At 43.7% G+C, this 124,679-nt stretch overlaps 3 protein-coding genes and 1 non-coding gene across 5 annotated transcripts; 3 read left to right on the top strand and 1 right to left on the bottom strand.

Moving 5' to 3' along the window:
- Positions 1 to 4,352: 4,352 nt before the first annotated feature.
- Positions 4,353 to 16,004, bottom strand: AARS2 (alanyl-tRNA synthetase 2, mitochondrial). 2 transcript variants are annotated; one of them, XM_055571293.1, is made up of 22 exons: positions 15,630 to 16,004; positions 14,780 to 14,971; positions 14,112 to 14,257; positions 13,707 to 13,874; positions 12,804 to 12,948; positions 12,065 to 12,210; positions 11,754 to 11,862; positions 11,351 to 11,389; positions 11,138 to 11,249; positions 10,590 to 10,723; positions 10,053 to 10,197; positions 9,664 to 9,836; positions 9,401 to 9,514; positions 9,159 to 9,299; positions 8,339 to 8,476; positions 8,136 to 8,245; positions 7,875 to 7,983; positions 7,459 to 7,581; positions 7,129 to 7,239; positions 6,475 to 6,558; positions 6,261 to 6,371; positions 4,353 to 5,823 (listed from the first exon to the last, which is right to left on the bottom strand). In XM_055571293.1, the coding sequence occupies exons 1-22, from the start codon at positions 15,864 to 15,866 to the stop codon at positions 5,659 to 5,661; spliced, it is 2,952 nt and encodes a 983-aa protein (XP_055427268.1). In that variant the 5' UTR covers positions 15,867 to 16,004; the 3' UTR covers positions 4,353 to 5,658. The 2 variants fall into 2 exon arrangements, with proteins under 2 accessions (XP_055427268.1, XP_055427269.1); XM_055571294.1 differs by lacking the exon at positions 14,112 to 14,257 and having other exon boundaries at positions 15,630 to 15,769.
- Positions 16,005 to 20,144: 4,140 nt separating this feature from the next.
- On the top strand, positions 20,145 to 63,541 carry SPATS1 (spermatogenesis associated serine rich 1). The gene is made up of 12 exons (XM_055574408.1): positions 20,145 to 20,254; positions 24,182 to 24,230; positions 39,286 to 39,431; positions 41,253 to 41,467; positions 41,796 to 41,918; positions 49,199 to 49,343; positions 52,332 to 52,456; positions 53,799 to 53,960; positions 58,213 to 58,333; positions 59,362 to 59,424; positions 62,879 to 62,994; positions 63,237 to 63,541. The coding sequence occupies exons 1-12, from the start codon at positions 20,145 to 20,147 to the stop codon at positions 63,263 to 63,265; spliced, it is 1,404 nt and encodes a 467-aa protein (XP_055430383.1). The 3' UTR covers positions 63,266 to 63,541.
- On the top strand, positions 58,879 to 58,951 carry TRNAY-AUA (transfer RNA tyrosine (anticodon AUA)). Its single transcript has one exon. It is a non-coding gene; the product is annotated as a tRNA-Tyr (tRNA).
- Positions 63,542 to 68,038: 4,497 nt separating the features above from the next.
- On the top strand, positions 68,039 to 109,802 carry CDC5L (cell division cycle 5 like). Its single transcript, XM_055571292.1, has 16 exons — positions 68,039 to 68,320; positions 70,789 to 70,892; positions 72,300 to 72,461; positions 73,047 to 73,174; positions 74,554 to 74,653; positions 78,887 to 79,105; positions 80,846 to 80,990; positions 82,067 to 82,255; positions 85,420 to 85,568; positions 87,750 to 87,912; positions 90,386 to 90,550; positions 91,934 to 92,014; positions 92,824 to 93,066; positions 95,659 to 95,856; positions 108,416 to 108,628; positions 109,382 to 109,802. The coding sequence occupies exons 1-16, from the start codon at positions 68,276 to 68,278 to the stop codon at positions 109,484 to 109,486; spliced, it is 2,409 nt and encodes an 802-aa protein (XP_055427267.1). The 5' UTR covers positions 68,039 to 68,275; the 3' UTR covers positions 109,487 to 109,802.
- Positions 109,803 to 124,679: the final 14,877 nt, after the last annotated feature.

Here is a 124,679-nt window from a genome sequence, read left to right as displayed (position 1 = left end):
TTGATGGTGGACAAGTGTTCCGTGAACCACCTCCTTGTCTATACATAGCTCTGATTTATTGTATTCTAGGCCAAGTGGCTCAGTGGTAAAGAATCTACATGCCAATGTAGAAGACACAGGGTAGATCCCTGGGTCAGGAAGATCCCCTGGAGAAGGGCATGGTAACCCACTCTAGTATTGTTGCCTTGAGAATTCCACGGACAGAGGAGCCTGGTGGGCTACAGTGCATGGGGTCGCAAAGAGTTGGACTTGACTGAGCATGCACGCATGCAGCAGCCCGGCAGGCCCTCAGTAGCATGTGCACAGGAGGAGGCAGCATAACTAACAGCTAGCTCAGGATTCAGGAGTTACACCGCCTGAGGTCCAATCTCCACTCTGTCCCCAACATCTGGGAGAACCTGGCAAGTCATGCAACCCCATTAAGCCTCCATCTCTTTATCTGTAATATGGGATAGTAACTGGGGTTCCTACTTCATAAGATTATCCAGAGGATTAAAGGAGCTAATATGTGTGCATGCTTGCGTGCTAAGTTGCTTCAGTCGTGCCTGACTCTTTGCAACCCCATGTACTGTAGCCCACCAAGCTCTTCGGTCCATGGAATTCTCCAGGCAAGAATACTGGAGTGGGTTGCCATTTTCTCTTCCAGGGATCTTCCCAAGGATTGAACCTGCATCTCTGGTGTCTTCTGCACTGGCAGTCAGGTTCTTTACCATTCGTGCCACCTGGGAAGCCCTAAAGTGAAAGTGTCAGTCACTCAGTCATGACTGATTCTTGGTGAGCCCATGGATGATAGCCCACCAGGCTCCTCTGTCCATGGAATTCCCCTGGCGAGAATACTGGAGTGGGTTGCCATGCCCTTGTCCAGTGGATATTCCCAACCTAAGGACTGAACCTATGTCTCCTGCATCTCCTGCATTGGAGGCAGATTCTTTGCTGTCTGAGCCACCAGGAAACATGTGTGAGACATTCTGTATAGTGTTCGGCCCAGAGTCAACACTCAAGGTAAGTGTTAGATATCATGACAAAGATGTTAGATGCTGTACCTATATAAAGCTATGAAATCTTCAGACTTATTTTTGACAAATATTGTTATTATAACACCATTATCCTCATTTCACAAACAGAAAAACAGAGGCTTAGAGAACTTAAGTAACTTGCTAAGCATCACATAGTAAATGGAGAAGCTAAGCTCTGAACCAATGTCTGTCCAAAGCTGTCCCTCACTTCCCTGCACAAAAGCAGAGACAAATCACTTGGGATTGCTTCCTAAATTGCCCAGACTCAGTTGTCATAGCACTTTTCCAGTGGGCCTCCCACTCTCTCCAGTGGGAGCCTGGGGTCACCCTCATCGGTGCTGACCTGAACAGCCCAGGCTCCCTCACTCCCTGTCCCTTGCAGTCTCAGGGTCCTTCTGCAGAACTGATGATCACTTCAGCTTTTGAGACCCCAAGAGGATCCAAGAGATACCGCAGAGCTGTGGTCTCCTGCCCCGTGGCCCACATTGGGCCCTCCATGTTCCTTCCAGACCTAGGGTTCAGTGCTCGAGTCTCCTGCACCTTCCCTCCTCTCAGAAACGTCTCCGACCTCCTCCATTTTTCTCAAGTGCCTAGTTAAATCCAAACGCTTTGGGCAGAGGCTCCACCTGCCTGCCCAAATGGGAAAGTTGAAGATGCTAGGGGAGGGGGAAGTCCTCTCTTCTTTCTGCTCACTACATCCCTGGTCCTCACCTCTCTTCCTCTGAACTGAGCAGAAGTGCCAGGACTTCCTTAGGTTCTGTGAGGACCACTGTGGCCTTGGACATCCCTTTCGGGGGCTGGGCTTTGACGTCCCATATCCCCCAGCTTCTCTGATGGTGCTTCCTGCTTTCTCAGTCCGCTGCTCCTCAGGGCCCTGGCTTTTGTCTACATTTCCCCAATCCCTATCCTGCCTACTGTGTCAGACTCCACCTCAGGCCAAGTCATTCCCATTTGGGAATTCAGAGTTTGTGGAATCACAAAAGAGGGGCAAAAAAGCTTCCCTGACAGAGCTCTGGCCCAGCACCCCTGGTCTTTTGCTGGTGAGACAGTCTGCACACTTATCACACCCCTGGGCCAGGCTTTCCTCCCAACTGCCCACTTAGGTCTGTTGCCTTAAAAAAGAACTCCACCCTCATCCCTACCTTTGATTCAGACACCCCACCAGGGAAGCTCAGCTCCAAATGCCAGCAAGTCCCTCCCTCAACCTGCCTGAGGTGAAGGGGCCCTCCTTCTCCTTGGTGACCAAGGATAACCAGCCTTGTCATGGGAGGGAGTGAGGTGTAGAAGTGTCTAGACCTGCGGGAAGGACTGCAGCCCCAGGAGCTGGGAATAGAGGTCTGTCTTTCCAGGAAGGCTGGGGCCCTGGAACTAGGGACTGCTCTTCCCCATGACCAACTCTCACTCCACTTTCCCCTTCTCCATCTCGGGTGACCCTTCCCTGACTCGCAGAGACAGTCTAGGGAGGAAGGAGGCACGGCCAACTTCATATGGAGTGGGGGGCCTCCCATAGGTACAGGCCGGCCCTTCCTTCTCACGGGAGCCAAGGCCACCTGCCGATTTCGGCCGGGTGGGCTGACTCTGGGGCGTGCTCCCGTGCCCTGTCAGGGGAGTGGGGGCAGAGAGAGCTCAGCCCGCTAGGGGAGACCGGGGCCGGGTGTTCTCTCTCCAGAGGTTGCCTCACCGTTCCCGAGACCTGGGCGCTCACCTTCCCGCAGGTCCCCACGAACGCCGGTTGTTAGGGACGCCGTGCGTCGCTACGGGGCGGGTACTCAAGGGCGGGTGCTCAAGGGCGGGTGCGCATGCGTTCTCCAGCAAGCTGGTTTACTGTGCTCGGTGCTGTGCGAAGGCAGGGCTGCCGGACTTCGATGGTTGTCGCCGCGCACCTTGGCCCAAGATCGATGCAAATACGTGTCCCCATCTAAGGCACTGTGTGGGGCCCAGACCGGGCAGTGGGAACTCTGACCGCGGGACATGGTTTGTGCGTCCTGTGGACATGTTTAGGAGCAGTGGGTTTCTGCGGGGAAAGGCGGGGAGCTGCGGATGGGGCAGGGCTCCTGGAGTGCTACGGGGCTCTTCCTTCTCGGGGCCTTTTGTGTGGAAATGGAGGTGGGGATGACGAGTGGGAAGACGGTCCAGGAAAAGCGCCAGTGGCCATTCCCTTCCGGAAGAGGACGATGGAAGGGCACGTGCAGTTCTTGGAACTCCCCTGAGGCCTTCGGCTGACCACTGGCTGCAGCATCCCTTTGGAGCCACCCTCAGCCTTTCTCCAGGCTGTCAGCAAGGCTGAGTGGCACCGGGCAGGAAGACCCTAGGCCTCCACAGCGCTCCCTCCACAGCCCTAAGCCCGACACCAGGAATGACCAGCTTCTGTGAAATGACCAGCTTTCACAGAAAAGGAAATCATCCTTCAAGAGGGGAAGAGCAACCAAGGGTGGCTGGAAGTTTCACTGGAGGCAGAACTTAAATTTCAGTTCTGATGATTACTAGCTGGGTTATCCTGGATAAATTGCCACCTTAGAAGCTCAGTTAACTCATCAATCCCCCCCGCCGCCCCCCCCCCCCCCCCCCCAGTATCCTCACTGTGGTGACTATGTGTTAAGATCCAGGCTTTCAGTCAGTGTACTGAACAGTGGCCCCTGCTACAGTTGCTAAGATCCACAGTTGCGACCTCTCAGGACTGCAAACAGCCAGAGGCCAGGGGCTCCAGGCCCCTTTCAAGCCCTCATCAGTGATTTACCAACGAATCACCACTGCCTCAATTAGAATGAGCAATCACGCAAGAAATGCTGTCAGGAAGGCCTGCTCTGCGCTAAAATTTTGACTAAATGGCCCCAGAACTTTGCAGCCAGGGAGGCTCTGACTTGGGGATGGGTCCCCCGAGTTCTCCTTCCTTCATCCCGCAACAGAGATCTTCGAACACAGGTGGAGCTCAGGTGTCTGGCTTGGTCCTGGGTGGATTCACTTTGGGAGGGAAGGACAACTGCCCTCCATTCCACACCTTCCTCCTGCTCTGAGCTGCCAATTTCAGCTTCAGCTCAGGTTTGGGGCAGGTGCTTTGCAAGTTGTTTTAAAAGAGAAGGCTCGGGACTGCTCTGGTGGTACAGTGGGTGAGAATCCTCCTGCCAATGCATGGGTTGAATCCCTGGTCCAGGAAGATTCTACACGTCACAGAACAACGAAGCCCGTGCGCCACGAGTGGGCCCACGTGCTGCAACACTGAAGCCCTTGTGCCCCAGAGCCCGTGGTCCACAAGAGAAGCCACCGCAACAAACAGTAGCCCCTACTCGCCCCAACTAGAAAGCCTGCAGGCAGCAATGACGACCCAGCACAACCAACAACAAATAAAAATTTTTTTAAATGTTTAAAAAAAGAGTAGGCTTGCTTTGGCTCTGCTCCCTTCTGACCCCAAGGCCTGTACCTGTCCCTCAGGCCTCTGCACTGACTCTGCCCTCAGATGTCCATGGGGCTCACACCCTCCCAACCCGCCTGCTCTCTCCATAGACCTCATCCCCATCTGATGCTTTCTTCTTTCTCTTCATTGCTGTTTCCCCACGGGAAGAAAGCACCACAAGGGAAGGAAGTTCTGTTCGTTTCTTGCCATAGTCTCAGCAACTGATCAGTACCTGCTGGGTTATTTGTTCGGCTCTGCTGGGTCTTAGTTGCAGCATGCAGGTTCTTCAGTTTATAGTGTGGCATGTGGGATTGCAGTTCCCCGATCAGGGATCAAACCCAAGCCCTTTGCATTGGGAGCTTGGAGTCTCAGCCCCATCAGGGAAGTCCCTGTTGGCTCATTTTATCAACAAATCATCAGAGCCTGCATTAAAATGAGAAGTTGTTAATGAAATAAGTGACACCAGAGAGGATCTGCCCAGCTCTCATGACTTTCACATGAGCTTTCTGTCTTGGCTAGGGAGGCCTTTGTGGGTGCTCGGAACAGGCTGGCACAGTGGGCTTGGCCAAGTGCTTGTGGTAGTGATGAGGGGAGTTCAGATCTGGATGCCAGGTGGCCTTCTAGTCCAGTGTGAAGGGCCAAATTGGGGATGGGGCACCCACGTCAGGTTGCTGAGATGGGAAAGGCTGCTTTTTTTAGGTGAAAGAATGTCCGGGAGCTTCCTGTGTGTGTGTACCAGGTCGCTTCAGTCGTGTCTGGCTCTTTGCAACCCTATGGACCAGAGCCCGCCAGGCTCCTCTGTCCATGTGATTCTCCAGGCAAGAATACTGGAGTGGGTAGCCATTCCCTTCTCTAGAGGATCTTCCCGACCCAGGGATCAAACCTCGGTCTCTTACGTCTTCTGCATTGGCAGGTGAGTTCTTTACCATTAGCGCTACCTGGGAAGCCCTCTGGAGCTTCCTATCCTGTGAAAAATACTTTTTAATGAACAATTGCAGCCAGAACAGCCATGTATGTCTTCACCTTCACCTCGCCGGGTCTATGATCAGGCTCACTTCTGCCTTCCCCAGCCCCCACCTTCTTGTGTCTGTGCAGGTCCCAGCCCAGGGCACCCTCTTGGCTCAGCTGCTTGGCCTCCAGACTTGAGTCCTCCGCTGCGCCTCCGGGGAGGTTCTGCTGGCTCCTTCAGGGCTCCAGGCACTGCCCTGGCCGCAGTCTCTTCAGTGTGTGTGAGCCCCTGCATGAGCCTGCTCAGAGCTGGTTGAGGGCATAGGCTCGTGCTGCGCTGAGGGCAGCTTCCAGGTCAGCAGTGCTTCCAGTGCCCTGGGCCACCACTCGAGAGCCCCAGGCTTTGCCCCCCATGTGGCTACACACAGCCAGCGCCCAGGCCTCTGCTGTGAAGGCCGGTGTGGCACTCTGGGGACAGAAACAGAAAGGGCAGTGATGCAGAGCAGCCCTCTGTGCCCCTCCCGCTCAGTGTACCCTGGAGAGGGGAGTCACAGCGAGTAGAGCCCTCTTGCAAGCCGGGCACATGGTGGGGGTGGGTAAGTGGGTGAGGAGACAGGAGACGGATGGGCCGGGAATGCATGTATAGAGGTTGATGAATGGCTGCTACCTATTTGTAAGAAATATGCAGCCTGGAGGGTGGGGTGGTGGGAACTGAGGGAATCCTTTGAGGGTGGGGTGGGAGGGCGTGGGTTAGGGACAAGGAGGTGGCCCTGTCCCCATCCTGGGGTATCCTCAGAGATCACCTCTACCCAGCTGTGGCTCTCTTATGTGGGAGGAATAAAAGACAAGGGATCAGCAAGCTGGACTAGGAGATGAGTAGGGTGGGGGCTGCCCTCCCCCCTCACCTGGGCCACCTGACAGGCACACAGCACCTGCCCCAGAGGCTGGGGGCTGAGGAGCAGCACGGATGTGCTGGGCGCCTGCTTGCACAGCTGCCGGACCACCTTCACCAGCATCTGCGTGGGGGAGGGCAGATGGCTACCTCGCAACTCCCAGCTTCCTCCCCGCCGGGACTTTCCCCTCCCCACACCCTAGGCCCACCCCACGCCCAACGCTTACAGAGAGGGACTCCGTGGAAACCGTGTCCACAATCAGGGGCCCCTCCGTGTGCCGCTGGAGCAGCTCCTGGGTCTTCTGTGCAGCCTAGGAGGCAGGAAGAACAGCGCAGGGGTTGGGCTGGGAAGCAATCAGCCCTCACTTCTGAACTGAGCCCCAACCCAGAAATCCCCTCCCACGCCCTCCGTCCCCCAGCAAAGGTGCCAGGGGTTCTGTCGAGAACAGCCGCCTTGTTTTGGGTCCCCTCTGCGTCCTTCCTCTCCTCCCTCCCGCCTCCCTTTCGTTATAGCTCCAGGCCCCTACACATGGGCCGCTGAAGGTGAAGGGACTGCGGCTGCAGCACAGATGGGCGAGGCTGGGCGGAGGGAGGAGGAGCCACAGTCAGGGAGCAATTAGGGCTGAATAGCGTAATCAAGTCAGCTTCCTGGAGGGAGAGTCTGAGAAAGGCTTGGGAGTTGGGGGAGAGACCCAGTTTGGCAGAGAGAAGTGTGGGAATGACCTGATGGTGGCACCCAGGTGGCAGGAGAGGCAGCAACTGCCACCCACCCCCACTCCCCGCCAGGCCTGGGGGTGTCTCAGCGTGCGTGCTAGACATCTCTGATGCTCGCCAGGTGTGCCTGCTATCTGCCCCATGGGGTGCATCGCACCCCCTCTCACCTGCCCCATTTCCAGTTTCCGGACGGCAGTGTTGGCACGCCGCTGCAGCGCCTTCAGTGTGGCCTGAAGCTCCCGCCGCTGCCACTGGGGCATCGTGGCGGTGTCCACGGCCTGTGGTCAGAAGCAGCATATCACTCCCTGGCCCCACTGAGTCATGGTCCCTGAGGCAGGGACCAGCGGGGCCAGGGAAGAGGTCACACCCCCTACATGCCCCCCTGCAGACAAACAACAAATATCTGGGCTGGGGATGCTGGGGGGGAGACAGGCAGGGTTGGGGAGGGGAACAGGGCCAGGCAGAGGGGGCAGCTCCACGGTGGGGGTAGCCCTCACGTCGGTAAGTCGCCCCATGTCCTTGGACAGCCGATGCGCCTCCGCCACATGCCGGCTGCCCTGACTCAGCCGAGCTGCGGCTGCTTCCACCTCCTGGGCCAGCCTCTGGCCCACCTCCCGGGCCTGTAGAGAGGGCACAGGATGTTCAGGGGAGTGTGGCATACCTGCTCTCTCCAAGACAGGGGTTCTTGACCTATTGCTGGGCAGGGACAAGTTAGAAACATTTAACAATCAAGACTCATCAAGGTATCAAATGATGACAACAGATGCCAGCTGGCAGCAGCTGGTATGGCTTAGTGCACAGGTATGAATCCCGGTTCTGCTGCTGGGCATTCCCTGGCCTGAGAGCATCAGCTGCATGCTCCCTGACCCATCCACACCCAGAGAAGCCTCCCAGGCCCCACTGGTATGCTGACCTGCTGGGCCTGCTCCCCAGTGACGGCCAGCAGGCGGGTGATGCCCTTGACGAGCTGGCGCTCTCCGATGATGACCAGGTCTCCTATAGCCCCTGTGCGAAGCAGGTGCCTGTGGGCAGAGGGAGGGAGCAGGAGGTCTGGGTGATGATGCGAGAGAGAAGAGCAGCTGGAGCTCCAAACCAGGGGCTGGTGGCTCCAGGGACGAGGGAAGGGAGGAGGTCCAGGACCCCAGGCCAGAGTGGGCAGAGAGGAGTGACTCACGTCCCGCAGCATAGCTCCACAGAGGTGTGCAGTGCGGCCTGGGAGGCTGGGTCCAGCGCATGGGCTACGGGCACCCCCATGGATACCACCCGCACAGGGTCTGGGTATACCTGGCGGTGAGAGGCACAGGTCTGTTAACAGGCCTGTGGCTGGGAGGGGCGGTCACTCACACGATCTCTACCAACGGGGCCCCCCCAACTCACCTCATCCAAGGAGCGCAGGCCGGGGACGTGGGCAGTGCGTGCCAGGGCCACCTCCTCCATGTACACGGCCTCATCCTGCCCCACGGCCTTCTGCACAGTGACCTCCACGGCCCGGAGCTGCTCTGGGGTCAATGGGGCCTGGGGGGTTGTAGGGGAAATAGACCGACAGGCAGTCAGCCCCGTGCCTGGGAGTGATGCGTGAAGAAGCAGTCAGTGTTCACTGAACCAGCCCCAAGCTAGTGCACAACAGTGAACTGTGCCTAGCACATAACACGTACTCAATACATTTGTGGAGCAGACAGTCCTTTCCCTTAGAAAGCTACCCGGGAACTGGGCCTATTGGAAGCAGCAGGCCTTTCGCTAGACACTGAAAGTTGATAAAAAAACAGAAGACAGAGGCTCTGTACTTCAGGAGCTTACAAGAGAGGGGAAGAGAAATACAGGACAGGGGAGACGCAGGAGTAAGGAGGGAATCATCAGGCGGAATGGGATTCAATGAGCACTTCCTGCAGGATTTGAGCCAGATGGACATAGAGACAGGATGACAGATAAGGAAGAGGGCAGCTCGGCTTGAGCAAGAGTGGCCTGGGTAACAGCAAGGACAAGGAAGCCGGGCGGCTGGAGGCCAAGAGAGGACTCTGGACACTGGCTCGCCTGACCCTCACTGGCGCAGGAGCGGCCTGATGCGAAGCCCCCCCACTCAAGGTTCCCCCAGTAACTGAGCGAGGGGAGTCCAGCCCTCTTACTGGTCAAACTCCCACACCACCAGACTCTAAGCCCATCGCCTTGTGTGAAGGCTGCCTCTCCGTGCCCAGCTCACCTGCGTGGCCACGTCGAAGCGCAGCCGCTCAGGATTGAGATGGGAGCCTCGCTGCTCTGTGCTGGGGCCCAGGGCCTGCCGCAGCGCCCAGTTGAGCAGGTGAATGGCCGTGTGCTTCTCCATGCAGCTCAGACGCCAGGCCTGAAACACTTCTGTCACCCAGGGCCCCGGGCGCGGGTGGGGTGGGGAGAGAGGAGGGGCTGCAGGACACGGAGGACAAACAGCAGGGGTGGGGTCCTCACCTCATCCAGGTGCAGCTGCACCTGGTCCCCCACCCTGAGGCACTCCAGGGCCACCACCTCATGCAGGATGAAGCCTCCGCAGACCTGGGCCCGGGCCACTGGGAAGAGCACGTCCTGGGGAAGGGCAGGGCCGAGGCACTGAGTGCCTGCCGCCTCTCCCTCCCCTTGGCTCCTTCTGGCTCAGGAGAACTGGGGAACGCGCGTGTGTGTGTGTGTGTGTGTGTGTGTTTGTCTGTGTCTGTGTGGCGGGCGTTGGGGCTCACCTGCTGGCCCACCAGCACCAGGTAGCCTCGGTCGGAAGCCTGGCCTCCCTGTTCAGCGTAGAAGTTGGTTTTGTCCAAGAGGAGGCCACAGCGCTGGCCATCCCCTACGGAGGCCACAGCTGTCCCATCTTCTGTATACAGCTGGAGCACCTGGGCCTCACAGGTGCCAAACTCTGCCAGGGCCGAGACTGCTTATCAATGCCAGGCAGGGGCTTGGGCCTGTGCCTCCCTGGAAGCCAATCGGCAGGGGTAGGGGGGGGCACTTCCAGCCGGGACCCACAGCGACCCCTGGTGGCTCCCCCGGGGAAGGCACAGGCCTGGTGGCTGGTCTGTCCTCCCAATGGCGGTCAGGCAAGCCCGTGGCCACCCGCCTCAGCCCAGGCTCTCACCGTAACCGCCACCTGGTTGCAGGGAGTAGCTGTACTTGGGGCTATCATCGGTTGGGGGCACCCCTCGGCGCTGCAGCTCCCCCAGGGCGTGGACGTTGAGTCGCAGTCCCTGCTCCTGAACCGGCTCGGCCTGCAGTGCCCGGTGCTGTGGGACAGGCATATGTGCAGGAGGGGTTGTGTGGAGACCTGCCTCCACCACACAGCTTGTGCATCCCGCATCCCCTCTGGAATAAGCCTTCAGGCTGGGCTGGCTGCTGGAGGCCCTGGGCTGGCTGGTGAACCTTCCCTCATGCAGGGGTCTCAGGACCAGGACCCACTGCGGCCCCCGATGGCCCCTCTGAGGACTCGTGTTGGCCTCTCCCCTTCTGCTCCTCTGTGTGGCCCACTGCACTGGCCTTCCTCTCTGTGGGCTGCGGGTGGGGGCTGAGCAAGGGGACAGACCCTACCTCAGCCTCCTGTTTCCCTCTTCCCACAAGATCCCAGGACTGAGGGAGGGGCTGTGACCCAACAGAACCGGTGGGGCTGCCCAGCCAGTACCTGGGCCTCCTCCTGGGCCAGCCGCTCCAGTCCAGCAGTGTCCAGCGGCACCCCCTTCTCCTCCAGCATCAGCTCCACCAGGTCCAGGGGGAGCCCCAGGTTCCCAGACAGTGACAAGGACCAGGCCACTTCGGCTTTGAGGAAGGAAGACGATGGGCGTCAGGGCTATTGAGGGAGGGAGTGGGGAGAAGTACGGGCCAGGGCTTTTCTGACCACAGAAGCCACCGGATGCCAAGCACACGGGCCCTCTCCCTGCGCTGGGCAGGCCCCAGAAAAGGGTCACCTTCAGGCTCCAAAGCAAGAGCTGGGGGTAGCCCAGGGTCCTCCCTTGGCAAATGTCATTTCAGAGGAGGGCAGTTCATTCTCAGCCTGCAGCCAGCCTTGGAAAGTAGAGACCAGAGGTGGGGCCAGCTTGGGCAGTAGAGAAGTGAGGAGAAGCAGGGTGTGGTGGAGAGAGCAGGGGAGAGAGACGTCGGGCCAGGGATGTGAGGCCTGGGCTTGGCTCACTTAAGTGGGGCCCTCACACCATGGCCAGGCGTCCTGCTCACCTGGGAACACATCAGAAGGCCCCAGGCGCTTCAGGGTCCGCTCGATGACCCGCCGACCGCGCTGCAGGGAGGCCAGGAAGGCTGCCTCATCCTCCGACACCAGGCTGGCTATCTAAACAGGGGCAGGGCAGGGCTGGAGCCGGGCCTCCTGAGAGGGAGAGCATCTCCCCACCACTCTCGTCAGCCCCTCCCTCGCCCACTCGAGTCCAGTACCTGGGCTGAGCTCCTCCGCAATTCTGGGTAAGCATCTCCCTGGGGACAGCGCAGAGGCCCGAGGCAGTGTCAGAGGCAACAGAGCACACTCTGCACCTCCACCCTGGCCCTCCCTGGGGATGCCTGCCTTGGGGGCTCAGAGAGGCAGATGGATGGCAGAGGGTCCAAATGGGGAATCAGCATCTTTAGGGAGGGGCGGGCATGATACAGGCAGAAGGGGGTCCCGAAGTCAAAGGCTCAGAAGCCTGGGCAAGGAGGCTCCCTGCTTTCTGGAAGCCCGCTGAGAAGACTCTGGGTTAGACACTTAGGGTGGGGAACTGAGGCAGGGCCACTGTTTGGGTTCAGTGACAGGCTCTCCGAGGCCCCTGGGAGGCCCAAGGAGGCGATGAAACTCTGCCCTTACCAGCGTCTCCACCACCACAGGCACCAGGCTGCCCAGGAAGCCAGGTGGTGCCCGCAACACCTCAGTAGAGAACCGCACAGCTCGACGGAGGATCCGACGAAGTACCAGCCTAGAGGGGGTCAGAGCCCAGATACGAGCCCCCAGCAGCCCTGGGTCAGCAGGGAGGGGAGAAGGGAGGGCAAAACGCAGAGTGTATGCTCCCTTCCTCCTCCGCCTGCCATCTCAACCCCACTCGCCTCTCCATCCCCTCCCTCCTCTCCCCTGCAGCATGCAGCAACCCCTGCCCTTCACTGTAGCCCTTCCAGACTCACGGGGCGCCTGACATCCCAGGGGAGACGCCGTCGGCAATGCAGACACTGAGTGTGCGGATGTGATCAGCCACCACGCGGTATGCTGTGTCTGTGCGCCCCTCATCTGCTGCCCCAACGCGGCCCGAGTAAGGGGGTGCCCCGCAACCCTGGAAGCAGGAGATGAGACACGGCTGCTGGCCCTGCCATTCACATTAGTCAAGAACCTGGGGGCCAGCCTTGACTTGGCTCTGCTCTCTGCATCTAATCCATCAGTAGGGGCTTTTGCATCTACTTCCAGAGATCTTTCAAATCCATCTACTTTTCTCCACTTCCTCTGCTACCAGCCTAAGCCACACCTTGTCTTATCTGAACTATGAAACAGCCTCCCAATTTCTCAGCTTCTACTCCAGTTGCCCTCCAGCGCATCCTCCGCACAGCAACAGGAATGTCTTTTAAAAGTGGTGATCAGGGACTTCCCTGGTCAATACAGGGGCATGGGTTCGATCCCTGGTTGGGGAACTAAGACCCCACACGCCACAGCTAAGTCCGTTCACCGCAACTCCTGAGCAAAGAGTGAGGAGCAGAATCAGGCTGTAAACGTGAACTGGAGCCTCACGTGTGACACCCTCGCATTCTCGGCTGCTCACTGTCCCCGCAGGTGGGAATACTCTTGAGTTCTCAACAAAGGGAGAAAGCAGTGGTGGTGAGCCCGGAGGACCGCAGGTCAGAGTGGCTTCTGGAAGGGAAGAGGCGGGCTTACCTGGTGTATGGCGTCGAGCAGCGGGGAAAACAGGTCGGTGTCGTAGGTGGAGAGCCTGCCTTGCAGCACGGCCACCAGCCTTTCCAGGCCCATTCCCGTGTCCACGTGCCGCTGGGGCAGGGGCTGCAGGCTTCCGTCTGCCTCTCTGGCCAGGTGTACGGGAAAGGGGTGCCAGGTGAGGCCCCCCACAGGATTGCAGGTATGATGCTCAAGTGGCATAAAGGGATGAGGAGGGGATTCGGGGGGCCAACAGTGAGAGGAACCAGCGGGCAGTATCATCTCGCTCCCCTCATCCCCCAAAGCGGATGATGATAGCCTTGGGTCCTCTCCTTTCTCATAAAGGGTGATTGGGCCCTCGCCTGGACCCCGACCTCCACTTTCTGGGACATAGTTCTTTGCTTTATAAAGAGGCACGTCAAGGCTGGTAGAAAACCTTAAGAGATTATCAAATTCAACTCCATCTTGTGATAAGAGAGCAGAGTCCAAAGACCCACAGTGTCTAGTTGCAATGTCACGGGCAAGGAAGAGGACTAAATTGGTTACTATCTGAAAAGTGTTTAGAAATATGCCTGAAAGTGAAAGTGTTAGCTGCTCAGTCATGTCTGACTCTTTGTAGCCCGCCAGGCTCCTCTGTCCATGGAATTCTTCAGGCAAGAATACTGGAGTAGGTAGCCATTCCCTTCTCCAGGGGATCTTCCTGACCCAGGGAATGAACCCAAGTCTCCTGCATTATAGGCAGATTCTTTACAATCTGAGCCACCAGGAAAGCCCCCAGAAATATGCCTGCCACATTGCAAATGCTGTTTAAGTATTTGTTCTCATAACAAATGGACCAAAGTCTCCTGACTGCCAACTTCTTCACTTTCAGTCAGGGATTTCCCTCCTCCTCTAGCAACCCCTTACCTGTTGTGTTGCATGAAGACCAGATTCCAAAGCTCCACCAGCTGGGGGGCCCCTGCCCCACCGGCCAGGTCATAGTGTATCTCAGTGCAGGGCCCACAAGGCCCAGTATCCCCCATCTCCCAGAAGTTCTCCTCGGGCCCAAAGGAGAGCACGCGGCTGGCAGGCACCCTGAGAAGAAAGCCAGACGAGTGGTGGGAGACAAAGACAGAGGCCGGGGACTCCCCCACCCCACCCCCACTATCTGCCAGGAGAGCCCTTCCATTAAGCTCAGCAGGAGGAGGAACAAGGCTGACCCTACAGCATCACAGGATACACTGAGACTCTGAGCATTTAATAACTCAGGTGTTGGTTATTTTCCCATTTTCTTGTGCTCCAGGAGTGGGACATAAGTGGGAGTGGACTCACCCTAAGCTGAGCCAGATGTCCCTGCTCTCCAAGTCTGGGCCCAGCCCAGCCTTGGGGTCCCCACCAAAGTAGGAGACCCAGAGCCTGTCCTCAGGGATTCCATAGACCTGAGTCAGCAGCTCCCAGGCCATGCTGCAAGCCTCCTCCTGTAGTGGAAACCCAGTGGGAAGAGGAAGACGGGTGAGAAGGCCCCACTGAAGTGCCCATCAAGCCACAAGAGCTCCACCCTCAGCTTAAGACAAGCCCATTTCCACTGCCCACCTGGTTTTCAGAACAAGCCATGACTCTTTCTGCTTCTGAGATTTTCCTGCATAGAAAGTGTCCTTGCTTCTAAATCCCATTTTCTTTCAGGCACCACCTTCTCCATGAAATCCCCTACCCACCTCAGCCTGAGAGGACTTTTAACTCCTGCATTTGGACCATTTCTTTACAATAATTATTGATCAGCCATTAGGCAGGAGGCATAGTCCTGGTCCTCAAGGAGTTTACAGCCGAACCAGGGAAGCGAGACACATTTCTATTATATGTGTCCATTGAGCACTTTGCCTCTGTGTCTGGTATGAGGCCCTGCTTAAGCTGACTCTAACAGTAGAGACAGGATTAACCTTGACTCTTTTCTTGGCTGACCACTGACCCTTTCCTAGCTCCAGGGCTTCCTGGGGACTCACCTTAAAATATTCACCCCCAAAGGCCCAATTGCCCAGCATCTCAAAGAAGGTATGATGGGAAAGGTCTCGGCCCACATCTTCCAGGTCGCTGTGGCGTCCTCCAGCCCTCACACATTTCTGGCTGTTGGCTACCCGCCGGAAGCCTGCCATCTCACTTCGTGGATCCACAGTGCCCAGGAAGATTGGCTTGAACTGGAAACACAGGAAGGGGGAGAGAGATATCCTAATAGAAGGGAAACATAGGGAGTGGGCATAGAGATGGTGATTCGGATTGAGGGCTGTCCGTGCCCCCTGAGAGTACAGTGAAGTCTTGGCCAGGGGGGCAACTTGGGAGCACCCATCTCTGGTGGTGTCTGAGCAGACAAATCATGAAAGACTCTGCTAGTAAAATGAGAACGAATGTGTTGGTGGCTAGAAACAGGGCAAGTCTACAGAGGGTAAGTGGTGCTCAAAGTCGAAAGCTTAGAGCACACAGGCTAGCGCAGTAGCATGTACTCAACAAACATTTATTTTAATGAATGATATCTTTATTTTAAGAAAACTAATAAATGAACCCAGACTTCCCCCACCAGTCTGCCCCCATGAGACTCCACACTCGCCATTCCTGGAAATAAAAGTCAACCTTCACCCGCCATTCCTGGAACTAAAACTCAATCTTAACTCAGAAATTTCCGATCGCGTTCTCCCCAAGCCCTAATTTGCACCCCAAACTCTGCCCAATCACGCACAAGCTCTCTTTCCCCGAAAAGTAGGAGCTCCGCCCTTTGCGTCTCTTGCCCAATCCCGCAACGCGTTTCTCTAAGGAAAAAAACTGCAAACTCCGCCCAGACCTGCGTGGTTCAGCCCCTACCTGGTTCATGCCTGCATTGACGAAAAGCAAACTGGGGTCGCCGCGGGGCCTCACGGAAGCGGAGGGCACCAAGCGGTGGCCATGGCGGTCCCGAAAGAAGCTCAGGAAGGCGTCCCGCACGGCCGCGGCCTGGGTTGGAGGGGCCTCCGATGAGAGCGCCCGAAGGCCCCGCCATGAGGGCGACCTTCGAATGGCCCGCCGAAGTCGCCCAGCTGCGGCTGCAAACGACGCCGCCATCTTAACTGGGGGCAATACTTCACGAGGTCAAAGGGTATCGCAGAGATAGAAGTAACGAGAGGAGGCCCGGCGTTTCCTACAGCGACCCCTGGCGGCAGGAGGACTCAAGACCGCTTCTGGCTCCAGGTAGAAGTGATTGGCAAGAAGGCGCCCGCAGGAGTCCACCTGTTAATAACAAAAGCGGCCTGGCGCATTCAATTCAGTTCAGTTCAGTTGCTCAGTCGTGTCCGACTCTTTGCGACCCCATGAATTGCAGCACGCCAGGCCTCCCTGTCCATCACCAACTCCCGGAGTTCACTCAGACTCACGTCCATCGAGTCAATGATGCCATCCAGCCATCTCATCCTGTCGTCCCCTTCTCCTCCTGCCCCCAATCCCTCCCAGCATCAGAGTCTTTTCCAATGAGTCTACTCTTCGATGAGGTGGCCAAAGTATTGGAGTTTCAGCTTTAGCGTCATTCCTTCCAAAGAAATCCCAGGGCTGATCTCCTTCAGGATGGACTGGTTGGATCTCCTTGCAGTCCAAGGGACTCTCAAGAGTCTTCTCCAACACCACAGTTCAAAAGCATCAATTCTTCGGCGCTCAGCCTTCTTCACAGTCCAACTCTCACATCCATACATGACCACTGGAAAAACCATAGCCTTAACTAGACGGACCTTTGTTGGCAAAGTAATATCTCTGCTTTTTAACATGCTATCTAGGTTGGTCATAACTTTCCTTCCAAGGAGTAGCAATCATGGCTGCAATCACCATCTGCAGTGATTTTGAAGCCCCCCAAAAGAAAGTCTGACACTGTTTCCCCATCTATTTCCCATGAAGTGATGGGACCAGATGCCATCATCTTCATTTTTTGAATGTTGAGCTTTAAGCCAAAGTTCCACTCTCCTCTTTCACTTTCATCAAGAGGCTTTTTAATTCCTCTTCACTTTCTGCCATAAGGGTAGTGTCATCTGCATATCTGAGGTTCTTGATATTTCTCCCGGCAATCTTGATTCCAGCTTGTGCTTCTTCCAGCCCAGCGTTTCTCACGATGTACTCTGCGTGTAAGTTAAATAAGCAGGGTGACAATATACAGCCTTGACGTACTCCTTTTCCTATTTGGAACCAGTCTGTTGTTCCATGTCCAGTTTTAACTGTTGCTTCCTGACCTGCATACAAATTTCTCAAGAGGCAGGTCAGGTGGTCTGGTATTCCCATCTTTTTCAGAATTTTCCACAGTTTCTTGTGATCCACACAGTCAGAGGCTTTGGCATAGTCAATAAAGCAGAAATAGATGTTTTTCTGGAACTCTCTTGCTTTTTTGTTGATCCAGCGGATGTTGGCAATTTGGTCTCTGGTTCCTCTGCCTTTTCTAAAACCAGCTTGAACAACTGGAAGTTCACGGTTCACGTATTGCTGAAGCCTGGCTTGGAGAATTTTGAGCATTACTTTACTAGCGTGTGAGATGAGTGCAATTGTGTGGTAGTTTTAGCATTCTTTGGCATTGCCTTTCTTTGGGATTGGAATGAAAACTGACCTCGTAGGCCCTTAATTCTGGCATTCAACAAATATTCATTGAGAGCCTGTTGTGTGCCAGGCATTTTTTAGGTGCTTAAGGTACATCAGTAATGAAACTGACAAAAATCCCTGCCCTCTGGGGACTTTCCTGGTGGTCCAGTGGTTAAGACTTTGTGCTTCCAATGTTGGGGGCCTGGGTTCCATCCCTGGTGAGAGAACTGAACTCCTACCTGCCATGCCCCACAGCCAAGAAAAAAAAATTTAAATAGTCCGTACCCTCCAGAAATCTGTATTATACTAGTAATTCTTATGTTCATTAATTTTGCAAGGTTACAAATGGAATTGCAGTGAACAGGTGTGGATTCTGTGTGGTGTATGTATGTGTGTTCTCAGTCATTGGATCATGTCCAAATCTTTGTTACCTCATGCAGTTTAGCTGGCTACCCTCCTTTGTCCATAGAATGTTCCAGGCAAGAATACTGAACTGGGTTGCCATTTCCTCCTCCAGGGGATCTTCCTGACCCAGGGATCAACCCCTGTCTCCTATGCCTCCTACATTGGCTAGTGGATTCTTTATCACTGAGCCACATGGGAAGCCCTGATGTCTACCTGTGTGTATTTCCAGGCTGAGAGAAGAAGGCAGAGATGGCTAAGGGAGGTGATGTCAACATTCATTCAACAGTCATTCAACAGATACTTGAAAGTGAAAAGAAAAGAAAGTGAAGCCGCTCAGTTATGTCCGACTCTTTGCGACCCCATGAACTGTAGCCTACCAGGCTCCTCAGTCCATGGGATTTTCCAGGCAAAAATACTAGAGTGGGTTGCCATTTCCTTCTTCAGGGGATCTTCCAGACCCAGGGATTGAACCCGGGTCTCCCACATTGTAGGTAGACACTTTACCATCTGGGCTACCAGGGAAGCCCTAACAAATATTTATTGATACCTAAATAGTATGTGTCAGGCACTGTGCTACGAACTTCTCATTTTCCTTTGCCCTTGGCATTGGAAATGGCCATTTTGTTCTTAGGGGTTGAAGCAGAAATTTAGTGGAGGCACAGAAGCCAAGCAGCAGCTGTTCCATTATTAATTGCTTAATAACATTTGGTCTTTTAATTTGCTTGGGGATTAGAGGGAATCCGGGTTGTCAGGGCAGGATGAAGCTGTTGGCTGATAGCTGCTGAGATTTCTCTTTCAGCATCCCAGTGCCCTAGGCTTTTGTGTGGTTTTCCTTCAGGGTAAAAGAGGTGCCTTTTCCACCTCCCTGTCTGTCTTTCTCTCCATGGTAACAGCTTCGACCACGAGGCCAGCACAGGCAGAGGTGGAGCAAGGGTCTTTGCCGGGCTTCTCTCGATACCCTCTGCTCTTGGTTTGGGAAATTAAGCAGGTCAAGAAGAGAATTTGCCTCAATTAAAGCCTAAACAGCACTGAGGTTAATGTGATTGTCTCCAAGGCTTCAGCTAACCAGTGGGCTCTTTGGGCCTCCATTCTTTGTGAGTTATGTTATTTAGGGACTTTGAAGAGAGTTAGCCTTGGGAAGTGTGTGGTCTTTTTTTGGACTTGAGTTTCTATAGTGACAGTGAGTTCTCAACTTTGTATTCTGATGGAACCCAAGACATCTATCCTGTTTCTTCCCTAGCCCCCTGTTTCCTTGCCCACGCAGATGAAAGGTGTTGTTTTAAAAGTGTGTTTTGCCTATGTTGGTTTTTCCAGTGTTTTTGGAACAGGAACCTAAAGCCAGATGGGGATTTCTGTGAGATTCATGATCTTGAGACAAGCCTGTGAAATTCTTCCCCAAATTGAAATGGGAGTATTTTGCTAGAGAAATCTAGCTAGGGCTTCTCCTCAGGACTGACGTCAACTTTTTTTTTTCCCTTCAGATTTTGCCCAGGAGGTCTGCATTATAGTAGGAACTCCTTATTTTTAGACTATTGTGGATCTAGAGTGTAGCCACAGATTTTTTTTTTCCAAGCAGCTTTAATGAAATATAGTTCACATACCATACAATTCACCTACTTAAAGTGTACAATTCAAACGGCTTTTAGTACATTCACAGAGATGTTAGCTGTTTATGTTTTAGAATATCTAGATCATTTTCATCACTTCCAAAAGAAACCCCATACCTTTTACCTGTTAACCCCCAATTACCCTATCCCTCCCAGCCCTAGGCAATCACTAATTACTTTCTGTCTCTAACGATTTGCCTATTCTGAACATTTCCTATAAATTGAATCATACAAAATACATGGTCTTTGTGACTGACTGCTTGCACTTAGCATAATGTTTTCAAGGCTTATCCATGTTGTAGTATGTATCATGGATTTTATTTTGGGTTGTTTTCTGTTTGAAAAACAGTTTTCTCCCCATCTTGTTGTTTTGTCCTTGCCATTAAAAATGCTTTTTTTGAATATCGTATCCTCTGGTAAATCGGTCTCTTTTTAATATTTCCCAGTTAAGCCGCATGGTTCTTGTAGGATTGGGCTGTGCTTTTTTCTGATTTGCCACTTTCATCAGATGAGGAAGTTAAGTTTATGGTCTGCAGTTTCTCAGGATAGATGAATACAGGAGAGAATGTGCCAGACAGGGAAGTTACTGACCCGGGAACTTCTCTCAGGAGTTCTCATCCACTGCCTTAATACTCATAGGAATTTCACTTCAGGTTTAGAATACAAACGATGTCTGTTTCCTGGGAGCTATTTAGCTGGGTTTGGGTATGGTCTTCCCTGGGGTAGGGATTGCCCTTATGTTTCTGTCTGACTGACCTCGGCAAGGCCAAGGGCGCCTATGTTTGAACCTTCTCTTTCCGCCTTATTCATGAAAAGCAACGCCCTTATTCTGGGAATGGAAATTGTCCTTCCCGATTTCCCCATTGACTTCGAGAGCAGGAACCTGAGGTCAGTGATGCATTCCATCCTAGACCGATGGTCAGAGGAGACACAAGGGGATTTTCACCCTTACTAAACATAAGGAACTCGGCTCTGGGAACTTCCGCTTGTAAATCGTAAAGGCTGTGTTTTAGTGTCTAGGTTAAAAATTCAATTTATAAGAGGTGTTCCTATGTTGATGTATTTTTTTTTATGGCTTTGCCTTATCTAGATTGTGAAAGCAACACTTCAAACGTTAATATGCGTAGGGATCTCCTGGGATCTTGTTCAGCCTGTAGATAATGATTCGGTAGGTCTAGGATGACGTTGAAATTCTGGATTTCTGACAGGTTCCTAAGTAGTGCTATTGCTACCCATGGTCGCCTAGACCACACGTCGAGTAACAGGGGCGTGGTAGAGGACTTGTGGGAATAGTGAGGACAAAGACTTGCTTGGGACTGGGCGTTCTGGGGATCTCCCCTTTCTTCCAAAGCAGGGTGTGTGAGGCTGGCCTCTCTATGTGCGCGTACGTGCTCGCTCCCCGCCGCCCCTCCGGGAGTCCTAGCGAGGATGAAGTTGCGTCTGCCTGTTGCTAGGAGACGCGGAGGCGGCGCGGACCAGAGGCTGCGGATCCCAGCGGCCACTCAGAGCTCTGGGGAGCTGGCTAGGGCTGGGGTCGCTGATGGCGGGGCTGGAAGGGTCGGAGCCGCCTGGGATCGGGAATCCAAGCTTTCCTGGCGTCCGAATGCTCGCGTTTGTTACGTAAAATGGTTACGTTTTAGATGGTGACGTAAGGACCTCCATAATCTCCGTGATTTTGCCTCTTGGCCAGTAAAATCTAAAAGACTGCCTGGCTCTTTGAAAAAAGTTTGCCAACCCCAGACATTTCTTACCCCAGTCTTGGAATCAGCCGCTTCCAAAACTCAGTTACTTTTAGTGAGAAATGACAGTTCAGCACTACTAATTAGGTGCTGGGGATGCTCATTGCTACTGGGTTGGTCTTTGTTTCTAGGTTTTTTTATAGAGGACAGAAATGGGGAGAATATATATATATATATATATATATATATATATATACACATATATATATATACAGATTAAATGTTCTGTGAGACAGTTTTTAAGCAGAGGAGCAACATGATCTGATTCACACTTTAAAAAAATTATTTGGATGCCGTAGGGTCTTAGTTGGGGCAGGAGGCACCTTCGTTGAGTCATGTGGGAACTTCGTGGTGGTGCTCGGACTCTGGTTGTGGCTCGGCTGGCTTGGTTGCCCTGCAGCATGTGGTATCTTAGTTCCCGCACCAGGAATCGAACCTGGGTTCCCTGTGCTGCAGGGTGGACTCTCTACAAGTGGACCAGCAGGGAAGTCCCTGATTTACACTTTTGAAAGATCATTGTAATGGGAGAGAATGAACTGTGGGGGCCAAAGAGGAAGCAGGGATACCTGCTAGAACCTTGTTGTTCAGGAAAGAAGTGATGGACAGGAGCTCAAAAATGGTTGGATTCAGGCTATATGTGGAGATTTTACATATATATATATATATATATATATATATTGTTTACTCGCTAAGTCACTGCCAGGCTCCTCCATCCATGGGATTTCCCAGGCAAGAATACTGGAGTGGGTTGCCATTTTCTCCTCCAGGGGATCTTCCTCATTGAGCCACCAGGGAAAGAAAAGACTAACTTCTAAGTTTCTGACCTGCTGCTAGGTAGCTAGTGTTGCCAATTCACTGACCTCCGAAAGCCTGAGGAAGAAGCAGGTCTGTGGAAGGGAAGTCAAGAGTTTGCTTTGGACATAATAAATTTAAGTTTAGATATCCAAGTAGAGATGTAACTCTGGATATAAAAGTCAGAAGTGCAGAAGGAAGATCAGGGCTGTGGCTATAGATTTGGGAGTCATTGGTACACTGGTGCTCCTGGATAAGTTAAGATCGCCTATTGGAAGAGCAGTATGGAGGAGAAGAGAGGAGAGTCATGTCCTGGCCCTGTATTCTGAGGTGCTGGAGGGAAACTTGAGAAAGTGGTGAGAGTCAGGAGGAAAACTGGAAGGAGTGAGGTCATACCAAAGCCTGGAGAAGAGAAGATGATATTCCAGTAGGAGGGAGTGGCCGGTTGCATCAAGTGCTGCTGATGGCTGAGCAAGATGAGAGCAGAGACCTAATGAATGGATTGGGCAAAGTGGGAGAACTTTCAGTGGGATGGAGGGATGGAAGGGCCAATTGGAGTGAGTGAGAAGGGGAGACGAGAAGGCAGAGAAAGGAAATAGAGACAACTTGGGAGTGAGTTTGCAGAAAAAGAGAAGCAGAAAAAAAAGAGTCTGGAAGGGGTTGTGGGCTCTAGGAAATGTATTTATTTTTAAGAACAGCAACATTAAGTCTTTGTATGCACATGGGTGTGATCCAGTACAGAGAAGAAACTGACAAAGCAAGAGAATGAGAGTATTATTGTAGCAGCCAAGTTTTTAAGTACTTGAGGGGATTGAAAAGTTCAGTACAAAGTGTAGCCACAAAGCAAGGACACTTCTTCCATTACAGTAAGATGAGGAGATGTGGATACAAATGCAGTGCATCAAAGGATCTAGGGCTGGGAAATCTAGAGACGACTCATCCTCAGACATCTATTTCCTCATCAGTATGCAGTGAGGTGAAGAGGTGAAATTGCCACCTGGAAAGAGAGAAGATTTACTAAGGAAGTGTGGTAGGATTAACTGGCAGTGTTGGCTGCTCATTTAAGATTTGAGGTCTTTGATTTAAATGGAGACTGATCAGCACAATGGGATTTTCTCCATCCATACTTAGCTGCTCAGGTGCATGCACAGAGCACATAGATTACTGGATGTAGTTAGGGTTGGGATTCTGCTGTCTGAGCGTGATGGAGGGAGGGGGCTGGCATGAGTAAGGTCATTTGCAGGGAAATGGTTGAAATACTGAAACTTGGGCTGTATTTGAGTTCTAAAGGCAATCCATATAGACCCTTATCTTATCTAATAGTCTTAGTTAGTCTCATGTCTCAAATCTTAAAACACAAACCTTAAACAAAGACATAATGATGTATACATGTGGCCCCCCCTCCGTCCTTTGGAAGCTTGGTATTTTAAGGTGGAGAAAAGAGACAAGAGACCATTAGCTTGTTGTTTTTCAGTCGCTAAGTCATGTCCGACTCTGTGACCCCATGGTCTGTAGCATGCCAGGCTCCTCTGTTCTCCACTATTTCCTGGAGTTTGCTTAAATTCATATCCATTGAGTTGGTGTCTATAATATTTTAAAATTATGTTAGATAGCCACAATAGAAGCCAGAAGACAGTGGAAAGGCATTTTTAAAGTGCTTAAAAAGCAAGACAAAACACCTTGTCAACCTGGAATTCCATATACAACCAGTAAAAATCTTTTTTTCTTTTTTTGATGGGACAGTATTTCAAATAAATATCTTCTAAGGATAAAGACAAAAAGAGAGTGTGGGAATTCCCTGGTGGTCCAGTAGTTAGGACTTGACACTTTAACTGTCAGACTTGATCCCTGGTCCAACTGAGATCCCAAAAGCCATGTGGTTTGGCCCAAAAAAAAGAACTTCCTTGGTGGTCCAGTGGTTAAGAATCTGCCTGCCAATGCAGGGGACATGGGTTGCATTCCTGGTCCGGGAATATCCCAACTACTGAAGCCCACACTCCCTCGAGCCTGTGCTCAACAAGAGAAGCCACTGCAATGAGAAGCCTGCACGAGAGTAGCAGAGAGTAGCCCCCAATCGCCACAACTAGAGAAAGCCTGTGCACGATAATGAAGAGCCAGTGCAGCCATAAATCAATAAACATCATAAAAATAAGTAAATATGAGTGGCTCACTGTGCCCAGATCATGCTAGCCCTCTTCACACGTGATTAGTACACAAACCAGAATGAGGAGACTTGAAAGTGCCAGATGGATCAGACACTCAGCTGTTGCATTCTGTCTCCCAGAATCATGAGAAACAAATGTCTTCGAAGCGTCTTTGATGAGCAGAACAAGGTAACAAGGGGAGTGTGTGGCTGACATCACTGACTTAGGGTGGCAGATGCATGCCTGCCAATCCAACTGGAATGTTCACCCTGGCCAGGCTTAGCATATACTCCCCCCTGGACAGGGCTGAAGACACACTCTTGCATTCTTGATCCTTGGTCTTCTCCTTTGCGGACCCCATGCTTCTAGACTCCATGCGTCTTCTGCTGACAGATCTTTTCTTCATATGACACAGTGAATTAGGTTGCGGCGTATCGAGTCAGTTTTCCCATGGCTATTTTCCATGACTTCCTATTTTTTTAAAAAATTATTTATTTTTGGCTGTGCTGGGTTTTTGTTGCTGCACAGGCTTTTCTCAAGTTGCAGCGAGCAGGGGTTACTCTCTAGTTTGGTGCTGAGGCTTCTCATTGAAGTGGCTTCTCTTGTTGCAGAGCATCAGATCTAGGGCACACGGGCTTAAGTAGTTGTGGCTCCCAGGCCCTAGAGCACAGGCTCAGAAGTTGTTGCACAGGGGCTTAGTTGCTCTGTGGCATGTGGGATCTTCCCTGACCAGGGATCAAGCCCGTGTCTCCGGCACTGGCAGACAGATTCTTCACCACTGAGCTACCAGGGAAGCCCTTGCATGACTTCTTAGCCACACCTTTGCATGCCACCTGTAGCAAGAGTCAGAGGTACATAAAATGACCTGTGATTGGGGGCAGGAGGTGCTAAGAAAGTAGAAAAGGTAATGGTAGAGGTAAACAGCCAGTTAAGCACTCAGACTTTAATTCAGACCCTTTTCAGGGTTTCTGGTCTCTGTGGGTCTGTTTGGGTTTTAATTCTGGGAGTTTTCCACGTCTCCCGTTTGCCATTCCCAGCTGGACTTCTGATAGCTCGGGGCGTGGCATTTTTCTGTGCACTCTGTCCTGCGGTGCATCCTTAAGTGAAAGCAAGACCTCTGATGTTGAGTCTTATGGGCTCTTTGCTCACCGTCTCAGCTGCAGCGCCTAGCAGAGCAGTCTTCAGCTGATTGGCGTGTAGAAAAGAGCACAACATCACTATCTTGGCTTACTGAGGTATAGTAAGTGTTTGTCAAAACTCACGTCAAAACATTTCACAGTGAACAGAAACAGACTCACAGACACAGAGAACACACTTGTTGCAAAGAGGGAGGGGGTTAGGGGAGGGGTGGATCAGGGAGGTTGGAATTAGCAGATGCCAACTACTGTATAGAGAATGGATAAACTACATGGCCCTACTGTATAGCACAGGGAACTATATTCAGCATCCTGTGATAAATCGTGATGGAAAAGAATATGAAAAAGAATATATATATGTACAACTGAATCACGTTGCTGTAGAGCAAGAATTAGCACAACATTGTAAATCAATTTAACTATGCTTCAGTTAAAAATTGTATGGTTTATAATAAAAAAAACTAAAGCAATTTGAATCTAGTTGATATGAATACTGAACTGTTGGGGTAAAGTGTTCTGATATCTGCAACTGACGGCGAAATGCATCAGAAATAGGATGAGGGAAGTCCCTGGTGGTCCAGTGGTTAGGACTCCATGCTTTCACTGCTGAGGACATGGGTTCAATTGCTGGTCGGGGAAATAAGATCCAGTATACTGTGAAGCCTGGCAAAAAATAAAAAAAGAATGAATTTAGAGGCATTTATTTTAGACAGTGGGGAAAAGGACTCAAAAGTTGCAGGTCATGTGTAACAGAACACCATCACTGAGATATTGATTTTTTAAAAAGCAGTATTTATTACAGGCTTCTCAGGTGATGCTAGTGGTAAAGAACCTGCCTGCCAATGCAGGAGACATAGAGATGCAGGTTTGATCCCTAGGTCGGGAAGATCCCCTGGAGGAGGACATGGCAACCTACTCCAGTATTCTTGCCTGGAGAATCCCATGGACAGAGGAGCCTGGCGGGCTGCAGTTCATGCGGTCCCAAAGAGGTGGACACAATTGAAGTGACTCAGCAGCAGCAGCAGTATTTAATACACATTTCTCTAATTTTAGAAGAAGAGCATGTATATTGCAAAGCAGCTGAAGATTAAGCAGTTTCATTTAAGCGTGGTTATGAATGATGGGGTTGTGTCGTGGGCCTGAGATGCCTTGGTGCTCTGTGCAGAGGGAAGAGCAGGTAAGTCATACAGGGAGCGTATCAAGGAGCCCAGCCCTGTGGCTCGGCAGTGTGCTTGACTAGCCAACAGTGCTCGCTGAGGGGAGTGTCTGGGCAGCTTTCTAAGGGCTGCTCAATTAAGAATCCATTCTCAAGCCAGTCATCTGATGATGGGCACTTGGATTGCTTCCACGTCTTGGCTATTCTAAATATTGCTGCTATGAACATTGGGATGCATGTATCTTTTTGAGTTAGAGTTTTGATCTTTTAGGAGATGTGGTACAGGGACTTTCCTGGTGGTCCAGCAGTTAAGACTCCTCACTCCTGATGCAGGGGACCTGGGTTCAATCCTTGGTCAGGGAACTAGATCTCATGTGTTGCAACTAAGAGTTCTCAGGCTGCAACTAAAAAAATCACACATGCTGCAAGGAAGATGGAAGACCCCATGCGACACAGCTAAGACCCAGCACAATCAAGAAATAAGGTGTGGTATGTGTACATGAAATATTATCCATACAAATAATGAAAAATTGCCATTTGCAGTCACATAGATAGTCCTTGAGAATATTATACTTAGTGAAGTGAAGTCAGACAAAGAAGGACAAATAATACGTGATATCACTTATGTGGAATCTAAAATATAATACAAATGACTGTAATTTACATACAAAAACAATAATACAAAACAGACACAGACTCACAGAGAAAGCAAACTTAGATAATTACCTTTATAGTTACCAAATGAGAAAGCGGGGGAGGGATTAATAGGAGTATGGGCTTAAAAAAGCTATTATACATAAAATAGATAAACAATAAGGATTTACTGTATAGCATAGGAACTGTACTCAATGTCTTATAATAACCTATAATGGAAAATAAGCTAAAAAATACATGTGTAACTGAACCACTTTGCTGTGAGCCTGAAACTAGCACAATATTGTAAATCAACTGTACTTCGATTTTTTAAAAAAAAGAATCCATTCTCCTATCAGAGTTGACCAAGGCCAGGGGCTTGTGTGTAGTGTTTTTTCCTTCCTTGAGAGAACCTGGAATAAAGAAATTCTGTACGAAATGCTATGAAAAGATCTCCAAAATTGAAAAGAATAGTGTGAGTGTATGCTGTTGCTGTGTACAACAGATGGGAAAGAAACACACATCTGTATTTGCTTGTAGCGCTCTGAAAGGGATACAAAAGGAAGAACAGTGGTTTTGCCGGAGCAGGTGAGGTGGGGCCCGTTCCAGTCATGGGTACAGTGGGAAGGAGGCTTTCCTTGTCTACTTTTAAAATGTATTTATTTTTTTACTTTTGCACGTGCTGAGTCTTCGTCTCTGCACTCGGGCTTTCTCTAGTTGTAACAAGCGGGGGCTACTCTTTAGTTGAGGTACAAAGGCATCTCATTGCGGCGGCTTCTCTTGTTGAGGAGCACGGGCTCTAGAGTGTGGTCTTAGTAGTCGTGGCCCACGGGCTTAGTTGCCCCGCCACATGTGGAATCTTTTTGGACCAGGATCGAACCCATGTCCCCTGCATTAGCAGGCAGATTCTTAACTGCTGGGCCCCCAGGAAAGCCCCTCTTTGTATACTTTTTCAGAGTTCTGATTTTGCAAGCTGTGTGTGCTTAGCTGCCCAGTCATGTCTGACTCTTTGCGACCCCACGGACTGCAGCCCGCCAGGCTCCTCTGTCCATGGGGATTCTCCAGACAAGAATACTGGAGTGGATTGCCATGCCCTCCTCCAGGGGATCTTCCCAACCTAGGGATTGAACCTAGGTCTCCCACATTGCAAGCAGATTCCTTCCCCATCTGAGCCACCAGGGAAGCCCAAGAATACTGGAGTGGGTAGCCTATCCCCACCCAGGAATTGAACTGGGGTCTCCCACTTTGCAGGTGGATTCTTTACCAGCTGAGCTATCTTTTTATGGTATTTGCAAATGGTGTAAGTGCATTTTCTACTGAAAAATTAATAACAAAAATGCAAAATAAGAAGCTATAAGATAATATGAGACAATTCAGTCCAGTTCCTTGAAACACATCAAAACAGGAAATTTTAGGGCGTTGGCATTCCCTGATTAATCAGAATTTCAAAGACCAGCACTATGCTGTGAGAGTCGGGACTCTGTGTCTTAATAATGCACATGTGTCTTATGCACATGACTCTGTCATCAAGGTGCTTTATTTTGATACTATTACTTCTCTTTGCTTTTTAATTTTTATTTAAAATTTTTATTTTGGCTGCCAACTCACAGCTTGAAGGATCTCATTGCCCTGATCGGGGATTGAACCCTGGACCACAGCAGTGAAAGCACTGAGTCCTAAGCACTAGACTGCCAGAAAACACCTCTCTGTGCTTTGTTTTGTGTTTTATGTGTATTCTAAGGGCTTCCCAGGTGGCGGTAGTGGTAAAGAACCTGCTGGCCAATGCAGGAGACGTAAGAGATGTGGGCTTGATCCCTGGGTCGGGAAGATCCTCTGGAGTAGGAAATGGCAACCCACTGCAGTATTCTTGCCTGGAGAATCCCATGGAGAGAAGCCTGGCAGGCTACAGTCCATGGGGTCTCAAAGAGTCGGACGCGACTGGAGTGACTTAGTATGCACGGATGCGTGCACATGTATTCTATAGTTAAGTCTGTCATTTTCTCTTTCCCCTTTCATGAAGGTATTTGGGTAGACCCTGCCTATGTGTGGGATTTGGGGATGCAAAAGTACATTGTCTTCAAGAACACATCCTAAAAGACTGGCGTCCGTAATGGCTGCGGCTCCTGGCTGCAACGCCACTCATTCACCAGAGCGTCTCAGTGCCCTGTGGCGTCCTTGCTTCTTGTCGTTCAGGCTTTTAGGGACAGAGTTGGTCACTCTGGCTTTGGTCTAGAGACATATGATGAGAAGCCCTTTATGCAATAAGTGTTTAATAAATTAGAACACAGGTTTCCATTATCCCTTCCTGAAATGGGGCCAGGCACTGTCTGTCTGTAAGGATGTCTGCAGAGTGAAAAAGTAAACACAGAATCGGGAATCTTATCGTTAATGCAATTTGCCTTTGCTCTTGGCTTCCTGTGCTCGTCTTTGAGACGCCATTAAAAATGCATGCAGGATGTGAGTGAGATAAAACATATCAAAATTCAAGTTGATTCCAGTTCACCGTGACACTCCATTTCTCTGGCCCTCTGGCTTCCAGCGGCTTTAGCCCAGATCCTGGGGATGAGGGACGAGAGCCTCTGAGCAGTGAAAGGTACTGCCCTAAAGCTCATAAAGCTTACTTCAAAGGAGAGTTGGGAATTCCCTGGTGGTTTGCGGATTCCCTGGTGGTCTAGTGGTTATTAGGACTTGATACATTCACTTCAGGGGCCTGCAAGCCAAGTGGCATGACCAAAAAAGAAATAAAAGCAAAAACACCACCACCACCAACAAAGAAACCAAACGAGTGTCTTTGCCACTCGACCTGTAGAATCAGTAACTTACTTCATATTAATAATGATAGCTGTCCCTTCTTGGGCATATGCTGTATACCAGGTAAGCTACTTTATATATAAAAACTTATTTAGTCCTCATAACAGCCCAGTGAAATAAGTTACTATTGTTATTCCCATTTTACAGATGAAAAAACTGAGAGAGGTTAGGTGACTTGCTTGAGATCACAATGTGAATGGTAGGTCAGGAATCCGAACCCACACAACTGGGCTCCAAGGCCCATCTTACTAACCACATCTGCTCACCTCCCATCTGATGTGTGTGTGTGTGTTTAGCACATATAATTCTAAACAGTTGTGGTGGTTGGTTTTCTAACTCTTAGCAGATCAAGAATTAGGGCCACTAGAAGCATGTGTATAATATCGGGAGACAGACTAGGGACCTAGTAGGGTCTGAGGAACCAGTCACCTCCAGCAAGTCTGGTCTCTGCTAAGGAGTCTTTCTCGCACATTTCAGCTGTCCTTTCAGGAACCACAAAGCACAATAGAGGAGCATGATTCCATTTACCAAGGTGGTTGTGGCAGACACCGTCCCTAACATTCAATTTCCCCTTTTCTTAGGAATGGAATCCCCAGGTTTTCTATGGACTACACCACTGGGTCTCGTACTTCGAGGCTGGGCTGCTATAGCCCTTGGACTAGGAGCAGAAGTGGGATGTTCCAGATCAGCAAGCTCTGCCCTTTTGCTGCTCTTCTCATGGGCTGGGATACAGTCTCAGGGGACAGGGAATCACCCAGCGGTTACAGCAAAGGATGTAAAGAGTTTGGATCCCCGACCCTGTGGAGTCACCGAGGGCATCCTGGATTATTCATTCCTGCATTGTCACATGGGAGAGAAACCAGCTTTCTTGTTGAAGCTCTAAGTGCAGGCAAACTCACAGCTGATAAATACACCCAGGACATCAAGGAGAAGTTACATTATGTTTGCTGTATTTTGTTAATAAAGCAAGGAAATATTCAGAGGATTTTAGAAATAATTCGATAACAAGTTTTGAGGCCTAATGGGAGCAACTTTAATTATTTGGAAACATCCCCAGAAACTTTCGAAATGCTGGCAGAAAAAAGAACACGCTCCTCTTGGTTGATGTGATAAAAAGAGGATGTAAATTCAGTTCAGTTCCACAAATATTTATGGAAAAGCTACTTCATGCCAGGCAAGGCTGATGGCGCCCTTGTCCTCAGGGAGCTAACAGTTGGGCTTGGGGATCAGGGGGCTCGGGAACACGGACCGATGAGTAAGTGGATATAAAAGTGATCAAGCTGATGGGCACACACCCTGCCCTGACTTGAACATCAGGGAAGGCTCTTAGGAGGAGCAATCAGAAGGTTTGCTGGCTGCTGTTCCAGCTCTTGGCAGGGTTAAGTTTTCCTTAAAGAGACAAGTACTTGTGTCTTATGGAGGTTGGACCTGAAAAGCTCGTTCAGAAACTTCTCTGCCTTGAGAGATGTGAGCCAAGAAACTGACACCTTGAATTTCCCCCTTTCATCTTTTCTTCTTGTTCCAAGCTCCTTGCATCTTCAGGAGAGACTCCAGATAATCTTGGGTGGTCATGGTGCCCTCTTGGGATGTGGGTTAGAAAATACTCCCTAGGATATACTTTCCAGGAATCAGAGGGTTTCAGCTGAATGCCTTTTCTTTCATTTTTATTTTTTCAAATTTTATTTCTAAAAGAGCAAAGACATCCCTTTGCTGGCAAAGGTCTGTAGAGTCAAAGCTATGGTCTTTCCAGGAGTCAAGTAGAGATGTGAGAGTTGGACCATAAAGAAGGCTGAGCGCTAAAGAATTGATGCTTTCAAACTGTGGTGCTGGAGAAGACTCGTGAGAATCCCTTGGACTGCAAGGAGATCAAACCAGCGAATCCTAAAGGAAACCAACTCTGAATATTCATTGGAAGAACTGATGCTGATGCTGAAGCTCCAATACTTTGGCCACCTGATGGGAACAGCTAACTCATTGGAAAAGACCCTAATGCTGGGAAAGATTGAAGGCAAAAGAGAAGAGGGTGGCAGAGGATGAGATGGTTGGAATGGCATCACCAATTCAATGGGCATGAACTTGGGCAAACTCCGGGAGACAGTGAGGGACAGGGAGGCCTGATGTGCTGCAGTCCAAGGGATCGCAAAGAGTCCGAGATAACTTAGCTACTAAACAACAACATTTGTTTATTTTTGGCTGTGCTGGGTCTTCATTGCTGCGAGGGCTTTTCTCTAGTTCCGGTGAGTGGGGGCCACACTCTCGTTGCGATCCATGGTCTTCTTAATGCAATGGCCTCTCTTGTTGCAGAGCACGGGCTCTAAAGCATGTGGGCTTTAGCAGTTGCAGCTCCCAGGCTCTAGGGCACGGGCTCAATAGTTGCAGCACCTGGACTTAGTCATTCTGCAGTACGTGGATCTTCCCAGACCAGGGATCGAATCTGTGTCTCCTGCATTGGCAGGCAGATTCTTCACCACTGAGCCACCAGGGAAGTCCTATTTTTAATTTTTTACTAAAAATGTTATATGGGAGTATAGTTGATTAAAATTGTTGTGTTACTTTCAGGCGTACAGCACAGTGATTCAGCTATACCTGTACAAGTATCTGTTCTTTCTCAAATTCTTTTCTTTCATCTGTGAATAGTGGTAAACGCAGAAGTAGCCAGGAGCCTGAGAAGTTGAAACAGTGCCCACAGGAAGCAGGGTCAGCGCCCTGCCCCTCTCTTTCTCTCTCTGTCTCTTCCTCGTCCTCAGTGACAGGCTGATGGATGATGGGCTAATTATTGAAGTCTGGCTGTCAGTTCTGTGGATGGTGATGTTACCCTTACCCTAGCAAGGGACTGTAAGGATGATAAATTGGAGGTATTAGATGGCACTTGGCAGACAGAGAGAGTCAGTAATTAAAGACTTTGGAGCAGTCTTGCAGAAATATTGATGCCTGACAGACAGCTGATGCTTTCTTTTCCCCAGAGAGTAGAACTGCGGAAAACAGTCCAGATTATGGTAGTTGGGGTGACTAGTAGAACACAGAGGAGAAGCAAGGAAAGATCGAGCAGGGCGGTCACGAGAACTTTCCCCGAATGGTGGTTTGAAGCTGGCTTCCTCGGAGTCTCACTCCAAACATTTTCCTTACCTCTTCAGTCCCCAAAGTTAAGACCTGGCTTTAATTTTAGCTGATTTTAGTCAAAGCCAAAATCCAGAAGTTTATGCTTATAGAGTTAAAAACATTGCCTTTAATTTTGTTAAGGAAAATTATTTTCTTTCACACACGTGCATACACATACAGAGACATGTATAAATGTATATACACACATATGTACACACACACACATATACATGTGCTGTGCTGTGCTTAATCTCTCACTCATGTCCGACTCTTTTCAACCCCATGTACTATAGCCCACCAGGCTCCTCTGTCCATGGGATTCTCCAGGCAACGATACTGAAGTGGGTTGCCATGCCCTCCTCCAGGGGATCTTCCCAACCCAGGGATCGAACCCAGGTATCCCGCATTGCAGCTGGATTCTTTACCGTCTGAGCCACCTAGGAAGCCCAATATATATACATATCAGTATTTTATTTGATTTTTAACAAAGATTGATTGAATTTGTTTTTTATGCAAAACTTTGTGACCAGATTAAAAAAAAATACTAACGATGGAATAAATAAAATACCAAAACAAAAATCTCTTGAATTTTGCTAAAATTTTGAATTTCAGTTATAAATGAGAAGGCTCTGATTTATCCTGGATGAGTTAACACTGTCCTCTTTGAAATAATAAATAAATATGTTAAGTAGTAACTATTTGTCATGCTGTACTAAGTACCTGAATTTTAATCTAATCTCTCCCTAAAATAAAGGTATAAAATTGCTTCCTGAGGTTAATAGAATGAAATCCACAGCATAGCCTAGCAGGTGCCATGTCCTGAGCTCTGCCTCACCCTCCTTCACGCTCTTTTGTTTTACTTGATTTGATTGTCTTTGCAGCACTTCTTTTTTTTTTTTTTTTTTTTTAAAAAAAACCTTTATTTTGTATGAGGCGTCTCTGGTGGCTCAGGTGGTAAAAAGTCTGCTTGCATTGCAGGAGACCCTAGTTTGATCCCTGGGACAGGAAGATCCCCTGGAGAAGGGAATGACTACCCACTCAGTATTCTTGCCTGGAGAATACCATGGACAGAGGAGCCTGGTAGGCTACAGTCCACGGGGTTGCACAGACTCGACTGAGAGACTAACAGTACTATAGCCAGTTAACAATGTTCTGATGGTTTCAGGTGAACATCGAAGGGACTCAGCCCTACATATACATGGGTCCATTCTCCCCCGAATTACCCTCCCATCCAGGCTGCCACTGAGCAGAGTTTCCTGTGTTATACTGTAGGTCCTTGTTGGTTATCCATTTTAAATACAGCAGTGCGTACAGGCAACTGTAAGTTCACACAGCACTTATTTCTGCCTCTCATTTTCGTAGTTATTTCTTTGTTGTTTAAAAAGGTCATTGAAGGGAATTCCTTTGCAATCCAGTGGTTAGGAGTTGACACCTCCATTGCTGTGGCGTGGGTTCAATTCCTGGCCGGGGATCCAAGATCCCATGAGCTGTGCAGTGCAGCCTTTGAAGATATAGACTCTAAACTAGTGGTTACCAGTGAGGAGGTAGAAGAGGGGCAATATAGGGGTGGGGGAGTAGAAGGTACAAAAGGGTATAAGATAAGCTCAAGGATGCATTGTGCAACGTGGAGAATATAGCCAGTATTTTGTAGTAAGTGTAAATTAACCTTTACAAATTGTGTCGACAATTAAAAAAAAATTTTAAGTCATTGAAATACAACATAGGTGTAGAAAAGTCCACTTAGGTGAACTGCTAGGTAGATTTTTCCAGTGGTTATCGACTTTAAAAACATGTTTATTGTAAAATATACATAACATTTATTACTTTAGCCATTCTTAAGTATAGTATATGATTCACTGGCATTAAGTTCAGTTGCATTGTTGTGCAACCATCACCCCTGTCTGTCTCCAGAACTTTTCCATCATCCCAAACTGAAACTCTGTACCCATTAAAGAACAATGCCCTGTCCCCCACTCCAGCCCTGGTGACCACCGTTCTTCCTTCTGTCTCTATAAACTTGGCCACTCCAGGGACCTCCTGTATGGCTGTGGACTTTCGATATGAAGTGGACTGGCTGTGGTCCTGAGACCAGACACCACGTGTCACCCGTTCCTTTTTATTCAGGGTAAGTTTATTAATGTCCACCTGTGTGATGGCAGTCCCCAGCTAGCCATGGTGCCTTGAAGACTGTTCTCATGGATTTTTCTCTTATTTTCTGTCATCCCCATGAGAAACTGCTAGGCAACTAATGTCTCAGTGTCAGACCACAGCCTCCAGTGTGAGTAATAGGAGCTGCCAAGTTCACAGTTAACTTCCCGTGCCTGTCACAGTAATAAGTGGGTTGCTTCCCCCTAAGTGCATTCGGTTAAGTGCTCAGCAGTGATGCAAACGCCATCTTTTAGAATAAATCTAAGCCCTGTTTGAAGGATGCTGCTTCCAATCATGATGATTTCTGAACGTTTCTTCCTCTGCTCTGAAAGACTCTTCTGAATCTGAGGGCTTTGTATCCAAGAGTGTCTGTTTAAAATCAAAATGTGTTAAGTATGCAGTCCTGCCTCTTTCTGACCTGACCCCTTCCCTGAATCTGAATCCTGTCTAGATGAGGAAGGAACATCTGGAAGTCATCAAGGCCTGTTTCATCCAGGAGAAAGGCACATCCAATTTAGAATATTTCTGGAAAATGAAAAAGCAGAATAGGAATTTGAAAAGATTGGAGTGCGCTGGAAGGACATGTCCATGCCTTACTCTAGAGTGTGAACATCACAAGGCCATTCGGTGCAGAGGAAGCAGGGAGTCCTGCAGTCAAGGCCTTACTCTTGCCAAAGCCCCATTTCATGAACCAGTGAGCAGTGCAGGCATCAGAAAAATGGACTACGGTTTGTTATAGGAGCTGGAGATGACTGAAGAGGAAGATATTGTGTATGGTAACAAGGACGAATAGCCTCCTACCCCCATGGATGTTTTGGAGGAACGGTTGATGCACATGAAACTCACTGGATGAAATGATTGTTCTCAGTTCACCAGGCTCTTCCTGTACTTGGATTACACATCCACACCCTGTACCATAGGACTCTGTATTATCCCCCACTGGGTGTGGATGGAGTACACGTCCTCAATTCAATGATTTTGAGTTTCCCCACATAATTTGCTTTGGCCAAGAGAATATGGGTGGAAGGGGCCGTGTGCTAATTCATACCCCCCTCTCGTGCTTATGCCATTTGATACGAGAAGAACATGTCTTGTGTGGACTTCCCTGGTGGTCCAGTGGCTAGGACTCCAAGCTCCCAATGCAGGGGACCTGGGTTCAATTCCTAGTCAGGGAACTAGATCCCACAAGCCACCACTAAGAGTTCGAGTGCTGCAGCTGAAGATTCTGCATGCCACAATGAAGATGTTGCATGCTGCAACCATGACCCAGTATAGCCAAATAAATTAAAAATAAATACTAAAAAAACAAGAACATTATTTGGGGAGCTATGGGCCCCAGGAGAGTGAGACAAAACCTGAGGAATGAAGCTGAATCTCAGGGACACCCTGGAGCCAATCTGACCTGCAGCCTGAAGTAGATTGATGTTAGCTTACCTCTAGACTCATGAGCGATAAGAATATATGCTTGTCGTAGGTCACTGAGTTTGGGGGAAGTTTGTTACAGAACAGTACTGTGGCAATAGCTGACTCATACAAAGACCAAAATGTGGAAGCAGAGAGAAAAAGGGCAAGTGAAGTAGGTGGCTGACATATGAGTAAGGAAGGAAGTGGTGGTGGGGTCTGAGGAGAGAGCAGGTCGGGAAAGGCCTCTGAGAAGAAGAATGAGGTGGACAAGAGGTAAAGGCCTACGGCAGCTGCGGTGCCCTCAGGTGCTGGGATACAGGCGGCGGGATAGGAGGAGTGCATGCACGCACGTGTGCACACACGCACACGCACATCCCCTGTGCCTCTGATGAGCACTGCACCTTTTTGCTGTCTTCGTTCATGGTTGCCAATGTCTGAGAGGTTTCCAGGGAGTACTGGTTTGATTCCTAACCTGTCTAGACTTCCAGTTTTGGGCTCTACCTCGGCTTATGGTCACATTGTGTCAATGGAGCAATAAATGAATCTAAAAAATACCACCTAGTGAATATAAAAAAAAGAAGCAGACTCACAGATAGAGACAACAAACTAGTGGTTACCAGTGGTGAGAGAGGGGGAGGTACAAGCTCTTGGGTGTAAGATAAGCTACAAGGGTGTACTGTAATCACCAGGGAGTATAGCCAGTAATAATGTAATAACACCAAATGGAGTGTAGCCTTTAAAAACTGTATAAAAAATAAAACCAGCAAAAAAAGAATAATAAAAATATGAGTTATCTAAGGACAGAACTTTCCTGAGTACGTCTTTAAAAAAAGAATTATTTATATATTTGGCTATGACAGGTCCTAGTTTAGGCACTCAGGATCTTTGATCGTCACTGTGGAATGATGTTTTAGTTTCGGCATGCAAACTCTTAGCTGTGGCACGTGAAGTCTTTAGTTTCGATATGTGAGATCATTTCCTGACCAGGGATCAAACCCCGCACCCCTTGCATTGGGAGCTCAGAGTCTTAGCCACTGGACCACCAGGGAAGCTCTTCAACAACTTGCAAAAGTGAAAATCACATCTACTGTTTTCTCTGTTCGCCATTCTCTAACAAAACAGGCCAGATGCTGTTCAGCTCCCCTTGCTCCAGATTTGAGTTGGCGCTTAGAGAAAGCAGTCATAGAAGGAAGTGCTCTTAACAAAAGTGCACACTTATTGGCTTCTTACCCTGTGCAGGGTGTGCTAAGTGCTTTACATGTGTTTATTCATTAATCCTCTTAATCACCTTGTGAGAGCACACACTAAGAAGGACCTGGGGACTTCCTGGTGGTCCCGTGGCTAAGACTTCACGATCCCAATGTAGGGGATCTGGCTTAGATCCCAGGTCAGGGAACTAGATTCCACATACTGTAGCAAAGATCCTAGATCCCACATGAGGCAACTAAGAACTGGAGCAGCCAAATAAATACATAAATACATTTTTTTTTTTTTTTTAGAAAGAAGGTTCACAGTAGTGAGGGCCCCAGCTCTGAATCTAGACAGACCTGGTTTAAACTCTAATTTTGCCAGTTACTAGTGGGCTTCCCAGATGGCGCTAGTGGTAAGGAACCTGCCTTGCCAATGTAGGAGACTTGAGACATGGATTCGATCCCTGGATCAGGAAGATCCCCTGGAGGAGGTCATGGCAACCCACGTTAATATTCTTGCCTGGAGAATCCCATGGACTGAGAAGCCTGATGGGCCACAGTCCATAGGGTCGCAGAGTCGGACACAACTGCAGTGACTTAGCATGCACGCAGTGGGGCTAGTATTTTACCTTTCGAGTCTGTTTTTCATCATCTGTAAAAGGGGGATGATTCTTATAGCACTTTGCCATTGTGAGAGTTAAGTGGGATAATGAATGTAGAGAGGTGGGCACATCATAGGCGCTCCGTTGGAGAAGGGACTGGGTTTTACTCACTTTCAAATCCCTGTCCCCAGCACAGTGCCTTGCACATGGGAGGTGCTTGGAAGCTGTTTCCTGACCTGACCTGATGGGAAGTCCTTGAGGCTTTGGGAGCTGCTGGTGGTAGCAAGTTCTGAGGTACAAATGCTCCCTCCCGGCCACCTTTGCCAGGCCCCCTCTGTCTACCACTGAAAGTTTTCAAAGACAAGGGTGTATCAGTAATCCACCCCACACCCATTTCCCCAGCGCCCTCTTTGTAGGAGGCTCTGTGATTTTTTTTCTCATGTCCTGGTTTACACTGCCCTCTGGTGTGTGTTTATGGGACATGCATGTCAGGTGGGTTTGTGGTGACTTTTTCTTGACATTGGAGAAAAGAGGTTCCCATATATGCACTGTTTGCCATGCAGCTGCGGGGAGAGTTAATGATTAAGGACCCCTCCCCAATTTAGATGGAAACTCTTGAGGTTTACCAGACACGAGAAGCATTTTACCATGTCCCTGACCGCTTGACTAGCACACAATGCCATCCTTCTGGAATCAGGCTTCTTCCCTGTGTTCTGCTAAAGACCCCAGAGGAGCAGGGGTAGAGTTTATTTGATTCCCCCTCTGCTGTCTGGCTTCCTGTAATTCCCTAGGCACCTAGTTCTTGGGCTGCCCAGGTGGCACTAGTGATAAAGAACTCGCCTGCCAATGCAGGAGACGTAAGAGATGAGGGTTCAATCCCTAGGTCAGGAAGATCCCCTGGAGGAGGGCATGGCAACCCACTCCAGTATTCTTGCCTGGAGAATCCCATGGACAGAGGAGTGTGGCGGGCCACTGTCCATAGAGTTGCAAAGAGTCAGACATGACTGAAGCGACTTAGCACTCACCCACCTAGTTCTTATCACTGCCTCACTATTTGTTCTAAAGGGTCTGGATTCAGACCAGGCCAAGCAAAAACCAGAACTGGCCCTCCCTAACCAGTGTCTAAACACCTGCCCGGTTTACCTCTTCCCACCAACTGCCTCGCTCTGCTGTCCCCTCTCAGAGCTGAGCCCCCAGTCAGTGACTGTAAAGTGAGGTTCCGCAGGGCAGAGGGGTTGGTGGAGCTAAGGTCTAGCTCACCTTCCTTTCACCTCACCATGTAACCTCCCAGAAGCATTTGCCTTTTATGGTTAGGCTGGATCATGTTGATATACAACAACTTATGACCCACAAAAACATCGATTAAAAAAAACCTTATTTAGGCACTAGACCCTATATGTGCTAGGGATGGCCCTGGGATCCCAACCCCACTCATTCGGGACCCCTTCTTTCTCTCCCAGCTCATTCTGACCCAGCTCATGGCACGGCAGGGTCCCAGACTGCAGAGCTGCAAGGAGGGCCCTAAAGCCCTCGAGAAGGTTGATTTCAGGGCCCAAGATTGGACCGCTTTCTGCATCAACCCTCTGTTTCCATGTGGGTTCTGCAGTGACCTCTGTGCCAGGCTTGGTTTGGAGGGATGCAGCCAAGAGAGAGGATGCTGGTGAGAGCCCTCAGATAAGCCCTTTTTGCTGGATGGCCTATACACACAGACTTTTCTGGGAGCTTCAGGAGGCCTTGGGCTTCTTGATACACTGAGCGTCCAAACCCTCACCTCTACTGCTGAATCGTGGCAGCCAGGCAGCTTCTGGAGCTCCACTGCCCCCAGGAACTCCTTAGGGTGACTCCCATGGCCTCCCAGACCTCAGCCCAGGGTGGGGGGCATCTAAAACTTGCCCAGGGGATGAACGCAAAGTGGCCCAGGAGGCTTTAAAGCTGCAGAGTAAGGGAAAGTTTAGGAGTTACAGTACGCAGGGCTCGTCTAGGATGAGAGAGTTTTGGCTCTGCTATCTGTCCTGATGTCTTGAAACTTGGTGCAGGTTAGAGACTTGGTCTCTTTCCAGGAGGATGAAAACAGAAGAGGGAGTAGCTCAGCTCGGGCCATTTAAATCCATAATCCATCCACCCATTTATTTGTTAAACAGTGATTATTGAGTGCCTATATGTGCTAGGCACTGTGCTAAGTGCTTGGTGTATAGCAATGAACAAAACAGACGAAAATCCCTGCCTTCCTGGCATCGCAGCATCTTAATGTTAGCTGGGCAACAATACTTTTAATTTTTTTTCCCCAAGGTTTCTAGAATGACTACTTTTTTGTTTTATAATCAGTAAAAAATTTTATTAAAATAAAAACACAGTCTAATTTTTTTCCACTTCACCAAGGGAAAAAATGCATCAGAATTTGAACTGAGGGACTTAAACTAGAGTCAGAGAGAAGGTTTGCTTGCAAAATTGATTAGTTGCTGATAAGAGTTAAGTAAGATAATTTAAGTTGGTATGATGGACAGAGTGGTAGATTTGGAGTGAGAAAACTTGGAAATGAATCTCAGTTTTCTGGGTGACCTTGAGCAAGCCCTTGCTCAAACTCAGCTTTCTATTTTGAAAAATGCAGCTGGCTGCTTAAGGAAGATAACATCCACCAGGGCGCCTGGCCCAGAAAAGACGCTCTGAAGTGTTAGGTGATCTTGTCCAATCAATGCCAGTTATAAGACCGCATCTGCAAGCTTTGTGGAGGGCTCATCATTCACTGCCACCAGAGGCTACAGTCCTGATAATGAAAATTGCCTGGAGAAGAACCACAATTTTAAAAAAGTATTTGTTTACTTGGCTGCACCGGCTTTTAGTTGCCTCTCACAGGGTAGTTCCCTGATCAGGGATAGAACCCAGTCTCCCTGCATTGGGAGCGCGGGAGTGAGTCAGCCATTCGACCACCAGAGAAGTCCCCACAGTTCTTGAAAAAAAAAGAAAAAAAATTCAGAAACACAAAGCCACTTTTCCATTGATCCTTGCCCACACTGGTTTTGCTCCTTCAAAAGACTCTATCACATGCGGCGGCCCAGAAGTCAGGGGAAGCCTAGAGGACCGGGAAGCACCGCCTGGTGGGAGGCGGCGGCGCGCGTTGCTGGGCTGGTGTCCTGGCAACCCCGGAACGCGCCTCCCCGGGTGAAGCAGGTGGCCGCGGCGTCCCTCTTGCCCTTGGCTCTCGGATCTTCGGCCTGCAGTTCGGCAGTTCGGCTGCCAGTTGGGGTTGGTGAGTTGATGTCGGCCGTATCCTCCTTGGAGGCCTTGGAGCGTAGAGCCAGGCCTCCCCTGGGGGAAAGGGTGGACCACCCAGAGGAGGAAGGGAAGGAGCATCTCGGTGGGCGGGCGAGGGCCCAGGGAGGTCGGCGGGCATCCGAACCCGGAAACGCCCAATCAGAGAAAGCGAGGGAAGCTTTGATCAAGAGGGCAGCCCTGCCCTCTAGACTTTCAGTGGCCCCTGAAGTTTCTGTTTCCTTTGATTGATGCCTTTTTGTTAAACAAAGCTCTTTTCTTTGTCTCCGGCTCGCTTTTTAATATTTAAATCAATATCTGCATAGCTGAGTCCATGGACGCTGGAAGCGGTCCTCCGGGCTCTCATCTCCGCCTCCTCTACAGCAGAGACCTGAAGAAGGTTCAAGAGAAAGGAGACTCTGACATCACCACGGGAGAGAAGAGATACAGTTGAGTTTAAAAAATCAGGAGGGCTGACTGGGATTTGGTTGCCCCAGCCAAGTACACTGAACCAGAAGGCATCTTTTAACGTTTAAAAGAAGGCTAGTTTGGGACCCTGTAATAGGGACTATTTGTATTGATACTGTCTGTATTAACCCAAGGTCTGGTAAGGCAGAGAGCAGCATCGAGGCAGGCGTTCTCATAAATGACCTCCCTGGATCTCCTAATATATCTCACGAAGAGGTATATTGCAAAGAATGAAGGAGGACATAGGTTTGACCTGCCCAGTGCGTCAGTCAATAAATGATAAAGCTGGGATTTGACATGAGTCTTCCAGTCTCCAAACCCAGGCCCCTACTTCTTTTTTCTCTTTGCTAATATATCAGATTTGTGGCACTGTTCATCGGATGGGACAGCTCAGGTAGAAATTAGGAACACTTTAGTGAAAGGTTTAAATTAAACAGTGGATGGGAGCTCTGTGATTGATTTTTATGGCTGAAGAGAATGTTTAGGGGTACATTTGCCTTTAGAGAACAGTGCTGTGGAGAACAGCCACAGTCTCTCAGAAAACCCCGGAGTGAGTACATGTAAGTGGGTAGCCTTCATGCCACAAAAAGAGATTGTAGAACCTTCCATCTCTGCCCATTAGAGCTTGGTCTTTGGTCTTCTGCATTCCAGGTCCATTTACAAGTGCAGGGAGAGGGTGGAGGTATGATTTACTACCTACCTACAACTGGGGCTTCCCTGGTGGGTTTGACAGTAAAGAATTTGCCCTCAATGACTGGGGTTCAATCCCTAGGTCGGGAAGATCTCCTGGAGAAGAGAATGACAACACACTCCAGTATTCTTGCCTGGAGAATCCCATGGAAGAGGAGCTTGGCGTGCTACAATCCATGGGGTCGCAGAGTCAGACACCACTGAGTGACTCAGACTTTCACTTTTTATTACAAGCAGGGGCCAGTGGAGCAATAGAAATTAGAGCCACTAATTGCCCAAGGTGGCTAGTTCAGCAAGGAGAAAAAGGTTCTGGGACTCTAGCTTTAAGCTCCAGAATGTTCCGCAGTTTTCAGGTTGACCAGGCCTAAAGAAGGGTGCTGCTGTTTTAAGGGTGGGTAAAAGGGTTTCAGGTTTCTAGGTTAGGGCTCCTGGAAGAACACCAGACCCTGAGATTGCCACGCCACATTAACCAAAGACCCATGGCTTCCTTTTCTGCTGGAGAGGTGTATCCACTCAGGAGACCACATCTGAGCTCAGCTTCACATGGAGTCCACAGGTTTCAGTAAGGAAAGGAGCTCCATGAACCAGCGTAGGCTGAGTGTACAACTCTGGGTGTGTATGCATTTTTCCAGCAGAGAGGACCCAGGACTTTCTTTATTTCTTGGGGGGAGTCTGTGATTCAAAAAAGGGTTAAAAACAACTGTCCTAGATCTTTCGTTTGTTTGTTGAGCAGATAAACAGGGATTGGAAACCAAGTGTTTGGTTAAAGAGTATCCACAAGAAGCTAACTTGGCTTGCTTTGTTATTTTCTCCCTGCCAGACAGTGCTATTGTGTAACTCAGCTGAGATGACAAGCGTGTGAAAGTGCCTTGGTTATGTAAGGTGTTATTCCTGCCTAACGGAAATGGAAATAATTATTGTGAATTTCACAGATGGTACCAAAGAAACAGACTTTCTTCTGAAACAGATTTTTCCCCCTCAATTCCTTTCTAGTCATCAGAACTTTCTCTTAGGTTGGACCATCTTTTTTTTTTGTCTCCAAGTGTTTTGATTTAGGATTTTCAAGTTCATGGCTCACTGGATATCTTTTGCATTTGCGTAACAATGAGCATGATAAATGGTGACCCTTTCAAGAAGGAGGTTCCTTAAGTTAGCGTGTCTCGCCTCAGGCTGCAGTGCTAGGTAGAGAGGTGGGGCAGGCATTGTGAGCTGGGCATAACAGGTCACTGACTTGCTCAAAGTAACTTGATGTTACTCTACACAGTGGAGGCGTCAATATCAGAATGTTAGGGTTTGGACTTGCATTTCCAGCCCTTTTCTCCCACCTGAGGAGACGTGGAGAGGCAGCCTGGGGTCAGGCTTAAGTGTCTCCAGATCATGTTGGAAGCTGAGTTTCTTCTAGGAATTCCCGGAACTCAGCCGGGTCTGGAGAAAGTGCCAGTTGAGCAGGCAGACCCCTCTTCAGCCCTTGCTGGTCAGTCTGCAGAGTCTGCTGTTACGGCAGCTGCAGGCTGCTTTCTAGAATGTTGCCATCACAAAACTTCTTAAGTAAACAGGGAAATAGGCTAAATTTGTAGATGTGATTTCACTGGTTCGCTGCTTAGGGTTGCATAATATATTTACATTTTATCTCTCAAAAAAAAAAAAAAAAGAAACCCCAAAACTTGTGAGGGGGCCCCCTCTGATACCATCCTTAGCAAACAATCCTTGCTTTGGCGAATTCTCCAGTCCCCCCTAGTGGCCGAATACAATATACAATGTGAACTATTTAGAAAAGGCAGTCCCTGTTAAAACCTATGGGCAAGTATTATCATAAGTAAATGCTATGATAAGTAACTCAGAACTGACATGAGTCTCAACCCAGATGACATCTCTGCTCTTAATCTTATTTTTTTCTTTACATATATGGGTCCTTTCTGCATCTTTATATATACATTTCATACCCTTTTCATAGATATGTTACTGAAAGTAGGGCCTTGGAATGAAAGAGCATTTCTCATAGGTTTTGGAGGACATAAATGGCCAAATTACTCTTCAGTAAGATGGAGGTTTTTTTCAGCAGCAGTGTACAAGAATGTAATTCCTCCAAGCTGTGCCAGCCTTAGATATTTGTAAATGGATAGCAAATAATAATGTCTTATTTTAAGTTCAACTCTTTTACTAATGTAAGATGAATTTTTTTCCCCAAACATATATTGTCTATATATGTGTGTTTAGTGAATTACCTAATCATGTCTTTTGCTCATTTATTTTCCTTTGGGTATAAGATTTTCATCTTATAAATTTTTAAAAACTCATGCTTTGTCATGATTATTAGCTCTTTTTTAAATCCTGTATGTTATGAATCTATTTATAGTTTGCTATGAAAGTTTCAAGTGTGTGTGTATTCAAATCTATGCATCTTTTCTTTTGCTTGTATTTTATACCTTTCTTAGAAATAACTTCCCCACTGTAACATTATTTAAACATTCACTTGTTATTTTTTCAGATACATCTTTTAATTTTTGCATTCACATTTGTAATTCATTTGAAATGTATTTGGGGATAAGGGAGGTTTAATTTTATTTTCATTCCAAATGGTTAATGAGCTGTTCCAGAAATATATTTTTTGAATGATCCAGTCTTTCTTCACTGTGATAAAATGCCGCTATTAGCACATAAAATTTTATTCTAGCTACATTTGCTGTTTTGTTCTGTTGATTTATCTGTCAGGGTTTGTGTCAGTTCCATCATGATTATTGTAACATTAAATTACATTTTTTGTTGTTTTGTTTTTTTGGCTGCACTGTGTAGTATGTGGGGATCTTGGTTTCCCAACCAAGAATCAAACCCACGCCCCTTGCAATGGAAGCTCAGAGTCTTAACTACTGGACTGCCAGGGAAGACCCTAAACTACATGTTGTGAGTTATACGCCATTGCTCTGTAACCTGGTACAAGTTATTTGATATTTCTAGTACTCAGTTTCTTTATGGGTAAGATTACTTCTGTTTTATTTGTAATTGTGGCCTCTTTTTCATTTCTTATACGGTTTACTTACATTAAAATTTTTTTCTTGAACTCTATCTACATTTTTAATTTTTTCCATGAACTGCTAATTCTGATAATCATCTTTATTTCATTCATTTCTGCTTTTATTTTATGATTTCTTATCATTTTGAGGCATTTGCCTTTTTCCTCTTACATCTTGAGTTGAAAGTTTAGGTCATTAATTTTAGAATCTTTGTTTTCTGACACTATAGCCTGTCACTTGTAAGATGGACATTTTTCACAGTTTGTGTCTCTGAAGTTGGATGGGTCTGACCAGTGCCATGGGCCCACTAGCCCCTGTGAAGTAGTTGATATACACTTTGCTGGATGAGCACTGAATAACGCAGAAGTGTGTCTGTGGTTTGGAAGAAAATTCCAGAGGCACTTAAGAAATGCTCCGTCACCTACATTCTTGTTGCATTGAGATCCATTTTGGTGGAAAATGTGGGCATCAGGGATTGAGGTGAAAAGTGATTCAATAATCAGACTTTTGAATGTGCGTAAGGTTTAAGAATGCCTCGTGCTCAGTCGCTCAATCTTGTCCGACTCCTTTCCTCTGTTCATGGATTTTTCCAGGTAAGGATACTGGAGTGGGTTGCCACTTCCTACTCCAGGGAATCTTCCTAGGGATCAAACTCGTGTCTCTTGCGTATCCTGTATTGACAGGCAATTTTTTACCACTAGCACCACCTGGAAAGCCCCACGAGTGCCTTTAGCCATTTAATTTTGCTTTTATTTTCCTTCTTTAAATACGCACAGGATTAAAATCTATATCTAAGTAAGTCTAAAAGGATTCTTCAATAAATATAACAGTCCAAAATGATAAAGCACGTGTCATAATTTAATTGGCCTCCTCTGTTCTTTGTGGTCCATAAAATAATAATGTTTTTACAACTGATGGTGTCTTACGTTCAGTAAAATACAGTGTATGCATTTAAGGCTCTAGGTCCTAGTTACTGCTTTGTTGAATCCACAAGTTTTGATATATTGTATTTATGTCATCGATCATTAAGTACCTCGTGAGTCACACTATGCTTTCTTCTATTATGTGAAATGTTTGGAGATGTGGTTTGAGTTTACAAGTTTATGGGTGTTTTTTGGCTGTCTTTTTGTTATTGATTTTTAATAGTATTGCGTGTGGTCAGAGAGTGTGGTCTGTATTATGTTCTTGATACCACATTTTTGGTTCCATATCTGGGGCTGCTGGAGACCTGTGCTCTTTCTTCAGAGCTCTGCCCTCCACTGGGTTCCACTCCATCCCAATCACTCACTCCTCAAGCAATCGGTTGGCCCTCGTGTATGGAGGGCTGCCCTGGGCTGCATGCCATGCTGTGCTTAGTCGCACAGTCATGTCCGACTCTTTGCGACCCCGTGGACTGCAGCCCGCCAGGCTCCTCTGTTCGTTGGGATTCTCCCGGCAAGAATACTGGAGTAGGCTGCCATGCCCTCCTCCAAGGCGTGGCTCAGGGCCTTGTGCCAAAACAGCTCTTCCCACACTTGGCTGGCTCTGAGAATCACCCGAGGTGCTTCTTAAACATACAGATTTCCAGGTTGGTGCCCCCTCCCCGTAAGTTGGCTTGGAGCCCTGGAATCTGCATGTTGAACAAGTGTCCCAAGGTGATTCTCATCACTGGACGCATGTGGAGAATCAGGAAGAGGGGCGTGATAGAATGAGTGCAGTGACGGAGCTGGGCTTGAAGAGGAGGAATTTCACTGCCAAACATGAGCCTAAGAACTCCTGAGGGAGTGAGGCTTCTGCAAAATGTGGATTCCCAGGCTTCACTGACCAAGATTCCAGTTTGATGGGTCTGTAATGGGATTTGGGAATCGGTATTTTTGAATTATTTCTTATTTTTTAATGTTTTATGTTGTTTTTTCTTCCACCACCCCATTTAAATTTTTTTTTAAATTTTATATTGGAGTGTAGTTGATGAACAGTGTTGTATTAGTTTCAGGTGTACAGCAAAGTGATTCAGTTATACGCAGACATGTCTTTACTCTTTTTGAAATTCTTCTCCCATTTCAGTTATTACAGAGTATTGAGCAGAGTTCCCTGTACTTTACAGCAGGTCCTTGTTGGTTATCTATTTTAGCACCCCCTTTTTTCCATTGATTCTGGTAAGCTGTATTGTTTATCTTTTTTGAAAAAACTTTTAATTTTATATTGCAGTAGAGCCAATTAACAATGTGATAGTTCCAGGTGGACAGCAAGGGACTCAGCCATACAAATATATGTATCTATTCTAAACTTGGAGAAGGCAATGGCACCCCACGCCAGTACTTTTGCCTGGAAAATCCCATGGACGGAGGAGCCTGGAAGGCTGCAGTCCATGAAGTCGCTAAGAGTCGGACATGACAGAGCGACTTCACTTTCACTTTTCACTTTCATGCATTGGAGAAGGAAATGGCACCCCACTCCAGTGTTCTTGCCTGGAGAATCCCAGGGACAGGGGAGCCTGGTGGGCTGCCATCTATGGGGTTGCACAGAGTCAGACACGACTGAAGCAACTTAGCAGCATCAGCATTCTAAACTCGCCTCCCATCCCAGGCTGCCACATATCATTGAGCAGTGTTTCCTGTGCTATATAGTAGGTCCTTGTTGGTTATCCATTTTAAATATAGCAGTGTCCATCCCAAACTCCCTAATGATCCCGTCCCCCACTTTGCCCCGCTGCTGCTGCTGCTAAGTCACTTCAGTCATGTCTGACTCTGTGTGACCCCAGAGACGGCAGCCCACCAGGCTCCCCCGTCCCTGGGATTCTCCAGGCAAGAACACTGGAGTGGGTTGCCATTTCCTTCTCCATAGCAACCATAGATTTGTTCTCTAAGTCTGTAAGTCTGTTTCTGTTTTGTAAATAAGTCCATTTGTATCATTCTTTTTTTAGATTCCACATTTTTATAAAGGATGTCTGACTTCACTCATATGACAATCTCCAGGCCCATCCATGTTGCTGCAAATGATGTTATTTCATTTTTTCTAATGGCTTGAGTAATATTCCATTGTATATATGTATCACATCTTCTTGACCCTGGGAATCTGTATTTTTAACAGGCCTCTCAGGTAACTCTGATGCAACAGTTCTTACCCTGAGAAACCCCAGGATGGGGGTATTGTGAGAGGACAGATTTTGTAGAGTTTAAACTTTAAACTTTGTAGAGTCACAGGCAAGTCCTCTTAAGAGTAAAGTGTTTGGTAATAGAGTTGGGTCTTGACAAGTGTGGGAAGGATATGATTCACTTGATAGATGAATTTGAGAAGGAATTGATAGGAAATGAATAAAACCTGGCTAAGGGGTAGTCCCACTGACGGCCAGTGGGAATTTGCAGAGGTGCCCCGTAGATGCCACACACATGTGAATCGTGAAATGGTAGGTGGAACAGCAGTCATTCTATAAATGTACTCCAGCGTCAGAGAAGTCTGACTCTTATTTCTGAGAATTTTCTTATAGTTTTTTTAAAAGAAATTATTTACCATCTGGGAAAAAGATCAAGTGGGAGGTATTTTCATGAATGTAACCCAGTGGTGATATCTATGTGTTGCAGGTACCAAGCGCAATGCTCTTCTGGAATCTAAGGGATGCTTTGCCAGCGTAATATCACCTGGCAGAAGGGTCAGTCCCTCCTCTACTGAAACAGGTCTAAGTGTCGGTGGGCCTCTCAGCCCTGGCAGAGGCTTTGTCCACCTAGAGTAAGTAAGGGTCCAGGGAAGAGCCGTAAACATTGGGGTCAATTCTAACCAGGGGATCAACAGTCTGAGAGGGAGTGTGACATGTTTACAAGAGCATGGATTCCGGAGCCAGACTGGGTTCAAATCTCACTCTGTCACTCGGTATCTGTGTGAATTTGGGCAAATTACTTCACCTCCCTGGGCCTCAGCTTTCTTATCTGCAAAAAGTGGGGGCAGGTGGTGGTAATACTTCAGGAGATTGTTGTGAGGATGAAATGAGGTAATGCATATAAAGTGATTAGAAGACTCCTTGGCATAAAACACAGGCTGTGCAAGGGCTCACTATTATGAAGGTGAAATTAAACTATGTATTTTTGGGAATACAAATATACACACACAGGTGGTAAATCTTTTAAAAAATATTTCTTTATGTCATTTTTGGTTTTGGCTGCATTGTGTCTTAGTTGTGGCACATGGGTGTTCGTTGTGGCGTGTGGGCTTACTTGCCCCAGGGCATGTGGGATCTTAGTTTCCTGACCAGGGATCAAACCTGTGTTCCCTGCGTTGAAAGGCAGGTTCTTAACCCCTGGACCAAGTCCTGGTGGTAGACTCTTAAAGAACAGCAAAGAAATGGTTGCCGTAACAGTCAGAGTCAGGATTGTAGTTACCTCTCTGGGAAAGGGACACAGATGGTTTCTGGGGAGTGGGAGGAAAGGGCTGGCCATGCGTTATTTCTTGTCTTGGATTTTGGCTTTATAAGTATTTGTAAAACTGCACTGTTTTATATACTTTGCTCTGTTTGATTTCTTATGATAAAAAGTCTTAAAAAGCTTTTTCTAACAGTTTTTGTTGTAATGAAAGTAATTTAGGGGTTTCCATGGTGGTTCAGTGGTGAAGAATCCTCCTATCAATGCAAGGGACATGGGTTCAATCCCTGGTCCAGGAAGATCCTACATACCAGGGAGCGACTAAACCCTTGCACTACAGCTTCTGAGTCCACATGCTCTAGAGCCTGGGAACTGCAAGTACTGAGCCCGTAAGCCTGTGCTGTGCAACAAGAGAAGTCACCTCAGTGAAGAAGCCACAGCTAGAGAAAAGCCTGTGTAGCAGCGAATACCCAGCACAGCCATAAATACATAATTAAATTAAAAAATAAAGTTATTTAAGTCCATTATAGGAATTTTGAAAATATAAAAAACAACCACCACGGTAATCTCATCATCTCTTAGAGAATTGGTGTTAACTTTTTTTATATGCATGAAAGAAAATCTATTTCTTATGCATGGAAATATGTAATTATTTTTCACAATTAAGATCATAGGGTCACTAAGAGGCGAACACGACTGAGCGACTTCACTTTCACGCATTGGAGAAGGAAATGGCAACCCACTCCAGTGTTCTTGCCTGGAGAATCCCAGGGGTGGGGGAGCCTGGCGGGCTGCCGTCTATGGGTCGCTCAGGGTCGGACACGACTGAAGCGACTTAGCAGCAGCAGCATACTACTTTTTTGCAAAACCTGCTTTTTCCAACTTTGCATTTACCCACTCTTTCACAGTCACCTGTTTATCTGTCCATGTCCTCTTCCCCTTGACCCTAAGCTCCTGAGAGCAGGGACTATTTGGATCCCGTGTCTAGACCAATGCTTGCCACAAAATGTACTCAGATACATGTTTGTTGAGTAAAACAAGTAGGTGGATAGTCCTAAAGTTCTTTTGGAACATTTCCTTTATCTTGGCAATGTTTTCTATGCAGTTAATTCAGCAAACACAAATATATAAAAAGTATTTAGGAGAGACATATATCACCCAGTGTCAAAGTTATCATACATTTGGAACTGGGATGGTGGACTCTGAGTTGTTGGCTTTTTTGCTTTATCTGCACACTACGGAAGTTCAAAGACATTAGTATGGGTATCTTTACTTAAAACTGAAATTGGGCTATGCAAGACTGTGAGTTATGGGCCCAGGGTTCTTTATGATTTTTAGGTAACATAGTCTAGAGTTAACCTGCAGATCCAGCTCAGCCCCTCTCTAGGGTGTGTGTTGTTAGTTTCTTTGAGGGCTCATTTCCTTTGCAAATGGAAATGATTCTACTGGCCCCACCTATAATAACAGGATTTTTTGTCAGGAGCAAACAAATGATCAACATGAAGTTGGTTTGAAATGATTCCAATATCAGGGTGGCGTAATATTTTGAAAAAAGATCCTATGACTTGATAACAGATAACTCTACCTGAAAGCATTGTCCAAGGCCATCTATCAAATGCTAGACCACTAAGACCAGAAGTGATGGCTTTTTCTGTTGACGCCCACAATAGCTCATTGCAGGCATTTGTAACTGCCAGGAAGTTCCGTACTAAACATAGTGCTCTGTTATTATAGCCATTTCAGTCGAGGCTTGTTTTTGATTATTTCTTTCTCTTTTCTTTGTACTGATTGATTTTTTATTTCTGTTGAATTATTTTATTGAACATGCATTTTTTTGGTAGCAGTTTTAGTTGAAGCATAATTCATATACCATGTAATTCACCAGTTTAATAATGCAACCATTATCACAATCCATTTTAGGACATTTTTATTGCCTCCTTAAAGAAACCTGTCGCCCTCATGTCCCCTATCCCTCCAGCCCTGGATAACCATTAATTTTATCTCTATGGATTTACCTGTTCTGGATATTTCATATAAATGGAATCACCGATATATGGTCTTTGGTGTCTGGCTTCTTTTATTCAGCCTGATGTTTAGATGTATGCCAGGAGTAGAATTGCTGGCTTATATGATAATTCTATATTTAACTTTTGGACACCAAACTGCCTTTAAGCATGCATCTTTTGAATATATTTCCATCCCCTCAAATTATAAATAAATAAATTATATGCGCATGGACTTTTATTGAAGAGTAGTCCTAGTTTTCATACGTGAGGGCAATTCTAGTGTAAGAGATGTAAGATCAGGTTGTAACTTCCAATTTAAGCACATCGACATTTTCATCCTTCTGCTTCCTTTCCAGCCCTGCTGCAGAGTTGGATCTGAAATCCTCCTCCTCACATTCTGATCACTCCTCTGAAACTTCACTGCCTGAAGTCCAAAAGGATAAATATCCCCAGGAATTCAGCCTGCTCAAGTTGCAGACAAGTGAGTAGGTTACAGGTCCTCCTCCATGTGCCTCCATGCCCAGGGTCTTTGCAGAAGGCTGCCATACTGTTGGGTGCCATTTGCTGAAGACCCACTAGGTGCCTGGCATTCAACACACTTCATCTCTAATTCTCACAACTCTGCGGGGTAGCTACTGTTATATGTTTTTCAAAATTAAAATGCCTTATAAACATAAAAGTACTATAATAAAATATTAAAATAATAAAGAAGCATGTAGAATATGAAAACCCCTTCCCCAATATTTTCCAATCATCCCCCTATTCTGCTCCATAGCTGTGAAGAGTTTGATATCTATTCTTTGAGAATTTTGAAATGTAAATGTGTATGTATTTGAAATATATATGTACATGTATAAACATATATATGTTTAATATATGTATGTTTGAATATATATATTTATGGATTGTAATATACCACCATATTTTCACTGATAGAAAATAGTACAAAATTATTTTCGAAGTATTGTTTTCACTCAGAGTATAAGTAGATCATGGATTCTTTCTGTGTCAATACATATAGACCTGTGTGGCTGATACAGACCTACCTGTTTTACACAGAAGGAAACTGAGGCTGGAGAGATTCATTCTCCCACACAAGCACACATAGTTAGGAAGTGAAGGGATGGGATTAGAATTCAAACACGCCTGCCTCCAAAGCCTCTGGTCCTTCACAGCCACCAAGGAGACAAGAGTTTCTTAAGCAACCCCAGAGCTGTCAGATCTTTCACCGTTCAAAATCACTTGAGCAGTTTTATAGGAAAAGGGTCGGATGAAGAAACAGAGACCCTGAGAAGTCCATCAACTAGCCTAAGGTCTCAGAACAGCCCTTCTCCTTGGTCCTAATCACATTGCATCTCTCTGTGTTTCTGTAGCCTGAGCATGTGCCACTGTTGGCTGCCAACACCAGATGCCATCTGGTTAAGATGCCATGGGTGTTCCAGCCCTTACTCTGATGGGCTTTCTATTCCTAGACATTTATTAGAGTGAAGATTGGCTCACAGATGCTTATAAAGCTGTCTCTGAGCTTCCTAACCCATACATCACTTCCAACCATAAAACTGGCTTTATTTTTGAAAGAGAGGGTAAAAAGGAAAAAGAGAAGAGCCCTCTTAGATAGCTTTCTTTCTACTTCCCTTCTTTTGTGCCTAGGCCCATAGAGGTTAACACTGCCCCTGATGTAGAATTACGGAAATACACACATTGATACAGGTCGTATAGCCAGATGGTGCCGGGGGTGGGGGTGGGGCTTCACACCATTTTGTTATCCAGCTCCACTGTGAGGCTGGAGCAGTGCTGATGGAAGCATTTCTGATGTCTTGCAGAAGATGGGCACCGTCCTGAGTGGACATTTTACCCAAGGTTTAGCAGCAACATCCACACCTACCATGTTGGAAAGCAGTGTTTCTTTAACGGGGTCTTCCTCGGCAATAGGAGGTCTCTATCAGAGAGGATAGTGGACAAGAGCCTTGGGAGAAAGAAATGTGGTAACGTTTTCCTCCTGAATCTTCATTGCGCAATGCCCCAGAATACTCGTGAGTTGTCATTCCGGCGGCCCAGCCTTGTGTGGCTGGGGCAGACCTGGGGGTCACTGTGTCATCCAGGTGCAGCCAGGAAAATAGGAAAGACAAGGGGATGGTTGGCAGGCTGCACTTTTTGGCAAAGAACTCACACCATATGCTGATCCACATTTTTGTTTTTCTCTGAGTTTCATAAAATGCTAATGTGATATTTAAGTCATCAGATAAGTTCTCTCAGATACTTATTAATAGAAATCTCCATTGAAGTCCGAGGAAAAGAATTCATGTTTCAATTAGATGCTGCTTGTCATATGTGTTTAAATCATACTTTCGATTCTTTACAAGGAAAACATCCTGTAAACCTTAGCTTCAGTGTGTGTTGTTGTTTTGTAGCTGATTTAATGAAAGGTAGATGTGATGAGGAAGTGTATATATGTATCTCCTCAGCTTGTGACTTGGTGAGTTCTCTGTTCCAACTTAGCCATCATAAGTTTATTGAAAAACCCTAAAGAGTTTCTGAATATCAAGGGACCGTTTATGGCACACGCTTCTATAGAAGTACCTGTATAGGAGTCAGCAAGTGCTTCAGGGAAGAATAAGATTGCTGTAGTAGAAATACAGGGCTTCCCTGGTAGCTCAGTTGGTAAAGAATCTGCATGCAATGCAGGAGACCCCAGTTCAATTCCTGGGAAGATCCGCTGGAGAAGGGATAGGCTACCCACTCCAGTATTCTTGGCCTTTCCTGGTGGCTCAGCTGGTAAAGAATCCACCTGCAGTGCGGGAGACCTGGGTTTGATTCCTGGGTTGGGAAGATCCCCTGGAAAAGGGAAAGGCTACGCACGCCAGTATACAAAGAGAAAGAAATAGAAACTTCTACTCACAGCAGAGACAGGTAGTTTTGAAAACCAAGGCTTTTCCTTGGGTAGGTTAGTTGCTAAGTCATGTCAAACTCTTGTCCAACCCTATGGACTGTAGCTCTCTAGTCTCCTCTGTCCATGGATTTTTTAGGCAAGAATACTGGAGTGGGTTGCCATTTCCTCCTCCAGGGGATCTTCCTGACCCAGGGATTGAACCCATGTCTCCTGCATTGACAGGTGGATTCTTTACCACTGAGCCACCAGGGAAGCCCTTGCATGGATAGAGAATACATCAAAAGCCAAACTATGCTATGCTATGCTAAGTCGCTTCAGTCGTGTCCGACTCTGTGTGACCCCATAGACGGCAGCCCACGAGGCTCCCCCGTCCCTGGGATTCTCCAGGCAAGAACACCGGAGTGGGTTGCCATTTCCTCCTCCAATGCATGAAAGTGAAAAGAGAAAGTGAAGTCACTCAGACGTGTCCAACTCTTAGTGACCCCATGGAGTGCAGCCTACCAGGCTCCTCCGTCCATGGGATTTTCCAGGCAAGAGTACTGGAGTGGGGTGCCATTGCCTTCTCCTAAAGCCAAACTAGAGGAGGTGAGAAAGTAGTCACTGATACAGGGACTTTGAGGAGTCCTGTGTCCTACCCGACTCCTGAGATCACAATCTAGTGGCTGAGGGGCCGTGAGTCTAGCCGGGGCTTCTGCCTCACAGGGTGGCGGGGGGAAGACCTTGAGCTTCCAGATGAAGTGGCCTCTCACCTGACTGTGCGCAGAGAGCGATGATAACTCTGGGCAATGTTTGGGGAGAAAGCCCCCTGAGGGTCTCATCCACCCAGGAGATGTGGATGAATAGCAGCATTTCTGTGCCTTGTAAAGACTGTGGAGCTTAGGACAAAGAGAAAGAGAGAGAGAGAGAGCAAATGAGCAAGCCAGGGGAGCTGGTTGTATGGCTGGAATGCTGGCAGGCCAACATATGGTGTACTGTTCCCCACCAAGCCAGGGGTCATATGGGAATAAATGTGTGTTTCACCTGATGCACGGCAGACAGGGATGGCTTCAGAGGATCAGACTAGATGGCCCATTTTAGTAGACAACAGAAAATAGATACCAGCTCTCAGAGAGCAGCAGGTACCTGTGTGGTTTGCAGATGGTGACCCAGGACCCAAAGCCTTCTCATAGATCCTGATGTCATGTAAGCCTACTGTGCACACTCTTGACTTCTCACTCCTGAGATGCAGTCCTAGGGAGGAAGAGCAAGTATTTATTTAACTGGTTTAAATCTGGAACAACTGAGAAAAACAAAGAAGGGACTAAGTTTAGCTGTCTATTACTTAGGCATGCTTTTGGCCACAAGTAAGAGAAAAATCAAATTATCAGAGACTTAAATTGTAAGATATTTATTAAGTAATTAACAAGAAGCTTTGGTGTCTAAGTGACCTGTATGGTCTTGTTGCCCAATGATCTCATCAAAGACAGGCTCATTTTGGGTTTTTTGATGTATTACCATTCTTCATAATGTTGGATTTTTTTGTCTAGATGCTTGTCCCCTTATGGTTATAAGATAACTGTGGTAGTTCTAAGCATCATATTTGTATTCAAGACGTAAAAAAGGAAAATCTCCTGTTGCCTTCCCCTTTTAGAAGGAAGGAAAGTTTTCCCATATGGTCCTTGGGAGACTTCCTTGTCTCACTGGCCAGAATAGGGACAACTGCAAGTATATATTAAAAGTAAATGAGGAGGATTTCCTGGGTCGCTTAGTGGTAAAGAATCCGCCTACTAATGCAGGAGACATGGGTTCCATCCCTGGCCTGGGAAGATCCCACATGCTGCGGAGCAACTAAGCAACTAAGCCTGTGTGCCACACCTATTGAGCTGCAGAGCCCAGGAGCTGAAACAACAGAAGCCCGAGCACTGCAACTAGAGAAAAGCCTGTATAGCAACCGAGACCCAGCACAGCCAAAAAGCAAAGTAAACGAGGGACTTTCCTCATGTTCCCAAAGCAGGAGCCGGGGTTCAATCCCTGGTCAGGAAACTAGATCACACATGCTGCAAAAAAGAGTGAAGATTCCCAAGTGCCATGGCCAAGACCTGGCCCAGCCAAATTAATACAAACATAAAAAAAAACTTTTAAAATAAAACATTTAAAAAGAGTCCTGTCTGTTGGGTGTGAGCAAAGAAGGAGGTTGTGTCCCCAGCTGCATGTCCCTGCTTCTAGTCCCAAGGTACTCTTGCAAGCCAGGATTATTTTCTTAGGAGAGGCGTCTGGCATTGGAGGTGCACATTTAAATGGCCATCCTGTGCCAGCCTGACTCCATGGGAACTCATGTGGTTGGTTTCTTGTTCCTGGGGCATTGGAAGAGACTGGGTCGGGTGTCAGGGCCTGGGCTGAGTAAGCAGTGTTTACTCAGCATCAGTAGACTTTTTCCTGACTCCTCTTCACCATGAAGGCCACCTCCCACTGCTGCGCCACCTCATTCTTCTTTTTTTTTTTTTTAATTAATTTATTTATTTTTGGCTGTGCTGGGTCTTTATTGCTGCATGAGCTTATCCCTAGTTTCAGTGAGAAGGGGCTAATTTCTAGTTGCAGCACACAGGCTTCTCATTCTGGTGGCTTCTCTTGTGGAGTATGGGCTCTAGGGCTTAAATAGTCGTAGCACATGGGCTCAGTAGTTGTGGCCCCTAGGCTCTAGAGCACAGAATCAATCGTTGTGGCACACGGGCTTAATTGCTCCACAACACGTGGAATCTTCGTGGACCATAGATCGAACCTATGTCCCCTGCATTGGTAGGCAGATTTTATCCCCTGAGCCACCAGGGAAACCCCTGTCCCAGTCTTTGAGACAGAAGGAGGAGCCAGGACCCTTATTAGTTGAGATCCAATCAGAGAGGCAGAGCCCCAATTAAAATGGCCTCTAATCCCTGAAGAATTCAGGGATTCAAAGTGCACTAATGCTTAGGAATGAAAAGATTTCAAGTCAGAGTTTATGCTCATCATTGCAGGTAACTTTTGATTCACCATTCATTTTAAACCAAACCATCCCATCCAAACCTCAGTTATTGTTCTTTCTCAGGGTAAAGTAATCATGACACCTTTAAAAAAATGTCTCAAACATAGGCTCACACTTTAAAAAAGTTTTTTAATCTGTTTTTTAAATTTATTTTTTACTTTTATTTCAGGCTCACACTTTTCATCTCCTCAAGGTGAAACAATCATAAACAGAACATTTAAGAAACCTATATGTACCTAATGATAAAACACTGAATTATCCTATTTCCATTGTCATGTCAATACTTAGAGCAAATCTGTGGACCATCTTCAGCTCTTTTTATGATTTCGTTTTTAAACACCATTCACAGTTCTTGACCCCAGGAATGGCATCCCAAAGTTAACTCCAGGAGATAATCCATATATGTATCCAGAAGAGAGTAAAGGCTTCCACAAAGCAGGATCAACTCTCCCTCCAGTGAATTTTTCAGTGTAAGTGTATGTTAATACTAGCATTATTTAGTGAACTTTAAAGGAATTATATTTCTCTCTGTTACATATAAATTATATTTTGCAAGGGGTGACTCTCAACAAGACATAGTTGGTGAAACTGTCTAAAAAAGTCCACGTCTGTTTCCTTAGCATATGTATATATGCATGTGTGTAACTGAGATCATACACAGGATCTTGACTACTAAAAGGTAGTTGCTAATTTTGTTCCTGTTATTATTACTACAAATATGAAGGCTTCCATTTTCATTCTGAATCACATTGTTGGTTAGTAGGGTTGACTTACACTCGGAACTAAGCATTGATGAGAAAGGGAGGGTCACTAAATTAAAAGAAAAATAGTTGGTGTGGTACATTAAAAATATTTTAGAAAATTAATCACATTCTGAAGAAAACAAAACCACTAATTTGAAAACATACATGCGCCCCAATGTTTATAGCAGCATTATTTACAATAGCCAAGACATGGAAACAACCTCAGCAGATGAATAGATAAACAAGATGTGTGTGTGTGTGTATATATATCTTCCCTGGTGGCTCAGATGGTAAAGCGTCTGCCTATAATGCAGGAGACCTGGGTTCAATCCCTGGGTCAGGAAGATCTCCTGGAGAAGGCAATGGCACCCCACTCCAGTACTCTTGCCTAGAAAATCTCATGGACGGAGGAGCCTGGTAGGCTGCAGTCCATGGGGTCGCTAAGAGTCGGATACGACTGAGCGACTTCACTTTGACTTTTCACTTTCATGCATTGGAGAAAGAAATGGCAACCCACTCCAGTGTTCTTGCCTGGAGAATCCCAGGGACGGTGGAGCCTGGTGGGCTGCTGTCTATGGGGTCGCACAGAGTCGGACACGACTAAAGCAACTTAGCAGCATGGCCCTTAATGGTTTTGAAGCCCATACACGGCAATTAAAACAAGAAAATAAGACATTGTATTGAACACAATGAAGTATTGATATCTTTGCCGTAGAAGCCATACCAATCTGATGGTTGTCTTTTCTGATTTTCAGAGTGCCTTATGAAAAGAAATTTGATACATTTATTCCACTTGAGCCTCTTCCACAAATCCCCAAGTGAGTTATCTCAACATATTTCATATTATCCTACCTTTATGAAAATATCAATTATTTATTTTCTCCTATGGAGGAGCTCATAGACACCTGAGGCATAGGGACCTTTTGAATCCCGGCAGTTGGGTGAGGCGGTTTGAATGAAAGGTTCCTGGTTTTGAAGGTCAAGTGTCTATGGAGTCTAGCTGCTGGGCTGCTTACATCTTCAGCAGATATGATTGACAGACTGCCAGATGCCACGTGTTATTATAGGCATGCACCATGAGGGGTTTTATGTGGAGAAACAGTCAGGGTCCTTGCTTTCCAAAACACAAGAGTTTGTTGGGAAAGAAAGACATATACTTAAATAAATGCAGCCAGGGAGGATGGTTAGAGTTTGAAGAGGCAGAGTAAGCTAGTACTTCTGTATTTCAGGAAAGTATTATTCCTCTGATCTTTTCTTTTCTTTTTTAAAAATAGTTGTTTTTATTTATTTGGCTGTGCTGAATCTTTTAGTTACAGCACGCGAGATCTTTAGTTGCTACATGCAAACTCTTAGTTCCAGCTTGTGAAATCTAGTTCCCGGAATCCCTGGTTCAGTTCCCAGGGATTGAACCTGGGACCCCCTGCATTCAGAAGGTGGAGTCCCAGTCACTGGACCACCAGGGAAGTTCTCATTCTTCTGATCTAATAGTTTAGCTCTGCTCCATTCTGAACCAAAATATTTTGATATGTAGGTTATCTTTATTTTTTGAAGAATTCTGTCGTTCGCACTGATAGTTCTCTTTTGACTAAAAAAATCCTTAATAGGGAGATTTTCTAGATAGGAGAGCTTTTTGGCTTTTATTGTGTAATTCATTCTTACTTGTATTACCTTGTGATCAGAAAATATTGTTTTTATTATTTTTATTTTATGGAACTTATCAAAGTTTTCTTGTGAGCTAATATATATTCAGTTTTGGGACTCTTTCCATTTGCATTTGAAAGTGCATTCTAGGGACTTTCCGGGTGGTCCACTGGTTAAGAATCCACCTTGCAGTGTAGGAGATGTGGGTTTGATGTCTGGTTGGGGAACTAATATCCCACGTAATGTGGAGCAGCTAAGCCCATGAGCTGCAACTAAGACTCAATTCAGCCAAATAAATAAAATAAGTAAATATATATTTTTAAAAAAGAAAGTACATTCTATTTTATTTAGATACATACCTAGAAGATTTATCTTATTGTTTATTGTTTAGTCCCTATTTTTTCTTACCCATTTTTGTCCACTTGACTGCTCATTTGGTCCACTTGGACTAAGAGCTTGTGTGTTAAAATGTCCAGATATTAGTGTGTTTCTGTCTTTATTACTAGTAGCTTTTAGCATTGCAAAAATATCTTTCTTTTTTCTCATTTAATGCATTTTGTCCTGTGTTATACCTAGCCAGATATTAAGATTACAACTCTTACTTTGCTTTGTTTGCATTTGACTAATATGCTTTTGCCCATTCTTAGACTTTCAAATTACTGTGTTTTACGTCTTTCTCTCAGAAATAGAACTGGATTTTTATCCATGAGTCAATTTAAAAAGTAGTTTCTCTAAGAGGTGATTTAGGGTCACTTGCATTTATTGATTTGACAGATTTGATTTAAATTCTGTCAGAATAGTTTGTTGCATGTGTTATGTATATTATATTTACCCTGAGTCTTTCACCATTTTATTTCAACAAAAGTTAAACAATTATTTCTTTGGATGTTTGGGAATGCTTGTGTTTTTTGTTCTATTGGTTCTTTATGCTGATATCTTCCTATATTGCTTTTTGCCCTGATTTTTTTAGCTGGGCTTCTAGTGGGTTGGCCAAAAGTTTGTTTGGATTTTTACACAAGATGCTATGAAAAACCTGAACAAACTTTTTGGCCAACCCAATATTATTGTGTTGTCAGCTTTAAATGATATCCCATCCTGACTTCCCTGGTGGCTCAGACGGTAAAGCATCTGCCTACAGTGCAGGAGACCTGGGTTCAATTCCTGGGTCAGGAAGATCTCCTGGAGAAGGGAATGGCAACCCATTCCAGTATTCTTGCCTCCCCCCCAAAAAAAAGGGGCACAAAGAAATATAAAAAGCTTTCCTCATAGCTCAGTGAGTAAAGAATCTGCCTGCAACGTGGGAGACCTGGATTTGATCCCTGGGTTGGGAATATCCCCTGGAGAAGGAAATGGCAACCCATTCCAGTATTCTTGCCTGGAGAATCCCATGGACAGAGGAGCCTGACGGGCTACAGTCCATGGGATTGCAAGAGTCAGACACAATTTAGCGACTAAACCACCAACACCATCTAGTCCCACATGTGGTAATCCTCTTCTGTCTTCTTACAGGGACTTCCTTACCTTCAGCAGGTTTATCAGGGTGTTTTCTCAATCATAATGCATTTCTCCCCCCAAATATGAAAATTTTAGCAGCTAAAAGCTGAAAGCGTTCTTCATCTTCCTGCTCTGACTCATCCCAGGAGCCAGACTTCCCAAGACCTCTTGGATCACACACAGCACAGCCCAACATATGCCCTTTCAAATCTCAACAGACCTGGGAGGATGCCAGGTGTCTGTATTAGCTGAGGTCCCAGCAGAAAGCAAAAGGCATACTTTGCTGGGATTCTGAAGACAGTTTAATGAAAGGACTGTTTACCAATGAGTGAACAGGTTGAGGGAACTCACCTGGGAGGGTGAAGCACCCAGGGACTCCCACCAGTGGGAAGCTCTTAATAACGTCTAGGTCTGAACAGCAGGAGAAGAGCTCCTGGTTCACAGGGCAGTGAGAGAATGGAGAAGGGCTGTTGTAAAGGAGCTGTGGCTGTGGAGAATACAGCCACTCCAGAACTGGGGTACCTCAGGAGACAGGGTGGGAGTCAAGGAGCTCAGTAAGACACATCTCAGTCTCTGTCTTTGCACCTTCTGATCTCCTGTGGGTGCTTCCCACTAGCCAAGCCCAACTCAAAGGTGGGGGCGTGGAGGAGTCAAGGTGCTGCAGGATACAGGGCTCAGATTCCTGGGCAGAGAGGGACACAAAAGAGACATGGGTTTGGGGAAGGGACAATGACGACAACTAATATGATGGGTTTTTAAAAAAATATTTATTAATTTGGCTGCATCGGGTCTTAGTTGCGGCATGCAAGATCTTTTATTGCGGAGCTCAAGCTTCTCTCTAGTTATGGCGCGTGGCTTCCAGAGCACGCAGGCTCAGTAGTTGTGGCTCGCTAGCTTAGCTGCAAGGCATATGGGATCTTAGTTCTCTGACCTGGATTAGCCCACGTCCCATGTATTGGAAGACAGATTCTTAACGGCTGGACCACCAGGGAAGTCCCAATACGGTGCTTTACATTGACACCTGGTCTCCAGAATTGGAGGCCTTCTTACTTTTGGAGGATGGAGTACCTTGTCTCCTGAAGGTGTTTGCAAATTTTGCATCAGGCGGACTGAAATGGTGTTGTTCTTGTCCCACAGCTTGCCTTTCTGGGTGAAGGAAAAGGCCAACATGCTGAAGAGCGAGATAAGAGAAGTCGAAGAGCTTGACGATTGGCAGCCAGCGGTCTCCTTGCTACACAGTTTGCTACCTGCTGGTGGGTCAAAGGACTTGCAAAAAATAGCATAACAACTGGAGGCAAGCCCGGAAAAGCAGACTTTTGAGAGGCTTCACAATGGAGAGGAGAGAGGAAGAGCCTCTCCCAGAGTGGATGGTATCCTTTGCCCCGAGGTGGCCCCTGGGCAGATGTCACGACTGTGGGTCGCTGTCAAGTGTATGTTCGAGAACTGGTAGTCTTGTGATGGAGCACAGCCTTTAACTCTGTGCCTCTATCCACAGGTTCTTTGGACTTTCCAAGACAGTCCTGAACAGAAGGTCCAGGAAGCAGGCCCTGACTGGCCCCTGGAGAGCCTTTTCCTGTTGAGTGCTTCTGTTAGTGCAGCTGTTCTAAATCAAATGTTTGACTTGGATGCAAAATCACTGTGTCTTGCCTTTTTAAACGTTGTTATTATTTTTTGGCCGTGCCATGCCATTCGTGGGATCTTAGTTCCCCGACCAGGGACTGAACTCCGGCCCTAGGCAGTGAAAGCTCAGAGTTCTAACCACTGGACCAACAGGGAATTCCCTTCACTGTATTTTGAAAACTTTACTGATAGAAAAGTTTCAAGAATTGTACAACAAACATCTACATATTCTTTACTTAGAATCTACAGTAGTTTACATTTGTGCAAAGGTGTACACATTCTTTTTCTCATATTATTCCTATTGTTATTTTGCTCAGTTATCTGAGAGTAACAGGCATCATAACTCTTTACTCCTACTATTATACTTCAGTATGGTCAATGGTAATTGACTTCTTAATGCTTCTCCTAAGGTCAAGGGTAATCTGGTGGTTCACAAGAACCAGCTCACTGTGCAGGGGTGAGTAGCAGTGGGAGTAGCTTCCGAGTGCAGGGCACCCAAGTCCTGGGCCAAGCCCCTGAGAAGAGCAGGGCTTCTGCCTCCATGGAGTCTTTGGACTCATTCCTTCTCCGTTGACCAGCCTCACTCCTCTCTCCCTTGACCTTCTCCCTTGACTCATCCCTTCTCCCTTTGGTCCCCTGCCTTGGCCCCTCTCACATCTTTTTGTCCTGAGACCTTTCTTCCCATTTGGGCCTGAAATGCACTAAAGGAACCCCCTGGCCCCCACATCCCTTGTAGTTAGAAGTTCTGATGCTGATTTAGTGCATCTACTGGCCAAGTTCAAGTGGACTCTGGGGAAAGACTGGGAGCCCACTTGAGATGTCTCATGTTCTTCCAGCACCAGGGAATTCCACAGGGGTTATGGCCTGAGCCTCCCCGGGGGGTGGGGTGGCCATTACTGACTTGAGGCTCCCAAATCTGGACTTTGTAAGAAATCCATGAAAATGAAACATTTTATGGTGCACATGGAGAAAGCCAGCCTCATATCAAATAAGAAGCCCCAAATCCCAATGGCTTGTTTTCTGAAGAAATGTGTCTGAGTCCAGCAAATACAGAGAGGGTGTGGGAACAGCTTCTAGTGGTGATGGTGTGAGCATGGGTGTGACCATCTGGCTAGAAATGTGTTCTCTTGGCTGAGCGGAGTGTGGGCTGGAGGAAAAAGCTAAGGTTCTCTTGGAAAGAGAGGACAGAAGGAAGGCATGGGGCATAATTATACTAAAAATCACTTACTCTCTATTTGAAATTCAAATTTAACTGGGAACTCTGTATTTTTATTTGCTCTATCTGGAAACACAGAGCAGAGGTGGCACATAGGAGAGGAACTGGAGGGCTGCCTAGGAGATGAAAATGGCAAGACTCTGCGGTGACTTGGATACGAGTGGGAGGAAAGTATGACAGAAGGGAAAGTGGCAACAGGTAGATGGTGGTGCTGTTGCCAGGGCAACATGTGGTGTTCTGACCAAATAGTGTCTTCACTCACCTAGAGAGAGATGCTCTCCTGATGGACACGGTCCCGTGGATGCACTACTTGGTGAGCAGTGTGCAAATTAGATTTTAGCCTCTATGTGTCGCTTATGCAAAGAACCACTAACACGACCATACATGCCAGCCCTGTGCTATCCCCTGAAATAAGGAATACTGGAGAAGTATAGGTTTTCTAGAGGGAGCTCATTTTTTTTTTTTTTTTTGGCTCCACCATGCAGCTTGTGGGATCTTAGTTCCTGGATTGAACCCAGGCCCTCGGCAGTGAAAGCAGGGAGTCCTAACCACTGGACCACCAGGGCTTTCACAGGAGCTCAGTTTTTGCAAGTTGAATTTGAGAAACCTGTGACATGCCCAAGTGAAACTGTTCAGGATGTAACTGGGCATATGAGTTTGGGATCTGGTATATGAGTGTGGAAAAAAAAACAGTCTCCTGTGAGAAATGTAAATCTGAGGCTTATGCCTTGTGGATGCAGGGTTAGATGTAAATTATCTGATTGGAATATTAATCCCAAACTGGGAAATGAGCTCAAAAAGACTCTTGAACCTCTGGGGACTGAGAATGAGAGTATTCTCTTTGGGAAGACTTCCCCACCCCAGGATACCCCAGAAATAACAATCATGAAGATGAGTATCTGAGAAAAAAATTACAAGCTACAACTGATACACCACAAGGGAGTATTGGTAGGTGAAACTCAAGCCAATTTAGATGATTAACCATGGTTAACATTATGGTATGGATTACTAGCATTTGGGGTGCATGGAATTCCATTTTGTAGTAAGTGGACACCCAGGGAGGAGCTTATGGGTGGCAATCTGGTAGATGGAGGGCAGGGCTGGAGGACCAGTCTTGAAATTATATTTGCAGAGCATCAGAGTATTTCTACTTAAATTCCATGTCCTTATTTGGGGAGATGATGAAGATGATGCGGGTGGCTACCCCTAGCCTCTTGCCATGCCTTGGTGTTGTCACAGGCTTTTGACCCTAATTTTAGCCCTTTCTTGCACAGTTTCTTGATGGTAAAAAAGGGGATATTAGAATTTCACTGGGACATACATGCACTCAAGGGTGAGTTGGGGAACTTTTAATAGGGCTTCTCTGTCCTGGTGGGCAGGTTGTACAACACATGTCCCTAAGGGGGTGCAATTTGTGTCACAGACGTGCATGATCTAATTTTCTTATCGTAAGTGTCCTGTTCTCCAAACATCAGTAGTTTGTTGACAGTTTTCCACCAGGTGTCAATTAAAGTGCCTGCAGGAAGGGGCACCTTTTTCTAGTTGGTAAAAAGCTGACATAGAGGGTAAAGGTGGTCCTGAGTGGGAAGGAGAAGGCTCTTGTGATGTTAGATCTGAAATGGCTTTTGAGAGAGGATAGGTTCAACTCTGGATATGCTAGGAATCTGGCTTATAAATAACAGAAACCCAACTATAACTGGCTAAAGCCAAAAGGGGTAGTAATCATTAGAACTCAAGGGCAGGGATGCACCGCGGACTAAGGAACAGGTTGCATCCAGGAACAGCGGCCCAGCCAAGACCTACCTCTGTCTTTCTATACTCTCCTTTCTGCTTCTCTCAATGCACCTGGGACCCACTTTCCCCCTCTTCTTAGTCTACATTGTACAAAAATGGTGGCAGACAACTCCAGGGTGTCACATGTTAGAGGTTCATTGGCCAGCAGCAAGACCCGGCTCTTCTAGGTTCTTGTCGAAATTCCTTGGGGAGGAGACTTAACTGGCTCAGCTTTGATCAAACCAATCGGCCAATGTGTCTGTGTGAGAGAGAGACAAACTGTAACCTCTGCAACTGAGTGGATATTGGGGCTGGGGTGGGCAGGAAGTAATGGTCACGCATCCTACAGAAGAGCCCTGCAAACAGAGGTCCAGAGGCAGAAAATGGGTTGTCACCAGTCACAGAGCCAGCTGACAGCAGAGACAGGAGTGGACTGACATCTTACACCGCAAACAGCAAAGTCTGTGTGTTCTTCATAATCTGACACTGTGTCCTCTTAACAAAGCAGTGATTTTATTAATACAATTTCCCATTTCATGGCAAAAAAATATAATCAGAAAGTTCTGTAGCTTTTTCAGAAGAGGCAAAGGGAAAAATGAAGAAGTATAAAGAGAAACACGTTAGTTAAGTACTTAGGGTGTACCCCAGTCCTCTGAATATTTTCGTCCCTTCCAGGACTAGCTCCAAAGAGATGTTTTTGAATGGAGAAGGAAACCAAGTGAGGTGGAATTCCAGTTTGGCAATCCCTATCTTACTGGGTTTTTGGTCTCAACTAATTTTCCCTTCAGATTTATGAGATACGAACTATTAACTCCCCTTTTCAAATCCGAATACTGAGATTCAGTATGATTATTACTCAAGCTGATGAAGGAACCAAGATTTCAACCCCGATCAAGTTTGCCTAATACCAGCGCCTATCAACTGTAGCTCTCTGCTATTAATATTAACCGACGTAGACTGAAGACCAATAAATGGAAAACTCTGACATGACTGTTTCTGGGACAATCTCTGATCACTTGGGCTTGCGCTTCTCGTAGTAACAGTTGCCATTTTTGTGAGCACTTCTTTTGTATCAGATACTACGATGGATTTACGATCTCTTTTAATCCTTGGTAGTTACTCAGTCGTGTGCCACTCTGAGACCCCATGGACTATATCCCGCCAAGCTCCTCTGTCTACGGAATTCTCCAGCCAAGAATACTGGAGTGGGTGGCCATTTCCTTCTCCAGAGGATCTTTTCCATTCAGGGATCGAACCCGGGTCTTCCGCATTGCAGACAGATTCTTTCACCATCTGAGCCTGCAGGGAAACCCCTATTTAAATCCTTAGGACAACTCTATGAAGTTGGCACTATTATTATCTTTATTTTGCAGGTTAGGAAATTTAGGCTTAAATAAGCTATTGCCTTTCCCTGAATATTTTTGAATAAATTCCTGTTCGTTAAATGCTTAATAAAGTGCTAAATTAATAAATTATCGACGCTATTTTTAGACCAGCTGAGCTTAAACCCCACAGGCGAGACGTTCCCATTCTTTGCCACAACGTGACGTCACGACCAATCCCAGGACTGCATTCCCAGCCAAGAGCCTCCGCCGACATCTCGCGAAAGCCGTGGTTTCTTCCAACCTATTTTGGGCATGCGCGCGGCTTCGAGTACTTTGGCTAGAGTGGTTTGATGGTTTTCCGTCAGTCTTCCTAGAGTAGAGCTTTACCATCGAGGCACTTACTTCCTTCCAGTCACTCCAGTTCTCGCGAGACTTGCTACTCCTGCTCTTTCCCCACTCCGCCCCCGCGCTTGCGCAGAGCTCTTCAAAGCAGAAGGTCGCGCTTGGAGGAAGTGGCGGCTTTGGGTCCCGTGGCCGCTGCGCTGTTACTACTTCTCGGAAGCTCCGCTCGGCCGCTTGCCGAGACACCCCGCCGCCAAGATGCCTCGAATTATGATCAAGGGGGGCGTGTGGAGGAATACCGAGGTAAGTCCCCTTTTCCCGCCGTCCGCTGCCCTCCGCCCCTCCGGCTGCGGGTGCGCACGCGCGCAGAGGTCCGGGAGGCGGAGATGATGCCTTCGGGGTCTGCGTGGGGGGTGGTGCGGGGCCTTTACCCTGTGCCTGGTCCTCGGTTATCTGACCATCTCAAGGACAGGGACCGTGATTTAACCGCTTGATTACCTGCTGGGCACTCGTTAGGCCCTCAGTGAACATTTATTGAACTGACGCGTCCTCCGCCGTGGTGGAACTCACAGTGGGAGGGGGACGCAGGACAATCGCGATAGTCGGTCTTCTAAAGCACCACCCCCCCCCCCCCACCCCGGTTCCTCATCCCAGGCACCGCGACTCTCTCTGCTATTCAAAAATGAAGAGGTGCTGTGGCCACAACTTTGTTCTTTCCTTGACTTCCTTGCAGAGGGGAAGCAGTTTGAGTGCCAGGTCCTAAGTACCCGGTTGTGTCCGCGTCCCCGCGGTCATCTGTTACCACGGCGTAACTTGTCCGCCCTCCCGTCACCCAAGGCCTGTCTCTTCCGCTTCATCTTGGATAGAAGCCAGATAGGCCTACCGTAGACACATTTGCTTCCAGAAATGTAGTGGATCGTGCCTTTGGTGAACCAAAGAACAGTAGAGGAGTAAAATAGAAACAAGGTTTTAGTGCAGTTTCTGTTTATAGTGCACTGAACTTGTCAGTTTCCCTAGCACACTGTCTTTTTACATCTTGCACCTTCTTGGAATATCCTCCTACCGCTTTGCATCTTTCTGACCTTCCTTCAAAAACAGTTTAGAAACTCTTCTGGAATTTTTGCCTGGTCATCCGGTAAAAAGTAGTTGCACCCGCAGTGGTCCCTGGACACCTCTTTCATCCATTTGTTATGGTTTGCTTTTTTTTGCAAGCATCACATCCTGTGTGATGCTGGGATTGTTAACCTCTCAGAGACTCAGTTTTCTAATGGCGATGATAATAATACTTATCTCTCGGAATTAAATGAGTCACTACATTTGGAATATTTAGAACAGAGTCTGGCACATAGTAATCTTTCAGAAAGTACTAGCGTTGTTTCTTTTCCCCAGTAGACAGCACTGCAAGTGGGCAGGATCAGATATTGCTATCTTTAGGACCCCGGACAGTGCCAAACAAAGTTTGCTTGGGAAATTTTGCTGAATGGATCTAGCAGGGTGGATAACTGTAGTATATACTTAGTTGAAGATGTGATTAAGTATAGCAGTACTGCAACAAAGTTACAAATTGAGTGAGTGAGAACCTTGCCTCACAGCTTGCACAGAGGGGACCAGGCTGTTTCAGTTGGAGAAGAGATGACTTCTGAGGGAGGGACAGATGTACCAAATCAAGTAACAGCAGGATTCTGATGCTGTGGCCAAAGCCCTGCAGTCCTTGAGTCTCAGATGTTAGGGGTGTGGAGTGGCGGGGAGTGGCTAACATTTGAGGCATATAGCTAAGTTCATTGTGGGGAAAAAAGCCTAAAAGTAAAATGCCCTGAGTGTATGGCTCTGATATTCTTGGTGTCTTTGGTTTAGCCTGACAGGCTCCCTTGGGATTGGCAAATTCCTTATTGGAATGGGTGCCCTGGTGAAATATGAAATAGTATCTAGAGACTGGGGGAAACTAGAGGCAGAGTTGATTGGTGACTTAGGGGAGACATACTTAATTCTTAGGTTAGACCTGAGATATGGATTCTTAGGTCAGAGTGGGGGCTGTGGGACTGGAGAGAAAATGCTGTTCATAAACTGGGAAGCCTGAATTGGAAATTGGATTCACTTGAGTCTTGACTTTTTGAGGGCTGGATGTGTCCTGTTTTATCTTGTTTCCTCAAGTATTGATACACAAGACCCGATACAAGGCTGGTGTTTGGGCAGTATTTTTTGAGTGAATCAGTAAATGAATGAGCCATAATCTTTTTAAGAGACTAACATCCACACATTGGAGAATCCTTTTTAAAATCTCTGTCAAGTAGGGTTTCTCACATTGGGCGGTACCCACTCCCGATTTTTGGACGGGATTGGGGGAGGGGTTGTGTGTAAGGGAGGGTAGGATGTCCTTCTAAGGGAGTTCTTAATTTCTTTCATTTTGTTGATTCTGGGTTGCTGTTTTTTTTAAAATTTTTATTATTGTAATGAAGTTTTATACTTTCATTTTATTTTTTTTAAATTTTATTTTACTTTTAAACTTTACATAATTGTATTAGTTTTGCCAAATATCAAAATGAATCCGCCACAGGTATACATGTGTTCCCCATCCTGAACCCTCCTCCCTCCTCTCTCCCCATTCCATCCCTCTGGGTCGTCCTATACCTTCATTTTAAATTTAGGATATACGTGCGTGTTTATATCTCTTTCTCCCTAGCACAACCCAGTTAAGAGTTAATTTAAATCTTGTCTTTTCTCACTTGGAGTTTTGTGAATGAATGCATTGTTTTTCCTTTGAAAAATTTTAGGATGAAATTCTGAAAGCAGCGGTGATGAAATATGGGAAAAACCAGTGGTCTAGGATTGCCTCACTGCTGCATAGAAAGTCAGCAAAGCAGTGCAAAGCCAGATGGTATGTATCAGCTAATGAGTGGAAAACACAAAATGACCTTCATTATGATGAGGAAAATGTCATTTCTTTGAACCTTACCAAAGAAAAGCAGGCACTGTGATGTAACAGAAAGTAGGGAGTGGGAGTTGGGAATTTCAGTGTAAGAATTAGCTGTCTTTTGCTTCCTATGTGGCCTTAGGCAAGCCATTTTCTTTCCCCTCTCTCCTGCCATTATTGTCTTCCAGTGGTATGACTCTTGGCCCTAACTCATGGAGATGTGAGGCTCAAATGAGTTAATGTTGTTTGAGAATGCCTTTGTAAAGCATGAAATAAAACTAATTTTGGGTACAGATGGACCCCAGCTTATAAAAGGATTGTATTCCAAAAGTTTGTAAATTTATTGTCTTAGAACTTACTTTCCCAAAGAAATACATGAGAAATGTTGGTTATTTTTCTAAGCAAGCTTTCAGTAGTTGAGTTTCCTCATTAATGGTTGAAACATTACATATTTGGTTCCCCAGAATATAATATACCCCAACATTACATCTGTGGTTAAAGGCAGTGGACACATTAAGTTCTTTACATGTGTTTTTGGCATGAGTGACCTGGCCCCAGCACTGACCCATGTGGTACTAGGATCATATTTTGGATTGTATAAGGTGACCTAATTTCCTGGGCACCTGCGTAGGGGAAAGGATCAGAACATAGAGACTGGCCCACAATGAGGAAGATGGTCCTCAGCCTGTGTAAATGGTTCTGATTTTTGCTTCTCTTAAGTGGAGCTAAGCTCCAGTTCCTACCCCCATGTTTGGTGGGTATATATATTGTTTGCAGGCTTATATATTGTTTGCAGGCTTCTCCAGCTAAGTGGACTGGATGGAAAAGTTGGGTCAGGTGGGGCATTAGGAAAGACAGCTATGACGATAGTGGTTTTACTTAAACTTACCACACAAAAACATACAGTGTTGAAAAGTGTTTAGTGAGTATAAGTCAAATGCTTCAGAAATAAGCGAAGGTGGTGTGAGAAATCAAAACATGAGAAAGTACTATAAAAACTGGAAGCACTATGAAAATATGAGGTAATTTTATCTTATTTGCAAATAATTTCAATACCTCTAATAAAGTGTAAGGTGAATGACAGCAGTTGATAGTTGAGAAGGAAGGCATATTATGTTTCAGTCAGGTTACCTTTTTAAAGCATTACTAACCTTGCATAGTTAAAATATAGTAGAATTTAGTGAAATAGGGTATTTGGAATGGAATAAGTTTAACCAAATAGGGAATAGTCTGTTGTAAATAAGAACAGCTTTTGTGATTGAAGGATGAGCGTTAGCTTGCATTTTTCGAATGCCAGAAGTTAGTATGTCTAAAATGTAAATATTCATGCTGGGTGACTGATTAAGGTATGAGGTGATGTCTTTTAAATAGGTATGAGTGGCTGGATCCAAGCATTAAGAAAACAGAATGGTCCAGAGAAGAAGAGGAAAAACTCTTGCACTTGGCCAAGTTGATGCCGACTCAGTGGAGGACCATCGCTCCAATCATTGGCAGAACAGCCGCCCAGTGTTTGGAACACTATGAATTTCTTCTGTAAGTGAACCTCCAAAAATGGTACTAAAACGTGTGTATATCTTCTGAATGAGGCGGAATAAACTCTTAGCATTTTCTATCTTTAAACATTAGTTGACGATCTGAATAAAGCCAGAGGAGCTAAAGCTATTGGATAGTATATTCCAGATCTCATGTGGTTGATCAAGATTATGTCTCCAGTTATATACTTTTTAAAAGAATAATTTAAACATATTACACAAATCATACATGTTCATAGAAAATAGGGGAAAAAATAAAAAAGCAAATAAAAATCACCCATAATTACACTGCTGAGAGTTAACCATTGGAACATGTGAGTTGTTCCATTAAAAGCTTTTTTGTGTAGCTCTGCTGCATTTGTGATTTAGGAAACCTCTTTGAAACAGCTATTTCATGGTGAATGGAACCACTGAAATTAGAAATTTAAAACCATCTCTTTTAGGTGAAGCAACAGTAAGAAATGCTTTATTTTGTTATGCCCATCCATTGGGTTTTTGAAAGAAAGAATTTTAGCACTAGGGAACCTGATATTTCTAAGACTGAATGGTGTGGTGGTGTGGTTAATTACTCTGGGTTCATTTCTAGGGATAAAGCTGCCCAGAGAGACAATGAAGAGGAAACAACAGATGATCCACGAAAGCTTAAGCCTGGAGAAATAGATCCAAATCCAGAAACAAAGCCAGCACGGCCTGATCCGATTGACATGGATGAGGGCAAGTGTACTTTTGTGAGGAATTTATTTCTTTGGTAACTATAGACTCCTCAGGCTTTCTTTTACCTCTGAGTTCTTTTCCAAACTTCTCCAACTTTTTAGAACTGAGGTTCTGTCTGCAGTTGTTACTCTCAGTCTCCTTCCAAATGCGTCCAGCCTTCTGTTGTAGGGTAATTGCTTTTTTTGGACGCTGTCCCTTTATCTTTAATGTTTCAGTTCACTTAGTTAAGCAGTGTGGTATTCCTGGACATTTCCTGGTGGCCAGAGGTGAGCTCTTTAGGACTCCGTTGTCATTCCTCTTCTGAGGGATGAGAAGTCTGGATTCGGGATCCAGTGCTCCTATTAACTGCTTTTTTGACTTTGGACAAGTAGTTTGGGTTTCGTGAAAAGGCAGCACTGTAGTACCATGAGGGAGACTTATGATGGCTTTTTGAGACATTGAATCAGGAATCAGAGAAACTAGACTTTAGCTTAGTGCCATATCTGCCAAGTATTAAGCTCTTTGACTTTGGGAGAGTCATATAATCTCTCTCAGAACTCTGGTTCTGTTTCCTGTCAGATGTAGAGTAAGAGTGTCTGTCTTACTTCCCAGGGTAGTTGTGAGCGTTCAGTGAATATCTGTCAAGTTTTTAATTTAAAAACTTGAAGGTGGTGGTTCCCAAAGGCAGACGGGGGCTGGGCTGGCTGCATCACTGTCAGATGGCGAACATTAAGAAATGCAGGCACCAGGGCCTCCCCAGGAGATCTGACTCTAAACTGGGGAAGGGGGATGGAGGGTAGGGTAATCCTGGAGTCTGAGATTTTCTTTTTTTTAAAGTTCCCTTGTGATTTCATTGGACACCCTTGTATAGGAATTGCTCCAAGGGATCAGTAATGAACTCTATTCTACTCTGGGGAACTATGGAAAATGTACTGGAGAAGAGAAATAGTTCTGAGGGAGAAAAATCAAGGAAAAATGATAATGAAGATTATCAGTTCCCTTAAAATTAAATAATAGCTCTTATAATATTTCACAGTTTGTGCTGTGCCAGATAGTTGATGATAATGAATGACATGATAATTATAGCCATTATTCAATGAATATTTGCTGGATGCTTTACCTAGTTCATTTTGGTTAGTTCTTCTCAACATCTCTGTAAAGTAGGAATTGTTATTCCCATTTTGTAAATGGTGAGATGTTGTTATCTCAGAGTCACATAACCAGTGAGTCATGGGCATGATTTTTAACTTAGATACCTCTGACTTCAAAACCCAAGCTGTTTCCTTTATGCTGCACCAAATAATGATTATATTGATGGGTTTTCTCATCTTAGGCACTAGGCTACATCTCTCACCTTGCTTCTGTTGGAGAAGAAGTTAATTTTCTTTTTATTTTTGCAGATGAATTGGAGATGCTTTCTGAAGCTAGAGCCCGCCTGGCTAATACTCAGGGAAAGAAAGCCAAGAGGAAAGCAAGAGAGAAACAGCTGGAAGAAGCAAGGTATGGTTGTTTCCATCCATAGTTGACCAGTTAGTCTCTGCATCCTTAGGTCCAGTAAAACTTCATCAACCCTGTTTGGTGAATGGCAATTGGAGTTGTCTCATTCCAGTTTTGGTAATAGTGCTTAACTTCCTTATTACTTTGGAAGAGTCTTTTATATATCTTTCTAACCATTTGAGAGTAGTTATAGAAAAAATACATTTAAAAGATCAGTTATTTTTAATTTTGCCTGCTCTGGGTCTTTGTTGCTGCGAGGGCTTTTCTCTAGTTGTGGCGAGCAGGGGCTACTCTAGTTGCCGTGCACAGGCTTCTCATTGCAGTGGCTTCTGTTGTGGAGCACAGGTTCTAGGGCGTGTGGGCTTCGGTAGTTGTGGCTCCCAGGCTCTAAAGCACAGGTTCAGCACTTGTGGCACATGGGCTTAGTTGCTCCGTGGCATGTTGAGTCCTACCGGACCAGGGATCATACCTGTGTCTCCTGCATTGGTAGGCAGATTCTTTACTACTGAGCCCCCAGGGAAGCCTCAAAATACATGTTTAAAAAAAATTTTATAAGATGTGGCAGAAGTAATGCCCAGGTATAGACATACGTATATATCTTGTTGTGGTGTATTCTGTTAGCATAGGAGAGCTTCATTTGTTGTAGCCATCTTGGTGTCAGATGGCTGGAGGTCACACTGGGCTCTGTGACTTGGGCATGACTGCCATTAGTTACTCTCGTTGATTAGCGCTGGGAAGGCACCGGCTGTGAAATAGGAAGTCCGTCTGAACATGGAGGGAGTAAATGAGCCTTGAACCACATTTTAGGCTGTCATAGGAATTTTTATTTAAAAAATGAGGGAAGTTAAATACTGCCCTCTGCTCAAGGTTTTCTCCACTTTCCTCTTCTTTTTGGTTAGATCCATTATTGACATTAGGAATATTGACCATTATTCCTAATGGTCTAGAAGCCAAGATGAAGTGGGTAAAGGGAAAAACCTGAACTTTATGAAAGCTTATTAAGATTTTGGAATTCAGGCATTGAAGTAACCTCCCCAGCCTCCATAACTGCCTTTTTGGTCCTTAAGCTGGGAACTACTTCCTGACCTGATGACTAGCATTGTGCTGATGGTTTCCTCAGCAATGACCGTCAAGTATCAGGTCCTGGGATGAAGAATTCTTTCCTGCCAGAGGATGCTTTTTGGCATAGCTGACCAAGCACTAGCCCAGAGTAGTGATTTGTGATGGGAGTATGATTGACCTGGGACAGTAAACAGAAACTAAGAGGAGGTGCTACGTTTTCTGCCCAGGCTCAGTCACCTTTCTATTTTGCTCACTATTTAGGGATGAGTAATGTGAGTAAGGTTACAAAAAATTGATTTTCCGCTTTTGTCCGTGGTGGTTTGGGGACTAAGTTTTTTGAGCCTTTGAACCTTGTGAGTTTGACCACCATGTGAGTTGGATCACCTTGTGAATTGTCCACTGGACAACCAGCAAAAGGCCCCCCACCCCCTTCCACTCTCTTGACTGCTTGTTTACTCATTAGTGACTAGCAGGCAGGGTTATTGTAGGGAAGTCTGTTCTCCCCTTTCCTTCCCCAGAAATGTGAAGCCTTTGATGGTGGTCTTTGTGGGGGCAGTCTTGGGTGTGGCTATAGTCGCCTGGGGATGAGGTGATTTTGACCAGACTTGCTTTGACAGTTTTCCCTGGGTACACCTAGCTGTTAGACTCTACTGACTGCCAGCTTATTGCTGTATTGTTTTCAGCAATGTCTTGAGGCATAAATTGCTCCACAAACTGATCCAAGTAAACTTTGGCTCCTTTGAAGGGATGGTTTCTGAGGTCAGTGTTTGATATTTGTTCTCATCCGAGGAAGGCTTCTCCCACTTTTCGAAGGGGATTGATTCTGGCAGACTGTAGTAGGCCTGCAGTTTAGTTGTATCTCCAAAGAATCTATCAGATATCAGTTGCCTTTTCATCACAACTTGTACTGTTTTTGAGAGTGCCCTGAGGCCTGAGCCTCTCCATTTCCTGTTGCAAATGAAAGTCAGTTTCTTTGGGGAGAGCTTGGAATTCTCTATTCTGTCCCATAGGCTCTGATGTACTTGTTCCTGCATGACGCCCACTTTAGAAGCTGGGTGCTCACTGTCAGGGATGGGGTGGGCAGCCGCCCCACATCTCCTTGGCTTGCCTCCCCTGTCGTGGAACCCTCATGCCACAGGCCCAGGCGAGGACTCTTGTGGTGCCAGTATTCTCAGCAGCGCTGGGCCCAAAGTAGAGCCTCTGGGCAGAAGGAAGCCTCTCCTTGTCAGTGCCTGTGTCTGGGCTTAGCCTCTGCAGTGGTTCCCTGGAGGCAGGGAACACTTAGTGACTGAATAGCAACGATTTATTAGGTATGCAGAAATGGTACTTGATTTAATTTATGATTCTTTAATTTTTAAAGTACACTTTGTCATTTTCAGTTCAGTTCAGTTCAGTCGCTCAGTCGCGTCCGACTCTTTGTGATCCCATGAACCACAGCATGGCAGGCCTTCCTGTCCATCACAAACTCCGGGAGTCCACCTAAACCCATGTCCATTGAGTCGATGATGCCATCCAACCATCTCCCCCTTTTCCTCCTGCCCCCAATCTTTCCCAGCATCAGGGTCTTTTCAAATGAGTCAGCTCTTCGCCTCAGGTGGCCACAGTATTGGAGTTTCAGCTTCAACATCAGTCCTTCCAGTGAACACCCAGGACTGATCTCCTTTAGGATGGACTGGTTTGATCTCCTTTAGGATGGACTGGTTTGATCTCCTTGCAGTCCAAGGGACTCAAGAGTCTTCTCCAACACCACAGTTCAAAAGCGCCAATTCTTTGGTGCTCAGCTTTCTTTATAGTCTAACTCTCACATCCATACATGACCACTGGAAAAACCATAGCCTTGACTAGATGGACCTTTGTCAGCAAAGTAATGTCTCTGCTTTTTAATATGCTGTCTAAGTTGGTCATAACTTTCCTTCCAAGGAGTAAGCGTCTTTTAATTTCATGGGTGCAATCACCATCTGCAGCAATTTTGGAGCCCAGGAAAAAAAAAAGTCAGCCACTGTTTTCCCATCTATTTGCCATGAAGTGATGGACCGGGTGCCATGATCTTAGTTTTCTGAATGTTGAGCTTTAAGCCAACTTTTTCATTCTCCTCTTTCACTTTCATCAAGAGGCTCTTTAGTTCTTCACTTTCTTCCATAAGAGTGGTATCATCTGCATATCTGAGGTTATTGATATTTCTCCCCACAATCTTGATTCCAGCTTGTGCTTCCTCCAGCCCAGCGTTTCTCATGATGTACTCTGCATATAAGTTAAATAAGCAGGGTGACAATACACAGCCTTGACGTACTCCTTTTCCTATTTGGAACCAGTCTGTTGTTCCATGTCCAGTTCTAACTGTTGCTTCCTGACCTGCATACAGGTTTCTCAAGAGGCAGGTCAGGTGGTCTGGTATTTCCATCTCTTTCAGAATTTTCCACAGTTTATTGTGATCCACACAGTCAGAGGCTTTGGCATAGTCAACAAAGCAGAAATAGATATTTTTCTGGAACTCTTGCTTTTTCGATGATCCAGCGGATGTTGGCAATTTGATTTCTGGTTCTTCTGCCTTTTCTAAAACCAGCTTGAGCATCTGGAAGTTCACGGTTCACGTATTGCTGAAGCCTGGCTTGGAGAATTTTGAGCATTACTTTACTAGTGTGTGAGATGAGTGCAATTGTGCGGTAGTTTGAGCATTCGTTATTTTAGCTGTTTGCATTTTTCCTTAGTGAACTGTCTTTCCTTCTGCTTTATTCCCTTGAGATGCATTTAAAAAAAACTTGCCTGGATTCTTTATATCTAACCATTCCTAATTGCAATTTTTTTTCCTACTATTTACCTTTTGATACTGTTTTATGATTTTAAAAGTAGTGCTACAGAGATATAAAATTTAAAATTCAAAGCTGTTGATTTTTTTCTTTGCCCATCATTTCATTGATATTAAGTGAGTATATTCCCATCCAGAGGTTAGATACATATTTACTTATAGTTCCTTCTGGTTTTTCTCTTTGCTCTAGTATATATATGTACCTTTAAATCAGAACTGGAGTTGATTTTGGTGCATGGTGTGAGGTGAGGATTTAAGTAAATATTTCTTCCCCAAATGACTAGACAGCTTTCTTAGCTCTGTTGGATGAGCCATCGCCTCCCCATGGTGTATGATTTTCAAGGTGATCTTTTGTTCTTTTGCTTCAGGCGTCTTGCTGCCCTCCAAAAGAGAAGAGAACTTCGAGCAGCTGGCATAGAAATTCAGAAGAAAAGAAAAAAGAAAAGAGGAGTTGATTATAATGCTGAAATTCCATTTGAAAAAAAGCCTGCTCTTGGTTTCTATGATACTTCTGAGGAAAACTACCAGACTCTTGATGCTGATTTCAGAAAGTTAAGACAACAGGATCTTGATGGGGAGCTGAGATCGTAAGTTGCCTTTCTGGGTTTTTTTTCCTTTCTGGTTTTATAAATGGAAAAGTATAGTAGGAATTTTATGGAGGGCCAGATATTATCCTTGTCAGAGCCAGATTTTTCTTAGCACAATGTGGCTTACATAATGCTTTTACTTATTTAATGGATTCACCTTTTTGAGAAAACCAGTGACCCTCGCTGTAATGTTTTTAGCACAGAATACTGTTTGCATTTCTTGAAATGTCAGCATTTGGCTGTTAGTGAACTGTCTGTTCACTGAGTCACAGACTTAACATTTGGAAACAGGTTAGTTATTTCACTAATGGCCTGAAGGATTATGTCAAAAATCTGGTCTGCCTTTTTTTTTTTCCATAGTGAAAATTTTATCTTGTTTTTCTTAAAATGAAATTAAAAGGAAGAAATGACCATTACCAGTTCATTCTTAAATCTTTTCATCTAATGGGGATCAGTGTGTATTTTTATCAGATGCCTTAGGATGCAAAGGCTTTTGCTTATTTATAGGGATTTTTAGAGTTTCTTTAAATCTTATATCTGAATGTTGTGGAAAAAACCTTTTATGCTTATCAAAGATTTTTAGTTTTCCACTCCCCCAGTGGCCTTCTATATTTCTCTTGACATGAATTGTTAGTAAACCACAGATGTCAGCCAGTGTGGATCAGCATTTTCTTGAATGTACTCCGTTGTATTTGTTTTTCAGATTAGAACCTTGTTTTAGGTAGTCTCTACAGATAAAAAGGTTGAAGAAAAAAAAAGTCATTTGGATGGAGTACACTAGGTAGAGGAGAAGGGTGACATGAAGAGGGGAAGGAAGCATTCCTGGTCCTTTGGAAAATGACCTTGGGCCTGGCACTAGAGCCTAACAACTCTGTGATGTCATTCATGAGAACTTAACTATCCTTTAAAAAAAATGATGTCAAACAATTGAAGATTAGTTTTAAAGGAAAATTTAAAACCAGTGTTTTAATTTTGTTCCCTTCGTTTGTTTCCCTTTTTGTATACTTTATCATTTTTGTAGTACAGACACATATTTTTGTATGAACGTAGTCATGATATAGAAGTAATTTTATGGTTTTCTTTTCATGTTATTATGTAACATTTTGCTTATCATCGTAGTCTTTATAGTTACATAGTTAACATTAAAACTATGTAACTATAAAGACTACAATAAGCAAAATGTTACATATAACATGAAAAGAAAACCAAAGGCGATGGCACCCCACTCCAGTACTCTTGCCTGGAAAATCCCATGGACAGAGGAGCCTGGAAGGCTGTAGTCCATGGGGTCGCAAAGAGTCGGACATGACTGAGCGACTTCACTTTCACTTTTCACTTTCATGCATTGGAGAAAGAAATGGCAGCCCACTCCAGTGTTCTTGCCTGGAGAATTCCAGGGACGGCAGAGGCTGGTGGGCTGCCGTCTATGGGGTCGCACAGAGTCAGACACGACTGAAGCGACTTAGTAGTAGTAGTAGTTTTAATACTTAGTACTTAAATTACTTAGTGTATCTTATTTTCTTAATAATTCTTTTGCTATTCTATATTCCTTTTGAACATAGTAGTTAAATAATGTATAGGAAAAGGAAACAGCTTAATGTATATAGTTTTGTCTTTTTATTAGTACTGTTCTTAAGAAGGGATTTTTTTGTTCAGAGTATATGACTATTTATATGGCTTTTAACGTTATTGCCTATAAGTAACTTTGAAAAATTTGTTCTCCACCTTGATTCATGACAGTGAAAAAGAAGGACGAGATAGGAAAAAAGACAAGCAGCATTTGAAAAGGAAAAAAGAATCTGATTTACCATCAGCTATTCTTCAAACTAGTGGTGTTTCTGAATTTACTAAAAAGAGGAGCAAACTAGTACTTCCTGCCCCTCAGGTAATCTGATGAAAGTAGGTTTTTCACTGTGTGAACTCACATGCATTTATACATTTTTTCAGCAAATGTTTGCGGGTCTATGAGCCAGGCGTTCTTTTAGGTGCTTGGTACTCCTAAGAAATATTAGGCCTTGAACTTCTCATGTGATGGTTTAGTAATTAATTGCAGCAATTTGTCAGTAGACTGGGGCTCCAGGCCTCTTTTTTTCTTGGCTGGTAATGGTGGTATTTGGCCTTGTGGACTTCAGGTGACTGTCTTTTTAGGGAATGTTTGGTTGTGTTGTTCTTCTTTTTTTGAGACAGTAACTGTGAGAATCAATGTGGGAGTTGTGGAGAAGAAAAAATTCATTCAGCTCATTGTAGGCTCTGTTCCTATGGCTGAATTGTGGTTGGTCAGAAACATGGGGATTTTGAATAAGCTTCTCTTGCATTTTGATGAGTACAGCTCTGTAGAATTGGACAGTTTAATGGAGCAGAGGGATGGATTTAGGAGGTTTGAACAGCTTCTTTAGCCAAATGAATGCCCTGGCTACATTAATATAAAATTCTTGGGTATAAACATAAAATAGTTTTGTCAGATGCTATCATTTGTACTGGTGATATTTCTTAAATTGGAATTTTGTCTGTAACTTTTTTTTTTTTAATAGTTCTTAGGATATTTATTTTGGTAAAATTACAAAAATAACACCTTTTGATTTTCTTAGGGATTTTTGTGGCTCAGTGGACTCTGTGATATTTTAATTTATTTTTAGTATGCCCTCCCAATTGATAAATGGTTTTGTACAAACACTATGAATTTATAGTCTTGATTTATTAATATATTGTTTTGAGACAATTTCAGTATGGAAATAGAAGAATACAGTTTGATACTGTATCATGTATGGAATTTCCCCCGTACTTTATATAGGGAACACTTTAAAAAACTATTAATATTATGGAAATTTTCAAACCCACAAAGTAAAGAGTAGTATAGTGAACCTCTGTGTACTCAGGCAGTTCATCTTTCTAGAATGTGGACGTTTTAAGCTGTGTTATTCTCTGGTTAAGTATTGCTACTATGATAACTGTTATCTTCAGATTTCAGATGCAGAACTCCAAGAAGTTGTAAAAGTAGGCCAAGCAAGTGAAATTGCACGTCAAACTGCTGAGGAATCTGGCATAACAAACTCTGCTTCCAGTACTCTCTTGTCTGAGTACAATGTCACCAACAACAGCATTGCTCTGAGAACACCACGGACACCAGCTTCCCAGGACAGAATTCTGCAGGTAGGCTGCCATGTGGCAGAATGAGCCTTTTACTTTGCCTCCTGTCCTTGAAAGTGGTATAAAGGAGAAGACTAAATGGTTTGGTTTTGTGTCTCTTAGCATAAGCAGTTTGAAACAGTCCTGAATGCATAGCTGCTAGAGATTTCCATGGTAGGGAGGCTAAATCTTGTCAGTAAAGCACAGCATTTAAAAATTACACATTGCCTAGCAGTCCTGGAAAAAAAAAATCTTACGTGTGTAGTTAGTAATTGTCTTTATTTGGCTGTGCTTGGGTCCTGGGTGCAGCACACAGGATCTTTCGTTGCAGCGCGCCGATTCTCTAGTTGTGTCCGTGGGCTCCGTAGTTGGGGTGAGCAGGCTTGCTTGCTCTCTGGCACATGGGACCCTAGTTCCCCCAACCAGGGATTAAACCTGTGTACTCTCCATTGCAAGGTGGATTCTTAACCACTGGGCCACCAGGAGAGTTCGCTGTAGTCAGTAATTTTTTTTTTTTTACAGTGATTTTTAAAACTTCCTTGTGATTCTATACTTAGCATGGCATAGACGGCCTTTAGTACTATTTCCTTCTCGCTCCATAACGTATAAGGTGTACAGCTCTGTGTGTTCCTAGGGTGTTAGCATGCTAGGTAATAGACAGACCTAGCAGAATACTATTGAGTCTTTCAGCACTCCTTACATCTCAGTTTTCTAAGGGTCAAATACAATCTTAAGGTCTTGATTCAGGAGTCAAACAGTCCTATAAGGCTTTGTAAGAAAACAGTGCCCCTCACTGTCTGCTTTCTAGAGTTATCAGTGACAGCTCTTTGTTTTCAGCACTGTAATGCTAAGACACTTGTTTCATGATGGTTTTATTTTCAGTTTAAAGCATTTTTTTTCCACTTAGAATTTAAACCTTTGGCTCTCTTATGCCCTCTGCCTCTACTGTGCATCCACACTCTTTCCATTTTCCCGTCTTCCACTGTAGTTAATCATAATTTTGGTTAGCTCTATATTTATGGTTTACTTTATGACTATGTGGTGCTTCCCTGGTGGCTCATATGGTAAAGAATCTGCCGGCAATGCAGGAGACTTAGATTCTGTCCCTGGGCCAGGAAGATCCCTTGGAGGAGGGCATAGCAACTCACTCCAGGATTCTTGCCTGGAGAATCCCATGGACAGAGGAGTCTGGCCGGCTACAGTCCATGGGGTTGCAGAGAGTCAGATATGACTGAGCAACTTTCACACTCACTTGTGACTATGTAAACTGCATTCACTGCTGACCTACGAAGTACCTTATAATTATTCTACTGCATAGTATTTTGTTTTTCTTTGGATTAATACTTGTTTTACTTAGTTGCTAAGATTTTTGATTACTTGGCACAAATTCATTTCTGGATCTGGATTTTATAAACTGTCAGTCTCCTGTAATCTGGTCAAATTTTAGGTATTCTTATCTTTTTCAGCACTTGAAGCCTTTCCCAGAATTTCTGAATGTTCTAGTCTGGACTCATTACTCCTTAGATCTTGTTTATGGCTTGTTCTCTTGCTCTCCCTTCACTGTCACCCTGGAAAGTTTTCCCTTGGGTCTCCTCTTTGCTGGCTCCCATGTCTCTTGCTTTCTTGATTGGCTCCCTTTTAGTGAGGCATATCTTTCAGTAGCTTTCTGAGGAAGGTTTCGTGGGAGATGGAATTTTTAAGTCTTGAATATCTGTAAATTACTGTTTTACTCTCTTAATTTGATTGTACAACTGGGTATAGAATTCCAGATTGAAAGGGTTTTTGTTGATAGCTTTGAAGGCGGTGTTCCAGGGTCTTCTGACTTGTGCGTTTAAGGTTAATAGGAAACCTGTTTTGCCCTTTGGAAGGGTATATGACCTCTTTTTCACATGCATATTTCTTGATGTGGGTTTATTTTTAACCACTGTACTAGGTACTTGGTGAGTTTTTTCATTCTGTAGACTCATGACCTTCAATTCTGGGAAGTTATTCTGAAAATTAGAAAAATTTCCTCCCCTTCATTGCTTTATTTCACTATTCCTCTCTGGTTTTCTGTCTTAAGTGACTTTTTGATTCACTGCTAGGAGATTTTCTGAATTTTACCTTCATAGAGTTTTTAAATTTCTACTGTCATATTTTAAATTTCTGAGCTTTCTCTTTTTTAATTAGACTTGGGTATATGCATGCTAAGTCTCTTCAGTTGTGTCTGACTCTTTGCAAACCCATGGACTGTAGCCCACCAGGCTCCTCTGTCCATGGAATTTACCAGGCAGGAATACTGGAGTGGGTTGCCATTTCCTTCTCCAGGGAATCTTCTCAACCCAGGGATAGAACCCATGTCTCCTGCATTGCAGGCAGTTTCTTTACTGTCTGAGGCACCAGGGAAGCACATATGTGTGTGTGTGTGTGTGTGTATATGTATATATATATATATTTTTTTTTTTTTTTAAGATGCAATTTATCCTTTTATAATGTACAGTTCAGTGGTTGGAGTTTCAATGTTGGATTGTAAGAAGAGCATATGAGATGAGAATTACTTGGCTGTGACTCTATGGAAAATGTAGCCTGCCACAGACCCTGAATTGGGGATTAGGAGTTGTGGGTGCTGTGTTAGTAATGAGTGCAGGGTTATAATAGAGGGACTGTAAAGAGAGCATGTCAGTCCAACCTGAAGAGGTCAAGCAAGACTTCAGAAAGTAATCTGTCTTCTTGAGTTTTCTTATGAAGTAGATAGACCAAGTTGGTAATATCTTAACCTCACAATGGAAGAAACTGAGACTCAGAGAGTCCAATGAAGATTGGATAAAGAATTCGTGATGAGCCAGGCTGGGTGTTCTGCTGTTTAGCCTAAGCTCATGTTGGGAAAGTTGAATTCTTAGTTCTTCATGTAAAGAGGCTTGGCATGGGAAATAGGAAAAGTTCTTGGGTAATGGTTTTCGTACGTGAGACCACAATCGCATATGTGTTTCTTGACATATAAAACTATTTCAAAACTTCTGACATGTTAACGTCAGAAACAGTGGAAGTGTTGAATTCTTCCATGGTTCAATATTCTTTTTCTCTCTTGGTTTTCATTGAGAAAATATGTAAGAATTGTGCCTGCTTTTTGTGTAGTAGGGCGATAAGAGAGGGGTTTGCTATCCTGTCTAAACTATTAAAACATGCTTGTTTACTATCTTGTTCATCAGGAAGCGCAAAACCTCATGGCTCTGACCAATGTGGACACCCCATTGAAAGGTGGGCTCAACACCCCTTTGCATGAGAGTGACTTCTCAGGCGTGACGCCACAGCGGCAGGTTGTGCAGACTCCAAACACAGTTCTTTCCACCCCGTTCAGGTATTGTAAATAAGCAACTGATCTCTGCTTTAGAAAGACCTGAATCCGAGGACTTGGACAATGTGTTTGCTTTAGAAATGTTGACAGAAAATAGAAATTAGTGTTTAACTTGCTTTTAGAGTTCCCCTCATTCACAGAAACGAATAACATCATAGTATTTAGGAACTAGTCAAACACTACATGAACCTTCCTTCTTTTTTCAGAGTTTCTGGTGCTGTCACCCTGTTTGTGAATACTTTTGATCTGATTTAAGAAGTAGATCCATCCGTGATTAATGATGATTGGTGACTTTTATAAAAATTGTAATCCCTTTTATGCATGTATTACTGTTGCTTGTTCCCCAACATTTTATTATGAAAATGTATAACGTTTAAAGAGGTTGAAAGAATGGTAAAGCAAACATCCATATACTCACTACTTGATTCCATGGTTTAGGTTTTATTGTGTTTACTTTATCATGTATCCATCCAGCCATCAGCCTGTCGTATATTTAAATACATTTCAAAGCAAGTTGCAGGTATCAGTACATTTCACCCTAAACACTTCTTTGTCTTATAAATCATTGACTGGAGTTCAGTATTTGTTTATACTTCTTTTTTTTTTTTAACTTCTTTTGTTTTAAGCTACTGTTTTTAAAGAATTTTTAAGATACAAATATTATAGAAACAACTTGTATTAAAATAGAATTTGAGCTTTTAAGGTTAGAAATAGTTCGGGTTTACTATTAATTTAAAAATTTGTCCTCTTACTGGTTAAGTATGTGAAGCATTTCTGTTACAGCTGTGCATGACAGCAGGATCAAGAACGTTGGCAGCGAAAACCTTATGTGACATAACACTTACGCAAGGCTTGCAAGAGAGCCTAATCCCTCTTTCCCCTGTGTATGTCTTGTTTCTCAACTAGATTGTGAGCTCCTTGGGGGCAGGAATCACGTCTTATATGGTAGCACCTCACCTCACCTCTGGGAACAGCTCTCTGGCAGCATCACCTGTCTGGAACACAGCCAGGATTCAGGAAGTAATCAAAAAAACAAAAGTCTTTGAACATATAAAAAGAAAATTATTTATTTTTGGCTGCATTGGGTCTTCATTGATATGCGAGGGCTTTCTCTAGTTGCAGCACTTGGGGCTTCTTTCTAATTGTGGTGCACGGGCTTCTCACTGTGGTAGCTTCTCTTATGGTGGTGCACGGGCTCAGTGGCCCCAAGCATGTGGGATTCTCCTGGACCAGGGATGGACCAGGGATTGCACCTGTGTCCCCTGCTTTGGCAGGCAGATTCTGAACCACTGGAATACCAGAGAAGTCCAAAGCTTTGGACATTTAAACTGTATGGTATGAAGTTTACGGGTTTTATTTCTGAGAGTTTCTGGGACCTAACTTAGAACAATTCATATTTAGATGTGATCCTAAAAGTCTGGTGTTTGGTTTCCAAACAAACTTGAAGTATGCATACCTGTGGTGAAAATGTGATGGCCCACAGCTATAGGCAGGGAGGAGACAAATGATAAGCTGAAGATACTGAACTCAATGAGAGTCATTTGGGGTCTTAAGTGTGGTGGCCAACCTCCCTGACTACTGTGTGTTCTTAGCCACCCTGATGTGTTAAGAAAAGGTTGAAAAATGTTTTATGGACCTAGTTAATAAGGTGAAAAGGGAGAAGGCAATGGCATCCCACTCCAGTACTGTTGCCCGGAAAATCCCATGGATGGAGGAGCCTGGTGGGCTGTAGTCCATGGGGTCGCTAAGAGTCAGACACTACTGAGCGACTTCACTTTCACTTTTCACTTTCATGCATTGGAGAAGGAAATGGCGACCCACTCCAGTGTTCTTGCCTGGAGAATCCCAGGGACGGGGGAGCCTGCTGGGCTGCAGTCCATGGGGTCGCACAGAGTCAGACACGACTGAAGCGACGCAGCAACAGCAACAACAAAAATAAGGTGAAAAAATACTAGCTATCATGACTTTATTTGAAGTCATTAAAGTAAATACACTGTGTGTAAATACTGAGTTAGCTGAACCAAACCTTTATTTTAACCGAAAGGTCTAACAAAACCAGATAGGGAGACAAAATTTTAGGAATCTTTATTTCTTTTCTTATAAAATAATTTATGTGAAAAATATTTGGAAGCACAATTCAAATAAAGTTGGCACTTTCATTAACTAGAATTTCTGTCTTTCTAGGACTCCGTCTCATGGATCTGAAGGGCTGACTCCCCGGAGTGGGACGACTCCCAAACCAGTTATTAACTCCACCCCGGGTAGAACTCCTCTTCGAGACAAGTTAAACATTAATCCTGAGGATGGAATGGCAGACTACAGTGATCCCTCTTACGTGAAGCAGATGGTCTGTGTCAATTCTCTTTTAGTACTTTTTAAAAAAAGTTAAAATCTCAAGGGTACCAAAATAAAATTTTTCCCCTTGTCGTGCGTATTTCATATGCCTTCAGATTCTGTAACCTGCAGACACTAGAAAAGGAACATGATTTGTAGGACTTGAGAAGGGAAACCTTTTGGTCTTATTAGCCTACTTTTTCTTATTAATTTATTTTTCAGTATTGATTATGCTGATAGTAATGCTCCTTGTATCTTTTGTGATTTTTAATTTTTATTATTTACTAATTAATAGTTTCGGAGAAGGAATGGCACCCCACTCCAGTACTCTTGCCTGGAAAATCCCATGGATAGAGGAGCCTGGTAGGCTGCAGTCCATGGGGTCGCTAAGAGTCGGACACGACTGAGCGACTTCCCTTTCACTTTTCACTTTCATGCATTGGAGAAGGAAATGGCAACCCACTCCAGTGTTCTTGCCTGGAGAATCCCAGGGACGGGGGAGCCTGGTGGCTGCCGTCTATGGGGTCACACAGAGTCGGACACGACTGAAGTGACTTAGCAGCAATTAATAGTTTAGCTTCTTGAATGGTGCACTGATTTTTTTTCCTATTAAAATAAGGTATGAATTTCGAATGCCTCATAAATTAGATTTTGAACTTTGATTCCTCTGTTTGCCTCTGTACTTCTAGAAGGACAGTCAAAGTATCAGAGCCAAGTTAATTTGATGTTCATTGCTGACCTTAATGAAGTTTTTCTTCTATATGTTTTGCAAGGTGATATAGAAAGCTAATTATAAAAGTTACAGTTTTATTTTTGATCATGTTATTGCTTTTATTACATTACTATTGAGCCTTTTATTTATACCATGAAAGATCATTGTGAGATTTTAAAAAATGAATTAAAAGACGCTTACTCCTTGGAAGAAAAGTTATGACCAACCTAGATAGCATATTAAAAAGCAGAGACATTTCTTTGCCAACAAAGGTCCGTCTAGTCAAGGGTATGGTTTTTCCAGTGGTCATGTATGGATGTGAGAGTTGGACTGTGAAGAAAGCTGAGCGCCGAAGAATTGATGCTTTAACCGTGGTGTTGGAGAAGACTCTTGAGAGTCCCTTGGACTGCAAGGAAATCCAACCAGTCCATCCTAAAGGAGATCAGCCCTGGGTGTTCTTTGGAAAGAATGATGTTAAAGCTGAAACTTTGGCCACCTCATGCGAAGAGTTGACTTGTTGGAAAAGACTCTGATGCTGGGAGGGATTGGGGGCAAGAGAAGGGGACGACAGAGGATGAGATGGCTGGATGGCATCACTGACTCGATGGACGTGAGTCTGAGTGAACTCCGGGAGCTGGTGATGGACAAGGAGGCCTGGCGTGCTGCAATTCATGGGGTCGCAGAGTTGGACACAACTGAGCGACTGAACTGATCTGAACTGTGCGACTGAACTGAACTGAATGGTGGTTTGCTTCTATTTTACAAATTAATTCTAACGTCATGTATAGATTTGGTTAGTTGAGAATTTTTTTAAATGTCTGGATTGATATCATGTAATGCTGACTCTGAATGGCTACATAGGAATTAAACAAGTGAGGAATCTAATGTGTGTAAAAGCACAGATCTGGACACTTCATGGGATTGAAAGTTGAGTAAAGATGTCCCCTGTCTTAAAGAATAGTTTATGCTCTGGAGAGATTGGCAGTACTAAACCAAATCCAAAAATAATTGTAATATAAGAACAAAATAAAGCCCTTTGAGTAAAACCAACATGCTTAAGGTGGCCGAAGAAAGGAATAAATCACATTTGCTGGGTGGGTACTAGGAACGCCTTCCTTGAAGGAGGTATGCTCGGAAGTAGGGTGGGGGGCTGTCCCATGTGGAGATCACAACATGAGTTAGCATGGAGCATGTTCTGGACGTAGCAGCTCACCTGGTCTTCCCTTCTTGCATATATGGGACGGACCAGTAGGGAATGAGACAGACAGGTGAGCTGAGGATGGACTGGGGAAGACTTTGGGTACTAGGCACTTTGAGGAAGTATGAGCTGTTTTCTTTGGCTTGCATATGACCTGTTTTGCATGAAAAAGAATCATACACACAAATTGAGCTGCCTTTTCAGATGAGGTTTTTTTATCCAAGGACAAATTTACTTTTGAATTTGTTCTTTCATTTCCTATTAAATTTCAGAAATCCTTAAAAGGAAATCCTAAAGGACTTCTTGTTTTTTTGCCCTCCAGAGGTATAATTCTCAAACCTGCTATTAGACTATCCCAAAATAAATTCATTGACCACAAATCTAAGTTTTTATGATTGGTCTTAATGTAGGGAAGAAATAGAGATAAAAATTAAACAAAATTTTGTCTCAACCCTTAAATTAGGGATCATTTTTCTAGAATTAAAATTAGGCTAATTGTGTTTTAGAAACTCGTATACAATATTAGTTGAGTATTTTAATGTGTATAAATTGAGAAAGACTAATTTTTTTCTACAGGAAAGAGAATCTCGTGAACACCTACGTTTAGGATTGTTGGGTCTTCCTGCTCCTAAGAATGACTTTGAAATTGTTCTACCAGAAAATGCTGAGAAGGAACTGGAAGAGCGTGAAATAGATGATACTTACATTGAAGATGCTGCTGATGTGGATGCACGGAAGCAGGTGGGTGACGACTGTTAACATGTCCCAAGATCTCTACTTAGTGTTTTTTTCAGTATTGAAAAAAATTGCACTAAAGGAAAGTACTTAGATCAGTCTTGATAGGTGTTCTTAAAATGTGTAATCATATACATTGCAGTTTAAATATCCTCTGTCAAATTCATTATGCTCCTTTAAAATATGTGTAAGTAGTCTTTTAGATACTGCTTTCACTCTTGCCAAGAAAAGATGTTATTGACCAGTCTTAAAACAAGTACATCTTATTGATTGATTTGTTGGTTGATTGATTTGTTTCTTCGTCAGTGTAAACTAATGGGAAGTTTCGGGTAACACAGGGAGCTCAACACGGTGCTCTGTGACAAGCTAGAGGGGTGGGATGGGCTGGGAGGTGTTGGGGGGAGGTTCAGGAGGGAGGGAACATATGTATATTTATAGCTGATTCGAGTTGTATGGCAGACGCCAACACGGTATTGTAAAGCAGTTATCCTCCAATAAAAAAGAAAATTTAAAAAATGTGGATTTGGAAATTTAGAGTGCATCGGAATAAAATTAGTAACACCTTGTACTAATATACTTTCTAGTTAATCATTTTTCATATGTACATAACGACCAGGTGATATAAGTAGGATAGGTATCAGGTTCATTTTAGAAATGAAGAAACTCAGGTGAATTAAGTTAACTGTCCCAGGTCTTGTGTCTTGAAAGTGGTAAAACTTGAGCTAAAACTGAGATCATGTGATCCCCTTCAGGACTTCTTGTTGCAGCCTATTTTGGGATATTTTTAGAAATTGAATCACTTTTAGGGATTGGAGTGATGGAAGTCATGCTTTAGAGAGAAACCACATGAATGTGCTTTTTGGTAGGGGATATATGATAATACTTTATGAATTTAGTTCTCTTCACTATTTTGAGCTACATTTATTCTAAAAAATGGTTTAAAGTTTTCTTGTGTTAACCCACATTATTCATAATTTAAGAGTCATAAAACAGCATCCTTGCTGGCTGGGTTTTTAAATAAAAAATCAGTAGCTTCTGAGGTGGAAGGGAAAGGTTGTATTGCAGGAGGAATAATTGGAAGCATCCCCTCTAAGTTTAGGACTTGGTCTTTTAGACAAGAAAAGAATGATTATCTGATTAAGGGAGCCATGCAAATCTGGAGAATGCTCCTAGTAGCTGTTGGAAGTTCTTAGTTTGTGCTATAACATGAGAATGAATAGACTGGCTAATTTCAGTGGCGTTATATTGCCTTTCTACAAACTTACACAGATTACTACAGCTTTAGCTCTTGAACATACATGTTCTTATAGATGAAAGTGTTTTCACCTTTACTGAAATGTGTCAGATACTGTATAGCTGTAAAAATGGTTATAAAAATAATTTTTCTAGGCCATACGAGATGCAGAGCGTGTAAAGGAAATGAAACGAATGCACAAAGCTGTCCAGAAGGATCTGCCAAGACCATCAGAAGTAAGTATTAGAATTTCTGCCTTAGGAAGTTTTAAGTTTCTTTTTATGTGATTGATGTATTTTATATTATTCATAAAGTCTGTAAAACAACATTTCATCTACTTTCTGGAATATAGTAAAGCAGTTCCCAGATCCAGTCTTTGAAATGCTTCACTGGTACAAATAAGAATTTTGAAAGAAAAAAATAATTTCTTTTGAAAATGTTAAACTGCTTGAGGTATACCTTGGAGACACTGCAGCTTGGTTCCGGGCTGCTGCAGTGAAACGCACGTCACTCAGTAAAGTGAGAATGGTTCTGTCTCCTTGTGCTTATAGAAGCTACATTTATACTAAACTGTAGTTTTTTAAGTGTGCAGTAGTGGTATGTCTAAAAAAAGCACATACCTTAATGTACTTAATGTACATAACTTGATTAAAAGCTACTTTGTAGCTACAGAAGTGCTAATTATCGTCTAAGCTTCTGACCCTGAGTCATAATCTTTTTGCAGTAGTAGCATTAATGATCACAGCTCACCATAGCAGATAGAGTAGTAATGAAAAAAATGTTTGGAATATTGCAAGAATTGCCAGTGTGACATAGACAAAATGAGCAGATGTTGTTGAAAAAATGGTGCCAATAGATTTGCTCAATTCAGGGTTGCCATGAACTTTCAGTTTGTGAAAAAAAAAACCACCTTGTCTGCAAATTGCAGTTACGGGAAGCACAGTAAAACAAGGTGTGCCTGTATTTAATTCATTGCTGGAAGTAGTAGTAACAGTAGTATGTTGCAGTACTATGTTTAATAATTGTACTTGTTTTAAAATTTTAGGTAAATGAAACAATTCTAAGACCGTTAAATGTAGAACCACCTCTAACAGATTTACAGAAAAGTGAAGAACTGATCAAAAAGGAAATGATCACAATGCTTCATTATGATCTTCTACATCACCCTTATGAGCCATCTGGAAATAAAAAAGGAAAAACTGTAGGATTTGGTACCAATAATGCAGAGCACATTGCCTATCTGGAACATAACCCTTATGAAAAATTCTCCAAGGAAGAGCTGAAAAAGGTATCATTGAGTATTTTTGTCTCAAGATTTAAGTATTTGTTAGATACTGTGTATCATGGACAAACATGAACATATTTTCCCATATGGATGTTCATAAACAACAGAAATATATGGTTAAGAGAGAAATTTTCATGTTAAATGTTATGCAGACATCCTCCCTTCTCCCCTCCCCTCTCCACAATGTTCAATGATAGACCTTTATCAGAGAGACACTGGCTTTGATGACAGGGTGTTTTTGTCTTATGGGTGTGTGCCTCATTGATCATTCCTACAGTTGCCATTTTCTGGGTTTAATTCTGCTGTCTCTGAATAGGGTGGGATTGCCTTTAATACTTAAACCTCACTTACCTAGAATACTATGAAAAAACAAGAATGTATTAAAATATTTACAGATTAAACCTTTCGTATGTTCACAGAAAGGAAATACTGTTTACTGCATGTATTTCCCTGACGTGGTTTCCCCCTGCCCTTGTGGATAAGGAAATAAAGAAATGTTTTCTTGTATGATATAACGTCTGTCCTGCCTCTTCCTCCATATGCATTTTATTCTTTCTGCTTTGACAGAGCAAACAGCTGTGATTGTGCCTAGAAATCTGTACAGTGATACAGGAAAAGAGAGTTGGTGTCATGGTTGGAAGAAGAGTGGTCTTTTGCTGAAGTCTTCTTTCTTTAGTCTTTCATTCTGGGGGGCAGTGAAGTACCTGTCCATTAGAATGGGCGGACTTAGGAGGAAACCAGATTCTTCTGTCTCTTTTCCCTCTTGTACTCGCCTTCTCTCTTTCCTACTTTCCCTTTTTCGTACTGTATAAGTGATACATGTTTATTATAGAATATTTAGAAAATAGAGGAAGAAGGGTTTAGATTTCTGTTTCAGTTTGCTTCTGAGTAACTGAGTTGCTCTCTTCTAGTAAGTGCCATGGAAGCTACCCTCTGTTGAGAATCAGATAATGACCTCATTGCTTGAACAGTTCCCTCTTGTTAGAGTGAAAATATGAGAAGATGGATTTGAGGAAATCAGTCTTCCTAAATTTATTGTATATATGGAAACCTGAAACAAAGATCACATTGTTACTAATAGAAGTTCTGTAAGGGACAGATTCTAATGCATGCTTTGAAAATAATAATTGTAAGTAGTGCTTTAGAATTTTATATGAAACCATTACAAAGTAGTTCATCCTCCTGTATTTTATTACCTGTTTATAGCCCCTGTGTTCTGAAAAATTTGAAGCAACTATTTACTTAGCAGATTCTTTAGGACAGTTTCAGTGGAACTTAGCTGTACTTTCTCCTAATCATTGTAAGAGCTAAATTTGTCAGTTTTTACCATGTACAGTTTCAGAGTTAAATACCATTTCACTGATAATAAAGAGCCCAGTTGTCATTAAGTGTGTTAAAATTGGTTTGTTTCCATTATTTCCTCTGAGAGGTATCATTTAAAAGGATCCATTCTTTATATTCTGTAGACTTGATCCCCCTCTTTTTTTTTTGTTTAAATTTTTTCATATGCTTGTTATTTATCTTGATTTTTCTTATGTTTTGGTCTGTGTTTATTTTCTGATGTTCCTGGAATGATTGAGAGCTTTCTATAAAGCACAAAAAGTAATTGTTGGTTTTTCATGAGCCATGAAGCAAAGGGCTGGAAAGAGTTCATGTGGTATGCTGATGGAGTCTGTGTGTCTGCTGCTGGGCTGGCTCTTTGTGTCTTGCTGTATCACTTAATCCTCATAACAAACACGTTAGGTATTATCTCCCCTCTCCAGATGAGAAACGGGCTCACAGAAGTTCAGCAAGTTCAGATAGTTATTTAAATGCTAAAACTGTGATTGGACTCCGCTTGTTCAATTCCATCCTCATTCTATCATCTTAAACCGAATCTTTTCTAGTGACCAGCAGTTGGTCTGTGATCTGTCATTATTTGATCTGTGCTTCCAGTCCTATTCTCTGGTAATGTCAGGGACGTTCTTTCAGATGAAAAAAAAAGGCATGTGTCAAAAAAAAACACCTGCCTAATTCCCCTTCACCGCACTGGGAAGTCGGAAGTGTCGGGGTTGGTGGTGAGCGGAAGGAGCACCCCCACGCACTGGTCACCTTTGGTTTGGGTGTGAGCCTGTCTCTTCTGCTTCCTAGTGTTGTGTTTTTGAACAAATTGTTTAACCTCTCTGAGCCTTTGCTTCGTGAACTGTAATGAGGTTAATGACCTTCATGAGCTTCATGAACTTCAGTGAGGTTAATGTTGACTGCTTTGTAAGAGTGGTATGCTGTTTGGAGATAAAATAGGTAAAACTTTTCAGTCCAGTTCCTGGCACATAGCAGACACCTGAGAAATGGTAGCTGCTGTTTTAATGAATGAAGGCAAAGAATGTTTATATTATTGGGCGTAATACATGGATGCTTGACTTCAGATCAATCTGCATTGACTTCTAGGCTTCTTAATTTGTTTCACTTACATATTTATAACCCCCTTCCAAAAAACAGTCAGTCAACCAAAGCGCATTGCTTTTGCCCAGGGAGGGAAAGACCAGTCTTTTAAAACTTTCTATTGATGGCAAGTGTCTCTAGTACTCAAGCTTACTGAAATTATTATTGTGACAGGCTCAGGATGTTCTGGTACAGGAGATGGAAGTGGTCAAACAAGGTATGAGCCACGGAGAACTCTCAAGTGAAGCTTATAACCAGGTGTGGGAAGAGTGCTACAGTCAAGTTTTGTATCTTCCTGGGCAGAGCCGCTACACCCGGGCCAACCTTGCTAGCAAAAAGGACAGAATTGAGTCACTGGAAAAGAGGCTTGAGGTTGGTATCCTTTTAATATTCAACCTTAAATGTGTACTTTGATTGAAATGATGAATCAAACTCATACCTCTGATGAATGAAACTCATACAACTTCAGAAAAGTAGATGTAATTGTTTTTGAATTTCTTGAGAAAAAACTGCACTGCACTGAAGTGTTTGATCTGCATTGGTTTTTCAGGATGGCTGGGCTTTGCGATAAAGAGAGCTCTAAGTTGACCACAGGTCAATCAGAACCTTTTACATGTGGGAGCAAGGAGCCAAAAAGTGAACACTGGTTACTCAGAACAGTGTAGATGAGTGCTGAAATAGCAATTTTCTCTAAGGAGGGAGATCAGTGTACCAGGGAGCTTTCTTTCTGTAACCAAGAGGGCACACTTAAAAAACTTCAGTACCTTTCTGCTCACTCTCTGATTCCTGTGAGTTTGCTACAGGGAGAGCGCTGAGCTGGATTACCTAGACAGTGGCTTCCATGATTTTTCACGTCTGTGAAAACATTGAAAGGTACTGGATGGGAATTTCATAGCATGTGGTTTCTTAATATAGTCTGCATGTTTTGAATTCCAGAATCTGTGTAGGAATTTTGCTAGTGGTATGTAAATTGTGGTTCATGGACCGCTAGGTTGCCTTGTGAATTCTTAATGGTGGTCTTCAGGGATGTTTCTGAGGCCAAGATATCTTGGGATGGGAAGTATAAAGGGGTGCTTCAGGCAGTCACGTGCAGAAAGTGGCTTTAAGTTCCTCTTACGTGATTACCATAAGTAAAGTAGATTTGAATATATTTTATTTAGGGTTAAAATAAAAAATAGTGAAGTCATTTGGAGTGGTTGGGGCTATGTGGAGCTAGGGAAATGAGCTGGAAAAAGCAGTAAACTTTAGTTAGTTTTTAATTTTACCTTTAAGGTCATGTGTCTAGGCACCTAATGGTAATGCTCGTGAACCTCTTTTCTCATTTGCTGGGAAATTAGAGTTTCTTCCTGAGGTGACTTTCATCTTGGGTAAAATTTTAACAGTCCGTTGCCGCTGGTTACTCTAGCTGTGTTACCGACGTCCAGCAGGGTGTGCTGTTGCCCCGTGTTTTAATTCACAAGTCAGGGAAAGTAAAAAGAACATCAGTGGTTAAATTTAAGTTATATTTTCTGTTGTGTAGGCTTCATTTCTGATAAGTGGTAGTTAGCAGTGTAATTCTGTTCTAAGGTCAGCATCATAACTGATTGGAAAGCTATTTGGAAAGCTTCCTTGTAACCTTTATATATAAATGCTTAGGTCTCTCACTTGGTTTGAAAATCTCACTTGAGGTGGGCAAACTCTTTATTGCTCAAATGGTAAGGACATTTTGTGCTGTTTAAAATATAAAAAAAAGTTTTTCCCCCAAATCTCATTTACTTTGTTGAGGCACTAACTTTCATGACAGCAAATAAATGTGTCACAAAGTGAGTGGTGCCATAAAGTACAGTAATTTTTATTTCTATGTTGAATTGGTCTTGTGAATTTTGAAGGGAAAAATACAGAGAGAACCACTGCTGTTCTTTTGGAGATTTATTTGGGTCGTTTATGAGCAACCATTAGAAACATGTGGTTCTCTTTGTTCAGTTCAGTACCAGGAACCGAAATCTTCCGTTGAACTATTTTTGCTGAAGGATTGGTGATTTTGGAAGAATATTCATAAAACAGTCTGAAGTAATTTTTCTTTTCTTGACTCCTGGATAACTTGCTTTAATGTTTACTCAGCTAGTTACTTTTAAAGAACACGTAATCAAATCCTTTAATTTAGTAAACTCTGCTTATTTCAAATGAAAGTTCATTAAATCTTTAAAAAGAAGAAAAGAGACTCAAAAACACAAATAAACAAATCCCTCATTTTATTTGTATCCATCCCTAATTCAGAACTAGATTTGTCTTAGCTTATTTTAGTTTTTGAAGACATAGTTCTCCTGATTTGAAATACATAAATATTTTATTTCAATTGTGGTAATTCTTTCATCATTTCAGTTGATTGCTAAATTATAAACATTATTCAGAGTTTGTTGTGGGGAAGGAACTCTAGTTGTATTATATAAACTTAAGGCTGTGCTTAAATTATCCTTGCACTCTTAGGTTCAGGGAGATGTGCCGTGCTGTGCTGAGCACAGTTCATGACTGCCAGTGTGCTTGAGTTCTGCTGCCGCGGACTCTGAAACAGTGAATCTAAATTAGGGCCCTATCACACCGTATCAAGCAAGATGCAATCCAGCTTTGTCGTGCTTGGTGTCTCCTAAATGGATTAAAAAAATATGCCCTGAGGTTTATTTTGGAGCTAGTCTTCAAGCCATTACTCATGATTAGTATTTGAAACTTAGAACTTAAATTAAAATCCTTAAGATTCTCATTTAAAACTAGTTAGAACCATCTCAGGTTTTATGTAGAATGTTTTGGCTGGTACAAGGAGTCCGTTAAGTAAATAGAATCAGAAGATAGTCACAGGTCAGAAGCAAGTGGGAAAGACTAACCAAGTCCACATACGTTATTCTGCTTAGGAGATAGAATTAATTTTGGAACCTTACCAGATATCTGTGTGTAAAGAACGGCAGCACCTGCAAGCAGAAGTGACAGCTAATATCAGAAAAGGAAAAGTTACGAAAACACAGCATGTTGAGGCCATTTAAATATGGTGGCAAAAGGCCATGTTATGTGAGTAGCTTCTGAGGGCATCATAGGTGCTTAGGTAGGAGTGTAGCATGTTTGCCGTTCATGAGGATACTCCAATTAATAAGAAATACTTAATTTCTGTTCAGTGTCATGTTTTTATAAAACAGAAAAGGAAGGATGGCCATTGTAGAAGAATTTTCATCAAACGGTTGAAACTGTAGGCCTTTATTTAATCACACATTCAGTGTGTTACTGAGCATCAGCTGTGACCAGCCCCTGCTCTAGGCCCTGGGGACACAGCAGGGAATCAGGCGGATGAGCTTTCTGCTCTTCCAGACTTCATTTATCTGGAAAACACTTAATGTGGAGAACCTTCTTTTCCGATGATGCCAGATAAATGAGTCATTACTGTATTTGGGAAGTGCAAATAGAATTTGAAGTGTTCTAATTTGTTTCCACTTTAAGTGGAAATAGGAAATCGTCTGAAGACATAATTATTTTGAGTGAAATAATTTCCAGTAGGTGCAAAAGTGAAATGAGAAGTCTGAATTTAGGCTTGCCATTAAATTTAATAGTATTTGAAATTGTATCTAAACTGCTGTGTTGAGAAAGTTTGGCTGAAAAGTAGATTTTGTCAGGAAAGGCTTTCCTTAGAGGTGGGAACTAGGTCCAGAAGTAATACTTCTCCCTGTGTTTTACTGGCACAGCCAATTTAGTCAAGAAATACTGTGTGACATTGACTTCTTGGAAATAAAGTAACTTAAAGAACACAGATAACACATTTAAAATCCTTCTCAGTGTGTTTGTAGAACTCATTTGGGGACCCCTGACTTTTTCGGATGGTTATATTTCAGCAAAATTAGCTGCACAATGGATCCTGTTTTCTCAGTGATCGTCATTTATTTTTACACAAGATAAAACTTCCCTTAAAACCTAGGGTAAGGATTAAGTTGGTGTGCAGTTGAGGGTGGAGGGATGGTATGTTGTTGTATCTCAGCAGGTTTACACTTAGGCTCTTGTGTGGGTGGGAGGGTGTGTGTGGGGTGGTGTGCGGTGACAGGCGAGAAGTCCTCAGTACTTGGAACATTCTCAGTTCTCAAGTTCTGCTCCCTGCCATCACCCTTAAAGGCATTAACAGATTTCTTGGTTGTTTCTAGCGGCAACTCTGGAAGCTAGACCAGAGAGCTCTTGTGATAACAGCAGTGTTGCTTTCGTTATTCCTCAGCGTTAAGTTGAATTTGTTTCTTGTAGTTGTTGGGTTTCATTTCCTAACTTATGCAAAAGTAAAATGCTCTTGGCATTGTATTATTGGTACTTTTCTGTTCTTGGAAATGCGTCTAGTAAGGTTTTGCCTTATTGCTTTAGCTTGCTTTTTAGGGAGGCAGTCTGATGGTTGCTAACTGATAGATGCTGACTAATAATCACTTAATTGGACCTGCATCTCATCAATATTGAGATGGCTCACTGCTAAAACAATGCTAATGAGCAGTATAGAGATTAAAGGAGTATCACTCATGGGCTCTTGTTTGCAAACATTTCGATGGTTGAATCACATCTTTACTACTATAGGATCATGTTGCCTAGGAAGTGGAGCTGCCGTTAACTTTATATTTATTTTAGGTATTCTGAAACCTGTTTTTCCAGTGGTATAAGGTTATTATCTGGGTCCCCAAGCAAGAATTTCAGTGAGGGATGCTCTTAATGTTTCTGAACCTCACTGTAACAGACTTTAACTGAGGACAGTATTGGAGACCCAAGGATAATGTGTTTATTTTGGAATTACTTAAGCTTAGTAACTTTAACAAACTTAGTGAGTTTGAGAGTAACAATTACACTTTTATAAGTCCCATACAGCTCCCTTTTGTAATGACCCGAGGAAACACTTATGGTTCCACTGATTCATCTCCTGGGGACCATCAGTTTTCCATTGGTCTCTGGCCAGTCTTTTTTAGACAGTTTCTCTTCTATGCATTTAAAAAATAACATTTGTAGGCGTTTTTTCTAAAAATAATACCAGTACTTTGTAGAAATTTTTAAATTAAAAAAAATAGAAAAGCCTACCATTCAAGTGTAATCACATTAAACATTTTGGGGTGTGTATGTATAAGATTAAATATGATAGAAAAAGATTTAATATATGTACAGCCACACATATCGGTGTGTGGATAAAGGTCTTTAAAACTAAATTGGGATCACCATGTACTACTCCGTTCGTTTAATAGTATAATATTATAAGTACCATAAAACAAAACAAAACAAAACCCTGATCACTTGTACTCTTTTAAAGCCTGTGGCAAAAGATTAGCTTTGGTAAAATCTCTAATAATTCTAGTTATATTCTGCCCAGCTTCTCAAAAAGTTGTTAAAATAAACTTTTTTTTTCCCATAAACTTTTTCTGAGAGATGTTTTTCCTATAGTTTTGTAGCTTGTTAAGAATAAAAGAACTTGGAATTAAAAAATGTAAGCTGGGGAAATTGAAAGCTTTTTTCCAGTGTCAAATAAAATTCTTACAAGTAGCTACATACAGGTTAATGCCTAAATCAGGGAAGGAATGATGGGCAAGTTCATTAATTGAGATCTTGTTTATGTGTGTCTGGAATAATTTTTCAGTGAACTGTCTGGTGGCATTAAGCCATCTAGCGCTGCAGTTTGAATTTCTTCAGGCAAGTTTGCATTTCACGGCTGAGGCCAAGAGGACATCTGGCTGAGCTGCAGTGTACCCTAGTGTTGGACTTCCAAGTAGATGCAATGGCAGAACTTCATCTCTTAGTGACTGTGTGTGTAGCCTAGGGCAAGTTACTTAACCTCTCTGAGTCTCAGATGTTTCTTGTAAAATTTGGGTGGTAGTTTTTATCTCATGGAAGTGAGAGCTTGAAATAATGTAAGATGAAATAAGATAGTGTGTGCCTTGCAGTTGGGAAGTTTTAGTGGCTAGGAATCCTCTCCCAGGTCTCTCAGGTTCCTATCACTCTTGTTCAGTCGCTACCTTGTGTCGGACTCTTGTGTGACCTCATGGACTGTAGCCCGCCAGGCTGCTCTGTTCATGGATTTCTCAGTCAGGAACACTGGAGTGGGTTGCCATGTCCTCCAGGGGATCTTCCTGACAGGGACTGAACCCAGGTCTCCTGCATGGCAGGTGGATTCTTTACTGCTGAGCCACCAGGTAAAGTGGCTCATTATCACTCTTGGTGTTACCTTAATTAGATTTGATAGTGTAAGGTACCAAGAAGTAACTACCTTGAGTAAGACGGTGGCTAAGTTTTTGCTGTATAAATTTTGATGAATGTCTGAAATACGAGACATGGGTCAATTTTAGGAGAGAGATTTGAATAATACTTAAAGGCTCAGATTTTGTTTCGTAGAAATGAATTTTACATAACTGTGGATTTTAACATTTCATTTGTACATTTTGGCATGTTGAGACAGTTGACATACTTTTACATTTTAATGTTTCCATTATATTGATGTTTCATGGTTTGTGGTGTATAGTCTTAACAAAATAGTTATCCTTTGGAGTAGACACTGAATTTTAAAAAAACTTTTATTATGGGAATTTTTAAATACACCCTAAAGTAGACTGGTGTAATGAGTCCTAGTGTCTCGTCACCCAGCTGTGACAGCCATCAGCTCGTAGCCACTCTTATTTCATGTCATTTCCCCTTCCCCGCTGTTTGAAACAAATTCCAGACATCATATCGTAAAACAGAATTATGATGCATGAAATTCGTCAGCTTGGTTCCCCTCTACATTTATATGTAGATATATTTTCATTCATCTCTTCTTGAATTGAATTTTACCCTTTCATTTTGGATGTAGTCAGCTTTAATTATATCCAGTGTTGTCTTACTTTAAAATCCTGATAGTTATAGTGAACTTTATTTAAAATCATTAGAAATTTTGTGCTGATACATATTTAAGCACAAACTTCCATTATAATCATATTTGGGAGGCTTGTCTGGTGACAAGTGAACGAAGCGTTTAATCCTAATTCCATTACTAAGTTTGTTAGTTGTTTTAAGAAGACTTTAAAGTATGTCTCTAAGTGCAGTTAAGGATTTGAAAAAAAACTTTTGACAACTTTTGGTAAATGAACTGTAAATGCAGTGGTTTGAAATCAGATTTTGGAAGAACTTTTGGTAAATCACCTGTAGGAAGTAGTATAAGCTCCCTGAACCAATACTTTTCTGTTGAAAATAAATTGTCCTTCAGGGCAGTTGCTAGCGCTTAGTTGTATTTTTTAAAAGGGCTTAAAATATTAATCTGGTTAAGTCAGAGCCTGGTTCTTCTTGATTCTGTATATTTTTTAAAAAAGTTCTTATGCTCTGTTGGACTTTAATGTTGTTTCTGTGTATGAGTGTGGGGTGAGGGAGCTGGGGCTGATTCAAGGTAGATGTGTTCCATGTATGCATGTGTGGTTCATGCTTGAGATTTACTGGCTAGAAAAAGGCCAGACTTTATAGGTTAGTTTTTTTCCCTCCTAAAATGTATTGAGCAGTCATAGGTCGAGCATTTTATGAACTATGTGGATATCGTCCTTTACATTTTAATGATCAGATGGCAGATGTAAGATAAGCTAGAATTGAATATTAAAAGCTATATTCCTTTCTTTACATTTAAGGTATATTTACATATACTTTATATGTTTCTTCTTTATATTTTTGTACTAACATATAGTTATTTGGGGTTTCCATGGTGGCTCAGACAGTAAAGAATCTGCATGCACTGCAGGAGACCCGGGTTCCATCTCTGGGTCGGGAAGATCCCTGGAGAAAGGAATGGCTACCCACTCCAGCATTTTTGCCTGGAGAATTCCATGGACAAAGGAGCCTGAAGGGTACAGTCCATAGGGCTGCAAACTGACGCGACTGACACTTTCATATAGTTAATTGACTAAATTTTTTTTTCTGTACTTTAATTTTTTGTATAATTTATTTCCATATTTGCTTGAAATCTTAGCACAGTATTTGAGCCAGAAGACTTTAATAAAGTTTGAGCTAAATTAAATAAAATTGTTCACATTAAATGGAAGCTTTGCAGTTTTAAAATCTTTGGTGTTTTGGGAATAATGAATGACTCAACTGTGTGAGGTGAGGTAATTCCCAGATATAAGTCATACTAAATGTGCCTTGATGACTAATTAAACACTTTCTGAGCCTAAGTGTTACGTTGTTACACCAAATTGGAAATTGAATTTCCATGGCATGCAGTGTATAGCTAATTGAATTATCTTAGCCGATGAAAATGATAATTTGTGTGACTAATTTTTTAAAAAAGCACTGCATATATTAATTTGAAATTCTTTGCTGTTAAGGTTTTTGGAATGTGTATTTGAATCCACATGTGACTGGAGTGTCTAATGTTGCTATTGTTGGAACACACTGAATTATAGTATTAGGAACTTGCTGCAACTAACTTACGGATTTAGTTCACTTATTATTGGAAATGAGGACATTTTGGTAGGCCTAGTTAAGAGAAAACAGCTGACACCTAGCTTCAGTAATGACAGTGGCTGAAACAGAATTCTCCATCCTGATTGCCTCCTGCCATCTAGGGGCTTTAAAAATACAGTAGTCTGAGACCATATAAATAAGAGTTTCTGCACTGATAGATTTTAAAAACTCTACAGTTAACTTCTTAAATTTACATACATACATATGTCACTCAGTCATGTCTGGCTCTGCAGTCGTGTGGATTATACAGTCCATGGAATTGTCCAGGTCCGAATTCTGGAGTGGGTGGTCTTTCCCTTCTTCAGGGGATCTTCCCAACCCAGGGATCAAACCCAGGTCTCCCGCTTTGTAGGCTGATTCTTCACCAGCTGAGCCACCCGGGAAGCCCAAGAATACTGGAGTGGGTAGCCTATCCGTTCCCCAGGGGTTCTTCCCGGCCCAGAAATTGAACTGGGGTCTCCTGCATTGCCAGCAGATTCTTAACCAGCTGAGCTATCAGGGAAGCAAGCCCCTTTTAAGTTTAGCAGGGGTTGAAGAGCATTGGCTTAAAAAGATGTACTCCAGTACCTGTTACTTGGTGTGGTGGTCCTAAAGAGGCAGACTGCTCACTTAAGAAACAGCTGTCTTTTCCTTACTTTATTTCCAGGAAGAGATCTCTCTCATTTTTAAAATTAAAGTTGAAATTTAAAAGAGGGTTTTAAACTGTCATCCATAGTCCCTTGGTCCATTAGAGAGGAGAGCAAAATGGTTAACCTCTTAGTACCTATAATAATTGGAATCAGAGCTAACATTTGTTGACTGCTTGCTTTGTGCCAGATATTACTGGGTGGCTAAGGGCTTTTCTGTACTTTATATAGTAACTTTTAGTGATAACTGCCATTTTATTGATGGAGAAATGGAAATACAACCTACATCAACTCAAAACAGCTGAGTGACTCACTTCACTCCACGGCACTGCTGACTTGTTCCAGTGTTTCCTGACTCTTGGTGGATGTATCTTTGCTGTGGAACTCACTTTAATTTGTTATCTGTTGGAGGAAAATGGCTCTTTTATAAAGGACATTATTTATTAATGGATTTAGTCTTTAAGTGCATTGCAGAGGAATAAAAGCTTATTTTAACTTTTATAAAATGTTGAAGATAGGAATGGCTTTAAATAAGCTTTATGTTAATTAATTTTCGATCCATCTCATATTCTTAAGGGACACATACAACATGTCCCTTCCCTGCCACCCCCTCTGCCCTGGGCTTATTTGACTTTGGCTTCAATAAAGTAACCTGGAGATGGATAGGTATGAAGTACTACTTTTCCAGTAGAAGTGTACTTTATATTTTGGGGAACATGGCATTTTTTGATCTTCTTACATATTCTAAAAAAAAAGAAAGCATTCAGATTGACATGTTTATTTTTATATCAGACGTAATGCTTTGAAGTGAATGTTTAATGGAAAGCTATATATTTGTTTTGGTGATTATATCGTTTCTAAATATTGAAGGAAACATCCTATGAACAATTTTCTTATCAATGTTGTCTATTTGACAATATTTTCCCATGGTACCATTTCTACTTACTTACCGCCTCCCACCCTCACATTTAGTATTTCAGAAAAAAAAAATTGTCACACTGTCTCCTTTGTTACAGGGCACTCTCAATTATACTATTGTGAATTACAGAGTATCATTTGGGTATATGTTATCCGGAAACTACTTGGCTTTGATTGCTTTTAGAAGTCACTTGATGGAATCAGTTTGGAGGGTGGTGGTAGGAGAGAGGAAAGAAGTTGCAAGGAGAAATGGACACAAAGAAATTGATACAGATTTAATAATTATTCCTGAGGCTTTGACCTCACAATTACAAGTGTTGTTTGTTGGAGACAAGTATTTGCAGATCATGGTGAAGTGAGGACATTGTGGGATGTAGAGTGTACACCCAGAGAAGGCATTATACTGATGGAATTCTGCGTCACAGCCTGCTGCCTCTCAACTTTTCCTTGCACCCTCTAAACTGAGGCTTTCTTGTAGCAGCTCTAGAATTTTGTTGAAACCTTCTGCTAAGTGTCCCTCTCCAGTTCTTTTTTGAATATATATATTTTAAATTTTTTTCACCTAATTTTAGAATCATCTGAGAGGCAACCCACTTGTGCTCAGTGTACATATTTAATAGGAAAATTGTTATTTCTCTTAATTTTATGAAGTCTTTTTGCTCCTCAAAAGTTAAAAACATTTTTGTTGTTGTTGCCAAATGTGATATTCTCTCCTTTATGGGTTTTATGCCAAGTTTATGATTATAACTTTATAAAAATAATCTAGTAATTTTGTACTTTTGAGGGGATTGTTTTGATCACAGCTATGGTATATTAATTGAGTATTATTCAGTTATTTTAAATGTGCTTGATGTATAATATATAGAAGTGCATTTTTGAGATACAGATGGTGGAGATATATCATTGCCAGCCCCCAAAACTGCCAGCCCCAGGATTAATGATACCAGGAGTTATTTTTGGAGGTAGAAATTAGTTTTCCCCATACTATGAAATTCAAGCCTGCTTTGAGTTTGGATCATGGGTGAAGTTATTATGAATAACTTATTTGGGATTAAACTGTGAAACTGTTCAAGTGTAAGAGAAACCCTTCCTTAAGCCTAATTTTGTATTATGGTAGTTGAAGTATAAGAATAATGTCCTTTTTTTTTTCCTTTTCCATTGTGGTTTATAACAGGATATTGAATATAGCTCCCTGTGCTATAGAGTATGATCTTGTTATTTGTCCATTCTATACATAATATTTTGTATCTGCTAACCCGACACTCCCAGTCCGTCCTTCTTCTACCCCCTCCCCCTTGGCAGCCACACGTCTGTTCTTTATGTCTGTGAGTCTGTTTCTCTTTCATAGGTGAGTTCATTTGTGTCATATTTTAGATTCCACCTAAAAGTGGTATCATATGGTATCTGTCTTTATCCTTCAGACTTTGTTTGCTTACTGTGATAATCTCTAGGTCCATGCATGTTGCTGCAGATGGCATCATTTCACTCTTTAGTGGCTGAGAGGTACTGCATCCTGTGTGCGTGTGTGTGTGTGTAGATACAGATACACGATATCGTCTTTATCCGTTGATGTGTCAGTGGACATTTGGGTTGCTCCCACGTCTTGGTTACTGTGCATCGTGCTGCTGTGAGCGTAAGGGTGCGTGTGTCTTTTTGAATCAGGATTCTGTCACGGATGTGTGCCTGGGAGTGGGGTTGCTAGATCGCCTGGCGCCTCTGTGTTTAGCTTTTGCAGAACCTTCATCCTGTTTCCATAGCGCTGCATCAGCTTGCATTCCCACGAACAGTGTAGGAGGAGGGCTGTCTTCCTCCACACCCTCTTCAGCATGTTATTTGTAGACATTTTAGTGATGGCCATTTTGACCAGCTGGTACCTCATTGTAGGTTTGATTTGCATTTTTTAATAATTAGTGATGAGTGTTTTTATGTGCCCCTTAGCCACCTGTAAGTCTGTTTTGGAGAAATGTCTATTTGGGTCTTCTGCTCATTTTTTTATTTTTTATTGTTTTTTTGCTATTAAGTTATGTGAGCCGCTTGCATATTTTGGAAATTAAGCCCTTGACAGTCACATCATTTGCAAATATTTTCTCCCAGTCCTTAGTTTGTCTTTTCATTTTGCTTATGGTTTCTTTAGCTCTATAAAGGCTTAAAAGTTTGATTTGGTCCCATTTGCTTATTTTTGCTTTTGTTTTGATTGCCTTGGGAGACTGACCTAAGAAAACATTGGTATGATTTATGTCAGAGAATGTTTTACCTGTGTTCTCTTCTAGGAGTTTTATGGTATCATGTCTTATCTTTAAGTCTTTAAGCTATTTCGAGATTATTTTTGTATAAGGCATGAGGGTGTTTTCTGACTTCACTCAGAAAATTTACTTGCGGCTGACTTACTTGTGGCTGTCCAACTTTCCCAGGACCGCTTGCTAAAGCGACTGTCTTTGCCTTATTGTATATTCTTGCCACCTTTGTCGAAGATTAATTGTAGGTGTATGGGTTTATTTCTGGGCTCTCTGTTCTGTTTCATTGATCCATTTGTGTGTTTTTGTGCCAATACCAGTGCTGTTTTGGTTATTGTAGCTTTCTAATATTGTCCAAAGCCTGAGAGGGTTATGCCTCCTGCTTTGTTCTTTATCCTCAGGATTGCTTTGGCATTCTGGGTCTGGCATATATGGTTCCATATAGATTTTAGGATTCTTTGCTCTGTGTGCATGCTAAGTTGCTTCAGTCATGTCCGACTCTTTGCAACTCTATGGACTGTAGCCCTTCAAGCTCCTGGGAAGGCCAGGTGGCTTTGCTCTGGTTGTGTGAAACATGTCATAGGTGATAAGATGGGGATCGCATCTGCTGTACTTCTGCTTTGAGGCAGTAGATGAGCAGTCGTGCCTTTTTTGTCCTGTTATTGAGCCTGCTTTTCTCATGATATGATCTCCCCTGGCCCCCAGATAAACAGGGGTCACATGACAACAGAAGCCAAGAGAGCCGCAAAGATGGAAAAGAAGATGAAAATTTTGCTTGGGGGTTACCAGTCTCGTGCGATGGGGCTCATGAAACAGTTGAATGACTTATGGGACCAGATTGAGCAGGCTTACTTGGAATTACGCACTTTTGAAGAACTCAAGAAACATGAAGATTCTGCTATTCCCCGGAGGCTAGAGGTACCATTATTGTCTTGCAGCCCTACTTAGCTCTGAAGAATAATCAGGGTTTCCCTCTTTTCCCTGCTTGTGGAGGCTATCGTTTGCATTTGACATTGTCTGGCTTTTTTTCAATGAAAGCCTACATTTTTGACTTATCTAGAATGACCTGTGTGTAGATGGATAGGCCAGGCCATTGTGGATACAGAGACTTTTCCTTTCCTAATTTTTTGTTTTCCATGTAGAAACACTATGAAATAGAATAAGTAATCCTATGATTTCCACCCCCCCCCCCCGAAACTTAATTGCATCCCATTCATATAGCTCTTTGAGGTAATTAAACCGATGCCTTTTTGTTTTGTAATGTAGAATGCTGAGAATATAATATAGCTAGTCATCCCAGAGCATCAAATTCCTTTGGCCAGATTTGGTTTAACTTTATTTGCCAAATGTGCATGAAAGTCCATTCCCAGATAAATGGCAGCCAAGGCTTATTTAAGTGCATGGTGGGTGTTCATAGGACAGTGATGGCTTATTTATTTGAGATAGCAGAGATTTTACAAATGCTGGTGCATGTATGACCAAATCAAAGAGTGGCCATAGCACTGGTTTTTTAGCAAAAGTAGTTGCTATTTTTATTTCTCTTTGGGGAATATTTAACTCTTGAGAGTGTTGACCTAACTCAGCTGTTTGTAAGATTATAAAGTACCATAAGATATTTTTAATTTTCAGTGCACTTACCTATGAAATAATTAATGTTTTTATTTCTTCAAGTGTCTAAAAGAAGATGTTCAGCGACAGCAGGAAAGAGAAAAGGAACTTCAGCATAGATACGCTGATTTGCTGTTGGAGAAAGAGACTTTAAAGGCCAAATTTTGAAGCATATTCTCTCACAAGCTGAATTAATTGCTGGTGTTCAGACCCTGGAAGGCTGAAACTGCTGTTTATCTTCATTGACAAATTTGCCCACCATCTGTGGTTTTTTGATTGTTTATTTTAAATGATACCAATCTTATGCATTTATGTGTAAAGACTTTAACTCCACAGGACATTTTAGGGTTTAAATTATTAAGACGATCATTCTTTTAGCAGTGTCTTATTTGCAAATTTTTTTAGTTTTGGCCTTTAATTTTAAAAGCCTGATTTTAAAGTGCTGCCTGTGAGTAAACTCTTGAATAAAAACAAAATATAAAAAGTTGAGAATGTAGCCTTTTGTTTGAAATAGATACTTAGAGTGCCCACAAACCAGCAGATACATACTGTGTATCATAATTAATGAGTAACTCTTGGATAATAAAAATGGCAATCCAGTATCTTAATTCAAATCCTTAAGAGGCAATCCTTTTGTGGCTTTGTTAGTTTTGACCATTTTTGCATAGGATGATCATTTCTCTATACACTGACAAGAAAGGTTAACTTTTTAATACCTCAGTTTTGTTTTTTTCCCCCAGTATAACTATCGGCAGGTCTCTTCTCTGCCCAGCTACTTACACAGATAGGACTAGATTAGGACTCAAAAGATTTAATTTTTCTTGACTTGTTATTGTCTTGTAAATAGTTTTTTTTGACAAAGGTATTTTAAAGATTAATTCCAACCATACTATCAAATTTTATTAAAGCTCAGTGTTTATCTTAACAAGTCAAATCACACAAGTGTAGAGTTTGGGGAGTGTGTAGAGGTAGAAAGATCTAACTAATAATTCATATGAAATCATTATTTGGCTACAAGTTCAAAATAAGCCAGTGATATCTTGGACTCACCAAAAAAGTTTGCTTAATCTTAGACTGCTAGGGATTAAAGGGAGCAGATGAGGGATTCATTCATTCATTCATCAGATATTGTTAACTGTCTAGCCAGTGTCTGAGTCCTGGAGATAGACAGCCTTCTGGTTTTGTGGAGTTTATAGTCTATTGAGAATGACTGACAGTGAAAATTCAGGGAAGAAGAATGCTCTTCTTACACACCAGGACTTATTTAAGTTTTAGAGATGACGTGTTATTAAGACAAAGTTCTTGCTCTCACAGAGGTGACGTTAATGGCAATAAGGACCAAACAGGCAAGTATCAAATCATGAACTTTAGATTCAATGGAGAGAGTTAAAATAGGGTGACGGGACACAGTGACTGAGTGGCTACTCTAGGAAGATCAAATTAGCTGTATTTGGCATCTTAAAAGGAGCCATCTTTGTGAGGTTCCAGGGAAGAGCGATACCAGCAGAGTGAAGCGCCAGCACAAAGCCCCTTTGGTGTATTTGAGGAGCAGAAAGGAAGACAGTGAGACTTGAGTGTTAACGATGGCATTTGTATGGGATACCTGGCTGGATAGGGCCACTCAGGAGGCAGTGGTAAGGAACTTGAATCTTACTCTGTGATGAGAAGCTAGGAGAAGATTCTATGCAAAGGAATGACACAATCAGGTTTATTCTGTGGATATACGATATGTCTCATCAGGCTGGAGATAAGGAAGCTGGTTAAACATAGGAACCTGGTGCAGTAATCCAAGCAAACAACAATAGGGACTCAAACTAGGGTGGGGCCAGTCCTGATGGAGACAGGTTGGAAGAATTTGAGCAGTAATGATTCTGTAGTCTTTATAAATATATTTGTATTTTCTTCATATCTAGTCACTTCTTTGACTTTTTTTAGTCACCTCATATTCTAGTGCTTTTTTCAAGAACTTCACATGTTTTGTTTTAGGAAATATTTTGACATCCTCTATGGATAATGATAATGTTGTTTCTTCCAATAGTTCTAATTTTTATTGCATGTTTTGGTGGCTGAAATTTTCAGTAATCATGATGATGGTGGTGGTAGACATTATATTTCTGGTTTTAATGGGTATGTCCATGGTGTTTTACCTTTAGGTTGGCTGTTTTGAGTCAGATATTATTTTCTTTAGAAAGGAAATACCCTCTTTTTAGATTTTAAAGAATTAGAAATAGCTCTGAAATTTTGTCAAATACACATTTTGGGTATCTCTTAAGATCATACAGTTGAGTTTTTTTTTTTTTTTCCATTTGATTTGTTGATGATGCTTTGATAGATTTTCTAACCATCTTTGAACTCCTGGACTTAGGTCAGTTAAGTAAAGAAGATTTTTTTTTTTAAAGATTAGTTTACTTCTTATGTGAGCTTGAGTTACATGGTTTAAAAATAACTGATCAAATAATAGTTACTTTGTTCTCAAAATTTGAAGTAATGCACGTACTTGTACCCTAAAAAATGACCAAGAATTGCATCATTTCGAAGCTGGCAGTTAGCTTTGTCAGCTGCTCATGGTTTGGGCCCTCAGCAGGGCAGCCTTAGCTGTTCATAGTAAGCAGACGTGCCGGTGTCTTTTGTTACTGTCCTGTAATGCCTGGGATTCTTTACCAGCATCCTCTGAGGGCAATGTTGGGTGGCTGTTTTAACATTCACTTTTATTGTATTCTCTTAAACATGCGATCATTTGGTGGTGGTGTTAAAACTAGTGATCAAAAAAGCATGTTCAAGTTTCAGTAACTTTGGGACAGAAATTAAAGTGATGAAGACCCAAAAGGAACCACCACAATGAGTGAGAGCCCTCTTTGAAATATAGAAATAACGGTGAGATAAGAAAAAGCAGTCTCAAAGAAAAAAAATTACACTACAGTGATTGTAGACTTAAACTCGCCAACCATGCACCTTCTGTCTTTACATTAGTTTCCCTGGGAAGACTAGCGTTGAAATACGGGATGTCCTTCAGAATCCATTTCTTCTAAAATGTGACTGCCCTATTGCTACGATAGAATTTGATTGGCTAATATTTTATTTAGGAAAATTGCCTTTTTCCATGAGAGTTTGGGCTTTTGGGCTAGCGTCTAGGTTTTGAGTTAGGCATTTTGCTAGCTCTATAAAGTGAATAGGATTCCTGTATATATTTTACTGTATGTTAAGCTGTTATGTTATAGCATGAAAGTGATTTGTTTCATGAAAAATTGAAGGACTGTGCTTATAAAACTTTTGAGTTCAGACATTTTTTAGGAAATAAATTGTCGATAACTCCAGTTTCTTTTGTGGCTATTAGTATGTTTTTAAAATTTAAAAAGTTTTTTGTTTTAAAATGTGTTTCTTCTTTTGCGTTTATTAATCTACTAAATTTAAGTATTTTATACTTTCCCAGAAAACTTTTCATTTTGTTGAAATTTAACACATTCGATACTTTTAATAGAGAATAAAAAAGTCTCTTTTCTATTAAACTTGATACTTGTAAGGAATTTATCTTAGTTCTACCATTTTATTTTCCTTGATTAGACTTTCTAAAGGTATCTTTTTTCTCTTAAAAAAGAAAACTGGATTTGTTTATCAATTATGACTTTGTTTTAAAATGTATTACTTTCTCATTTTGTGTTTATTATTTCCTTTGTTTGCTCTAGATTTTTTTCCCTGTAACTTTTTAAGTCTGGTACTTTTTTGTTTATATACAGTTGAATATGTTCAAAGCTTTTCCTTATCTCCAACTTCAAGTATGTTCACATCCCAGCTATAATAACGTGTCTTGCTTTCTAAGTAGTTTATCTTTGTGTTTTGGTTTAATAGCTAAGAATATTTTAAAATTTCTGTGTGATTTGCCTTTTTTAAAAAAAAAAAAAATTTTTTTTTGCTTCTTGTAAAATATTTACCTTGACAGTAAATATGGCTTATTTGCTTTCATTTTTAAAGAATTTATTGAGATTTGGGGCCTAGCATTTTTGAAGAGTGTTCTGTGGGTGTCTTGAATGAAAGTTTATTCAATTTGTGTGTGACAGAGGTGAATGTGTATCTGTTCAACTATTTTAAGTCAATTTTCATTTTCTTATTTTTTTAATAAACTACCATAGACTAATAATATTGTCTTAGAGTCTCCTATTAGTTATTTCTCTGTTTCGTCTTGTCTAGCTTTTGCTTTGTGTATTTTGATACTGTTACTTAGTATATAAATACCTGTGTCTGTTAGGTACAATTCATAAGGAAGACTTACTAATGTTATTCTTTGTGTCCTATTAAGCTTTTTGCCTCGACTTTTACTTTCTTTGATATTAGAATATTTGTCCTCTTTGCTTATATTTGCTTGATAAATTGTTACCTATCCTCTTATATTTAGCTTTCATATAATTTCTAGTTGTGTCTTAAACAACGTGTCTTATTGGATTTTATATTTCAACTCATTTGGAGAGTCTCTGCATTTTAATGGGAAATCGAATCCATTTGCTTTTATGTTAGTTACTGACTTGGGTGTTCTGTGATCCTGTTTTGTGCTTTCTCGCTGATTCCTTTAATTTCCTAAATGAGCTGTAATTTCCTCGTTTTAATTTTCTTAGCAATTTAAAAAATATATATCCTCCAAAAAAAAAAGAAAAAGAATTTACATCCTCTTGTAAATTTTACTGATGATTGTGTTATCATTTAAGGTTCAGGATCATTCAGAAGAAGGATATACCAGTAATTTGAAATACCAATAATTTGAACAGGGAACATTCAATGTGAAGAATTATTAACTACAGGTGGCTCAGTGGTGAAGAATCCACGTGCCAATGCAGGAGACGTGGGCTCAATCCCTGGGTCGAGAAGATCCCCTGGAGGAGGAAATGGCTGTCCACTTCAGAATTTTTGCCTAGAACGTCCCATGGATGGAGAAGCCTAGCAGGCTCCAGTCCATGGGGTTGCAAAGAGTTGACAGGACTGAACACAGCCTGCAGCACAGCTAATGGGATTACCCACTGAGAGGGGCTGATATCTCTAAAGAATCCCTGAATAGCAGATGCAGGGAGCAGCCACTACTGGTAGACTGAGAGAGCCCCTGAGGAAGGATCAGACTTTTGAAAGAGCCCTTTCCCTCCTCCCCCAAAGCTGAGATTCAGAAGACAGTGTGGTGTGGCTCCCTGGGTAGAGAAATTTGCCTGAAGTGCCACAGTTTAAAGTGGCAGGCAGGGTGCTGGGGAAACTCGCTAGGAAGTCACTTGCTGGGATGCCTGTGACGATTGGAGTGAGGCCGCCTCTTGAGTGGCTGGCTGAATTCTGGAGAGTGTGTGCCACTGGCCAAGAAGCCTCCTGCTGGCAAGAAAGCCACATGCTGACAATGATGTGTTAGGAATAAGGAGGAAAAGCAGCAGAACCGGGGTGAAGCCGCTTGCACTCCCAGCGCCCCGCCGGTGCCGTCTGCTGACAGTACTAACGTCACCGCTGAAGGAGGACTGTATGAGCCGCAACTCCAGTATCACACGCAGCGCAAACGGGTGGACTTGGAGCTGGCTCAATAGCCCATTGTTTTCCAGGCTTTTTTACTCAAGCCTGTATTTATCTTAGCAGCTGAGTAAAGAGTGAAGCTGTTGTCTGAACCACTTTTAATTCCATTAACAACACCTTTATGTCTCTGGGGAATCTCGTGTATGTGTCCTATTTCACTATTCAGAGCTATTTTATTTCATCTTCTTGTCCCTGGTGGGTAATCTTTAGATGTGAATCCAAGATTTTCATCTCTGCCTGGCCCCTTGGGTTTAGGGCATTTGTTTGAAGTGTTACCTTGATTCCTTCTTCTTCCTCCTTCACTCCTGCATCCTTTTTTATCCTCTTTACTTCACATTTGCAAACCTAGACAGCATATTAAAAAGCAGAGACGTTACTTTGCCAACAAAGGTTCATCTAGTAAAAGCTATGGTTTTTCCCGTAGTCATGTATGGATGTGAGAGTTGGACCATAAAGAAAGCTGAGTGCCGAAGAATTGATGCATTTGAACTGTGGTGTTGGAGAGGACTTGAGAGTCCAAGGAGATCAAACAAGTCAGTCCTAAAGGAAATCAGTCCTGAAAATTCATTACAAGGACTGATGCTGAAGCTGAAGCTCCAATACTTTGGCTACCTGATATGAAGAACTGACTCATTGATAAAGACCCTGATCCTGGGCAGGACTGAAGGCAGGAGGAGAAGGGGACAGTAGAGGGTGTGATGGTTGGATGGCATCACTGACTCGATGGATGTGAGTTTGAGCAAGCTCTGGGAGTTGGTAACGGACAGGGAAGCCTGGCGTGCTGCAGTCCATGGGGTCGAAAAGAATTGGACACGACTGAACTGAACTCTACATTTGCACCCGGAAATGAAGCCAAGAGAGGAGTTCAGACAATACTCTATCCTTAAAATTTTTGGTTTTATCAGTAATAGATGCATATGTTTAGAATATCACATTCTGGAATGGTAGATTATTTTTTATATTTTTGAATTGTTTTACTCTCCACATAAAAATGTAGCAGCCCCAAGCCTCTGGATAACACTTTGAACATGACGAGATGACAAGCTATCCCAATGGACTCCAGAATATGAGTGGGTGGAGTTAAACCACCAGGAAGCAAATGACCTGTTTGCTTTTGTGTCTGTGCAGGGAAAATAAAAGAGGGGCAGTGGGGCATCTGACAGACCTAAGAACAGGAGAACCCCAAAGTAGCCAACAGGTATTCAAGGAATGAGTGGTGGATCAATCTGATATTGACGGCTGAAATTGGGAGGTGTTTTGCCCACTGGGGTAGTGGGTGAGTGAGAGAGTAAAAGTTTAAAGACAAATTGGCAACCTCAATGATTGATGTGTTAATATTTGTTAAGATAGGCCTAAATGCTGAAGAATTGATGCTTTTGAACTGTGGTGTTGGAGAAGACTCTTGAGAGTCCCTTGGACTGCAAGGAGATCCAACCAGTCCATCCTAAAGGAAATCAGTTCTGGCTGTTCATTGGAAGGACTGATGCTGAAGCTGAAACTCCAATACTTTGGCCACCTCATGCGAAGAGTTGACTCATTGGAAAAGACCCTGATGCTGGGAGGGATTGGGGGCAGGAGGAGAAGGGGACGACAGAGGATGAGATGGCTGGATGGCATCACCGACTGGATGGACATGAGTTTGAACTCCGGGAGTTGGTGATGGACAGGGAAGCCTGGTTGTGCTGCGATTCATGGGGTCGCAAAGAGTTTGACAGGACTGAGCAAGTAAACTAAACTGAAATGTTTCAAAAGTCTGTTTCAAGGCAAGATTTTTTTCCTTTGGGTATGGGGGAGTAGGGGAGGAGTACAATAACTTACTATGGGGCTTCCCAGGTGGTGCTAGTGGTAAAGAACCTGCCTGCCAATCTAGGAAAGACATAAGAGATTTCAAGCCGTGGGTCTGGAAGATCCTCTGGAGGAGGGCATGGCAAGCCACTCCAGTATTCTTGCCTGGAGAATGCCTTGGACAGTAACTTATTATAGATGGGTTAAAATTACCAGCCCTGGGTCTTCCTTGGTGGTCCAGTGGTTAAGACTTGCCCTTCCAGTGTAGGGGGTACAGGTTTGATCCCTGGTAGGGGAGCTAAGATTCTACATGCTTGATGGCCATAAAACCAAAACATAAAACAGAAACAATACTGTAACAAATTCACTAAAGACTTTAAAAATGGTCCGCATTAAAAAAAGTCTTTAAAAATTATAATACCAGCTCTAATATATTTGTTAACCTACCCTGTAGAGTTGTGCTGTTTAGTATGGTAGCCACTAGCCAAATGTGACTGTTGAGCACTTGAGATGTGCCTGGTTTAAATCGAGTTGTGCTCTAAGTAACTTACTGGATTTTGAACACCTAGTATGGAAAAAATATAAACTATCTCAAGTTTTAAATATTGCTTACATGTTGAAATGTGAGTATTTTTGATAGAGTGGGTTAAATAAAACATTATTAGAATTAAGTCCACCTGTTTTTACTTTTTAAAATGTGGCTAGTAGAAAATTTAAAATTACATGTGTGGCTTGCATTATATTTCTACTGCTAAGCACTGTTCTAATTCTTTTGTTATTGATTTATAATTTAATTCCATTGTGGTTTGAGAACATACTCTGAATGATTTCAATCCTTTTAGATTTATTAAAGCTTGTTTTATAGCCCACCACATGGTCTGGGTGAATGTTCCCTGTTCACTTGAAAATAGTGTGTATTCTGCAGGCTGTAATGTTCTATAAATGCCAGTTAGGTCACATTCATTGGTGGAGCTCAAGTTTCCTAAATCCTTAATTGCTTTTTTCTCTCCACTTCTTCTATAAGTTGCTGAGAGAGATATGTTGAAATCGCAACTATAATTGTGGGTTTGCGCCTCCTTTTAGTTGCATCCGTTTTTGCCTTTTTCTGCATTCACGTTTAGGATTATTATGTCTTGTTGAATTGTCTCTTTTGAATTGTCATTGTGAAATGTCCTTTATATGGGGCAGCGTTGTCCTGGAGCCTGTTTTGTCAGATACTGTGTCATTGTGTGTCTTTTCCTGTCTTTTTGCCTTTAACCTCTCTATCCTTACAGTTAGGGTAGTTTTCAACATGTTGGTTGTGGCAGGCATGTCTCTCAGACGTCTTGGTACTCCACAGGTCACTGAAGTTCTGTTCTTTTTAAAAACTTCTTTTCTTCTCTGTTCTTCTTCTTGTATAAATCCTATTGCTGTTTTTCAAGTTCACTGATCTTTTTTCTGCAGTATGTTTTTTTTTTTAAATTAATATTCCTTTCCAGTTAATTTTCATTTCAGATATTTCATTTGTCTTTAGTGGTTTTATTTTGTTCTTTATGTCCTTTCTCTCACAGTATTTGTATTTTCCTTTACATTCTTTAGCATAAAGAGCATGTTTATAATAGCTTTTAGTTTAAAAATTTTTAATATATGTGATTCTCATTGAAGTACAGTTGATTTACTATGTTAGTTTCAGCTGTACAGCATAGTAAGGCAATATTTTTGTAGCTTATACTCCATTAAAAATTTATAATAGCTTTTGTGTGTTGGGAGATACATCATTAATTTATTATTTTTATTTTTTATTGAAGGATAATTGATTTACAGTGTTGTGTTAATTTTGCTGTACAGCAAAGTGACTCAGTTACACATTCTTTTTTATAATCCTTTCCATTATGGTATATCTCAGGACACTGAATACAGTTTCCTGTGCTATACGGTAGGACCTTGTCCATCCATTCTGTATGTAATTGTTTACTATAAATAGCTTTCAAAATGTCCTTGTCTGCTAATTCCATCATTTGTCATTTCTGGGTCAACTTCTACTCCATGATTTTTCTCTTAGAAGGCCATTTTCCAATTCTTTGTAGGTCTAGTACCTACTACAAAGGATGGCATACATTTTGAATGTTATATTGCTGGCTTTTGCTTTCTTTATTTTGGCTTTTATTCTAGCAGATAGTTAATTTACTTTCAGATCAGTTTAGTCCTTTGAGGCTTGTTTTTAAAGCAGACTATGGCCCATACCTGTTTTTGTAAATAAAATTTTATTGGAACACATGAATCTACCTTTTAAAAATTAAATATATTTACTTATTTATTTAGGCTGTGCTGGGTCTTTGTTGCTACATGCGGGCTTTCTCTAGTCGCGGCAAGTCAGGGCTCGTCTCTAGTGGTGCGTTGGCTTCTCACTGTGGTGGCTTCTCTTGCTGCAGAGCACGATCTCTAGGACATGTCGGCTTGGTCGTGGTGCACAAGTTTAGGGGCCCCACAGCCTGTGAAATCGTCCTGAACCAGGGGTCAAACCCATGTGCCCTGCATTGGCAGGAGCTGAATCTACCTTTCTGATTCATGAATAATTCTAGAGGTTCTTTCTGTATCTTGGGAGTATATCTTGTACTGATACCCTTTGAAATCAAATTCATGGAAAAGCAGTTTTCATCCTTTTCTACCAGAAATCACTTGATGTTCTGTTTCTGCCCAACCCCACTCGCCCTGAGAATGTTCGATTGAATGTACTCAAAGATGGTCATGCAGTAATGACGTGGTTAAAAAGCAAAAGCTGGACCAGATTTTAAGAGCCATGCATGTGGCTTGCCTCTAGGAGGTGTATGATGGATTATTGGAAGACTAAACATTTAATTTTAATCTTTAATCATGCCCCCTGGAGAAGGGCATGGCAACCCACTTCAGTGTTCTTGCCTGGAGAATTCCATGGACAGAGGAGCCTGACAGGCTACAGTCTATGGGGTCACAAAGAGTCGGATGCGACTGAGTGACTAACAAACGTATAATTTACTTTCTGCTTCCAAAGTAGCCATTGCAGAGAAACTTAATATCTGACTTCTGAGAGTAGAACTGTTCAAAATATGTGGGTGTGGACTTTCCCAGTGGTCCAGTGGCTGGGAGTCTGCCTGCCAATGCAGGGGACATAGGTTCGATCTCTGGTCCGGGAAGATCCCACATGCCATGGAGCAACTAAGCCTCCATGTCCTGAAGCCTGTGCTCCACAACAAGAGCAACCACTGCACTGAGAAGCCCACGCGCTCAGTGAAGAGCAGCCCCCGCTGTCTGTAACTAGAGAAGTCCGTGCACATCAACGAAGACCCGGCACAGCCAAAACGAAACAAATGTATTTAAAAAACAAAACCAAAAAAATGTGGGTGATGGTTATTCAATTAGCCCGAAAGAGAACTTCAAACAGAAATGGTCAGGCTTGCTAACTGTAGTTCTGTGGTTCAAACCTTGTACCTGAGGAAGGAGAAGTGCAGAAAACCTGTCCAGGTGTAGCACTTGCTTGCTTGAGAAATCTAGACTAGAAGTTGTTAACCTCTGTAGAGGTGTTCAGTGTCTGCCCCCAAAGTTCAGAATTGATTGATAAGATTGTGGGGGAGGAGAGTGGCAGCCATGTTTGACTTGGCTTTGGTCTGGCAGGAGTGAGCTGTTTCTCTGCTTGGTGGGTTAGGCGGAACCTCCATGGATGAACTTCCTTTGATTGCACTTTGGAGAATTGAGCTTGGAGGTGAGATGGGGATCTTAGCAGTGATGAGCCTGCACATACAAACAGGCAGTAAACTAGAGGGCTTTGGGGACATTTAGCCTGGCAGAAGCCATCATTTTCAGAAGAGGGTGGGATGGAACTAGAGACTGAGTCTAGGGGAATCATGACTTACTAGACTCTTGTGTGCACTCATTTTCCTAGTCACCTGTTTGGTTTTATTTTCCACTGTTGCCTTGATGGTTAATCAAGTATTGGGTTGACCAAAAGATACATTCATTTTTTCCCATAATATCTTATGGAAAAACCCGAAAGAACTTTTGGGCCAACCCAATATTTTGTTCTTGCCTTTAATAGGAATCAGTCCTGAAGTGACATGCGGTTATGGTTGGTTAAGGAAGTGGTGGCATACCTCTTCCAAATTCCAGCTGACTCTGTCAGGGCCCATGGAGTGCGGTCTGAAATTTGAGCTGGTTGGCTCAGCATGCCAGGGGCCAAATGCCATCTAGTGGTTAAATGGAGGAGTTGCTTATAACTGAGGGACCATCAAATCTGAGAAATAGAACATGTTCATTCTCAGATATCGTCATGATTTTCATGTGCACTTGCTTCTTTGAGAATCCTTGCTTTGAACCAGCCTGGATGAGCTCTGTCCTGTCTGACTCTTTGTGACCCTATGGACCATGGCTTGTCAGGCTCCTTTTGTCAATGGGATTCTCCAGGCAAAAATACTGGAGTGGGTTGCCATGCCCTCCTTCAGGGGATCTTCAGCACCCAGGGATTGAACCTATGTCTCCTGCATTGCAGGTGGATTCTTTACTGCTGAACTTGGAACTAGATGGATTCCAAAATAATACTAGGTCCTAACATTCCTATTGGGACTTCCCTAGTAACTCAGTGGTAAAGAATCCACCTGCAGTACAGAAGACAAGGAGACGTGGGTTTGATCCCTGGGTTGGGAAGATCCCCTGGAGAAGAAAATGGCAACCCACTCCAGTATTCTTGCCTGGAGAATCCCACACACAAGGGAGCCTGGTGGGCTATAATCCATGGGGGTCCCAAAAGAGTAGGACAAGACTTAGTGACTAAACAAGAACATCCCTAGCTGATAATGAGGAAATAAGAGCAACAGTTTTGCCTAATGACAAAACCACAGCAAACACGTAGAGGAAAAAACCTGAACAAAACCAGTGCTCTTTGAGAAATAGGTTCATCCACCTTGAGGCTGAAATCTCCCTCGATAGACTGAGCTGCTATAGGAAGCTCCCCGAGTGTGGATGAGGAAGTGAAGATCGGCGTCTCTAACTACCTGTGATGTGGCTGTAAAGTACCACACTGATTGTGGAACAATTTCATAAACATCAGGATATGTGTGAGGCCTTTCCCCAAGTATTTGCCTAAGAAGTCATGCCCCTTTCCCAACAGTGCTGCCACTGCTTAAAAAAGTTCTTTGGAACTGCTTATTGGGATTGTTTTGAAACCTCCATTGGTGCTTTGGAAAGACTGACTTGGAGACAGTTCATGTAATGGGGCTGGAAAGGACAGAGGCAAAGGCAGAAAGATTGATGAGAAGATATTGATTGCAGGAGTCCAAGAACAGGTGACAAGGTATGAGCAGTGGAGACAGAAGAGGGTGGATTCAGAGGCTTTGAGAAGTCAGAACTGAAAAGTGTAATGCTTGGATATGGAGGCAAAAAATGGTGGTGGGTCAGTTGTCTCTGAGAGGGACAAGTTGTCTCTGATGACATGGCAAATGAATTTTCTCCAATTTTTGAAGAAAAGATGAAAGGGTTCCTTCTGGTGGAGATGTCAAGCGGGCATTGGGTTTGGAGGTTAAGAAGGAGATTGTTATTGGAGACTGATCGTTACTTATTCATGGAACAAACATCATAAAATACCTATAGTAACAGCTGGTGGTTAGTAAGCACCTGTCGTGCTGTGGACAGTGCTGAACCCCTCTGTGCGCTAACTTATCCTCACAAAACTGGAAAGTGTGTGTGCTCTCATCACCTGCACGTTGTAGATGGAGATAAATGGTTTGAAAGGGCAGATTCTACCAATCTTCATCCCCAGTTAAGGCTGAATTAAGTGAACGATAGTAGGGAGCAAGAAGAAATAAATGAAAACATCAATGTTATTATCGATGAAACCAGAATGCAATATGGAGGTTAGATTTGGGCTCACAGGTGCTCCCCTGACCCTCAGGCCCCAGAGCAGCGTCTCTCGTGGGCTGGTCTGAATTTCTGGAGCAGTCACATTCACCCAGACTGCTGCCTCCCACTGGTCTCTCAGGGCTCTGGTCCTAATACGTTTGGTCCTGAATGATGGCTTCTGACAACTTTGAAAAGGTCTTTTGATCTCTGGTTGTCGAAGGTGAGTTTACAAAGCAGGATTGAATTCCTCAGAGACAGGCTCCAAGCCAATCATTTCAAGAGAAACAAGCCCTTGGCAGGCAGGAGTGGGCTGGGAGTCAGGGTTCTGGCGGCCAACTGCCAGATGTTCGGAGTGGACCTCAGGAGCTTCAAGGCCTGGAGGCTCCCTGTGCAAAGTGTGGTCTCTGCACCCGCATCTTCAGTACCACCGGCACCCCCTCCCCCTGCTGCTAAGTGTGAACCTGCATTTTAACAGGGCTCCCCCCGTGGTGGCCTGCATGCACATTAAAGTTTGGGAAGCGCTGCTGGAACGGTACCCAGGGGCTGCCTTATACATGAAGGAGAAGCTTGTTTTTCTCCTGGTTGCCCCCTGGTCTCGGGAAACGTTGATTAATATTCTCCTCCCTGCAGAGGCCTTCCTGCTCTAAAGGCTGCCAACCAGCCCTTCCTTCGATCACTCATTATATCAACAATTTGTCCGTTATTTGGGAGCCGGGGAAAAAAAAACCTTCTCAAAACATGCCCTGAAGCTCATGGGGCATATGTGATAACTTACTTAAACCAACCTGATACTTATTTCATTTCCCTGCATCATCCACTCCAAAGAGTTTTTTTAAAAGTAATTTCTGAAACCTTTGGATAGGCCATTTGTTTTGCTCTAAGACTTTCTCCCCAGAGAGATCTGTGATTATAACTGGAGTGAGAGAACTCTGTTATTAGAAATAATATTTGGTCCTGGAAGCCCCTAGAGGACTTGGGTGGAAGGGGGAATGGTAGCAAGGGCAGAGGGAGTTAGGGGTGAGGATGGGGAGAACAAGGGCTCTTGCTGTATCCTTAGTTCCCAAGTTGGTACTTTGAGAAAGAGGTAGACAAATCCAAGGAAGAATGAAGGTTCAGAACTGTGCTCGTTCTCCTAGAATGGTGCTGTCTGACATGGACACTCACTACATACAGCAGTTAAATGAACATTTTGATCAAATTTATATAAATCTAAGCAAAATTATGTGAATTTACATTCACTTACCCTAGCTATATACAGCAGTTAAACGAACATTTTGATTAAATTTACATAAATCTAAGCAAAATTATGTGAATTTACATTCACTTACCCTAGCTACATTTCAGGTGTTCAATAGCTACATTTCTACCATCAGGAGAGTTCTGTTGTGCCATGCTATACTTGAAAGTCATGTGGAGTTGAAAGGCATGTCAGCTGCTAAGATGCAGTAATTTATTTTTAATTCACAACTGAACTGCACAGGAAGGGGCCTGAGGGTATGCATGGTTTTCCCTAAGCCTAGGTGGTTGTACCTTTTGACTCTGTGATGCTTTAAAAGATAGAAAGTAAAACAAGGGTTGGACTTCCCCAGTGGTCCAGTGGTTAAGACTCTGGACCAGTGCAGGGAGCGTGGGTTCGATCCCTGATCAGGGAACTAAAATTCCACATGCTGTGCGGTGCAGCCAAAAAAAAAAAAAAAAGGCAAAAAAGAAAGCGAACAAAGATATCTGTGTCCATTTCCTCTTGAAGTGGCAAGAAGCTGCGGGCCATGTACTGAGTCTGGAGCCAGAAGGCCCAGTATCGCTGTCTGCTCTGCGTCACGCTGGACAGGTGCTAACGCCAGTGGTCTCTTAACCAAGGATGGTGTCTGCCTCTGGCTGGCAGTGTGCTCGTGTGTTGGAAAGGGCGACAGTGCAATTCCAAATTGCATATGGGACTTGGAAGGCGGAACACTTCATGACGGCTCATTTAGTTAAAGCAGCAACAAAATTAAACAATATCGACAGCAAAAAATTCACTCATCTCCCTGCGCTTCCCATAATCTGTGTATTACTCCCTTTAGAAGAGGACTCAGGGGTGAACATGGCATCAGTGAGCTTTTTTAATGGGATCAAAATATGATGCCATAAAGTTTAGTGTTGCTAAGCTTAAAAGTATTGCTTTTTAACAGGTCTGAAATAAACCCTGATGCTGGCTGTT

This window comes from Bubalus kerabau, chromosome 3, assembly GCF_029407905.1.
Source record: "Bubalus kerabau isolate K-KA32 ecotype Philippines breed swamp buffalo chromosome 3, PCC_UOA_SB_1v2, whole genome shotgun sequence".
Taxonomy (NCBI): domain Eukaryota; kingdom Metazoa; phylum Chordata; class Mammalia; order Artiodactyla; family Bovidae; genus Bubalus; species Bubalus kerabau.
The sequence above is the reverse complement of the archived record's forward strand: the minus strand, read 5'-3'. Positions and strand labels throughout refer to the sequence as shown.

Bases quoted from the DNA above. Each gene is read 5' to 3' on its own strand.
- AARS2 (XM_055571293.1), bottom strand. From the start codon at position 15,866: ATGGCGGCGTCGTTTGCAGCCGCAGCTGGGCGACTTCGGCGGGCCATT. The intron at 10,724-11,137 runs GTGAGCAGGACG...CCTTCCTCAAAG, and splicing joins GCCTTCTGATGTGTTCCCAG to CCGAAGTGGCCTGGTCCTTG. The intron at 7,984-8,135 runs GTGAGTCACTCC...CTCTGCCCACAG, and splicing joins GTGGAGCTATGCTGCGGGAC to GCACCTGCTTCGCACAGGGG.
- SPATS1 (XM_055574408.1), top strand. From the start codon at position 20,145: ATGTTTGAACCTTCTCTTTCCGCCTTATTCATGAAAAGCAACGCCCTT. The intron at 24,231-39,285 runs GTAACAAGGGGA...TTTGTTCTAAAG, and splicing joins TCTTTGATGAGCAGAACAAG to GGTCTGGATTCAGACCAGGC. The intron at 39,432-41,252 runs GTGAGGTTCCGC...CTCCTTCAAAAG, and splicing joins CCCCAGTCAGTGACTGTAAA to ACTCTATCACATGCGGCGGC.
- CDC5L (XM_055571292.1), top strand. From the start codon at position 68,276: ATGCCTCGAATTATGATCAAGGGGGGCGTGTGGAGGAATACCGAG. The intron at 82,256-85,419 runs GTAGGCTGCCAT...CTTGTTCATCAG, and splicing joins CCCAGGACAGAATTCTGCAG to GAAGCGCAAAACCTCATGGC. The intron at 90,551-91,933 runs GTGGGTGACGAC...TAATTTTTCTAG, and splicing joins ATGTGGATGCACGGAAGCAG to GCCATACGAGATGCAGAGCG.